The following is a 117,235-nucleotide window of genomic DNA, read 5'->3' on the forward strand; positions in this document are numbered from 1 at the left end:
GGCTGAGGTGGGAGGATCACCTGAGGCCAGGAGTTCAAGGTTGCCTGAGCAACATAGTGAGACTCCAGTCTCTACCAAGAAAAAAAAAAAAAAATATATATATATATAAATTAGCTGAGCGTGGTGGCATACACTTGTAGTCCCAGCTACTTGGCAGGCTGAGGCAGGAAGACTGCCTGAGCCCAGGAGTTTGAGGTTGCAGTGAGGTGTGATGATGCCACTGCACTCCAGCCTGGGTGACAGAGCAAGACCCTGTTGCAAAAAAAAAAAACAAAAAACCACAAAGAAAAAAAACCCCACAAAACAAAACCAAACAAAACCATGGACAAAATGTAGGAAAATTGAGAGAAGTATAAAGAAGGCTCTAAAATTACCCAGAATCCCACTCCCATGTACCAAATCTCACCAGCCTGGCTTCTGAGGTTCTGGAGTTAGGCTGAAGTAGGTTAATTTTCCTTCTGGGTCTAGCTAGCTGTGTGGCCTTGGACAAGGTAGGTAACCTCTCAGATCCTCCTTTTTCTCAGCTGTGAATTGGAACAATAATATCTGCCCCAGGGCTGGAATTAAATGAGACAAACCAAGCCAAGTCCTTCAGGAGAGGGAAGGCTGGCAGCTGGTGTTCAGTATGTAAGCACAAGTGGCTGGAACAGGGGAGTGGGATGATTTGGATGCCAGGCCTCAGCTCCTTTCTTTTTTGTCTTTCCTTTTTGAAATTGCTTTTCTAATTGCCAAGGTGTCTAGAATAAAAAGTAAGAACCCTCCTCAGCTCTCCCAACCTCAGACCACAGAGGTAACTGAGAGGGGAGGGCATGCTCCCAGAGCTTTTGTTTTGCATTCACACAAATATGCAACAAACACTCCAGAGGATTGGTTTATTATTTTTCATTTTATAAAAATGGCATTAAGTATCCACATTGTGCAACAACCTTGCTTTAGAACTGAACAATGTATTATTTCTGCTTCCTTTCCGTGCGTACAGCACATACACACTTTAACAAAATCCGGCTCACAGGCTGTCAGGAGGCACTGCAGTTGTGAAGGGGGAGAGGGCGGAGATCCGGGCTCTCCCCCCTCCCTCCCTCCGGCCTCGCCCGCCCCGGCCCCTGCACCCCTGCCCCCCTTCCTGCAGCCGCTCCTCCCTCCCCTCCCCGGGCCTCCGGCCCTGCTCGGCCCCCTCCTGCAGGCTCGCGGCCCCTTCTCTCCCCCCGCCCCTCCTCCGGGCGCCTGCCCCTTCCCGGGCCCCTCCTCCGAGCCCCCTCCTCCCGCCAGACCCCGTCTCCCGCGCCCCTTCCCCCCGCCCCCTCGGCCCCGCCGGTGCCCGCGGCCGCCGCTCCCGGGAGGCGCGACAGGGGGCGCTGCGTGGCCCAGGCTGCGGGCGGCGGCGGCGGGAGGAGGAGGCCGAGGAGGCGGGGGCGGCGGCAGGCGGGGGGCGGGGAGCCGAGCGCGAGAGGGAGGCGAGCGGCGAGACACAGGCTCGGAGGCTCGAGCGAGCAGCGAGCCCGGGAGGGAGGGAGCGAGCGAGCGAGCGAGCGAGCAGCCCGCGCCGCCGCCGCGCAATCCACCGCCATCCCGCCGCCTCCGCGCCCGACCGCCGCCCGACCGCCATCGCCCGGCCCAGTCGCGCCCGCGGAACCAGACCAGGTGGGCCGGGGGGCGCGGGGCGCGCGGGCCGGGCCGGGGGCGGCGGGGCGGCTGCGGCGCTAAGATGGAGGCGCCGAGGCGGCGCGGCCCGGCCGGGCTTTGTCTCCCGCGGCCGCTGACTGACAGCGCGAGCCCCGAGGTCCGGCCGACCTCTGTCCGCGAGCGCGGCCGGGCCGGGCGCCGCCGCCTCCCCGCCGGGTGGGCTGTGGGGCCGCGGCCTGGCGGGGCGGCGGGGGGCGGCGGGGGGCCCGGGCGCGCTCGCCATTGTTGTGGCGGCGCCGCGCGGCCTCGGGCTCGGGCGGGCGGGGTCCGGGGGCCGCGCGCCTCCCGCCGGCCCGAGGCCGCCCCCACAGGCCGCGGCCGGGCCTGGGCGCCGGCGGAGCTGGGGTGCGCGCCGGGGCGGGGCCGGGGCTCGGCCGCGGTCCTGGGAGACTGGTGGGGCGGAGGGTCCCCTGGAGTGGCCTTTCCGCGCCCGGATTCCGGCGGCCGAGCGCGCTCCCGTGGTCTCCGGATGCCGGGGACGGTGCCCGGCTCTCCCCAGCGCCATCCTGCTTACTTTTAAAAACGCCTCCCCGAGGTGGGTCCCGCGGTCCGGCGGACCCGGGCCCGGCGGGCCGAAGCCGGTGGTCGGGCTGCTGGCCTGCGTGCGGGGTAGGGGAGGTGAATGGCCGCCCAGGCAGGCTCGGCTCGAATGCGGGAACAACAGGGTTATTTTCAAAACACTTAATGCTCTATTGCTAAAAATGTTTAATAATAAACAGGATGTCGCTACTCGGGGCCTGCCAGATGGTTCTTTTTTTTTTTTTTTCTCCTTTTCTGTTCCCCCCTCCCTTCTAAGTAAGAAATACAGTACTGTTGAAATTTGGGCCTCTCAAGAGTGGATTTGCCTTCATAAAATTAGAAGGTGGTTTATTCTTATTTTTTTCTTTTCTGTTCTTTCTAAATATCGTGGGAGGTCGGAGCCCACCTTTAGGCAAGAAGAGGTGTTTTTCAAGGCAGTGGTGTGCTTGAAGGAAGTGGGCGAAGGGGGGCTGGGGAGGCCTTTTGAGTGTGTCATTTGCTAAATGGCTGCCTGGCAGAAAGCTTTAAAAGCCTTTGGTTTACAGGACTGTTAAAACTTTCCCTAAGATTTTTTTTTTTTTTCTTTAAGGTTTAGTGTGCATTTGATGTGGCTTTATACATTATCCAGTTCGGTTTTTGTAACCATCTGTCTGAAGTCTTAGCGTGGGTTTCTCCGAATCTAACTGCAGCCATTTAGCCATGTCTGTGCACAGCAATGTGGTGTAAGGTGGTACTGAGGAGGCTCAGGCTTTGGGGTGCAGATCTTGCTAAGCTGTGCAACTGTGGGTCTCTGAGTCTTCACTGGCATGAATAGGGACATCGCACCCTCCACCTGGTAGGTTTGGGAAGATGGCACGTCCTAGCAGAAGGCTGGCACACAATTGGTGCTCAATAGTTGTTCCTCGTACGGCCGTTTGTATAACTGCTGTCAAGTCCTAGGACAGAGGTTAGCCACTTGTAGTGCGTGCCACCCGTAGAGCCCAGCTGTGCCTGTGGATGCCACAGGTGCTGGCCCACGGCATAGACGAGAGAAGGAATTGAAGGCACAAAACAGTGGGTGCTTATTCAGTGCTGGGCTTCTGTGGGGAGACATGGATGGGAAGGAGTGTTTTGAGCCCTCAGGAATTAAGTAGACCTGGGGTGTGTGGTAACAGGTCATTTTAAGGCAGGGCTAGAATGGTAGAAGATAACTCAGGACAAGCAGAGGGCCAAGGAGTCCTGCCTTTGGAGAATGCTTTCCTTTGGGATTGGCAAATAATCATTTGGGAGCCTTTGCTTGTTCGGGCAAGTGTGTCTCTTGGAGCCTGACCAGCTGGGTTTTGATCCTTGTTGGGTAGTCTCAGCCCCTGCATCTGTAAAATGGGAATAATTATGCTTGCCTTGGGTATCTGTTGGGGCTCTTGGGAGCCTCACATAAGATTTGTAATGAAGTATTTCCCCCCCATAGGAAGGTGATGAAATGTATGTTGTTTTTGTTGGTTACCTATTTTTCTGGTCCCTTTCTCTGAATTCCTGACCTTTTTCTCCTGTTCTGTTTGATGGAGCTGTGACCTCTCCACTCCACATTCTATGGCCAGTTAATGTTTTACTGTCATGACCATCAGCCGACTGTCTGGAAGCACCAGAATGGCTTGGAAGAGCCAGGGAGCTCAGCCAGGCCTGGGTGTCTGCTGTTTGGAGACCGTGGAAGGACTGAGGCTTATAAAGGGGGAGAACAAGACCCAGGTCCTCTCTTGGCCAAACCTGTTAACTTGTTAAAGGCCCTGGAGACACTCTGCTTGGACATACAGTGGTTCTGCATTTATGTGGGGAATGTGTTTTGGTTCTTTTTGATATTCCTACAACCATCTTGGATTTTTTATAAAAAAACTTTTGTGCTTCACACCTCTCCTACCCCCTCACCCCCACCCCCAAGGCCTCCTGGCTGTGGGACTGAGATGTCTTAGCAGGGTCACGTCATCCTTCTTGTTTCCTCTCATTCTGCCTCTTGGCCAGTCCTTTCTGTTCGACTTCACTCTGGCCCAGTCTGGCCCTGCACTGCATGTTCTAGGGAAGGAGAAAAGCTGCCCCTCCCACCAAGCTTTTTGATTACCTGTGAATTTTGGTTATCTACCGGGTCCTTAAAGCTGACTGCAGGGACCTTGCCTAAGCCCTTTGTGGGGGGCCTGACGTCTCTTACAGTGCCCTGGGCCCTCCCCAGTCTCCACTGGGCCCAAATGCATAAGAAGAAAACCTGGAGAATGAAGAGCCAGAAACCTCGGGAGAGTGGAATTTCAGGAATGGCAAGTCAGAACTGGTTCCTGCTGGGGACTAGTTGCCTTGGGCTTGGCTGATGGATTTTTGTTAAGCCTTTTGTTGGCCTGTTCACCACTCCCACCCCTTTTTGAATTTCAGTTCTCTTTTTTTCCTAAAGGATTATTTCATTGTACTTTCAAGCTTTTTTTTTTTTTTTTTCTTTGCCTTGCACAAAGTACTGACTCATGTTGCTAATGGCTGTGTGCTGGTTATATGTCTCATTATTCTACCGTTGCAGATTGATCATTTCTGTGTTGGTTTCTATTTCAAACTAGAATAGGCTAAAGGGGCCAGGGCATGTATTTCTAAATTCAATAATGAGGCTTCTCTACTGTCAAACGTACATGTCTTGTCATGGGCAGGCAGGTATTAAATAGGGCCTACCTATACTAGATTTTAAAACAACACATTTCTCCCTGAAAAATAAATTTTGCGGCAGACATCTGTTGGGCTTTCCTGCTCTAAATCTCATATTTTTGGTTTGTAAATAAATTCCATGTAGAAAGGCAGTGCTAACTAGACTATCTTTTCAAATCATAACTCAGTTTCTTTTTAAGATTCTTTCTTGGACTTGTGCAGCCTCAGGAACCTTGGGTCTGTCATTTGAACAAAGAAAAGCGTTGTGTATGGTGTGCAAGGTTGGAGAAAGAGAGAGAAGATGGTGAGGTTTCTGGTGAAATAATACTGCTCATGACCAGCTTTTAGGTTTAAAAGGTTCCATTTAGACCGGGCGTACTCACCTGGGAGCTGGCAGACCTGGGCCTTGCCATGGGTGATATCACTGTTTATGTCTGTGGGTGGCATGTGGGAAATCTCTTTGCACTGGGAGGGAGGTTTGCCTTAGTTACTTGAGCCAGAAGTCTTGCCTAGCTTTGTTCTCAGCTGTACTTGTTGGTTTTCCGTGAGACCTGAGAAGCAGCCTTCCTCTGAGCTGTAAGACGCTGGCAGCAACACTGGTTTGTAAAGCTCTGCATGCAGCAGGAGGTATCTGTGGGCAAAATGAAGTATCTCAAGTTGCTGGCAGTCTTTCACATTCTCTTACATTACTTCCTTCCGTTCTTACCTCTGCAGCCTGTTCTGTAGCTCCAGTTTATATCCTCTTCCTCCTTTCCAAGAAAACCAGCAGCCTTTTCCTCTTCGGTGTTGCAGAAGCAGTATTGATTGCATTTTTAATTCACCTGTCAGGCAACAGAGATACTCCTTGAGCATCTGTCATTTGCTAGGTATTGTGCAAGGCCCTTTGAATACATTTTTCTCCATTGATAAAAGTAATGTTTTCACTGAAGAAAAATTTGAAAATACTGAAGAGTAAATACCAAAATAAAAATATAAATCACCTGTAACTTCACCATCCAGAAAAAACTACAGTAAAGATTCCGGTGTGTTTTCTTTCCTCTAATATTATGTTTGTGTTTTCAAAATTGCAACAACGTTGCCGGGGGCGGTGGCTCAGCCTGTAATCCCTAATCGCTTGAGCTCAGGAGTTCCAGACCAACCTGAGCAAGAGCGAGACCCTGTCTCTACTAAAAATAGAAAAATGAGCCGGGCGTGGTGGTGCTCCTGTAGTCCCAGCTACGCGGGAGGCTGAGGCAGGAGGATTGCTTGAGCCCAGGAGTTTAAGGTTGCTGTGAGCTGGGCTAAGGCCACAGCACTCTAGCCCTGGCAACAGAGTGAGACTCTGTCTTAAAAAAAAAAAAATTGCAGCAATGCTATCAACTGTATACACAGTTGATAGTTTGTTTTTTCCTCTTAATATTATAGTGTATTCCCTAAGTTATTGAAGACATTTTTTATAATTGTACAATTGCCATTATAGATATGCCATGAATCATTTAGACCTTATTATTAGACATTTAGGTTGTTGTTACCTATTTTTCCTTCTTATAAACAACTTTAGGGAGCATCCTGGCTTGTAAATCTTGGTCCACATGGCTGATTCTCTCCCATAAATGGGATTTCTGGGGTCAGGGTGTGCAGTCTGGTTCTTCAGTTCTCTCCTGCACAGAATCGGTTTTCTGCGTCGGTCACCTTCCTTGCCACCCAGGAGCCACTAGGTTCTGGATGTCTCAGACCTGGTGAAGCCCTGTCACGAGTGGGGTGTGGGGTCTTACTTCAGGTACTGGTTTGAGTCTGGACAAGTCTCTTGCCTTGAACGCTTCTTGTCCTGGCGACGTAGAGGTGTGGATGCCCACTGGCATTCCTCAGGAGCCTGAGATCCAGTGGGGAGAAGGCAAGCACCTCCTTAAAGAGGCCTGGGAACCCCTCGACGACCTCTTTGCCATCACCCGCCTGTGCTTCTTTTGCAGCCCCATACTGTGTTTTTTTTTGTTTTTTTTTTGCACTTTTCATAAACTGTAAGTAGTTTTTTAAAACAATTTTTAATGTGGTAAAGTATACATAACATAAAATTTACTATTTTGAGTGTTCAGTTCAGTGGCATTAAGTACATTCACAGTGTTGCGAGATCATCACCACCCTCCATCCGCAGAATTCTCTTCGTCTTGCAAACTGAAGCTCTGCACTCATTAGCCACTAACTCCCCATGGCCCCTGCCTCCGGCCCCTGGCACCCACCATTCCCCCTTCTATCTCTGTGAATTTGACTGCTCTGGGTACCTCATATAAGTGACATCATTCGGTATTAGTCGTTTTGTGTCTGGCTTATTTCACCTAGTGTAATGTTTCCAAGGTTCATTCATGCTGTGGCGTGCGTCAGAATTTCTTTCCTTTTTAAGGGTGAATAATATTCTATTACGTGTATATACCACATTTTGTTTATCCATTCATCCATCGATGGATGACAATTTGTAAATACAGTTTTGTTTTTACTTATTGAATTGGTCTTTCCCCCAGTAGAGTGAGTGTACCCTGAAGCAGAATTCCACTGCTTCTGGTTCACCCTGTGTGCTAGGTGTCTGACACAGAAGGCACTCCGTGGACTGGACACGTGTAGGTGAGTTAACAGAGCTGTGTGAGAGGGTCTCATAGGAGCCCACTAAGCCTAGCCCTACTCAGCCTGGGTGTGGGGTGGTCGGAGAAGGCCTGGTGGAAAATGGAGCAGACTTGCAATAAGCATCCCTTGGAAATCGTATGCTGAGCCCTGGAATGTTAAAAATGTGTTTCCATGTTGAAATCAGAAATGTATGGGTCCCGGAAGAGAGCTCCTGGGTCAGTCTGCTTTCCAGAGCACTGAAGCCTTTTGAACATGACGTTATGCAAGTGCTCTAGTATGGCCAGTGGCCAGCTGAGAGGAGGGCAGAGAATGACTGGCCCCGGAAAGCCTGCACGGACTCTCCCAACATGCTTCGGGAGGATCTCTTTGTACAGAACCATGCAGTGGATCGCTGCAGGACCTACTGGAAAAAGGAGGTCATCTTCACTCTTTCCATGGTTCCTTTGTGTCTTCCAGAGCTTTTTTGGGCAGGTGTTGTTTACATACAGTTCAGAGCTTAAAGAACAGCTCTGTTCCAGGCTGGGACAGAAAACACAGGCCTGTCTGGGAGGGGCACCGTCACTCCTGCCTGGCTGACCTGTCAGTGGGGCTGAATGGACTGAGTGTTCGGCAGTCGTCAGGGAGACAGATTGTTGTCCTGAAGCATAATGTGGAATTTTCTGGGTTTTTTTTTTTAATTAAAAAATTAGTTACAAAAGTATACATAATTGTTGCGAGAAGGAAAGAAAAAGCAAGTGTATGATGAGAAATGAAAGCTCTCTTCTCAACTTCCCGTAACCACTGTTCACAATGTGGTGTGTTATCCTTCTGGACTCTCAGCACAGGTAAATATGGCATCATGCAGTTAGGTTTTTTAAAAAACAAAGATAGAATATACTATCCTTTCTTGTATGGTAAGTTGCATTTAAAAATATTATGAGCATTTTTTCATATTAATATAGACAGATCTACCATACTCTTTTAATGTTTTAAAAATAATATTATGTTTTTTAAAATATACAGGTGTATAAAGAAGGAAAAAATAGCTCATAATCCCATGGCCCAGGTATTCCCAGTTGACTTTTTTAAAAAGGTAGTTAGAAAATTTAAGCTGTCTGTAGAGGTATAAAGGCTCTTCCTCAGTCCCTCGGAAAGGAAACCACTGTGAGAAGTTTCTTGTGACTCCTACCAGGAAGAAAATTTCGTGTTGTCCATACACGTCTGTATTCTTAAAGCTTGCTGCCCTTTCACAGGACAAAACGTCTCTGTGCTCCACAACAGCCATACAGACGGGTTATGTCATCTGTTTTAGCAACTCCAGAGAATATTTTGTGGATATACCTGATTCAACCTGTCTCCTATTGGTGGACATTTAGGCTATTTTGTAATTTTGGGATATTACACAATTTTGGTAAAACTATGCCAAATTTCTCTTCAAAAACATGCAATTTGTATATAATAGTATTTGAGAGTGTGTTTCTGCCTTGTGGGCTCTTGCAGTTGAGTAGCATTTTGGTAAGAATTCTGCTAAACTCCTCTTCAGAAAACTCTTATCAGTTTATATACGATGCTATGTGTGAGCATGTGTTGCTGAACCGTGGGCTTTTCCAAATGAATAGCTTTTGGGGGTCATTTTGGTTTTGTATGTTTCCCAATCAAAAGCAGCCACTGTTTTAGGCTTTCTGTGGTCACTGTAGGCTCTTCTGTTTTGATCAGTTTAGACAGGCAGCATATCAGAGAAACAGTTCCTGTCACTGGGGCCTCCACTGCAGAAATGGCCGGGGGAGGCGTCACTCTGGGCATCTTGCTCAGCTGCAGGCTGCACGGGGACTAGAAGCAGGCTTTGGAGAGGCACAGGTAGCCAGGTCTAAGGTTGATTTTCCCCATCAACTGAAATGGTGTTTTCTTCCAGCCGTTACACATTAGAGCCTGCTGTATACAATTCAGAGACCTCCTCCATTTGCAGTTTTTCCATATGTGGCCCCTTTGGAGATTTCTAAGGCTCACATTTTGCAGCCCTTGGTGGTTTTGTTGCTGTTAATCATTTGACGTGGAATTTATTTGCAGGCTGATCCTCTTTTGCATCTCCTGATAATGGCTGTTGTGCACATCTGCTTACTTCCCTACTCAACCTCTTGGCCTCTGCCCCCCTCTTCCCCCCAGCTTTTCCAGGAGATCATGCCTAGTGGATGTAGTGACTGCAGAAACGAAGTACCTGGAAATGCCTGGGTGGTGTTTCATCAGACTAGGCTGGGGACAGTTTTTGCTGTGCTCTGGCAAGATGAGTGCCCAGAGGAGACATAGTTTAGAACCACACGACTCTGGCCCCCATGGGTGGTTATTGTTAGCTTGAACCTAGGGAGAATTCAGAATGCCGTGCCCCTCCTGCTGGTCCTCCTGGTGGAGAATAGCTCACTGTGGCAGGTGCTAGATGCACCGTGCAGCACCCCATGTTGGAAGCCCCGCTTTGGGGTCAGCTGCCTTCAAATGCATGTTCTACCACTTACAAGCTGGGTGACCCGGGGGCAGTTATTTAGTCTTTTTGAATCTCCATTCTCTTCCTCTGCAAAATGTGGTAGTAACACCTTCATAGAATTGGGGGGGGATTCAGAGGGCCATGTGCCAAAGTGTTTATAAGGGACCTGGCGCAAGGCAAGCAGGCTTCCAATAAACAGTAGCTATTAATGGTTCCTGGAGTCAACACTCGACCAGGGCCTGGGGGTTTGGAGTAGGGAGGCTTATACACTTGGGGCTCATTTGTTTACTATATGTTGGGGCTTCTAATTGTGTGCTAAGCCCTGTACTAGGTGCTAAAAATTGTAGACCCAAATCAAATAGCCCATGCCTTCATCTCCAAGAGCTCAGAAACCTTAACCAGCACCGGCCATTCTGTGGACTGGGTGCATTGGAGCTCTTTCTGCTGTTCAGTTCATCTCTCCAAGTTAAACGTCACTGTGACATCTTTTCCAGCTAACAAGGGCATTTGATCCCTGACTGCTGCCTTATGCTAGGTGTGTTCTGTTCTGGGAGAGTTCTAGGTAAATGTCTTGGATAGAAGGCAGGTAGGCATGTTAAGGCAGTTCGTGGGTTCTAGCTGCAAGGGAGGACCTGCAGTTTGGCCAGCTACAGCTCTGACTTGGCCTCGGGCAGGCAGGAGTGTTCCTTTTCACCACTTAACACCTACCTACCTACCTGGGACCTTGAACACATAATCTCTTGTTCTGGAGCCTCACTTTTCTTGTCTGCCAAATGGGGTAGAACCTGTTTCTAGCATTGCTGTAGCATTGGGATGCATTCCTGGGATGCAGTTAGCTCGCAGCAGGGAACCCAGTCAGCTCAGGAACAGTGTAAGGTGTTGAGTCTGTATGGCTCAGTTTACTGAGACCTTCAAAACAATGTAACAGTTACAATACAGGCTAGTTACAAAAAATCTAAACGCTGCAGAAGTGCACGAAATAGAAAATGAAAGCCATTCCTTCCTCCCTGCTGTTACTCCTTTTTAGTATCAAGAGATGACTGCTGTCTTGAAAAGAATTTTTTTCAACTAATGGGAATATTTTAATTATACATACAAGTTCTAAACCTGAAATGACCATTAGAAGATGGGAGATGTGGATGTTTATAGGTATGCCTTAGTGTAAAGATGAGTAAAGGACATTTGATACGCAGTTTGCCAGCATTATCACTTCAGCCCTTTCCTCTGTGTGTGTGTGTGTATGTGTGTGTTGGGGGGGCGTTGTAATTCTTTGCACACCTGGACAAATCATAACATCGTATCTATAAAATTCAGCAGTGGCAAGTAGTAGGTTTACTTAACAAGTGCTGCTCTCCAAAGATCCCAAAGCGTTATGATTTGGTATCCACATGGGGAGGTTGGGGGGTGGGGGGATGGGCCGCGTCCCTGTGATATGAGCTTGTTAGGGTAGTGGGGCTGTTCATTCTGGCTTTTTAGGAGTTTGGAGGAGACAGTGGGTTGGGGAGTAGGGGAGTTGTGTGAAGTGGGTAAGGTCTTTATAACATTGGCCTATTATGAATAATAAATGAATAAAGGCAGTATATTTGCAGTGAGGGCACATGTTCCTCTTTTGTGCCTTGCTGAAATCACAGACGGGCATGCCTGTGACTACCCCTGGGGAACACCTGGCCCTTATTTTGTGTTCTCCCTGTTACTTTGTTCCTTCAGACCTGGCCAGATCTGATCAGTGGCCCAGTGATGGTAATTGTCCTGGGTTTCCTCCAGCGTGTGTGGGTTCCAAGTGTAGTCTTTGGGCTTTGTTGGAGATCATTTAAACCAGCTCAGCCCTTTTAGCACCCGCCTCCCACCCCCATCAGTATCTTTGGATTTACATATTTTCATCAAAGAGAAGGTGCATTTGTAGGGGTTGAGTTGTTGATGACCATCTCTGTATAAACACACACCCTAGGGCATGTGGCTCTGCTCTGAGGTGACGTGGTCCAGTGAGAGCAGCAGGACCTTGGCCTGTTCCTTCACAGCTGAGCCTCCCTTTCCTCGTGTGCAGCTAGGACGATGGTAAGGACGCCCCCTCAGTGGTTGTTAGGAGGATTCGCTGCACGGCCACAATGGTACTTGGGCAGCCTGATGGGAGTGTGTCCTCACTCAGGTTAAGGGAGACAGTAGTTCAGTGTCGGAGTGGTTTGTTGCTAAGGAGTCTCCTCTGGAGCTTCTGTTGACAGTCACTGTTGGCTCTTTTCTGCCTCCACCTGCACTGTGGGATCCCACAGTTAAAGGAGGGTGGGCAGAGGAAGGTGGGGTTTTTTTTGTTTGTTTTTGGTAAGCAGGTTCTGTGTCCCTCTGGGCATTCGTTGCTAAAGGGCATCTGACTCCCAGGTAATTTACCTACCATTGGTTTCCCTGGGCGGGGTTACAGTTCTCAATTCTCTCCTTGCCTTTCTTCCTGCCTTTGATTTCTTGGATGCAAACTAAAAATGTGCTTCATTGAAATGCCAGGTGGTACAGAAATATTGGCCCAAGCATACATACATGTACTAGAGTGTTGGTTGTAGGTTTGTCACAGTACATAGTTGTCTGTAGGACAATGGGTAAATAAGATATGACGCCACGATGTGATGGAATGCTCTGTAGGCATTAAAAAGAATGAGGTAGGTTGCTGTGTATTTTCTTAGAAAGATGACCACAGTATATTAAGAGAAGAACCCAGTTTGCAGCATACCTAACATAGTAACTTTCCACATTTGTAGAATAAAAATTGAAGACCACAATTCTGCATATAGGTTTATGTAAGCAAAATAAAAAGGTGTGGAAGATGTCTGTAAGTTTAACAGTAGTCACTTTTTGAGTTGGATTGTTTTTTAGTATCATTTGATTTGTTATACTGAATGTGTATTAGTAACATAGGTAGCTAATTGCAAAAGTAACTCATACACATTTTAAAACAGACATGCCTGTGTGTAGTGGGCTGGGCTGGGACCCGGCAGCTGTCTCTTTCTTGGCATGAGCTTTACAAGCTTTCATATTTCACTGTATTTCACTCTGACCCGTCCAGAGCGCCTTGGCTTCTGGTGCTGGGGCCCGATGGTTCCCGTGAATTTAACCCATTCGATCATCTGTCTCTGTTTATGTGTCAGGGGCCTTCGGAAACGGCTTTGTTGATCTGGTTAGAAGGAAAAATCCAATACAAATGCTGTCTCCGTGTTCTGTTTCCTACTAAATGAGATTTACAATAAAGAACTTAGATTTTGGTTGCATTTGCAAAGTACTTGTTTGCTAATTTGTCATTATTTGGAGGTGGAAAATGAAGGCGAAACTGAAATAGACCTATGTATTTTATCTTTTTCTCTTATGTGTCGGCCAGGTCCTTGTTAAATTTTGATGTTGGGAAGGGAGGCCTTTGTATAGCATATCTGTCCAACTGTTCATTCCTAGCTGTATATTGAAATCGGAGTTGTCTTTTTTCCCCCCAGCTGCTAAATTAACTGCATATTTGAAAGGGGAAGTAGGCAGTAACTCCTTGCAGACTGCAAATGAGATTTTCGCCAGAGTCCTGCAGGCTTCAGCCCAAGCCTGTCCGCCTGCCCATGAGCTCAAGGCAGACCCCCGTGAGCGAGGAGCCTGGAGCTGGCACGGCTTCTGGGGGAATGGGACGCTGTGTCAGTGAAGACCTCACCCAGGCCATGCTTGCACTTCACTTTCACCTCGGCCCAGGGAGCACTAGGGCATTGTGGTCATTCTCTGGGGCCCATGGGATGGACCTCACAATCACAGTGGCAGACTTTGTTTCTCCAGTGCCTGACACTTTCTGAGTAGCTCTGGATGTCAGACTGACCTGGGTTCAAGTTCAGGGTTTTTGACTCTCCCTAACTGGATGATAGTGACCTTGGGTCAGCCTTTTAAGCTTGGTGAGCCTTAGTGTCTTGTCTATAAAATGCGAATACTAGTACCTTTCTCTGAGTGGTTATCTGTTTTATTTCTTGTTTCACAGGACTTTTTTTTTTTTTTTTTTTTTTTTTTGTGAAACAGTCTTGTTCTTTTGTCCCTGCTACAGTGCAGTGGCATCATAATAGCTCAGTGCGTCCTCCAACTTATGGGCTTAAGCAATCCTCCTACCTCAGACTCCCTCCCGAGTAGCTAGCTGGGACTACAGGAGCACCACCACTCCTGGCTAATTTTTCTTATTTTTTTTTTCATTTTTATTTTTTGGTAGAGATGGGGTCTTGCTAAGTTCCCCAGGCTGGCCTTGAACTCCTGGCCTCAAGCAATCCTCCTGCCTCAGCTTCCCAAAGTGCTAGGATTACAAGCATGTGCCACTGCACCTGGCCAGAACTATTTTTTAAATTCAGTTTTATTCAAATGTATTCATTACACCACTTTTTTTTTTTTTTTTTTTGAGACAGAGTCTCACTCTGTTGCCCAGGCTAGAGTGAGTGCCGTGGCGTCAGCCTAGCTCACAGCAACCTCAAACTCCTGAGCTCAAGTGATCCTACTGCCTCAGCCTCCCGAGTAGCTGGGGCTACAGGCATGCGCCATCATGCCCGGCTAATTTTTTCTATATATTTTTAGTTGTCCAGCTAATTTCTTTCTATTTTTTTTTAGTAGAGACAGGGTCTCGCTCTTGCTCAGGCTGGTCTCAAACTCTTGAGCTCAAACCATCTGCCCGCCTCGGCCTCCCAGAGTGCTAGGATTACAGACGTGAGCCACTGCGCCTGGCCCTGAGGATTTTAATTTTAAATTACCTATTTTTTATCTTTGGGACCTGGCATTGTCTGTTTATTTGGTATCTTTCAGTTGGTGATCTCTTGGATACCCTGGGTCTTGGGCACACACAGCTGATTGGAAACTGGGTGGGCTCCTCAGTGTAGGTAGATATCTGGGTGGGAGGCCGGCCTTTTTTTCTTTCTTGAACCAAGTGTTGGTATTCTTTCTCTGGGGCTGATTTTTCAAGAGGAGACTTTCTGCCTGGGCAGTGGAGAGAGGGACTTCGTATGTTTGCTGCGGTCCTGCTGTGAGGCCAGCGGCAAAGGGGGCCTGGGGTTGGCTGGCTGGCTACTAGGGTTGTTACTTAGCCTCCTCTTTGAGCTCCTTTCCTCACCCCTACTCCGTTGACCCTGCTGTTCTCAAGTCTAGATTTCTCTGGTTCAGTTTATCCAGTGGGGGAGTGGGATGGGGTCATGGGCGTCTAGCTGCCATACGTGCAGCCTTCAGCCAATCCTTCCATGTTGACGTCCTTGCCTCCCATTTCTGTACAAGGCACCTGCTACTCCAGCACCTGCTGAGCCTCTGACACTCTGAGGTGAATGGGGGTTTGCCCCGTCTACAGTGCTCACTTTGTAGCATCTTTCAGTCTGCTTAATCTGTTAATACTACTCTTTGTCTGCCAAAATTGCCGTCTTCCCAGTTCTCTTAGTTCTTAGTTGTTTATCTTCATTTAAGGGGGTTTCAGAAGGGTGAGCTGTACGTGCCTGCAGTCCTCCTGCCGCATTTAACCAGAACCCCCCCCCCCCCCGTCCCCGTTCTAAACAGTGCGTCTGTGAGTCACGTGGAGTGAATTAAGGGTCATTTCTGGGATACGTGTGCCTGTAGATACACATACACAGTCATATGTATGTACATCGATGTTTGAGTCTTTTTGTCCCGTGTTCTTCTTCGCTGCCCTTTTCACGTGATCAGTCGTGGTTGTCTTTCTGTGTCAGGACACCTAGAGCTACTGTTTGCTGTGGTGGCTGCACAGTTTTCCGAGGCCCAGAAGGAAGGGCTGGTTTTGGTGTCTGGTCATGTGTCACACCTTCTTACAGATACGGAGGGTGAACTTCTCGGTCTGTCCTTCCAGACCTCTAGGGAAGGGGAGCCGGAAGCCCAGCCTGGAGGCGGAGAGTTCCTCTGTGGAACTCCTTGTCCGTGCCAAGGAGCACTGCACTGGGGGCGTTGGTATTACACCTGGTGATCATCTCAGCCTTCTGAAGCAGCTCTCTGTCCCCACTTATAGATGGGAAAACAGTAAGTGGGTGGGGTGACATTTGGCTTCCTGGCTCTTTCTTGTTCTGGCAGTTTGTGTAGGGAAAGCCTGCAGGGGGCGTTTATGCTCTGTAGAGACTGTTGGCCCCAGAGAGGTCCACAGTTATCTTTAGGTTAGGTGGGAGTTTATAGACTCACAGTGGTTGGTGGATGATAGAACCAATTTTTGTATCTCTACCCCCCTGTGTTCCTCCAGTGGTGAATCTTGAGGACGTAGGGTTTGGGAAGGTGGGGGAAATGCTTTGTCCTGGGCTACAGAAAGTCGCTTCCTGCCAGAGGCCACCTGATTCGTCCTCTGCTGCGCTTGTGCCCAGATTCCAGCTTGCTATAGGTGACGTCATTCCTACAGGGGAGAGGCTTTGGGTGTAAACAAACCAGCTAGCTGCCGGTTGCCGGGGACAGCTGCAGCGGGCTGGGTGGCTTCCTCCTTGTGCTTGTGCTGGGCCTTCTGCCATCCTCCTTAAGCTTTCTTTAAAATTAATTTTTCATGATTCTTTTAAACATAGCAAATCTGTTTAGAATGAATTTACAATATTTTATGACCCTTATTTCTGAACTCTGTTGAAATAGATAACGAAAACACAATAGAACAGTAGCGGGAGGCAGATAATTAGTGTTGCAGCATGGTAGCACCCAGAATTTAAGTGACGTGTGCTTGTGAAGAGAGACCCAGCGTTATAATCTGGGAGGCTAGTTTAGAGGAGATAATTTTCTGTATTTTTTTAAAGCTTTACAGTTTTTCTGTATCAAGCGTATATTCCTTTTGTTATTAAAAATATTGTGGAAAAAACACATGAACAAAGAGCAGGACTAGGATTCTCCACCTCCATAAGGCAGTCTGTTGTAATATCAGCCTGTGATTGCACTGCACATCCATACTTATTGCCCTAAAGTGGGAAACCTTGAAACTGGGGCAGTTTAGTGTTGTTTAAAATGTAGTCGCAGTGGGGTGTTTATCTCGAGGGTTTTCTGAGAATTAAAGTGCGCCTCTGTTTCCTGTGAATTAATTAAAGGGGTCTGTCAACAGATCCTAAACATCTATGAATTTGTCCTCATGGTTTTTGAAGGTCTGCTTTCTGCACCAGTGTCCTTAGGCTATGACACACCAGTGTGGGGACAGGTCCCTGATGCACAGGACGAGGTAGAAGCACAGGTGCCAGGTCTGCCCGGCACCCAGAGCAACTCTTGGGGAAACCGGAGGCTTCACCATCAGTGCGGGGTCTGGAAAGATGAGTGCTGTCATTGAGGCTGATGCAGGGAGGTACGGCAGAGGGAACAGGAGCACAGCTGTGGTGACAGCTGCCACCAGTTGAGAACCTACTAATGACAAGCACTGGGTCAAGCGCGTGGTATTTGTTCTCCCACTTATTCCTTACAGCAGACCTGCGAGGTGGGTAACAGTATGTTCGTCCTTATTTAATCCATGAAGAAATAGTCCTCAAGTCACAGCCCAGGTGAGCCGCGGGTGAGATGGAAACCCAGTGTTTCAGAGATGAGGCTGGGGTAGGGTGAGGAGGCCGTGGGGCCAGTGTGGGGCTGGGGGATGTGGACTTGACCCTGGAGTAGTGGGGTACCATGGAAGGTGTGCGAGCAAATGCTTGACGTCTGGTTTGCCAGATGAGCTGTAGCTGGGTGGCGGAGGGGTGGGCAGGAGCAGACTGTAGTTCAGGCAGGCAAGGAAGGACTTGTGACTAAGTGGAGGAGGGTGGACACGTGCCTTGGTGTCTGCAGCACAGGCCTTGTTTCTTATTTATTTTTAATTTTTTATGGGTTTAAAAAACTTTTTTTTTTTCTATACGGGGTCTTGCTCTGTCACCCAGGCTGGAGTGCAGTGGGCTTGATCATAGCTCACTGTAACTTTGAACTCCTGGGCTCAAGCAGTCCTTCTGCCTTAGCCTCCTGAGTAGCTGGGACGTAGCATATGCCACCACACCTGGCTAATTTTTTATTTTTTCTTTTTTTAGTAGAGTCAGGGTCTCGCTCTTGCTCAGGCTGGTCTTGAACTCCTGAGTTCAGGCGATCCTCCCATGTCTGCCTCTCAGAGTGCTAGGCTGGCCGTACGTAATTTTTATTTTTTATTTTTTATCCTTATTTTAAATTTCTGTTGCTTTCTAAATGTGTTGTCTCCTCAGGGGGGTGTGGTCTCCCATAGGGACCACTGGGTTACCAGAAAACCCACTCCCACCCCTCTGTTGTTCCTTCACACCTTGTTTGCAAGCAATTTGTCCTTGGCAAGGTCTGTGCCGCACTCTGCAGGAACCTCACCTGTTTGGGCTTCTGCAGGTGGAATGACGGGATTGTGCTACAGCTTAGCCCCGGTTTCAGCTTTCCTGATGGGCCAGCTGCTGACTCCTAAGGAGTGGAGACGAGTGGGTGCTCTGTGGCTTCTTGAAAGCCACCTCTGCTTTTCTGACTGTGCTGCGTAGGGATTTTTTGGAAGCTGGAGGTGTGGCAAGTGTTGGGTTATGCTGTTGCTGAGCAAGGCAGCAGGTTTCCCTTCAAAACCCGGTTAGGATTCCCCCATCCTGGTACATACACGAAACCCTTTTGGTTGTATTCATCATATTGCAAAGTATCTATTTCCATATTTGCTTCATCCTCTAAACCAGGGGTCAGCAAACTGCAGCCTGGATTCCTGCCCGCCTCCTGTTTTTGTAAATAAAGATTTACTGAAACACAGCTGTGCCCCTTTGTTTACGTATTATCTGTGATTACTTTCCCCACTAGGCTCAGAGGACAGTGCTGGGCGGAGTTGAGTACTTGGAGCAGAGACTGTGGCCGGCAAAGCCAAAGTCGTTTACTATCTGGCCCTTCACAGAAAAAGTTTGCAGACCCCTCCTGCTCCTGGAGTACAAGGGTGGAATCTCATCGTCCCCAGCACCTAGTGGCACAGTGTCTGGCACACATTGGTCAGTAAACATTTGCATATTTGAAGTGGGTGAGGTAGCCTGCCTTATGTTAAAGTTCTTTTTTGCAAGGCACTGGCAGGGTGGAAAAGGACAGACTTAATTCATTAATCTTGTACCTGGATTTCATGGTGAAAGTTCTTGACTTCTTGAGACTTAACGAGTAAACTGTAGTGACCACTTTGTTCCTGGCCCACGTGGTTGTTTCTTTCCCAAAGCGTTTATCCAGTCTGCCATTGGTTTCCATCCTGTCACATCACGATGCGTGGTATATTTTGTCTTGCAGTGGGGTCTCCCCATTCCTTCCATACAGAGACATCCCACCATCCTTTCTCCCCACCCTCAGCTTGGGGGCTTCTGCGTATGCCTCACAGCCAGCCATGACACTTAGCTGAACTCATTGTGTGTCCCCCGAGTGACCATGCCCTGCGAGGGCAGGGCTCTAGCTGGGCACACTGTGGTCGTTCGTCAGTGTCAGTGACTGGAGGGAAGAGCCAGGACTGCATAAGAAAGCAGATGATTGTGACCCACTGTTTCCAGAATCAGGGGGGCCTGTGAAAAGAGTGAGAAGACTGGGTTTGGCTTGGATGAAAATCTGGCTGTTGGAGGCAGGGCATAAATGAAATAACTTGCCCGGTACCACCATCTGTACAATCCAGAAAATAGCTGTTGAGCCTGGGTTGGCTCATGTCGTGACTCTCTGCGTCTCTCGGGGGAAGCAGACGCAGCGACAGGAGCTGGGGTCACCCTGGACTTCTCCTCTGCGGCCTGGTGTTGTCCAGCCTGGGCTCCAGGCCTGGCTCCAGCCCTTGGCAGCTCTGTGACCTTGGGCAAGTGACTGCTCTATCCTCACCGAACCTTAACATTCTTCTCTGTCACACAGGCTGCCGGCAGTAGTATCTTCCAGGAAGGGTTGTGGGGAGGAGTCAGGGCACTTGAGCACTTAGCAGGGTACAGAGCTCCCAGGGTTGCTGGTGGCCACTGTGATCAGCCCTGAATATGCAGCTGTAGTGGTTCCTGGTGAGGTACAGGCCAGCCCGGGTCACCTGGTCAGGCATCCGACGCTGGCTGGTACCCAAGTGTGGTGTGAAATTAATCCTGTTGACCGGAAATGGCTTTTGATCAGTTAGAGAGCAGGGAGATTTTCCTTCTGGTGAACAGATAGCCTGTCTCAGGAACCTGTTTGGCAGGTGGGTGGGTGCTGTCTGGAGAGGCGGAGCTTAAGTGTTTTCTTGCCTTTGTTGGCTAATCTTTCTGGTTGTTTTTGTTCTAGCAAAACCTGGGCCTCCCAGCACTTTAGATTATATGCTAAAACATGCAGACCTGGATTCATTTTTAAACATCCTTTTCTTCATTCATTCCTCAAAGCTATCTTTATGTGGATTTTAGGCCCTTTTTTCATCCAATAGCAGCAATGTTTTCTTTCAGTCCAGCAAATTTCAAAATGGATCCTACAGGACAGCTGCTGTAGGAAAGGAGGGGTCACGGCGGACGCAGGCCGGACCCCTCCCTGGCAGGTGTCGTGGGCTTATGTCTGTTATGATATGCAGTGCTGAGGTTCGAAATTAGATTTCGTTTGGGGAGAAAAAGGATTCTGTTGCCTGCAAAAGGGAGAGAAGGCAATGGGAAAGCCATGGCTATGAGCCAGGTTCAACTCACACTTGTCTTTAAGGACTTGGTGCGTCTTGGCCAGTTCTTGTCCCTCAGATCCAGGAGTGAGTCCATCTCGATGCAAATGCCTCTGACCCGCCGAAAAGCGTGTTCTCTTGCCTCAGACATCTTCCTGATTCACAGCCAGATGTTGGCCTGTGCTTTCTTCCTGCTATCGGGTGAGGCTGGTGTAGCGGGGGGTGGGGTGGGGTGGGGTGTGTGTGTGTGTGTGTGTGGATGGAAGCTCAGCAGATACTTGGAAGCTGGCTAAGGCCCTAGCAGCAGTGCTCCTGGCCTGACGTTTGTGCAAACCAGCTGGTGAGCAGAGGAGCCAGATGGGTGTGGGCTGGGCCAGGCCCCAAATGCAGCACCGCTTCAGTGGAGATACGTACAATTGGAGGAAAGCCTAATGATCATATTTTTATTTTGGAGTTATGTCCAGTGGAATTTGGCTTAATGAAAGAACTCTTGAATGCTCTGAGGCAGGTATCCGTAAACTGGCTTTGTAAGGGCCACATAGTAAATACTTTAGGCTTTGTGGGCCACATATAGCCTCTTTTGCACTTTCTTCAGGCTGCCTGTATTTTGCCAGCCCCTGCTCTACAGGAAAATCGGGGCAGTTTTCCCCTGTGGGGAGCTTGAATGTACAAGTATCAGGCCCCTCCCGAGTAGTAGGTGCTGCTTCCATAGCAGTGGCGACTCAGTTCATTGCTTATTAGTATCCCGGGTTTTACAGGAATATAGAATCCAGTCCCAGGTGTGTGGTGAGAGATGGCTGATTTGACGGCAAATCATTTGTAATCGTGTGGCTGTGGGTTATCACCATGGTGGGCTTGATTGTTGAACCAGGCCCCTCCTTCCACAGATGGGGAAACTGAGGTCTAGAGAGGCCAATAGTGTGCCCAAAAGTGCAAAAGTTAGTTAAAAAGGGGGAGTGCGCTAAAAAATATTGTATGTGCAGCTTTAGTAGAGGTGTTAGTCCTTGTACTGGCTTCACCATGGCTCTGTGGCCACAGGGGTAGAAAACATTTCACCTGGAACATAGCAGGTGTCTGATTAGTATTTGTTGGATGGTTCGATTTACTGGGAGGATATAATTCAAGTTATTAGACCAACTAACATCTCTCAGATGCAATCTGAATTCCCAGGAGAGTGGCTCATGGTTGAGCAGAGTTTTTCTTTACTGTTTTTGCAGGGTGCAGAGGGTGGGGGCGGGAATGGAGCCTTCTCAGAGAAGCGTTATGTGCACCAGCTAGATGCACAGAGAGCTGTTTGTGTTGCTCTAACCTCTGCCCACAGGCCCTGTTGCTGTAGGGTCAAAGAAAGATCTGTTTGTGTCAGCGACCGAGCAGAGAAGCCAGGACTAACACATTTTAAGAAGACTTTTTAGCAACATTTATAGAGACAAATGTATTTCTGGTCACGTTTCAGAATTAAATGACATTTGATTTAAGAAATTAAGAAATCAGGCATAGCCAGGCACAGTCCCAGCACTTTGGGAGGCCGAGACGGGAGGATTGCTTGAGGCCAGGAGTTTGAGATCAACCTGAGCCACATAGTGAGACCTTGTCTCTACAAAAAAATAAAAAAATTAGCCAGGCATGTTGGTGTGCACCTGTAGTGGATAGATTCCGCCATCCCTGGGTGGATATGGGGCTGGGGTTCCGTCCAGCCTGTCCTGTGCTGTAGCCCAGGCTCAGCGTCATGTTGGGCACGTGGTAGTGCCTAATAAAAATGTGGTAATAAATGAGTGTATTACTTTCCTATTGCTTTTGTAACAGATTACCGCACATTTAATGGCTTAAGCAACACAAATTTATTCTCTTAGAGTTCAGGAGGTCAGAAATCTGAAGTGGGTCTCAGGGCTAAAAGCAGGGTGTCAGCAGGGCTGTTCCTTCTAGAGGCTAGAGGAGAATCCATGTCCTTGCCTTCCCAGAGGCTGCGTGTCCTTGGCTGTCTGGTCCCTTCCTCTGTCTTCAGAGAGCAGTACTCCAGCCTCTGCTTCCCGTGGCACCTCTGACTTCGGTCGTCCCGCCCCCCTTGCAAGGAGCTTTGTGCTTCCACTGGGCTTGACTCGGATAATCCAGGATGGATAATCTCCCCATCCCGAGACTCTTGTCCACATCTGCAAAATCCCTTTTGCTGTGTAAAGATAAAAGATTCACAGGTTCTGAGAGTGAGGACATGGACCTCTTGGTTGAGAGACTGTAACACTATTTACAAACCTGTTCAACCAGCTCCAACGAGTTTGTAAAGAGTTAATTAGGAAGTCCCAAGGTAGCCGCTTCACAGTCTGTGGAGGAGTCCAACCAGCACAGGTTCTGTCCTTCTTTCTCCCTGTGCCCTCGCCCCATGGCGATTCCTTTTAGACTCAGGGTCAGCAGACTTTTTCCACCTGTGGCTTTGTGGGCTATGCACTCTCTGTGCATAGTATTTGTTTTTTTTAAGCAAATATAAAACATGTAAAAAAATATATTGTTTTTATTAATAGCTTGAGGACCATATTAAAACAGGCTATTGGCTGGGGCCCTGGCCACTGTTGCTGGTCCCTGTTCTAGACTGGAAGCTCTGTGAGGCCAGAGCCTCAGGTGGCTGTCACTATGGTGACAATCTCAAGGGCTTTTGTTAAAGTGTATGTAGGTATTGGGGGTTTCTATGCAAGTGTTCTTTTGTGTTTCAAGTTACTGGTTTGAGCTGATAGAAGTGTCTCAAACCTAGATCTCACCCAGTTTTAATGGAGAATTTCAAGCTTATTTACATTTCAGAACCTATTAACTAGGAGTCATTCTGAAGCAGATGATACCCAGACTCTGTCCTCAAGGGACTTACAGTCCAGCCTGGAGCAGGATGCTGTTCTTAGTTCTGACTCTGGGGGGCAGGGTAGAAACCCCCTAGAGCCAGCCTCGGGGAGGGAGTTCAGAGATACAAGGGTGTGTCTCGGGCACCAGAATCAGGATTTGGACGCTTGGGGCCAGTTCCCATCATGGTCATTGCTATTCTTTGCTCCTGGTACAGGAGGCAGACTCTGGGGAGGGCTAGTGATGTCGAGTGGCTTCTGACAGACGGGAGCAGGGGGCACTTGGGAACGTCTTTGCTGGTATCTTTCTTCTTTGGGCCAGACTCTCCTACACACTAGCACATTTAGCATCCCTGGCTTGGCCACAGAATGTGGGCAGCACTCCCACCATTGTGACAATCAAAAATGCTCCTGCACATTTTCAAACACCCTGGCATTCCCTGGCCTCTTCCCCTTGGCCACAGCTGAATGAACTTGGATCTGAGTGAGAGAAGGGAGTTAAGTATCCAACCAGGATGGCTGAACCCACATGGGGAGGAGAGGAGAATTTCCCTGAAGAAGGGATGCCGAGCTGACCGCTGGATGTGTCGTCCCCACTCGCAAGAATCCAGCTTATGGGCGCTCATCCCTTGGCATCGTCTGCCTGCGTTCTCTGAACACTTCCTGATACGAATTCCATGCTTATCTGCCCTGCAGTGACTGGCAGATCTTAGGTATCAGCTGATATTTGTTAAATGAATGAAAGGGTGGATACCCCTGGCTTGGGTGAGCACGCCCAGTGAAGTCCACTTGGGGTGGTGGTGTCCTTGTCTCCAGCTCACTGTTTTGGGCCCCAGTTTGTAACTGATCTTTGCTTCCTGTGCTTTGTTTGGATCATGATATCGTTTTATCTTTAAAATCATTTTGGGGCTAGCTACAGTGCCTGCCCAACACATTGGACATGCTCCTCTGTGGCTTCAGGATGGCGTGATGGAACGGCAGACCTTCCTGCACAGCTCCCACCAAGTGCCTGTGACTTGTCTGTGGATGTTTTGACAGTTGCTACCCTTGAATCACCAAGGACATATTATCAATGTGCCTAAACCTATGCTTTAGCTTTCTTTTCCATACATTCCTTGCAGTGGGAAGTAATGTGCATTTATTGTCAAGCTTAGCTCCTATAGCCAAGTTTGGGTGTAGAATAAAAGGCAGTGAAGCTCTTAGTCCTCAGGGCCTGGCACACAGTACTCACCCCTGGGGGACACATAGTATTTGAATGAGTGAGTGAGTAAAGTAAGAGGAAAGTGCCAATAGACTCATAGAAGCCTGTAGAAAATTAGGAAGTGGCAGAGGGAGGAGGCTTCTTTCTTGGTGGTCTTTCTAAGGTTTTCTGTAAGTGGAGGGGCGATTGTGATTGTGGAAGGTACAGCCTGTGTACCTCTCTCGTGGCCCCAGAGAGTTACTTGCTTTCTGTTTTACATGCTGCCCCTTAGAGAGCCCTGCTTTTGTTGCCTCAGCAGATGTTTTCTCTCTGGGTGTTGGTTGTTTATTTTGGAAAGTACATGCACACGACTGTTTCTGAATGATTTGCTTACTTGGGTTGCTTTCCTTTGATTTGGTTTTGCTTGTTCTTGAGATGAACAGCCCCTTGGCGTAGTAGACCATACATCTCCCTGTTTTGCCTGCCTTAATTTTGGTGTTACGTGAATGTGCTACAAGTAATGAGCATTTATTTTTCCATCTTGAAGGGCTGTCCTTGACTTGGACAGAGGACTGTTCAAGTTTACATTTCAGTGTAGTTGGTGTGCGGCACACTCCAGCCAGTTCAGAGTGGGAGTCATTTACGGGGTGGGGGATTGGGTGGATGGATGGTCGATGGGTTCCTAGGGGTGTCTGCAAAATGCCCTTTAACTGTGGGCAAACTGCCTGTGGGTGATAGGGGCACTTTTCTAGGGACAGAGTTCTACGCTTTCTTCAGCTTTTCAGGAGATCTGTGATCCCCGAAGAGTCCAGTCCACTGGATCAGAGGGTCTGGTGGATTTGGATTGACACTCTCTTTTTTTTTTTTTTTTTCCATTTCAAAGGCAGATCGGGAGCGGTGCCGAGAAAAATTTCCTTACTAGATGACATTTCATCGCAATGTCCGATCGTTTGGGGCAAATAACCAAGGGCAAGGATGGGAAAAGCAAGTATTCGACTCTCAGCCTGTTTGACAAGTATAAAGGAAAATCAGTAGACGCAATTAGACCCTCAGGTAAGGCCCGGGGTATGGCCAGCTCTTTAGGCCCTCTCAGTAAGAAACTCTGGAAACCCAGAGAGTCCCTCACCTCGTGACAGATGGAGTCCGTGCTAACCCGTCTCCTGGGCACACAGTGGTCACCCAGCAGTTCTAGGGAAGCAGAGTCACCTCTGCTTCTTATTCGAGGTCTGATTTCAGAGCCTTGAATATCCCGACTCACCTAGAGTGGAATGATTTCTCCATCCATTGCCTTGTTGGAGCCGTGAACATTTTCGTCCTGGTGGATGGAAGGGAATTTAATTGGCATCAGTATTACCCGTTTTAGTTTCCATGGTTCTAATATTCTGGAACTTGGTGGGAAAAGTTCATGTGGATTCTGTCCACACCTCAGGAGGTTTGGGTCTAGGCAGAGGCTGTCCCTTTGTTCCCGCTGTGATGAGGCCAGAGCCGTCTCGACTTGCAGAGAGGTGGTTCTTGTGTGGGATCGAGGTTTCTGGGCCTGGCTCCTTACCCGTGTCATGAAGTTGTAAAATGGAAGCCTTTGTGCAGGTTTCAGCAGCTCCTTTGTCTCTAGTCCTCATTGACGAGCTTGTAAAGTGACTAAAGTGACTACCAAACACTTCTGTTTGTTCCCACTGCTGGTCTGCCTCTTGTGTTTTGTTTGGTTGGCTTTGTCAGGACCACGTAGAATGTGAAAAAACAACTGAACGAATCGGGCCCCTTTCCTCCTGTGACTTTCTGTGTGGTGTCTGTTCCCTTCCCTCTCTTGCCTGCAGTTATTCCTAGACATGGCTTGCAGAGTCTTGGGAAAGTTGCTACAGCCCGGCGTATGCCACCGCCTGCAAACCTGCCAAGCTTGAAGTCTGAAAACAAAGGAAACGACCCCAACATCGTTATAGTACCCAAGGACGGAACGGGATGGGCAAACAAGCAGGATCAGCAAGACCCAAAGAGGTAAGCGGCAGAGGGGAGCCTGCGGCGAGTCGGAGGCCGGGGCTTCGGCGTGTGTGCCAGCACCTTCCCCTGGGTAGAGCCAGAGAACCGAGCAGATGCAGACGAAGCCTCTTTCTCTCTGACTCCTGTTGCTCAGTGTGCTTCTTGCTCCCTGCCTTCACTTTTCCTGGCTTGTAGAGCCAGTGCAGCAGCGTTTCTGAGGACAGCCTTGTCCCCAGTGCCCAGTGTCCCCCTGTGCCTTGTTAGGAAAGTCATCATCTCAGAGGAGCTTATGCAATGACTCAGAGCCAGTTCCTGCAAGAACCACTGTGGGCAGAGCTGGTGCTTGAGTGCTCCGTTCCTGATGGTGGGCGGCCCTGTCCACTGAGCTCTGGAGGAGAGGAATGCAGCTGCTAACTCCGGGCCCGGCGCTTCCCAGGCAGGGGAGGCCACTGCTGTTGCTCTGAACAGACCCGGTTATCAGAACAACACAGAATCCTCACGCGACAGGGTCGCTGTAGGGAAGCCTTCGGAGGCGAGGGTTTGGCATGATGTTGTTATTAGAGACATAGCACCGTGTGGTGGGGCCCACGGCCTGGGTGAGCCCCTCAGACTTGTGAGCCCTGTTTCCTTCCGCTGCCAGTCTTCTCCGACTGTTCAGTCCGTGGAAAGTGTGTTCAGGGAGTGGCTCTGGGAGGGACAGGGCCTTGCTAAGGCTGGCAGGCAGAAACTTGTCTCTTGTGGAATGAAAATAAAAGTAGTGTGATCTCAGGCACCTCCTGCACCTGCATCTCTGGCGGCCTGACTGCTGATGTAGGAAACAGACGGTGAAAGGGACCCGGAATTCAGCCTGCTGGCTGGTGTCCTTCTCTTTCAAGTCTGTGCTGGAAATGACCGTGGCAGCTTTTGTGAAACTGTTCCCTGTAGTTATTTCAGACAGACAGCAAGCAAATAACTCAGCCAGATGATTACAACGTAGTAATAACTGAGATGGGGTCTCATATTCTTTAAAAAAATTTTCTGGCCAGGCACAGTGGCTCACACATAATCCCAGCACTTTGGAAGGCCGAGGCAGGAGGATTGCTTAAGGCCGGGAGTTCGAGACCAGCCCAGCACCATAGCAAGACCCTGTCTCTACAAATATATTAAAAATTTTTTTTCTAACAGTTTGCTTAGGCAGTAGAGCTTTTGAAAACAGACAGCCCTCTGTGTGGTTTCCTGCCAGACCATTTATTAGTTTGATAGAACCTGCAGAATTATTTGACTTCTGTCCCTCAGTGTCCTCCCGTGAAGTAGGAATGGTACCTGGTTCCCAGGGTGTTACGAGGAGTCAGTCAGGAATCAGTGGGATGACACAGGCCAGGTGCTCGGCGCAGAGGAGGGGCAGGTGTCGCTGTCGTCATCACTCCATTCAGATGTACACCTCTGGAGCTCTGTAAGGAAACGGATACTGCCATTTTAGCGGAAGCACTGAGATGCCTCTGCTACTGATAGTTCTAGAGAGAAGAGGACAAAGCTTCGCTCCCTGCTTTACGCAGCGTTACCTAGCATGGGGGTAGACAGTATCAGGTGGCTCTAATGCGGGCCAGTCTGTGCAGAAGCTTGTCTGCCAGGAGCGGGGGAGGAGGGAGTGTCGGAGAAGCCAGCAGTCCTCAGGCCGGCCGTCTCCCCCGGTGTCGGTGTCGGGGAGGTGGCGAGTGGGGAGCCCACAAGGTGGGCACTCGGTGCTTAGATTTAGAGAACACAAGCGCCACTACCTGGAAGCTTCTGTCTTGGGTAGCAGGTGAAGTGAGAGCAGGACCGATGGCCTTCATTTCGTAGTGACCATAGATGGCGAGTTACCTGGGTCAAGGGAACCTCGGAAGAGGGTGTGTAGAGTTTGGCTTCCGCTTTCAGATAAGCCACCGGGATTGGATGGATTCTCGCCAAGTGGACTGATGCCGTCCTTGAATCCCGTCGAGTGGAAAGTTGAGTAGAAAGAGTGACAGAGCTGCGGAGTCGGAGCAGAAATCTTCATTCAGAGCCTTTCTTGTTGCTCTCTCAAAAGATTACTCACAGAGCAAATTCACTGATACGACCTTTTTTGAAGGGCAGTTTGGCAATATCTTTTGAACTTCAAAACATCTTTTGATCCAACATTTCCATTTCTAAGACCTTATGCTACTGAATTACAGAAAAAGTGTGCAAAGATATGTACAAAAAAATTCTTATTACAGCTTTATCTGTATTAGGGGGGAAAAACCCAAATGGGAGATTGGTTAAGTTATAGCCCATCGACTTGTACTGTGTCTTCATCAAAAGACAGGTAGATCCATGTGTGTTGTCATGAGAAGATGTTCAGAAACCTTAAGTAAAAAATAAGGAATTGTGTGTGTGTGGTGTTATCCTACTTGTGTTAAAAACTACTATATTAACATATGTATAGCAAAATCTGCTTGGAGTTTCTCTCTGGAGGATGAGATCGTGACGGATTCTGTGTTATATATATTTATAAATTTATTTTTACTATGAGCATGCATGAGCCAAGAGAATGTTAAAAATCTGCTCATGTTTCAAAGCAGTCAGCCCCTGAGTAAGTGTGGTGAGGAGTAAGGGGCACAGGCCCCTTCCCTCTGGTGACTCAGTTTCCCTATTGGCAAACCCTCTATCATTTCTATTGTTTACAATGAGCTTTCCATTTCTGCAGACAGACAGAAGACCCTATAAGAAGGCAGAGACTGTTCTGTCCTGTGAAATGTCATTGAATAGATCTCAGACATGGTTTAGTCTCTCATTAGTCTTTGCCAGTGTAATAGTCTGCCGGGGAAAGTATTATTTTTATTGGCCAGAGGAGGCCCTGTTCCCAGCGAGCAGCTAAGCAGCTGTGGCTCTTGTAAATGCAGAGGGGCCTGATCAGCATGCCCCGTGCTGTGTCTGATCCCCACTGTTTGTCCTGCCTTTGTCTAGTTCCAGTGCGACGGCCTCTCAGCCGCCGGAGTCGCTGCCGCAGCCGGGTTTGCAGAAATCTGTTTCCAATTTGCAGAAGCCGACACAGTCAATCAGTCCGGAGGTAGGTGCTGGGGACCCTGTCCTGGCTGTTTCTTGGACATCGTAGCCCCTGAACGTTCCTGTTGCTGGGGCCTGGTAGGAGTTGCTGCTCAGCAGTGTGGCTTTGCATGACCTGTTTATTCCAGAGGCAAACCTGATGAGTGACTTTAGAAAATGAGCGTGGGAAATTGTTGTGGTCACTGATGAAGAAATTTAATCTGCAACTTCTGGAAAAAGACCCAGATACAGAACAGGACACAGACATCTACTTTGGTTCCTGTTGATTTACCTTGAGGTGAGGTCACTCAGTCTGGGCTGCAGGCTAGCTCAGGGTTTCCCCAGATGTGCTGCATGGAAACTGGTATCATAAGAAGATAAAAGGTGTCAGGCCACAGAAAGGTACAATGGCCAGGTGAGTCTGAAAAGCAAAATTAAGCAGGCTCGTTCACTGCAGTACTTCTCAGTGCCTTGAATATACTAATGTGTACCATGAATCTCTGAGAAGAGGACATGATGGACAGTATTCCCCAGATTTATTTGTCCTTGGAAACCTTGCTTAACTGAATGTGTCTAAGGACTGATGTCTCTCAGAACACACTTTGAGAAATGCTGAGCTGCTATCCTGTATTTGATGATACATTTAAAATATTTTTCTAAGCAGAAAATCATGATTTAACCATGCAAGAGCTCATAATACACTCAGTCCATCAGAGTCTGGCTCCAGTTTACAGAGATCAGCAGGAGGATATATTGATACTTAGCTAGTAGCTAGAAATCTAGATGACAAGTCTGTTTTAGACGATAAAAAGAGATGCAGACATAGATACCTCATATTCACCAGCTCTCTGAACAACAACTTGAACTATCATATTTTGGGTTTGTTTTGCTACCTGGGCAGCATAAAGTCTGAAATGTCGTCCTCTCTCCACTCTAACCACTGGGGAAGTCTGTGGCTTTGCCAGGACACCCTCTCCCCACCCAACACAGAATTATGCATTTCAAATTACAGGAATTGGTATTAATGTGGGACTGATACTCACTGGTCTAAGTCCACTGGCATCTGCCAACCATTCAGAGCATATAGAGTTGAGCCTCTGTTTCCCAGAATTTGAGACTGAGTGAGATTACGGAGCCCTGGTTTTTCAGCCCGGCTACATATACATCAGCCTTGCCTCTGGAGCTGGTTACATGCGCCCAGACCCCACCTCTGCAGACTGGGTGAGGTCCTGGGCATCTCTCCTGTCACCATCCAGTGCTCAGCTCTTCTTAGCTGCTCTCTGGTTTTTTTTCATATGCGGGGGCGGGGGGGGGGGTAAGAAGAAGGACACCCAATGTTTTGCTACTTCTAGAACGTCTCCTCAGAGGTATTATTGGAGTTTTGCTCTGGAGATGAAATTTGCCAGCAGCTGGTTATGGTGGTGTCCACCTGTCCAGGAGGCTGAGGCGGGAGGATCCCTGGAGCTCAGGAGTTTGAGGCTATAGTGAGCTATGATCATGCCACTGCATTCCAGCCCCCGCAACAGAGCAAGATCTTGTCTCTAAAAAACAAAGAAATTGGCTGGGTGGCACAGTGCCTTCTGCCTATAATCCCAGCACTTTGGGAGGCCAAGGTGGGAGGACCATTTGAGGCCAGGAGTTAGAGACCAACCTGGGCGACACAGTGAGACCCCATCTCTACAAAAATATTAAGAAATTAGCTTGGTGTGGGGGTGCATGCCTGTAGTCCCAAATACTGGGGAGGATGAGGCAGGAGGATCACTCATGTCCAGGAGTTGGAGATTACAGTGAGTTATTCCACTGCACACTCCAGCCTGGGGGTTAAAGTGATACCCTGTCTCTTTAAAAAAAGAGAAAAGAGAAGAAAGAAAGAAACTTGCCAGCAACCCTAGTAATCCTCTCTTGGCCCTGTAGACATTCTTTCCAGTTTAGTGCCTGGGTGAGGACAGGGGAGCCATCCCTGTGGCTACCCACACCAAGTGGAGGGCGAGGGACTGCAGCGTGTGGCGGAGGAGAGTGAGGCGCACCCAGTGCCCCTCTGCTTGCTGCTGGGTCTGAAGGCTCCCAGCTCGCTTGTGGGACTACTCGGCTCTGGCTGCTTTGTCCCTGCTGTGCTGCTGGTACATCCCTTCTGTGGTCCAGCGGGGGCCCACTGATGTCACGCATTCAGGGCAACTCTGATAAATAAATGGATTGCTGCATCTGATCATCTGCTCTGTGTGTGTGCAGTGGTCGTGATAAGGGGTGGGCTGGGAGGAAGCGGTGCTGGGAAAGGGGGATTACTGACCTTCTCGTGGCATCAGCTTTGTTGTGTGTGTCTTCACCTTCATTTGGAAGAGGAAGGCTGCTTAGTAGTTGAATGTTGTTGGAAAAGACAGGTGAGCTCAGTGGTTGAGGACTCAAATGGGGCTCTGGACACAGGTGGGCTGGGAACAGGTCCTGGTCCTGCCACTCTAGCTGAGCATCTACATCAGTCGCTCCTTTCCGAGCCTCAGTCAGGATGTGACCAGAACCTTCCCAGGGTGTGGGGAGGATGCAGTCAGGCTGGGTGTGCCTAGCGTAACCCCTGACCCTCGTGATCTTTCAGCACGGCTTCCCTCGTGGGGCCGAGGCTGAGACGGGCAGGTCCAGCTTAGTGGAGGAGGAAGCCTGTCACGTGGGGAGTCGCGCCTTGTGGAATAGCAGTAGACGCAGAAGGCGCTGCGTTGCAGCCGGCCCATCCCATGAAAGGCTGGGCACGTCGGGTTTCCCAGGTTTGCCTTCCCCAGTTAGCAGTGGCGCGCAGTTTAGGGACACCTGATGGAACTGGGGTTTGGCCTTTGTCTCTGGAGCAAAATACAGTAGCTCTGTGTGGGCACAAGAGGCAACCTGACAGAATGTTCCAGAGCACAGCACGAAGGTGGATGTGGGTCTGCGTCCTGGCTTTGCTGTATAGCCAGTTGTGCGACTTTGAGCTGGTCTCGTCCCCTGCCCCGTTGCTCGTCTGTGAAGTGGACCCGGCAGCTCCTTGCCCGGGGACCGCCGCGCTGAGCGGGTGCTGCGCAGGGACCTTGCGGTGTTAGCCGATGTGTCCGTTGAGGTTCGAGTCTGAGGTGCCGGCCTCTTAGCGCCTTGTTCTGACGTGCCGTTACTGGACAGCAGACTCGCTGAACCGGCTCTTGTTTCTCCTCCTTTCAGAATACAAATTCAGTGCCAGGTGGACCAAAGTCATGGGCACAGCTGAATGGAAAGCCAGTAGGACACGAAGGTGGTAAGTGTGTACGTGCAACTCTGGGTGGCTGGGAGGGGTGACGAGTGCCTTTGCCAGACTGTTCCGGTGGGGTCTAGGCACCTAGAAGCTTCGTGGAATCTCTTCCACAGAGGGTTAACTTTCCATAGGGCCCTTCCCTTTGCCACAGAGGTGGAGGCACCGATTCCGTGAGGGATCTCAGCTCTTTGATTTCACGGAATGCTATTGCCACAGCATTTCTCTTCTCTTGCACTGTACAGAGACCAGGGTGCTGGCCCTGCCGCTTTTTACTTTGGCTGTGCTGTTGATGGAATTAAACCTGCTCAGTGGTGTTGCCAGCCCCCACCTACTTCCTCTCCTCGGACCACAAGGAGGAGGTGTTGCGTGGTAGCTTTAGCTTCAGGCTTGCGGTTAGGAAGGAGCCAGCCTTGGGGATTGAACTGCTCGCTTTTGGACATTAACACCAAAGCATGCGGAGGGTCTGTGGTATTTGTTACCCTTTGCCCCTGTCCTGGTGTCGCTCTCACACCATCCCTGCCAACGAAGGCTGCCCCAGACTTGGCCTTTTGTAGCTCATGTCACGTTCCCCCTTCCCTGCACCCCACCACCAGACCGCCCCGCCTGGGAGGATGAACCCTGTCAGGGTGGAAATCCCGTGATCGAAGGCTCCTTCCTCCGTCTCCAGCGGGAAATGACAACCCTGTCAACGTGCCAAGTAGATTTCCACTCTAGCTTCTCCCTGGGCGCTGGGGGCACAGTCTGGAGCTCATGACTTCACACTGGGCAGGGGCAGCTCAGCCCACATTGTAAGAGGACTTGACTGACTTTCCTGTCTGGCAGGGAGGTGGAGGGTGGGGGCGTGATGTGCCCTTGTGGTACTTGAAAGGGTCGTTAAAGTTCCTGTATAGAAAGCATTCACGGCCCAGGCACGGTGGCTCACGCCTGTAATCCTAACACTCTGGGAGGCTGATGGGGGTGGGCTGCTTGAGCTCAAGAATTCAAGACCAGCCTGAGCAAGAGTGAGATCCCGTCTCTACAAAAAAATAGAAAAATTAGCCAGGCACGATGGCGCACGCCTGTAGTCCCAGCTCCTTGGGAGGCTGAGGCAGGAGGATTGCCTGAGCCCAGGAGCTGGAGGCTGCGGTGAGCTATGATGACGCCACCACACTCTAGCCCAGGCAACAGAGCAAGATCTTCTTCCAAAAAAAAGCGTTCACTAGACTCATAACTGGTTCTTTGGCTTTCTGTATCCTCTATTTCTGGAAGTTTAGAATTTTTAAAAAGTGAGCAGAATGTATTAATTTTTATTTAAAAAGAACTACAAAGACTAAAATAACCAAGCTGGTATGAACTGACATGACCCCTATGGACTTAGCAGCTCCCCCATGAGGAAATCATGCGTACATTGTACTCGCCCAAGTGTGAAGTGACCTGTGTACAAGTTACTCACCACAGCATCGGAACAGCAAAAGACTGGAGACAGTCACTTGACATGTCCATCAAAGTATGGTACTTTAATGAAGTAGCATAATAATTTGGCTATAAAGGAAAAAAGCACAAGTGTTCTGATATGGCAAGTTTCCAGGATATAGTCTTAAGTGAAAGAATATGTACATGGTATGTATAGTTCTCACCAATTGTGCAAAAAATGGGGGTGAGGAAAAATACACTTCTGAAAAACATTGCGTATGCATTTTTAAAAATTCTCTGGAAGGCCGGGCGCGGTGGCTCACGCCTGTAATCCTAGTACTCTGGGAGGCCGAGGCGGGTGGATCGTTTGAGCTCAGGAGTTCGAGACCAGCCTGAGCAAGAGCGAGACCCCATCTCTACTAAAAATAAAAAGAAATTATATGGACAACTAAAAATATATATAGAAAAAATTAGCTGGGCATGGTGGTGCATGGCTGTAGTCCCAGCTACTCGGGAGGCTGAGGCAGGAGGATCGCTTGAGCCCAGGAGTTTGAGGTTGCTGTGAGCTAGGCTGACGCCACGGCACTCTAGCCCGGGCAACAGAGTGAGACTCTGTCTCAAAAAAAAAATCTCTGGAAGGAAATAGAAAACTACCAATTTTTTGAGGGAGTCAGAAGCAGGCAGACAGGCACAAGGGTGAGAGGAAGGCTTTAATTTATAACTTTTTACAGCTTTTCGCTTTTGAACCATGTAACTGTGTTACCTATCAGAAATAAAACTTGATGTAGACAGTGGTTCTCAGCCGAGTGCAGTGGCCCACACGTTCAGTCCCAGCACTCAAGAGGCTGAGGCAGGATCGCTTGAGCCACGAGTCGAGGCCAGCCTGGGCAACCTGGCATCGTAAAACACAGTAAAAATTCTCTGTCAACACATGAGACAGCTGAACCTAAGACCTAGGGTGCCCGGGTAAAAGTTGGCTTGAGTTCCCCCTCTTCTGCTGGGTCACATGTCTGTGACACCGTCAGGAGTGTGGGGATTCCGAGGTGTTGCCCATACATGCTTTATGACTCTGGAATTCGAATTCGAAAGGACTGCTCCTGAATCGACAGACACTCCCCATGTAGGAGTGGTCTCTGGTCTGTCCCCCCTGGATCCCCTGCGGCAGAGCCAGAGGACCCGAGGGTGTAGCTTGGGCAGAGGCTCCGGGCCCAGGGCTCTGGTCCAGCTGCTGCACCACCGGTGGCTCCACGTGTGGCCTTAGAAGCCCCTGATTTTACTGCCTCAGTTTCTCATGGCAGAGGACAACGGTGGATAAACATAAAACATTGGAACCTTGGGGATATTGGTGTTTTGGTTTGAAATTTTGAGTTCTACCTTTTATCCTTTTTATTGATGAATGGTAAGTTTAATTCCTGACTGCTGAGGCAGAAAAATGGGATGGAACAGCAGCAATTGGACATGCTGGGCTTTTTCTAATTTCGGATAACCTACCGTATTTTAAAAATGTGACTTTTCATATTTCCCTCTTGCCAGTGACCTTTTAACATAATGAAGCAGCTCTGTGAGTCAAAATCCCCCTTCACAGAGCAGCAAAGCTCCCTTTGTGACGCTAGGAGACCGTCTCTTAGGTTAACTGTTGGTGAATGAAGTGTCCAGTTATCACCCTGACGGGTTTATTTGACCCGTTTTACTAAGTGGGATGGCACATGAATTGCTGCCTCGTGCGTCTGCAGCTATCCCAGCTGTGTGTTTCTGGCAAAGCCTGCATTAGTTCCCAGGGCCGTGAATCAGTGGAGCTAAGAAATAATACCTGTGGAAAATTTGGGGTGAGCTGTATAGGGAACAAGGCATACCGCCGGGTGCCATCGTGTGTGATGTTACTGTTACTATTTAGGTCGGACCACTTACGTGCTACATGTTCCAGATAAAAGGACCAGTTCCCACTCTGGACCTTAAAAATGCAGCATTTATTGTCTGTTCATCTAAAAAATGATTGCAGAACCTCTGGGCTAAGTGCCGTATGTGACGGGAACAAGAGTAAGGAAAGGTTTCCTCTCTAAAGCAGTTTGTGATGTTGAGAAATGAGAGAAAGAGCAGAGAAACTGTTCCCAGGATTACAAGAGCAAAATATCTGGCCTTGCAGGGCTTGGAGGAACTTTGTAGAAAGTGGTAAACTGAAACCGTTCAAAGGCAGAGGAAAGACAGGTGAAGGAGGAGTGCGTAAACCGGGGTACGCTGCGGGGGTGGGGCGCGGGTGTAGCAGCTCAGGCCTGTAATCCTAGCACTTTGGGAGGCTGAGGCGGGAGGATCACTTGAGCCCAGGAATTTGAGTCTTCAGTGAGCTGTCATAACGCCACTACACTCCAGCCTTGGCAACAGAACAAGCAACTGTCTCAAAAAAAAAAAAAAAAAACAAAAACAAAAAAAAAACCAACCAAAAAACCTAGGGTGAGTGTCTTGGGGAGGTGGGTGAGGGAGGGAGGCACCTTCAGTTGGCTTTTCCTTCCCTGGGCTGGTTTTGCTGAAGGCCATGCGGGTCTGCCGCCCCACCCAGGCAGTCAGGACCTTCCAGACACCTTCCAGGGTGGGGGCAAGATGTGGGCTGGAGCAGCTGTGATGTCCTACCCTGCGCCCTCTGCAACCATATGCAGGGCCCCTGCGGGTCAGCTGGGGAAGGGCGTGGTGCCATCGGCCAGCACAGAGGCCCTCGGCACGGCTCCCTGAGGAAGAGGCCACCGCAGAGCAGCAGCGTGACTTTCAGCATGTGGAGCTGGGAACACAGATGACTGCTGGTCCATCTCACTTGCCTCACGTCTTTTCGGTTTTCTTGACAGGTTTAAGGGGCTCAAGCCGACTGTTATCCTTCTCTCCCGAGGAATTTCCGACGCTGAAAGCAGCTGGAGGGCAGGACAAGGCTGGCAAAGAAAAGGGCGTCTTAGATCTGTCGTATGGGCCAGGACCAAGCCTCCGCCCTCAGAGTAAGTGGCTGCAAAGTCTGTCTCAGCACTTGCCGAGTGTAGAACGTCCCCTTCCTCCTGCCCTCGTGGAAGGGTGCCCACACTGCTGGGGTCTCTGCTGCTGAGCCGGAACGCGTAGCTGTCGGCCCTTTCCCTGGTCTGTGCACTGTGGACTCAGCCAGGCTGTTTCGCGCCTCACTTCTGCATTTCTAGTCCCTTGGGTTGGGCCAGGCCTGTCCCCTTCCCGTGTGTCGTCTAGTTGTTGGTTTTGCAGTGCTGGGTGGTTGTGGCAAGGGTGGACAAGGGACCAGTAACTTGAGCCCCTGATCAGAGCTTGTTCCCGAACCTAGCTGAATCTCGTCAGAGTCACTTGAGAAGTTGATGAAAGAGCCTGGTCCCCAGTCCTTCCGTCGTCCAACCAAATGAGAATCTGTGTTTTTAACAGGGTGCCCTGGGGATTGTCCCAGAACCAGCCAGCCCTGGTCTTTGCTGTCCCATTATCCAGTGTCTGGCCAAGGTTTACAGGACCGTGTGGGAATACTTTTTTCTTAGAGGCCACGGGTGGCTTGAGGTTAAGGTGGAGTTCAGGAATGAGTTGTCCTGCCTGTCCTCGTCGGGGATTCCTAAGGGGCTCGTGTTTCCAGGGGCTTTGGTCTGGCCCTGAAATGTGAGAGGCTCTGTTTGCTCGTCTTGGTTCATTGCCGCGGCCTTCCCTGTTCACGTCAGAACTGACAATGTCGTGTACACTCAGGGATTGCTGTGCAACTGTGCCTTAAACAGAGCTGCCTTTCCCGTGGCCTACACAGGGCTATTTTGTTTGTTCCAAATACATAATCAGATTCTTCAGGACAAGAATTGTATCTTTCTATGATTAGTTGAGATGAACTGCTTTGTAGGACTGTGAAAATTTAGAACTAGATGAAGCTTGTAGGATCAGTTTCATCTCCTTCTTGGAGAAGGCGAGGAAACAGATGGCCAGAGGGTGACCTTGGCTTGGCCAAGATCACGCAGCAAAGGACTTGGAGAGCTGGGGCCAGACGCCGCGTTCGCGGCTCTCGTCCGGTTTCCTTTCTCTTAAGGACCATGTGCTTCAGCTCCCAACCAAAAGTTAACTGAGATGAGAAGTCTTCTGGCTCATCTGATCTCTCGTTGGCCCGTAGTAATTTCCACTGGATCTTACTATATTTGGCAGTGGAAAGCGTCATTTAGAAAAGGTGGACAGGTCTGCAGGTTCCAGCCTGTGAGCTGCACGAGTGCCCCACGCCCCGACTGTCTTAGGCACTGAGGGTCACTGTGTTGAAGGTGCCACTGCTAAACGGAGTTTGCAGACACCATCGGGAATTCGCTCTAGTTCTCACGGCAAGTCCAGTGCTGAGCATCCTGCTGACCCTGACGGGGCCGGGGCAGTATTTGTTGAAGGAGTGACTCAAGGCTGTTTTCGTCAGGGCTGTCTGATTTCTCTGGCTGTGAGATCCGCGGGCGTATGTGACTGCTATGAATAGACGAGGCCACATCTCGTTCACACTCTCCCCCTCCGAGGAGGTCTCATCATGTTTCTCTCCCCGTCGGCCTCCCTCGGCGAGCTCATGCCATTGGCCAGGTGTCCACCTCCAACCTTCCCTGTCAGACACGACAGTTATTCACTTTTGGGGTTTTTTGCGGTTTTTGTTTTTTTTTTGGTGAATGAGGGGGGTCCCTTGACCTTCAGAACCTCATGCAATCCCCCCTCTCCCTCCTCTTTCCTCTCCCCTTTGCCCCCTTTCGATTTCCAGATGTGACAAGCTGGAGGGAGGGCGGTGGGCGAAACATAATTTCTGCCACGTCTCTGAGCGCCTCCCCAACTGAGCTGGGCAGCAGGAACTCGAGTGCGGGAGACGGAGCCCCCTCTTCGGCATGTACCAGCGATTCTAAGGACCCCTCTCTCCGCCCGGCTCAGCCTGTCCGCAAAGGGGCTTCACAGTTCATGGGGAATGTATACCACCCACCTACATACCATGATATGCTTCCTGCTTTTGTAAGTCTTCAGAGTGTACATTTTTTTTTTTTTCCCCATGAGGTTGGATTGTTCATGTCCAGCAGAACCTAGTTCAAGTGGTTGAAAGTCCACCTTGGAGTCTCCCTCCCGATTCCACTCTTTGCCCTGATACCTCACTTTGGAGGTTTCCATTAGCTTTGCATTTTCTCTCCCCACTTTTTAAATCTTAAGGGCCTCTGACTTCTTTCCCGGTGATGTGGATATTATTTTAGCCTTGATTCTTGGAAAAAGGAGAGGCAGGTATTCCCTGATACTAGTCCCCGGATCTATTCACTGACAGCAGGAAAGAAATGGGGGAGATGGTGGCAGGATTGATTAGGAAACCCCAAGACTTTCCTGTTTCTTTTTCCCATTTTCCACTTTCCAAAGCAAATTCTAATTTAAGTGGAACCTGGAATTTAGGCCATTACCAGAAAATCCTGTTCATTGATGTTATGTTTCAGATGTGTTCGCCACAGTCATCAGAGAACCAGGGTACAGTGGAACGAGGATCTTTCCCCCTTCCTCAGCTCCGCCTTGAACCCCGTGTTCCTTTTAGACAATTCCAGATGAATGACCAAGATGGGTAAGGCAATTGCATTACAGTCACATGTATAGAGATTTCTCCTGCTGGTTGAAGCTGGTTAAGATAATGGGCTGATGTATGAAAGTGCTTTGTCTCCTGGAGACCGCAGAGCCCTTAACAACCGACTCAGCACCCCAGGGCTCACAGGGCAGCTGGGATTTGGAGCTGAATGGGAGATTGAGTTATGATTTCAACCTCCTGGCAGAGTTGAAGTTCTGGCATGTGCTTGCTGCTGCTACCCTACACGTGAGCAGTGAGCATATAAAGCTGTAGGATGAGGCAGAACGTCTCTCTGGGATGTATTTGTTCATTATATGTTGCTTTTAAAAGGAAATGACATAAATATTAAACACACACCCTTGCAATGTAGAATGCTTTGGGAACGTACTTGATTTTGCTTCCATCCGCGCGTTGGACATGAGTCCATCATATCTTTACTTTTCTTTCTCTCATCAGAAAAGAAAACAAGCTGGGGATAGCCCGTCCTCTGCGCCCACTGAGGCAGCTGGTGGAACGGGCGCCGCGGCCCACCATCATCAACGCGGAAAACCTGAAGGGCCTTGACGATCTGGACACTGATGCTGACGACGGCTGGGCAGGTGGGCTGTGGTGCTTGCCGGTGGGTGCACTAGGAGGGCAGGACCATGGTGTGTTTTCCCTTGGCAAGACGGGAGCCGAGGTGCGAGGCCAGGGAAGCAGCTGCGGGTGGGCTGCGTTTGTCCTTGTCTTCAGTCGGACCACGGGTTACCTCCTGACCAAGCCGTTACCTTCTTTTGGTCTTTGGTCTTGATCTTACAGTGTTCTTTTTTCCCTGTAATTTCAATGGCTAGAAAAGTGTGATGTTAACTTTTCTAAAAAACTGTTGATGGAAAATTTAAACAATTTAAATAAATTAATAATAAATAAATAAATTATTTAAATATTAATTTAAATAAAATAATCAGCTCCCAGCTACCCATCACCTAGCTTCAATAAGTACCAGTGTTCTGCCATTTGCTTTTTTTTTTTGGTTCTTTTAAGAGGTGGGTCTCACTATGTCATTATGTTGTCCAGGCCAGAGTACAGTAGCTATTCACAGGTGTGATCATAACGCACTGCAGCCTGGAGCTCCCGGGCAGCCATCCTCCCGCCTCGGCCTCCTGAGTAGCTGGGACCGCAGGCACGTGCCGCCACGCCCGGCTTGTTCTGCTGTTCCTATTCTTCCCCTCCGCCACTCCTCACCCCCCCAACCTGATTGTTTTCTTCTGTAATTCTTTTTGTTGTTTGTTTTCTGGTAAATTTTAATCACATTGAAAGGCACACACCTTAATTGTACAATTTTGACAAATGGATACATGTGTGTCACATACACCTATTGAGATGTACATTTCGGAGCGGTGTGCCTGACTGCCCAAGAGGATGCTGCTCTTCTGATTAATTTTGCCATAGATGAGTTTGGCCTGTTATAATCGAACTTCAAATGAATGGAGGTCATAGTTTTTTATTCTTGTATGATGTTTTTGATATGTATCAGTTGCTTTTAATTGCTGAGATACGTTCCATTGTGTCAATATACTATAATTTACTTATTTATTCAAAGGTCCCATTATAAATAGTATTTTTATTTCTCTCGGGTAGATAGATATCTAGACGTGTTGGGTGAAAGGGTAGGGTGTGATCAGGTTTGTAAGAGCCGTCCACCCCTCCCTGTGGTGTGCCATTCCGCGTTCCCAGCGGCAGTGTGTGGGAATCTGGCTACTCTACATCCTCATAACATTTGCGTGTTTGTCTTTTTAATTTTAGCCATTCTAGTGGGTGTGTAGTGGTATCTCATTATGCTTTTAATTTGCATTTTGCTGATGACTAATGATGATAAACATGCTTTCATATGCTGTTTGGCTACTGATACATTGTCCTTGTTTAGTGTCTGTGCATTTTTTTTTAACCGAGTGATAGGACACCAGTCCTGGATGCAAGTCCTTTGCAACTTACTTTTTGCAAATATATTTTCCCAGTGCATTCCTTGTGTATTCATTTTTTTTTTTTTTTTTAGCATTGTGTTTTGATGAGCAGTAATTTTTAATTTTGAAGTTTAATTTATATATTTGGGGTTTTTTATGGTTATTTTGTGTCCTGTCTACAAAAATCTTGACGTCCCCTTGGTGGTAAAGATATTCCCTCATATTTTATAGTTTAACGATTTTAGGTCTTTGATTCACATTGGATTAATTTTTGTATGTGGTGTAGGTAAGAGTCAAGGTTAAATTTTTTTCTGTATAGACACCCAGTTTTCTGCACCAGTTGCTGGTGAGAGTTTCCTTTCCCTGTTGAACTGCTTTGGCACCTTTGCCAAAAATGAATTGACCACAAAAGCGTTGGTCTATTTCTGGACGCTGTTTGTTCATCCTTATGCCAATACCTCAGTGTAGTTTATAGTAAGTCTTAAATTTAGGTAGTGTAAGTTTTCCCACTTGCTTTTTCAAGTATGCTTGACTATTCTAAGTTCTTTGCATCTCCATGTAAGTTTAGAATTAACCTGTCAGTGTTTACAAAGAACCTGCAGGCATTTTGGTTAGGATTTTGTTGATATTGTTTATCTTGGAGAATATTCTCAGTGCGCTTGTAAAGAATATACTCTCTGCGTTTGTTGGGTATCCTGTTTTGTAATATCAATTTAGTCAGGGTGGTTGATGGTGACATTCAGATCTTACATACTTAGTGATTAGTGATATTTTTGCCTGATTCTCTTAATTATTGAAAGTTAGATATTAAGCTCTCCACTCTAATTATGGATTTATCTATTTTTTCCTTTAATTCTGTTGGTTTCTGCTTCATTTATTTTGAAGCTGTTAATGAGGGATACATATGTGTAGTTTTTATGTCTCCCTGGTATGTCGACCCTTTGTAATATTTCCACGTCCCTCTTATCTCCAGTAATGCTTGTTATCTTGCAGTCTCTTTTGTTCTGAGTTCATACCATCACTCTGACTTTATTTATTGTTTCCATGGAATGTTTTTTTCTGTTCTTTTAACCCATTTGTGTTCATATTTATTTATTTTATTTTTATTTTTATTTTTATTTTTTTTTTTGAGACAGAGTCTCACTCTGTTGCCCAGGCTAGAGTGAGTGCCGTGGCGTCAGCCTAGCTCACAGCAACCTCAAACTCCTGAGCTCAAGCGATCCTCCTGTCTCAGCCTCCCGAGTAGCTGGGACTACAGGCATGCACCACCATGCCCGGCTAATTTTTTCTATATATATATATATATATTTTTTTTTTTTAGCTGTCCATATAATTTCTTTCTATTTTTAGTAGAGATGGGGTCTCGCTCTTGCTCAGGCTGGTCTCGAACTCCTGAGCTCAAACGATCCTCCCACCTCGGCCTCCCAGAGTGCTGGGATTACAGGCGTGAGTCACCGTGCCTGGCCATATTTAAAGTGATTATGTAGGCCAGATGCAGTGGCTCATGCCTGTAATCCCAGCACTTTGGGAGGCCTAGGTGGGAGGATCACTTGAGAACCAGGAATGTGAGACCCTGTCTGTACAAAAAATAGAAAAACTAGCCAGGCATTATGGCACACGTCTGTAGTCCAGCTACTTAGGAGGCTGAGGCAGAAGGATCACTTGTGCCCCCAGGAGTTTGAGGCTGTAGTGAGCTATGGTGACGCTACTGGACTCTAGCCTGAGCAACAGAGCTAGACCCTGTCTCAAAAAAAAAAAAAAAAAAAAGCAATATCTAGCAGACAGCATGTACTTGCAACTTGCTTTTCATCAACGCCTAACTCTGCCATTTAATTTGATTAGATCTTTAATGTTACCTTTTTTTTTTTTAAAAAAAAAAGATACGGTTCACATAGATTTTCATGTAACATAAAGTTCACCCTTTTAAAGTCTACAAATTTGTGACAAGGTTTTGCATCCATCACCACTATCCAATTCTAGATTGTTTCCATCACCCAAAGAAATCCCGAACCCGTTAGCAGGCACTCTGTCCCCGCCCCGAGTCCTCTGGCAACCTCTCACTTCTCTCTGTCACTGTGGATTTGCATTCCTGGACATTTCATGTAAATGGAATCCAGCAGCGTGGAGCCGTTCATGTCTGACTTCTTCACTTAGGATAATGCTTTCAAGGTTAATCATGTTGTGGCATGTATCCATATTCGTTCTTCTTTATGGCCAAATAATATTCCATTGTGGCCCTATAGATTTTGGTGACCCACCCCTCAGCTGATGGACACTCTGCCTCCCGCTCCCAGGCCGGGCAGTGCCTGGGGCTAAATGGTAACTCACACATCTCACTGGTAGTGTATCTGCACTTCAAGGGTAGACTTCTATCTGGTTTCTGCCTGCTTTGCTGACTCTGTTGTGCCTTGAAATATTAATACATTTTAAAAATATTTTGTCCAGATTTAAAAATTGTTATCTGTGGAAGGGCTAGTCCAACCAAGCCACTTTGCTCTTACGAGAGCCAGAGCTGCCGTTCGCGTGTCCTAGTGCACGTGTGTGCACTCTGCTCCTCCACTGGGGCAGTGTGATTTCCGACTGAAGGCGGCTCTGCCCCGGTACCCTGGGCACCGCTGACATTTTCATCTCTTCCTGGTCCCTCCTATTGTAGGCCTCCATGAAGAAGTGGACTATTCTGAGAAATTAAAGTTCAGTGATGATGAAGAGGAGGAAGAAATTGTGAAGGATGGCAGGCCGAAGTGGTAAGCCTCCCTGTCCCTGCTCTGGCACCATCCCAGTGTCACCTGACACCAGCGTCGTGTGAGCACATTCGTGTTTATGAGTGCTGCTACAGGCTGGTTACCGTGCCGAGTGCATTTCCTCGTTTCCATAGCAACCTCGGAGGGCAGATGTTGTTTCCATTTTGCTTTGGGGATGACAGCTACTGAGGATAGCTGTTGCGGAGTGGAGCCAAGGTTTGTACCAGGCGTGCCTGAGTCCTGTGCTCGGTGAACCTCGTAACCACGTGCCGGTGTTTCCTGAGTGTGTTATGCACACACTTCTTCCACGCATGTTCATGGGTATCAAGCCCCAAAAGGCCTCTGTGACCGAGCAAGTTTGGGAAACCACCCTGGGTTCACCTTCCTTCTTTATGGGAAGATCTTGCGGTTCCTGAAATGTGCTGGAGTAAGTTAGGGAGGTGGGAGCAGCAGTGAGCAGGGCCTGCGCCACATTGCCCAGACTCGTCTGGCCACTCTTCTCTCGTTTTTGGATCACTTCATTGGACTAGTTTTACTCAGTGCCCTTTGGGAAATAATTACATTGTATCCTGGTCCTTCCAGTTTTTATTGTAGTAGCACTAGCGTTGGCTAGTACTTTTTGAATACTACCTGCAGTTGCATTTTTGTGAGTAACAGTAAATAAGAATGCTTTCCTTTATGAAATTGCCTATTTCCTTTACACATTTATCACATTTATTAAAATGTGATCAATGCTTTATATTGTTTAGATATTCATGCTTTGTTATGTTGCAAATATTTTTTTGCCTATTTTCTTGTCAATAAGTGGATGTTTGTACAGTCAAGTCTGCGAGTCTGTTTTTTGTTATTTCATCCTTCACTTCAAAGGTCTTGCAGTGTCCCTCTCCTGGAAGGAGCTGGTCACAATCTTCCGCTGCTCTTTCTCTGATGATACACAAAACGTGAGCTAGTTGAGGCTTCTGTAATTTATTTTCGTGCTTTTTAATTTCATCCAAAGCTTTGGATGTAGTTGGGACATATCTACAGGTCAGTTATTGGAACACTAAGCTCGGAAGGAGATGTGACCAAGGATTTAGATCAAAGGCAGAGACATAAAATCTTACAGACTTATTGGAGCAGTGGGACACTTTGTTCCTTGTCTCTTTCAAGGAATGTGAATTGAATATTCAGTTGAAAATTAGACATGGGTTTTGGGCCCAGCTTTGTTACCGGCCATGACCAAGAACAGATCACATTCAGAATGCCCAAACTACTTCCTCCCGAAACGAGCTTTTGTTTTGATGTTCTCTGAGCTGACTGATGACACCCAACTCTCAAAAATTCACCACAAGCTTCCAAGTCTTCTTTGACGTCTTCTTTATTTCTTTTTTTTTTTTTTTTTTTTTTTTTGAGACAGAGTCTCACTCTGTTGCCCAGGCTAGAGTGAGTGCCGTGGCGTCAGCCTAGCTCACAGCAACCTCAAACTCCTGAGCTCAAGCGATCCTCCTGTCTCAGCCTCCCGAGTAGCTGGGACTACAGGCATGCGCCACCATGCCCGGCTAATTTTTTCTATATATATTTTTAGCTGTCCATATAATTTCTTTCTATTTTTAATAGAGATGGGGTCTCGCTCTTGCTCAGGCTGGTCTCGAACTCCTGAGCTCAAACGATCCGCCCACCTCGGCCTCCCAGAGTGCTAGGATTACAGGCGTGAGCCACCACGCCCGGCCTTCTTTATTTCTTAATGCCTGATTGGCTCCGGAAACTTCTCTGGCTCCATTCCCTCCTGATCATTGTCCTTGGGACCACTGGGACCAGCATCCATCTCTTCTGGACCATCCAGGGGCCTGCCAGTTCATCCCTTTCCTTCCAGCCTAACCTCTTACGGCCCAGCCTTCACACTCTGCCGTAGTCATCTTCTAAAAACAGATCTTCTGATGGGTCAGAAGCTTTCATGTGGTCTCTGTTTGTCACAAAGTCAAGTCAGGTTGCTAGCAGTGGTCCCTCTCTCTGTCCTCCCCTAATCCACCTTACCTGCCTCGTCTTCCCTCCACCTCCACCTACATGTGTGTGCATGGACACACGCAGGCACGCGTGGCAGCACACCCGACCCTCACTTTTCTCTGATCTTCTGCCAGCTGTCCTGGGCACTTGTGAATGCACACCTGTGTCTTGCCCGCGCCTGTGCTCCCACCACAGCTTGTCGGCTGAGCTCGGCGCAGGCTCTCTTCTTGTCCCGCCTTCCCTGACTCTCCCTCGGGCTTGTCTTTTCCTTTCCCACGCTGTGTGCTTTGCCTTGCTCCTCTTGCGCTTTCTGTTACGGCGCTAGTCACTGGTCATCTTTGTTCTTTCGAGGAGTGTTTATTGAGCACCTTCTGTGCAGAGCACAGGAGGGAGGCTGTCGTGTAAGGAGAGGGACACGTGTAAGGAAGTCCTGGTTCAAATCCGTGCGCTCTGCCCTGCGAGAATAGCTCCCTTAACCTCTGAGACTTAGTTACTGACACTTTAAAATGAGGGGATAATGAGGACTTTTTTGTAGTCCATGAAATAACAAATGTGGCACGTCCTGCCTGGGGCTTTGTGTGAAAGATTGCCTTGATAAATGTTGGTGCTGAGTTTTGGAGTTCACACGTAAGAGACAGGGCCTCTATTCTGCTGAAAGAAATTGGTATATGAGCAGCTGGACTTCAGAGTTCCCAAGGGCCTCTGATTGGTGAGGTCAGACATGCTCGGACTGACTTGGAAAACTTAACAGAAAGTGCGTTTGTCCTAGGAACAGCTGGGACCCCAGAAGGCAGCGGCAGTTGTCGATGAGCTCCGCGGACAGTGCTGATGCCAAACGTACTCAAGAGGAAGGAAAGGACTGGGCCGACGCAGTGGGCGTGTCTCGTGTCGTACGAAAGGTGCCAGAGCCTCAGCCACCTCCCAGGAAGCTTCACGGCTGGGCGTCAGGCCCCGACTACCAGGTACTGCAGCCCGTGAGAGTTCTGTGCCTGGCTGATGAGCTGGGACACACGCTCTTTCCAGAGTCATTTGACCAGAGATCCAAGACGAAGACTACAACAGTTCTGTAGTTTTCTGTCCTGCGCATTTGTACCTCACCGAGTTCAGTGGCTGCGTTTCTGAAAAGCCCTAGGTGGGCATTTCTTCTTTCAATTAAAATAATTTTGCAACAGCCACAAGGTTATAGAAAAGTTGGGAGTATAGTGCAAAGATTATTTTTTTCTGAACCTATCAAAGAACAAAGTGCTAACCTGATCAGGCCCTCTTGCCGCAGAGCACTGTGGTGTCTGTTTTCTACTAAAGCAGTGACATTCGTTCCATCCAGGTAACCGCAGTCCCACCCAGGAATTAGCATTAGCACATCTCAGCTATCTAATCCTCAGGCCCCAGCCTACTTTCCATGTCCTCATGTAATAGAAGCCAGTTTAGAATCCCACGCTGCGTTTAGCTGTCACGTCCCTTTCTTCTTCTCCTTTAGTCGGGATCACTTTCCCAGCCTTTCCTCTGCTTTCGTGGCTTGGAAGCTGTGGTGGTTCCAAGCTGGTGGAGCCCCCACTCTGGGTTTGTCTGGTGCTCGCTCCTGATGAACCCACAGTTTGTGTCCTGGAGTGGAAGCTGTCTGGTGTTACACTGACTCTTCTCACTGCGTCCCACCCCGCCAGGTGGCCGTGACTCCAGCCTGTCTCACTCTGGCGACCTGCACTTGATCTCTTGATCAGAATAGCACGGTGTCTAATGAGTTTTATGCTGTAGAGTTTCTCTTTCCCCCATTTTAATTGATTAAGAATTTTGTGGAGCAGCGATTTGAGATTGTGACTGTCCCGTTTCTGATCAAACTTTCAATATACGCATTTGCTTACATCAATGGGTTATAATCTGTTTCTCCCATTACCTGGTTTGAAGCTCACATCGTCTTTGATCTGCCCACTGGGAGCCTCGGCAAGCTGGTGTGTGTGCTTTCCCCACGGCTCCGTCCTTACCAGAGCACGTGCTTGCTTTCCGACAGTCACCTTTTCCACGCTCCTCGTCTTGCCCGGGATCAGCCTTTCTCCACGTTTCCACGGAGTCCTAGTTTCTTTTAGTGAAGGAGGATATTTAGAAAACAGTACCTGAGCCCCAAGAATGCTCCTTGCTGGTGGGTTGTCACTGCTCCTGGGCCTCGTCAGTGGACAGAGTTAGGGAATGTATGTGTGTATACACGTGTGTGCGTGTACAAATACATACATGCATATCTGTATGTACATTGAAAACCCTCTGCTCATGGTAATACCTCCAGTTCCATGGACTTTCTTCCAGTTTTCTCCCGTGGCATATTTCTTACTCCTTTTTCCAGCATCATTATTCCTAATATTTATGCTTGTTTGATCAATTCCCTGTGTGAGACCCTGTCTCCCCGGTGCAGCTGCCCTCCCCACCCACTCGGAGGTCGCTGTCCCCACTCCAGGTGCTCTGCATTTCTCTGCTGGGCCATCTCTCCTCATCCAGTTTGGGCTCCGACTCCCAGACCAGGCCACACCTCCACGTGTACACCCCCTCGCCTTGCCTAGGCTCTGACCCCCACTCCGAGCCACCACGACCCCCTGGCACCTGACGTGTAACTTGCTTTGCCATCCATCCCTGACGACTCTGGATTGACCTGGTCAGGAGAGGAAGAGCTGGGGAAGGGAAAGGCATTATTTTTAATATGCTTGATAAAACTTGCCGTTTTCAATGCACTTTGCTATTTAAAGGGCTAGTATTCCACATCGTGGGTTTTTTTTTCTTTTTCTTTTTCTTTTTCTTTTGAAGAGGTAAGATCTTGCTCTGTCATCCAGGCTGGCAGAGTCATAGTTCACTGTGGCCTCAAACGCCTGGACTCCTGGGCTCAAGTGGGCTCAAGTGATCCTCCTGCTTCAGCCTCCCCAGTAGCTGGGACTACAGGCACATGCCACCACTCCTGGCTAATTGTTTTGTTCATTGTAGAGACAGGGTTTCGCAATGTTGCCCAGGCTGACTCTTGGCTTGGCCTCCCGAAGCGCTGGGATTACAGGCGTGAGCCACTGCACCTGGCCCATATTTTCTTATAAAATGGAATGTCCTTATTGTGAGTCTTCTTATTGAGTACCTCTTATGTGCCAGGCACTGCTGCGTACAGGGGACACCAGAGTGAAACAAAATAGACATAGTGTCACTCTTGGAAATTATTCTGCAGTTAACCTAAATTTTCATTCATATGTTAGGGTTGCTGAGTATTCAAAAGAAGGTTTCACTTCAGTTTACTTATAACAACACTGTAAATTAACTGAATAAAGTCAATAAATTTCTGAAAATATTGTCTCAGTTCTAATCTTTTACAGAGCATTTAGTTTATAAAATGATAGTTAATCTTAGGGCAGTTTAGATTTCTTTCTTTTATTTTCGAGACCAGGTCTTAGTGTTGCTCAGACTGGTCTCTAACTCCTGAGCTCAAGGGATCCTCCTGCCTCTGCCTCCCAGAGTGCTAGGATTGCAGGCGTGAGCCACCGTGCCCGGCCTCTTAGGGCAGTTTAGAAAAGCTTGTCAAGGGCAGTTCACATGTATATGGCTTTGAGTCTGCTACTTCACTTCCAAGAGATTATCTGAATGAAGTTAATGAGGGCCGTGCATGAAGGCTTATCTGCAATGGTGTGTTAAACACCAGGGGATAAGGTGGATTACGGTACAAGTCGGGAAATGATCATTATAAAACATACACGGACATTCAGGATCAGTGGCAAAGTGAAAGAACAGTGCGCAGTTTTATCCTGATTATGTTGTATAAACTGTACCTTCATGATTCTAAATTGGAAGTTTATGTCTTATGGTGATAGTATTTGTCTCTGGATTACAAGAAGTTAATTTTTAGGAAAAAACTCCTTGACTACAGTAAACGTGTTGCTTATTCCTTTTACTGAGGTATAATTAACCTATAAGAAAAGGCATAGATTTTGGTTTGTTTCTGTTTAATGATTTTTGACAGTCGTATACGTCTGTGTGACTATCATTGAAAACAGAAAGCCCTATTTTTTGGATAGTCGAATCTCACGGACTTGCGGTGGCTGGGTTCCGGCAGCACTTGCCACTGTTGGTGCTGGCGTGTATTCTGCCCGCAGACCAGCGTGAGATCTCCCCAACGCCGCGTGCTTTCACGCTGCGTCGCAGGGCCCTGGTTGGTCAGTAACTGGCAACCAACAGGAAACTCAGGAATGGATAAATATCCAAAAGAGATGTTTTTTAGTCATTTTTCATTTGAAGCTGTTTGTGTAACAGTGACTTTCATTCTCTCGTGGCTTTTAGTAGCCGGGGGTTCTGTATGTCCAGGGGGGCAGGAGTAGCTATTTTGTGATCAGGAGCGAAGACTGTGGTTTCCTGCTCCTGTTCATTAGCCACAGAGGCCTCATTTCTGTGCCGTTAGCAGTGGTGAGAGCATCCACTTCCTGAGCGTGCCCTGTGCCAGTTGTGGTGTTGAGGGCTTTGTAAGCGTCATTTCCTTTCACCTTCGCAATCCCAAGGGCTTCATTTGTTACTCTGTTTTATAAACGAGGATAGAGGTGTAGAGAGTTGGCGCTTGCCCATACCTCATTCCACGTGTAGTAAAGGGCAGAGCAAGATGCAAACGCAGGCCTGCCTGCTGCACGCGTGTGGAAGGTGCTTGAGGACCCTGGGCTGGGGAACTGATCCCAGAGCGGGAGTGGCCCTGTGTCCTGGGCCTGTGACACCATCTCAGCAGAGACTTTGTTCTCTTGGCAGAAGCCCTCAATGGGCAGCGTGTTCCGGCAGCAGTCCGTCGAGGACAAGGAGGACAAGCCGCCCTCGCGGCAGAAGTTCATCCAGTCAGAGATGTCCGAGGCAGTGGAACGAGCCCGAAAGCGCCGGGAGGAAGAGGAGCGCCGAGCCCGGGAAGAGAGGCTGGCCGCCTGTGCCGCCAAACTCAAGCAGCTGGACCAGAAGTGCAAGCAGGCCCGGAAGGCGGGCGAGGCCCGGAAGGCGGCAGAGAAGGAAGTGCCCCGATCTCCAGGCGCCGAGAAGGCATCCCCACAGGAAAACGGCCCTGCTGTCCACAAGGGTAAGAGGAGGACCCTTTTCCTCCAGCTGGGAGCCCCGGGGTATTGTCATCAGTGTGTGATCTGTGCCGTGTTAACTGCATCTATAAAATGGGGCGCAGGGTGCACACCTGCCAGCATGAGGGACACGCAGCACACCCCACAGTGTCTAGCACGTAGGAAGTGTGTCTGTGGTGACTCCTCATCATTGTCACTGATACTGTCACTATCACTGCTCAGCCAAAGACACAAGTGCTAGAGGACCTTCACACATTAACCGCTGAGCGAGCTGTATTTAACTCGTGCCAGTTGTGAGCCGGGGGTCTTGTGAAGCGTATGTAACTCACTCGTCTCTTCACCTTGGGAGCTGCGTGAACTATTTTTCAAGTTGCATGTAACTCACACACAGAAAATCATAAAACATAACAGATTGTTCATTAAATGAGAAACGATCATTTTGTTTTCAAAGTTTTTATTCTGTTTTTGTAATAGAACACTGGGGCCCCCGGAGGAAACATGTTTTTTCTACTGTGGCAGTCGATGTGTTAATAAAACCACAGGATCCTTTTACGTGGCACGAGGAACGCTCTCTTGCTTATTAGAATCCATTTTTGCTGGCATTAAAGGACTGGATCACCGGGCCACATGAAAGAGGCGTTGAACAGCACTGTGGAATGGAGAGTGTCTCTTGTAGCTGTTTTAAAGAATATGATTGTCTGTATTCTTTATAGTTTTCTTAAATCAGTTCAGATCAACTCTTGTTAGGAGATAAGGGCCGTTGTTAGTTTTGGTCCCTAAGTTCTTCTCAGGTGGGGTTTGATCAATGATCTGACGGGCATAGTGCCCTCTGGCCAAGGAACTGAAAGAAATGGGCAGTTTCCTTCTGACCTCCTCTCATTAAAGCTTGAGTGGGTTGTGCCAGTCTCGTGGCACTCGTCGGGGTGGAGTGATGGAGTTGTGTTGACCATTTTCTACTTGTCAGGCACTGTTTTAAGTACATTGTGTGAATGTAATTCTCACAAAAGCCCTTTGTGGTTGTTATCCTTATTTGCAGATGAAGAAATGGGCAAGTAGAGGCTAAAAAACATGTCCAGGTCACACAGCCTTTGGATATGTTGAATTCTGTTGGATGATGGAGGTGGCTGTCTTGGGGGCTGTCCTCTAATTTACCAGCCCCCTTTTATTTTTAGAGACAGAGTCTCTGTCGCCCAGGCTGGAGTTCAGTGGCACAACAGCTCACTGCAACCTTGAACTCCTGGCCTCAAGCAGTCCTCCCGCCTCAGCCTCTCAAAGTAGTGGGATTACCAGTGTGAGCCACTGCACCCAGCCTGTCCTTCCTTTCTAATAAAACTCGTCTGGAATCAGGTCCCAGCTCTGCCATTGACCGTGTCACTGTGAGCAGTCGCCCAGCCTCTTCACCCTTGGTTTCTTCTCCTCTAACATGGTAGCAGGTGAATCCTCCTCACAGTGTGTTGTGGGGGATCCTGAGCTCACGCTTGTGGCCCCTTTGGCCCAGTGCCAGGTTCAGGGGCGTGGATGGTCAAGGTGTGGAATGAAAGTGCCAACAGGAGAAGGCACTTGCTGGTAAACACGGGCGGGCTGAGCTGCCGTGAGCTCACTGTGCTGTTTCTCCGCTTCTTCTCTAGGCTCCCCAGAATTCCCTGCCCAGGAAGCCCCCACCACGTTCCCTGAAGAGGCACCCACAGTGTCCCCGGCTATGGCTCAGAGCACCAGCAGTGAGGAAGAGGCCAGGGAGGCTGGGTCCCCGGCGCAGGAGTTGAGCAAGTATCAGAAGTCACTTCCTCCCCGATTCCAGCGCCAGCAGCAGCAGCAGCAGCAACAGGTAAAGACATAAGATGTTAGGAGGTTGTTGTAAACAGACCTGACTCCTGAGCAGACGCTGCCTCCCCCTCTTCCCCATGCCCACCTTCAGTTAAAAGCAAAACACCCTCTTACGTCCCAGCAAACAGCAGGGATGTCAGGAGCTGCACCCCAAAACTTGTGACCTTGGTGAATCAGCCCCCAGCTGTTACTTATTTCTCCACGTGATGAGGGCCCCGAGAGTGAATACAGCCCATGTTGTGGGTTATTGATCTTGCTTTCTAGCATGGTAAGGAAGAGAGTTCCTGGTGTGTGCCTTGAGTTCCATTCTGTTTAGCTTGGAAAGTGTTTTTTTCCATTTCAGCAGGACACTGTGGACGCTCGGTAGAGTGACAGTGGGCTCTGTGCTCCGGTCCTCCCAAGGCATAGGGGAGGCCTGTGAGCTGTTTCAAGAGCTGTCAGAGGCATGTCAGCTTTGGGTTAGGGACAAAGGCTTGAGTTCCCGTCCTCACGGTGCTGCCTAACTGGGCGCGTGCGGGCAGGTCGGCTGTGCTCCTCCAGCCCGGGTTTCTTCGTGGACCGGAAGCGTGGGCACCTGCCTATCAGCGTGGCGGCAACTCCTGCAAACTGATTATCAGTGTAATCGTTACTGGTATTTTATAAACTTTAAAAGGGCCCTACTTTTTGCCCAGAGGAAGAGCATGTGGATAATGGTTGTAATCACACCAACCGCTCCTGGTCCTGGTCACCTGGCAGCACTCAGCGGAGTCGTGCTGCTCAGCGTAGTAAGAAATGAAGAACCAAAGGAGTCCCTACTGAGGAATGGTGCACTGTGCTGGGAAACTGAGATACCAATAATACGTAGACTTAGTGCATGCCCAGCAGCAAGGTGTGTGATAAGTTATTAATAGTAACTGAAAATGTTTCAAAATATGTGTGCCTGGAGAAACAAACCAAGGTCTTAAGGCTTCTTCCAGTATCTCATTTCATTTCCTTTAAAATTTTCAGCACAGCCTCTCTTCTTCTTTGGTCTCCTAGGAACATTCAGGGGCTCCTTAATTGTGCTTTTATAGCATTGCAGTGTAAGTGAGCACTGCACAGTTACTGGTGTTGTTGGAGTAGAATTTCTGATTAGGGAGATCTGTGGAATTACTTGTGTCAGACACAGCAGTGACAGCTGCTCTAGGTAATTCCTTGTAGGGGTGGGCGAGGCAGTGATGCGTAAATCCTTCCTTGAAAATGGAAAGGTGTCTGGAAGTAGCAGGGCAGCCTGTCTGATCAGATTCCCTGAGGACCTGGGGTCTAGACAGAAGGAGTAGCTTTTGGGTAGAGGCTGTAGCCTTCTGTGTGGCTGGAGAGTTAGTGACTCTAGTGTCTTGATAGATGATGTCTGTTTATTGAGCGCTCCTAAAAGGTGCTGGGGGCAAGGATGCCACAGTGAGCCAGGCACACAGTCTCTTGGGACTAAGTGAGGGATACCAACATCAAAATAGAGGAAATGGTTGTGAGTGCCACAAAGGAGAAATGGCAGTTCCACGAGAGCAGAGAACAGGGTCTCGTTATGATGGGATTCCTAGAGGAAGTGTTGTGTTGTTGTGTTGTGTTTTTAGAGACAGGGTCTTGTTCTTTTGCCCAGGCTGGAGTGCAGTGGCATGATCACAGTTCACTGCAACCTCAAACTCCTGGGCTCAAGTGGTCCTTCCACCTCAGCCTTCCTAGTAGCTGGGACTACAGGTGCACGCCACCATGCCCAGGTGATTTTTGTATTTTTTGTAGAGATGGGTCTCACTATATATTGCGCAGGCTGGTCTCAACCTCCTGGCCTCAAGTTATCCTCCTGCCTTGGCCTCCCATAGTGCTGGGATTATAGGCATGAACTACTATACCTGCCCGGGAAGTGTTTTTTAAGCCGGATACCTGGGTTTAGGGGTGCAGGGAAGAAGAGCCTAGCAGACAGTGGGCCCAGCATGTCACCATGGCCTGAAGCGGGCAGGCAGAGACGTGGAGCAGAGAGTGGAGGGCAGTCACTGGAGTCACAGCCGGAGATGCAGGTCGAGCAAGGTCTTGCAGGAGCCTGCAGATCGTGTGGAGCCAGGCTGGCAGGGAGAGAGCGGTGGGGAACCACTGAAGGCTCTGAAGCTAGGGGTGGCTGTGTGGAAAAGATCGCCCTAGTTGAGTGTGGAGAATGGATTGAAGAGGACAGGTGGGAGGAGGGAAAGGAGGATGACCGTCCTCAGATGATGGTTCTAGGCAAGAAGAGAGGTGGCCAACATCTAGATGTTCCATGGGAGGGGTGCTGGTCGGTTGGTCAGTTCCAGGAGTGTTTAAATGAAAACCGAGCCTGTCTTGTGTAGCGCTGATGCGTTGGGTCCCTGTCATGATGGCATGGCTGTCCACCCAGCCATGGAGAGGGCTCCCAGTCTGAGCTGTGGTACTCAGGTCTCCCCTTTGAGCAGCTACCCATCTCTTCCCTCTTTGGTCTTCCGTTCTGGGTGGACTTCTGTGCCATCTGCTGGCAATTGTCTCTGTCCATCCTGCACCTGCTAACCAGGTCTCTCTCCGCCTGGGCAGGAGCAGCTATACAAGATGCAGCACTGGCAGCCCGTGTACCCTCCGCCTTCCCACCCCCAGCGCACCTTTTACCCGCACCATCCCCAGATGCTCGGCTTCGATCCCAGGTGGATGATGATGCCTTCCTACATGGACCCCCGGATCCCACCCACACGGACCCCTGTGGACTTCTACCCGTCCGCCCTCCACCCTTCAGGTAAGCACCAGGGTCTAGCTAGTGGCCCATACCTGGAGTGTATGGACTCAGGATAGTGTGGTGGTTAGGGTATAACCTTGCAAGTTAGACATACCTACCTGGATTCTAGTCTGGCCTGTTGGTCAAGCCACACGATTGTTCTGAGTTCAGTGTTCTTGTTTGCAAAGTGAAGGTACAATAATAGTTCATAAAGAATTGTTGGGAAGAATAGTCAGTAAGATCGTGTATTGTAAATTGCTTTAATTAATTTTAGATTTCTGCTCTGTCTTTTTGTCTCTCTTCCCATTCCTAATGTTTTTTTGTGTCTTTTCTCTCTTTTTTCCTTGATTAGTCTTTCCCAAGTTTCGTTTAATGCATTTTTTAGAATTAGCTTTTGGGTTTCTTCATTCCTCTATCTTATTTCGGTTCAATAATTTCTGACTTTTTTTTCTCATTGCCTCTGAAATTACTGTTTTTTTCTAACCAATAGTATTAGAGGCTTAGAGCATGAATTTCTGGCTTTTTATCTTTATAGTGTTAATTTTAATGTAACTGCCTCTGACCAGATAATAGGGTCTGTGCTGAAGACCAGGGGGTCAAAAACTTTCTGTAAATGGCAAGTTAGTAAAATTTTTTATGCTTTTATCAACTAACTATTCAGTTTTGCTGTTGTAAGACAAAAAGTACTGTAGACAATAGTGAATGTACGACATCGTGGTTTTCTGGTAAAGCATAATGTATAAAAGCTGGCGACAGGCTGCCTTTTACTGAAGAGCTGTGGCCTGCTGACCCATCCTAATCTGGGTGACTTGACAGTGTTGAGATTTTCTTTGTAGGCTGTCACATGATCATTACTTTTTAATCATTCCGTGATTGCCTACAGAGAATTCTCCATCAGAAGCAGTGTATTAAATTGAGCTTTCTAATTGTGTTTTGCAAATATCTGTATCATTACCAGTTTTTATCCCCTTGATCAATTACTAACAGGTGTGTTGAAATCTCCCACTATGATTGTGGATTTGTCAAATCTTCCCTTGTAAGGCTGCCAATTTTTGCTTTGTCTATCCGGAGGCCTACAGGTGTGGAATTGCATCTTGTTCTTCTGTTTTTACGTAGCAGTTAATAGTGTTTTCTGTCATTACTGTCTACTTTGTCTGACAGCAATATAATTATTTTCTTTTTTTCTTCTTTTAGCAATAGGGTCTCTCTGTCACCCAGGCTGGAGTGCGGTGGCATGATCGTAGCATATTATAACCTTTAACTCCTGAGCTCAAGCAATCCTCTCGCCTCAGCCTCCTGAGTAGCTGGAAATATAAGTACCCGCCACCAAGCCCAGCTAATTTAAAAATATTTTTTGTAGAGATGAGGTCTCGATATGTAGCCCAGGCAGGTCTTGAATTCCTGGGCTCAAGTGATCCTCCCACCTTGGCCTCCCAAAGTACTGAGATGACTGGTTCCAGTTTTCTTTTAATTAGGATTTATTTGATGTCTTTGTTTCAACCTTTTGCTCTCAGCCTCTCTGAGCCCTTACTTGTGGAGAGTGAGTGTATCTTTGCATCCACAAGATGTGTATGGTTTTACCCAATATGAAAATCTATGACTTTTAATTGCCAAAGTTGGTCCCTTTACATTTATTGAGATCAGTATATTTAGATTTTCCAACTGTCCTATTTTATGTATTCTGTTCATTCTTCTTTCTGTATGCCTTTCTTTTTATTTCCTACGTTTTTTGGATTACGTTTTACTATTCTTTATGGGTTTTTTTCCCCTTCTACATTCTATTACTAGATGTTAGTGGTTACTTTGAAATTGTAACATGGGCCCTTGACTTAGCAAAGGCTCTCCAGTATCGTTACCCTTCACCTAAACTCTCATTACCTTCACCATCAGGCTTACCTGTGGTTTTTGCCTAGAATTTCAGTTCTTCCTTGTTTTTTTGCCCACCAAATAGTGATTATTATATTTGTTGTTTTATCTAGTCTGTGCTTATTCAGATTTACCTGTATATTTACCAGTTTTTTCCTGTCTTTTTTCCTTCCATTTGGGTTGAGTATATTTTTCTAGGAAGTGCATTCTTCGGGTCCTCAGTAAAGTTTTTGGCAATAGGTTATCTTTGTCTGAAAAAGTCTTTATTTCACCCTTCTGAGTGATAGCATAGCTGAGTATAGAATTCTAGGTTGGCAGTTACCATCTTCCAGTGCTGTGAAGGCGGCCATCCATTTTCTTGGGGCGCCTGTTGTTGCTGAGGGACTGATCATTTTTGGATAATCTGCTCCATTTTTTCTCTGACTTCTTTTAAGATCTTCTCTTTGTCTCTGGTGTCCTGGAGTTCTGTGTCGATGTGTTGTGTCTGTTTTGCTCTGCTTAATACTCACTGATAGAATCGAAGGAGGTATGTCTTCAATCACTTCTGGACTCTTTTCATCTAATTATCACTTCAAATACTACTTCTTCCTCATTCTTTTTATCTTTTCTTTGTAAGACTTCCACTAGGTTGACAGTTGTACCTTCTTCTTCTGTCTTCCAAGTGCTTTAAATGAGGAGGAATATATGAAAGAGAGGGTACCTCTGTGTTGCCCCCTGGGAAACTGCCTCAGAACTATTTTCTAGTTCGTTCTCTCCCCAGCTGCATCTAATCTGCTTTCTTACTGTCCTGAGTAGGCTTTTAATTTCAGTGATTATATATTTATTACTAGAATTGATTTTTTTTTCTGTTAATTCTTTTATTTGTATTTTTCCTTTGTTTTTAATTCTTCTTTTATTCTTTTAATCATTTTATACATAATTTTCTAGTGTTTAACAAATTATTCTGTTATCTCAAGTCCTGGGGGCTCACTGTGAACTCGTGGTCGATTACTTTCCACATGTGCTCTGGCAGCTGGGATGGCAAGTTCAGTTTCGACAGAGTTTTATCTGTGGGGACCCAGTATGGTTTGGGTTGAAGGTCTGTCCTTCCAATCTGGTTTTGTGTTTTCTTCTGCCAGCCTAGAACCATCTTTCATGTTAATTTGGGAGGCTTCTGGACCATTGTGGGAGGTAGAAATCTGAACTCCCCCTACCCCAAGGCTCATGAAAGAAAGCATGTGGTTTTGGATTCGGGGGCCGGGGGTGGGGGGTCACTATTTTTTCCCTGCCCTGGGCCAAGCCAGACTTCCTAGTTAATTCCTAGTACTAAAGAGCATACATTTGTCCACTGTGCTTTTTGCAGTTGTAGCCCTTTGAGGGTCTTTATTTTCAGCAGCGTCTCAGTTGCAACTCTCTGCCCTGTACAGAAAGGCCTTATCCCTTGTGCCGTGAGGGTGTTGAAGGCCATGCCCACAGGTTTTCTACTACTGACAGATGTGCTTCCCTCGCTCCCCTCCAGGGAAAAGTCAGAGTAGTATTCGAGAATTAAGATTGGACTTCACAGGTGTTTGGACAGTTCAGCTCGTATGTACGTGTGCTTTCAGAGTTTCTCTGATCAGAAAAGATGATGAACCCTGTGATGTTTAAGTGGGCAGGGTGTTGTGTGCATGTGATAGTTGGGCTGACTGGTTTGCTGTGAGCCTTTGACCCTGAGATCGGGCAGGGCTCTCTCCACGAGATGACAAGATCAGCCTTTGCCTTCCCCAGGATTGATGAAACCCATGGCACCCCAAGACCCTCTCAGTGGGACTGGCTGTCGCTCTGAGGATCAGAACTGTGTGCCCCCACTCCAAGAGAGAAAGGTGACCACCATGGATCCGGCCCCCGTGTGGAGCCCAGAGGGCTACATGGCCTTGCAGAACAAGGGCTACTCACTTCCCCACCCGAAGTCGAGTGACACCTTGGCTATGGACATGCGTGTCAGGTGAGATGACACTTGGGGCTACTGCCTTGCCGCTGGAGGGAGACCCCAGGTCCTGACCGAGAGGGCACTGCCCCGGAGGTGGGCTCCTCTGAAGGGGCGCTAGTGCCCTCTGGGGAGGAGAGTATGAGGGGGCTTGACTGCTTTGTGTGAGAGGCTCTTCGCGGACGGCGGGACTTGAGGAGGAGAAATCCTGGGGTCTTTGGGCCTTGGGTGCATGGCGAGTGGGTGGGGGCCTCACGGGGCAGGTGGGGTCGAGAGTGGGTCTTGGCTCGTTCCTGTTAAGTAAGCAAAGGTAGCGCTGCCACCCAGTGCCCCGACTCTTCACGGACGCCCAGGCTCCAGCTTGTTCTTTGAACCAGAGGATTGCCCAGCTGCCACCCCCAGGGTGGCACACTGCACCCACCCGTGGCCACTGCACTCTTCATTCTCTCGGACTCCCGGGGCCACCGACCAATCCATGGCCCAGCCGCTCTGAGACGTGTTTAAAGATAGCGCAAATGTTGGTGCTTGTGTTTTTTTCTTTCTTTTTTTAAAAAATTTTTTGCTTTTTAAAACTAAGCTCTGTGTTCAGCATGGAAACCAGGAACCAGGCTCCAATCACATTGACTGATTTTTCTGGTTCCTTTTCAGGAATGAAAGCTCTTACTCTGCCTCACCCGGAAGGTCCGGGGGCATAGGTGCCCAGCGCGATCTCTTTGAGGAGAGAGGGGAGGAGTACTTGAGTGCTTTTGACAAGAAGCCCCAAGCAGACTTTGACAGCTGTATTTCTTCTCAAAGAATAGGCCAGGAGCTTTTGTTTCTGCCCCAAGAAAATGTTCAGGAAGCAGGTGCTCCTGGGGGTCACACCCAGAACCTCAGGTGTTCCCCCTTGGAGCCTGACTTTGTCCCAGATGAGAAAAAGCCAGAGTATGGCAGTTGGGACATTAGCCACCAGCCAAAGGCCGCTGACACAGCCCACAGTGTGGAGCAGGAGGCGCCCCAGGAGGGGCCGTCCTTTAACATCTCCTCCTGGGAGAAGGATGGGAGCCCCAGCAAGCAGCCGTCCCCAGAGCCCGAGTGGACGCCCGAGTCCCGGAGCTCCGGCAGCCAGCAGCAGGAGCAGACGGGCAGGACGCGGAGGTCGGGGCCCATCAAGAAACCGGTCCTAAAAGCCCTCAAGGTAGAAGATAAGGAGAAGGAGCTGGAGAAGATGAAGCAGGAACTCGGGGAGGAGCGGCTGGCCAAGGAGAAGGAGCAGGTTCGCACCGCGGAGAAGGATGAGGATGAAGAGAATGACCCCACCCTGGCCAACTCCTCCCCCTCCGCCTTGGAGGACAAGGACCCTGCCCAGGCTGCTTTTGGCCGTGAGGCCGACAAGCTTGAGGAGGACGAGAAGCCTGACAAGGCCTGGGAAACTAGACCCTCACGAGAGTCCAGTGACGTTCCCCCAACAAAGAGAAATAACTGGATCTTTATTGACGAGGAGCAAGCCTTTGGGGTCAGAGGGCAGGCCCGGGGCCGGGGCCGCGGTTTCAGAGAGTTCACTTTTCGCGGCCGGCCTGCTGGTGGCAACGGAGGCAGCCTCTGTGGTGGGGGTGTCCTCGGGGCCCGCGGCATCTACAGCAGCAGCCAGCGGAGCGGCCGGGGCCGGGGCCTGCGCGAGTTCGCCCAGCCGGAAGACTGTCCCCGGGCCAAGCCCCGGCGAAGGATCGCCAGCGAGACGCACAGCGAGGGCTCCGAGTATGAAGAGCTTCCCAAGCGGCGCCGGCAGAGAGGCTCCGAGAACGGGAACGAGGGCTCGCTCCTGGAGAGGGAGGAGAGCGCCTTGAAGAAGGGTGACTACAGAGATTCCTGGCGGTCCAACAAGATCTACTCCGAGGACCATAACGGTCTGGACGCTAAGAGCCGAGGCCCTCGGGCCTTCGGGCGAGCTCTCCCTCCCCGGCTGAGCAACTGCGGCTATGGGCGGAGAACCTTCGTCTCCAGAGAGTCACCCCACCGGCAGAGCAAGAGTCCAGGCAGCTCCTGGCAGGAGTATGGCGCTTCCGACACGTGCGGGTCCCGGCGATCCGCAGACAGAGACTATGTCCCTGATTCCTACAGACACTCCGACTCATTTGGCAGCAGGGGCTTTGAGGACAGCCGCCTGGAGGACAAGAGGTCCTTCTTCCAAGATGACCACGTGGCAGATTCTGAAAATGCAGAAAACCGGCCCTTCAGGAGAAGGCGCCCTCCGCGCCAAGACAAGCCCCCGCGATTCAGGCGCCTCCGGCAAGAGCGTGAGTCGCTGGGCCTGTGGGGACCGGAGGAGGAGCCCCACCTGCTGGCGGGTCAGTGGCCGGGTAGGTCCAAACTCTGTCCTGGGGACAAGAGCAGCGCTGTGGGTCGCAGGTCCCCCGAACTCTCCTACCAGAACTCCTCCGATCACGCCAACGAAGAGTGGGAGACAGCCTCCGAGAGTAGTGACTTCAGCGAGCGGCGGGAGCGACGAGAAGGCCACGGGGCCGAGCCTGACTCCCAGGTGGATGGTGGCCTGTCCGGGGCCAGTTTGGGTGAGAAGAAGGAGCTGGCCAAGAGGAGCTTCTCCAGTCAGAGACCCCTGGTTGACAGACAGAGCCGAAAGCTGGAGCCGGGAGGGTTTGGGGAGAAGTCCGTTAGGCCAGGTGGTGGTGACACTTCCCCCCGTTATGAGAGCCAACAGAATGGGACGCCTTTGAAAGCCAAAAGGTAACACCAGAACACCATCCCAGGCCCTTTTTGTTGTCGTCCTGTTGTTTAGCAGCACTGAATTCATGCATGCATGCCCGCCCTGGGTCAGGTGCTCCGTGGGGGCGCCTGCCCCCAAGGCCATTGTGTGTGAGTGTCCCCATCACTCCTGCATTGCTTGTCTGCTTCTCTCATGGTGGTGTTGTGGCTTGAAAAAGCTAAAGCTAGACATCCCCCTAACCCCCACAGTTCTCTTGTGGCAGCTGTCCTGGCACCTGGCCTCCGTAAGTGTCCTTGGAACCTGTCAAGGGGCTCTGGGCGTTGTCTGTGCATGGACCTGGCTAGCCCTGGTCAGTCCCCAAAATACTACTCCAGAGCTGCTGCCAGGCGGTGGCCTAGGGGGCCCTGCTGGCCTTCTGGCTGTGCGGAGGCGACTCTTCCCAAGTGGCTGTCCTTCTCCGCAGTGAGGAGCTGTAGCACTGCTGTAGGGGTTGCCACCTTGGCCCTGTAGGAGCCCAGCGGGTGCAAAGGGAAGTGGGCTGCCTGAGGCCTGTGAGTGTCTCTCCTCTGGAACTAGAGGCTTCCAGGAGGACAGTCTGTGCTCGGTGGCAGCTCCCTGCCCACAGGCTGCCCTGTACTGGGGAAGGGGTTGCTTGTGTAAGGTTTACTGATTGCCCATAGTTCACGTCTCAGGTAGCGGGATGCAAGGTGTGGACGCCTTCCCTGGCCTCAGAGCATATTGGGAAGATTGCTTCGCCTCTCCCATCCTCCTTAGAATTCAAGACACAGAAACCTGGGGTGTTCCTGCCCCCAAAAAAGGAGCCATGGGAAAATGCTGATTCTTTTAGCTGTTGGTCTGGCCTAGCTTTCCAGGGCCCAGGTGCCAAGACTTGGCTTTGCTTCAGATCTCTGCCCTGGGAGCGCGGGCAGGCCCGGGCCCCTTGCTGGTCCAAGTCTCCTGGATGAGAACAGAAAGGTCAGCAGCTCTGTTCTGAGCATATTCCCGCCTTTCTCTCCCTGCTGCGGTCTGCTGAGTTCGGCCTGCAGCGGGGAAGAACAAGTGCCGAGCCCTGGGAAGGGGCCGGTGAAAGAGCCGCCTTCCTCAGGAGCAGGTAGAGCTCCGTGCCAGCAGGGTGGGATGGGGCATTCCACGTGGCGTTTGCACAGACACAGACGCTGCTGCCGCGGGGTCAGCGAAGGGAAATGGACCTAGGTCAGGGTGCTGTGTTTGTGTGCGGGCTGTGTGCACATGCGAGTTTTCCTTCTCTCGCCTTCACCAGCCTTCGGTGGTTTCTGAGTTAACAAGATCCTCTTTCCTCTATAGGTCCCCAGATGAGGCCTTGCCTGGAGGTCTTAGTGGCTGCAGCAGTGGGAGTGGCCACTCACCCTACACCCTGGAGCGGGCGGCCCATGCCAACACTGACCTCCCTGAAGCCTCCACTAAGAAAGCAGAGAAGGAGGCCAAGCTGGCTGCTCAGAGGGCAGGCGAACAGGGAGAGACCATGAAACAGTTTGACCTGAACTACGGAAGTGAGTCTGGCCCCCCTCCCAGCTTTAGAGGGAAGAAGAACTAGGCAGAACCAGGGCCATGGCGGGTGGGGACTGCTGCCTCCCTGAATCCGTTAGCTCCTACAACTGCCCTGGGCAGGGGCTGCACGAAGTTCTGGGGCTGCATTGTTGGACCAGACGAGATTCCTGCCCTCGTTGGTCACAGCCTGTTGAATCCCCATGACACCCTGCGGCTTTCCAGTTTCAAAGAGGGGAGGAGGCCCAAGGCCCAGAGAGATTCAGTAGCAGGTCCAAGGTCACACAGCTGGCTCGGAGCAGAGCTGGGATTTAAGTGTGCTCTTCTCCAAGACTGTTTTCTTAATTGTAGTGCTACTCAGGCCTCTTTGGTTTGAGATAACAATGAATTAGATCAGAAGGGACGTGAGAGAGGTTAGAGATCATGTCCAGATTTTCGTGGGCCCTGGTGAATACGCCACAGCTCCTTGGCAGTGTCAGCCAGGCGTTGCCTTGCTTCCTGAGCTGAGCCTGTGCTTAGATGTCAGGAGCCTATTGGGTTGGGTTATTCTTGCTTTCTGATGAATGGAAACACTGTCCCTTCTCATGAAATCTTGGATCAGATGGCATCATTGAAAATTGTGGGTCCAGCCCTGGAGAGGAGAGCGAGGTGGGCTCTATGGTGGGCGAAGGCTTCATCGAAGTCCTGACAAAGAAGCAGCGCCGCCTACTGGAGGAAGAGAGAAGGAAGAAGGAGCAAGCCGTGCAGGTGAGCGGGGGAGGGCAGGCCTGCAGGTTCCCTGAGAAGCCAGGCCTGGAGGGTAAGAGAGTCTGAGTGAAGCCCGTGGAAGCTGGGAGGCAGAAAGGAGTATTTATTAAGCATGCAGTATCTCGCAGTGCCTGTCCTCACCATAGCCCTGTGGGAGTAGGTGATGGTATCACTGTTCTGCAGAGGAAGAAATTGAGTCTCAAAGAGGGTGACTTGTCCTAGGGTGACAATAGCTGACATGTGGCCAAGGCAGATTCAGACCTTGCCCAGCCTCCCAAGTCTACCCCCCTCACACACACACACACACACACACACACACACACATATCACTGTGCTCTAGCCCGAGTGTAACAAGATTCGTTCCCTGGGAGTCGGGGGGGTCACTTGGGTCATGAATCCTGTGCTACAAGGGGACTCACCCATCTGGCAGCCCTTCCCTGGGGTTGGGTTTGCCTGGTGTTGCAGTGCACTCTGTGGTTGAGGTCCTGGGAGCCATGAGTTCCAAGGATCTCTGGAGCAATTTTGGGTGGTGTGATTTTGGCACCTGAGATACTTTTCCTGGGGAGAGTTTGTCAGTCTTCATGCCTCGGGCTATACTGTATCTCTCCTTTCCTCCCGCAGGTGCCTGTCAAAGGTCGAGGCCTTTCCTCCCGTATTCCTCCTCGATTTGCAAAAAAGCAAAACAACTTGTGCTTGGAACAAGGTGATGTGACCGTGCCTGGCAACAGCCTTGGCACTGAGATCTGGGAGAGCAGCAGCCAAGGTGAGGGGCAGCACATCTGGGCTCAACCCCGTGGCCCGAGGTCGCCTCACAGACCAGGATCTCCTCTTAGGGGTGTCCTGCTGCCGAGCAATGCCTGTCGGTGCAGCACCGGCTGTTTCCTGGGCTCCTCCGCCGATCCAGAGTGTCGAACGCCCTCTTAGCACTGTTTGCTCATTATGTCATGATCTGGGAGAGGACAGCCCCGTGACCCAGGGTCACTCAGGGAATGGGTTCCACTTTCTTTGCCCACATCAGTCATCCTTGTTTATCTTATGGAAAAGCAACGGATGGCTGATGGGGAGACCACCAAGACCTCAGAAGCTCTCTTACCTGTGGTGTGCCCTTCCCTGGTCCTGGAGGAAAGTTCTATGAGCTCCTCCCCGAACATTCTGGGGAAGGCAAACCTGAGTAAGATATACCTTACCTTTTGGAAAAATTTGTTTTTCCCTGAAAAATATTTTTCTCAATTTTATATCCAGTGCTATTTTTCTGGAAACTTTTTCTTTTGAAATATAAAACCATCTTGGATGCCTGCTTTGGGCAGGGCCCTGCAGTATGAACCCTGAGGGTGCATAGACAGATAAAACAAGGGCATTGGCAGTTCTCAGGGGAACTTGGGGAGACATCTGTTTGCAGCTGATTTGTATGCAAAGCAGCTGAGGCTTCCAGAGTGCAGTGTGGCCTGACTCCGGGGCCACACGGCCTGCACCCCCAGGACTCTGGGTTCTGGGCCTTCATTCAGTGTTCCCACACAGCCTTGGTGAAAACTTTGGCTCCAACACATTGCAAAGTAACATCAGATGATATTCAACTCTGATTAAAAGGAAATGATCTTTTCATAAAGCATTGATAACAATGTGTTTGGTAGAGTGTGTGAATGATGAGTATCATGGTATAAATGTCCAAAAATGCCCACCCGCCAGCTTGGTTGAGCAGTGCATGCTAGACTGAAGAGTCGTCCCCTTTCGTCAGATCTGTTCCTCCAGGACTTTGCAGTGTCTCATTGGTTGCTCAGACCAGGGATCTGTGGATGGTTTCAGAGGGCCCCTGGGTCTTAAAACAGCACGTAAAGCTTTGTGTGCATATACATTTTTCTGGCCTAAGGGTCCGGGGCTGTTGTTAGATTCTCAGTGGGGTCTGCGAGCTAATAAAATTTGAGTAATACCCACTTGGATCTTTTAAAGACTTTAGAGAAGCTGCCAACTTTTAAAAATAAATAAGTGAAAGAAAGCAGTAACAGAAGGCGTTATAGGGAATTCAAATCGGCGTGAATAAGAAATCACTATTGTGTTTACTGTTGCAAATAACCCGTAAAATATGGAAAAGCTCCTTCAATAAAATCCATCTGAGGTTGTTGGCAAGTTAGCCATCAGATCAGATCTGCTCACGAATGTGTCATTTGCAGGGGTGGGGGAGGCAATCAGGGGAATTGGATTTATAAGCTGTACCTGTGTTTGTTTTTTAAGACTCATAAACTCGTGTTTTTCCAGACTGGTTGTTCCTCTTTGATGACCTGACTCTGTCTTCCTCCCTCTGGCAGCTCTCCCCGTGCAGGCCCCAGCCAGCGACTCTTGGAGGAAAGCTGTCACTGCCTTCAGCAGCACTGAGCCTGGCTCCACCGAGGTGAGTGTGGCCGAGGCTGCATGCCGAGCGTGTGCTCGCCGTCCACGTGGCTGGCTTGCTGTGGCCCCTTCATCCCAGCCTGCCTGAGGCTGTTCCCACAGGCCCTGGCTCATCACTGGTTTTCAGTCTTGATTCCGGGTCTGTGTGGGGCTTATGGGAGGAAGAGAAAGGGTGACAAAGGGAAGCCCCTGGGTAGGGAAAGGGATTGAACAGTGGCCTCCTGAACCGGTCTCGGTGGTCACTCGGGTTTGGGTCACGAGTGGACTGAGTTGGGCAGTTGTGGTCTAGGGCCCACAGAGGGTCTGGTGGCCGAGAGCGTGAGCAGGCTGGTCCACGTAGTTTGCAGGCACCGTCAGCGGGTCAGGACCAAGATTAGGACAACTCGTCGTGGGGGCAGGTGGTTTGGGGACTTGTGTCTCAGGGCTGCACACAGTCTTACACTTTGTGGGTAATCAAGTTCTGGAGTTTGGAGGTCAGGGCTCTAACCCGCCTTGTGCTCTGCACAGCAGGGTTTTAAGAGCAGCCAGGGAGATAGTGGCGTTGACTTGAGTGCCGAGTCTCGGGAGTCGTCTGCAACCTCCTCGCAGCGCAGCTCCCCGTATGGTACCCTGAAGCCAGAGGAGATGAGCGGGCCCGGCCTGGCGGAACCCAAGGCCGACAGCCACAAGGAGCAGGCTCAGAAGCAACCTGAGCAAAAGGTAACCTGGAAGTTCCCTCACGGTGGCCCCGGGCGGAAGGAGCTATAGTCTGTCTGCTTCCCCTATTCCCGGGGCACTCGGACGCTGGAGACTACGGTTGTTCCAGTCTGTGTGTCTCAGCCTCTGCTTTTTTCATCAAGGATTCAGAACAAGGCTCGGGACAGAGCAAGGAGCACAGACCAGGACCCATCGGCAACGAACGCTCTCTGAAAAACAGAAAGGGCTCGGAGGGGGCCGAGCGGCTGCAAGGGGCCGTCGTCCCGCCTGTTAACGGGGTGGAGATTCACGTGGATTCTGTGCTGCCTGTGCCACCCATTGAATTTGGAGTCAATCCAAAAGTGAGGCTTTGATCTGTTTCCTTTTCCTTTTTCTTTTTTCTTTTTGGTACATGGACAGGGTGGGGCTTAGGCAGGGTTGTATCCTAGAAAGAGCAGGAAGCTGGGAGCTGAGCCCATTCCAGGGGCGAGAGCGTTTGGTGTGGTCATGAGAGGGGCAGGTGCTATCGGTTGGCCTTGTAGGTTGTTGCCTTGGTGGCATTAGCCAGGCTCAGCCGAGCAGGCTGGTGACCTTCCCTATCTCCGCCGGCCACCCGGCGGGCAGGGAAAGAGGAGCAAGGGTGGCTCCCTCTCTCATGTGGCACCAGGAAACATCTGCCTTCTTGCTCATGTGTGGCTCTGGTGAATGCTGCTTAGTGGACTTTTTGAGTTGTGGTTACTGTGTGCCTCTGGGCAGGAGTGAGCCAGGATTTCATGGGCCGTTTGCCCTTTTTTCCCAGGACTCTGATTTTAGCTTGCCGCCCGGCTCTGCCTCTGGTCCTGCAGGAAATCCAGTTGTCAAACTTCAGGACGCCTTGGCCAGCAATGTAAGTCCGCACCTCCACCTCCAGCTCTCTCTGTTCCCCCGCTGCTGGCAGCCCCTGGGCCAGAGGAGAGACAGGATGGCCTGGCTTTGACTCGTGACTCAGTCTCTAGCCAGCTTCATGTCCTCGGGCAGGTTGCTTAATGTTCCATGCCCAGGTTTGTGACCTTCAGTGGGGCTAACGTAACTCCTAAGGTCTGGTTTACTTGGCTTTCTTTGGTTCCACAGTCTCCTTTGTGCCAGGTACACGCCGAGAATGGTGCACACTGTCTTTTCCATGCCCCCTGGAGGGGCCTTGAGAGGGTCTCCTTGAGAGGCCCCATCCTCACTGCCCGAGGGTCCCTGCAGCCTGTGGCCTGACTCTGTTGTAATCCAGCAGACCTGTGTCCCTCTGCTGCAGACACAAGCAGGGAGACGCGTCAGCCGTGAGCTGCTCAGGGCCACAGCCAGGGCTGTCACGGCAGCATTTTTGTTTGCTGCTCTGTCCTCTCTGCCTGGTGGCGGAGGTGCTGGGTGGATGGGCTGAATGAAGGGGGCTCAGTGGGCAGCACTGCCCAGCAGATTTCTAGGAACATCAGTGCTGCAGAATGTTGACAGTTGCTGAATAAAAAAAAAAGTTCTGTGGTCATCCATGTTTGGAAAAGCTGGGATAAACAAATTTCTTTGCCCTGAGATCTGAGTGGCTGTGATATGCCAGAGGACACCAGGGATCTGCAGGCAGAGGGTCTAGCCATTGCATTTCCAACCTCTGTTACCACAGGCCTCTTTGTCACAGTTGGCCAAGGGCACAGCCTTCCCTGGCTGCACCAGGGTATCCCCAGGCCGCATGGCAGGTGCCTGCTGAGCCAGGTGCTTGCGTGCCGGCAGCCAGTCAATTTTTGTGTTGCGGGACGTGGCTGCCCCTGTCTGGAGGACTTGGTGGAGTGGGGGTGTGGAGGTGGCTGTGCGTGGATGAAGGCAGCCATCTAGACGAGAGAGATTATGGTTTCGCCTGCTGTCAGCTCCATCGTGGTGGTCTCAAGTGCCTGTGGCCCGAACTGAAGATGTGTTTGGAGAAGTCATAGGTGAATTTGAACGAGTGTCTCATTTTCTCTGCCACTGTATGTGTTCCATGGTTTCCTTTTTACGCCTCTCCAGGCAGGGCTGACCCAGAGTATTCCCATCCTGCGGCGGGATCATCACATCCAGAGGGCCATTGGCCTCTCCCCAATGTCCTTCCCCACCGCTGACCTCACTCTGAAGGTAACACCAGCGCTGAGCTGGGCAGGGGCCCACACCGGTGCCTTAGCCCGTGAAGAGGCAGGAGGGAGGAGCCCACCCACGGCCCTGAAGCTTAGAGTTGTGCTGTGCACAGCCATCCCTGGTGTAGTAATCTTCGTCTCTCCCCCTCCCTTCCTTTGCTTCTGAAGATGGAGTCTGCGCGCAAGGCCTGGGAAAACTCCCCCAGTTTGCCGGAGCAGAGCTCTCCAGGAGGTGCCGGCTCAGGCATCCAGCCTCCATCCTCCGTGGGCGCCTCCAGTGGGGTCAACTACAGCTCCTTCGGTGGGGTGTCCATGCCACCCATGCCTGTGGCCTCTGTCGCACCTTCAGCTTCCATGCCAGGTATCTCATCCCCCGAGCCGGGCCTTGGGAGCCTTCTCCACTTACTCAAGAGAAATTTTGGATCAACAGCCCTAAACGCCTTGCCTAGGCTTAAGGGAGTGTGCAGAAGTCAGAGTTTGATTTTAGGCCAGGTGGTCATAGCTTCCCGTGGGCTGCAGATCACGTGCACACATGGGACCATGCAAGGCTCTCCCACCTCCTAGAGAGAGGAACGAGCAGCCTTGGCTTTGGGTCAGACCCAGGTCACCTGCCAGTGCTGTGCCACCTCTGCCAGCGAGCAGCTGGCCCCCTGTGAGCCACAGCTTCCTCCTCTGTGAAGTCAGACCGGTGATGGTAGCGCTCCATGGGGTGGCTGCGCCACGAAGCCAGCTCTTCCCTAGCAACTGAGCCCTCTGTCAGTGGTAGCTGTTTTTCTCCTTATTGTCGCCATCCTTGTCACTGTGTGCCCCAAGGGAGAGCATGGGGATTATGAGGGCCCGGCTGCCGAAGTCTCAGTGATGTATTTCCAATAGATCCTTCTGACCCTCCACTGTGGACTCAATAGCAGGGAGATGAAGAGGACAGTGACTGAGAGACCAAGGCAGCCCTCAGTTAGACTAAAATGCCCCTCCTGAGTGTTGGTGGGTGGGTAGGTGGGAGGGTGGGCCTGATGCCGCAGCCTCCCTGGTTCCGTGAGGTGTGTCCCACGTGTGCTGTGAGCGGGCGTGTGCGGCAGATGCAGGGCAACCGAGCAGCCCTGCGCACACACCCTCACCCCACAGAGCCCCCTGAGAAGCGCAGATGCGCAGGACGGCTCCCAGGAGGGACATGCAGAAACAGTGAGGCTTGATCCTTTTCTACCCCCACCGCCCATTGTGTTTCCAGGCAGCCACCTCCCACCTCTGTACCTGGACGGACATGTGTTTGCAAGTCAGCCCCGGCTGGTTCCCCAGACGATACCTCAGCAGCAGAGTTACCAACAGGTGACAGCAGCGAGCAGGTGGCCTGGGAGCGGGCGGGGAGATGCAGCACGGGCGTAACCACCTTCTTCATTTGTTTGTTCCCTGTCTGTCTGGTTCTCTGTGTCCCTCATGCGGTGCCTAGCACCTGGCACGTCCTGGCAGCCAGAACATACTTATCGAATGAATGAACGAGAGACAAGGAAGAGGAATGGAGTTAAATGCTCCAGACTCTGCTTAATGATCCTTTCTCAAAGTTCTCCCTCCTGTACCCTAGCTGGGGAATTAGCTAAAATGGAATTTTCTTTGGTGATCAGGTGTCCTTCTGATGAGGAGAAGAAAGACCTAGACTCCCAGGCATGGATGCGTTAGAAAGAGGTAGTTTAGAAACGAGCAGCTATTTGTTTCTGTACAGGACGGCGCACTTCTGAGTCTCCCTCCTAACGCTGGTGCTGGGCCTCTCAAGGGTCCAGCCACCCGCACAGACCCATGAACCTGCACGCACCACAACAGTGGATCTCCCCGCAGAATCTGTTCCAAGTGCAGGTTTCAGGACAGAGGACAGAGGACGTGGCCTGTCCTGATGTCTTTTTCAAAATGTATTCTTAACCGTTATTGTTCGTGTTGCAAGGTTTTGACTCTCATATAACTGGATCGAACTGCATGTAACCTTCTTTATGTACATGTTAAAATTTGTTGTCTCAAAATTCAGCTCTATTGATATGTGTAGCTAGGATTCCTTCTCGCCGCTGTGCAGAACCCCAGTAGAGGAACATGCTGTGGCTTGGGGGTGCTACCCACTTTTCAGTACAGGCTCTACCCCAAGAGCAAGGGAAGCCCAGGAAGGACATGCTGGAATCGCATTTGGGGCACTGTCTCACCTGCCATGTGGAGAGGGGCCGGGGAGGTGTGAGGTGGGGAACCGCCTAGGAGGGCCTTGCAGTGACCCGCCCGGCCTCCCGTTCCCAGGCTGCCGCTGCCCAGCAGATTCCGATCTCCCTTCACACATCTCTCCAGGCTCAAGCTCAGCTCGGACTGAGAGGGGGGCTCCCCGTCTCCCAGTCTCAGGAGATCTTCAGCTCCTTACAGCCCTTCAGGTGAGCTCGTGTCCAGGCTGCGGAGCTGGCGGCTCCCTCAGCTTTGCGCCCGCCCCTCCTCCCCCCCGCCCGTGCTGCCCTCCACCACTCCAAGCCTGTTACTAAAGCTGCTCTGGGAGAGGCCATGGTGGGCCTGGCTTTTCTTTTCCACGTCATCCTGCCTCTTTCCCTGGCTCCAATGCCCCTTCTTCCCACCGTCACCGGCCCGAGTCGCTCTTCTACATCTGACGTCCTGTGCTTTGGGCATCACAGAGGTCTTGCGGAACCTTGTATGGCGTGGATGTGTCCGCTTGTGTAATCCAGTGGTGCTGGAGGTGTATGTGGACCAGCAGCATCAGCACCTCCTAGGAACTTGCTATAAATGCACGTTCCCAGCCCCATCCTGGACCCTCTGGGTCAAGCCCTGGGGTGGGGCCGGGGTCTATGTTTAGCAGGCCCTCGGGGATCTGGGTGCTTGCTGTGTTTGAGATCGCTGTGTACGCCTCCTAACCCTGTACGTGTGTCACTTTTGTAGGTCTCAGGTGTACATGCACCCCAGCCTGTCACCACCCAGCACCATGATCCTCTCCGGGGGCACAGCCTTGAAGCCTCCGTACTCGGCGTTCCCAGGCATGCAGCCCCTAGAGATGGTGAAGCCCCAGTCTGGCTCACCCTACCAGACCCTGAGTGGAAACCAAGCCCTGGTCTACGAGGGCCAGCTCGGCCAGGCTGCTGGCCTGGGCGCCTCCCAGATGTTGGACTCCCAGCTCCCACAGGTCAGGAACTCAGTCGCCCCACCCTGAACATTAAGCCTCTTCCCATCCCAACTTCGTCCTTCCCTTTTACCCACTCTTGCTATGTGATGGCTCATGCTGGTGTGGGGCCACCGTGCCTGGTCCTCAGGCTGCTAGAACTTGGCTTCTTCTGAGTAGCCCCTTTACCTCCTTGTTCCCGGGACCCAGCTTGCCCTGAGCACTGCCACTCTTGCAGTCCCCCAAACGGAGGCTGCCTCCTCCCTCCCGGCCCTCATGCTGTGGGCGTGGAAACAAGGTGGGCTTCCTCTTTGCATACTCATGCTTCTAGAACCCTTTCCCTCCGTCCTCCCTGAAATCCCAGCTCTGAAGCCCACACCATAGACTGAGCCCTCCGTGCCGACACGAGCTCCACGATGCCACATCCAACATCTGCTCTGAGCCTTCCTCTCCCTTGACCTGTGGGCAGTATTTGGCATCTGTGGGGTCGCTCCCTTGTTTGGCTGTGGCTGGCTCTCCTGTTCTGGTCCTGGGGGTCTTGATGTCTGCGTGGATGAACCCCCAGGTCTCCCTGCCATGCACCCTGTCCTTCTAGCTTGTGACCTCATTGCCATCTGTGCCCTTGTCCACTTGAGCCGCCCACTCTGTCCACACTTCCATCTAGGCTTGGTCATTACTTCCTGCATAATCTGAAGTGTAAGGGTCCTGCTCAGTTGTCACCTCTGACTTTTCTAAACCACTCTAGTGACCCAAGTCCAAAATTCTTTAACCCCTGGGACCTACCACCCACCTTCATGTCATCCCTGTCCCGTAGGCCTCACTTCCTTCCTACCCGTCAGATCCATCAGGCCTGCTCAGCATTTGCATTTTCTCCTGAGCTGCGTCTCCCCAAGTGGACCCCCACCCCCGGCAGCTGTTTCAGACTTGCACCCTCCTCCTCACTGCCTCCTACCCCACCATGACCTCGAGTCCTGTGTCACCCAGGGAATAGAAGCAGTGACAGTCTACAATCCCCCCCCCCATCTCCCTGCCTATGCCCCTGGGGTGGCCCCGCCCTGGCAGGTCTCCCTGTGTTTCCTGTATCTCGTGGCCTTTCCTGTCAGCTTGCAAATGTGCTACGGCCCTGCCCTCCTGATGGGGGTCCTCCTTTGGTGACATCCCCTGGCAGCAACATGTGACCCCACGATCCTGCCTTCCCCCCAAATCATGTTCTTCACTCAGTTTTGCGTCAGGCCCCCAAGTCTCCTTTGCTGTCCCCTCTCCTCCCTGGTCTGTAAGGTGGTGTGCCCCGGGCCTGTCCTTGGGTCTCTTATGAGACCTGTGGCTCTAAATCCCATCGTGCTCTGATCACTTCCACGTGCTATCTCCAACCCCATCTGTCTCCTGGAACTGATCTCAAATCCCACGGACTGCACAGCGTCTCTGCTTTGATGTCTCATGGGGAGTCAGACTGGCCACATTCAAGACAGTTTTCCCCCGGTCCTTCTGGTTGTCAGCCACACCTGCCGTGGTTCCCTGCTTCCCCTCTCTGCCCCTCTGATCCTCCAGCAGGTCCTCCCAGCTCTGGCTTTAAAAGGATTCCGAATCCAGCTGTTTCTCCTCCTCTGCGCCCCACCATGCTGTCAGGCTCCTACAGGGGCTCCTGCCTCATCCCCCTGCTTCTGCCCTGGGGCCTCGCAGTCTGTCTGTTCTCAACAATTCGGATCATGCCACACCCTGAGTCTGTGCTCTAAAAATGGCACATGTCCTTGTCATCTTCCTCCTGCACCGAGCCCGGCGTCTGAGGCTCAGCCACCACAAGTCTCAGTGATTTACTTCCAATAGATCCTTCTGACCCTCCACTGTGGACTCAATAGCAGGGAGATGAAGAGGACAGTGACTGAGAGACCAAAAGTGGTGCCTCCACCGGGCGCGGTGGCTCACGCCTGTAATCCCAGCACCTGGGAGGCTGAGGTGGGAGGGTTGCTTGAGCCTGGGAGTTGGAGACTGTAGTGAGCTATGATCTCGCCACTGCACTGCAGCCTGGGTGACAGAGCAAGAAGAGCTTGTCTCAAAAAAAACAAAGTAGTGCCTTCCCATTCCCCTGTCCTGAGAGTCCCCCGGGCGACCTCCCCACCTTGCCCTTGTTCTGGTTGTTCAGGCTTTGCGGCCACCCTCGTCCTGTCACATTACGCTTCCAGGGGCCCGCAGATCCCAGAGTCCAGCTAGGCCTTGTTTTCTACCACTATGGATGCAGAACAGTAAAAGAGTCTTGAATTTTCGTGCTGCACAAAGGAATACAAAGATAGACATGCTGAGCGGCTTCATCTGTTGGGACTTGGCTTGGCCATTACTTCCAAAAAGCTTCCTGACTCCCCTAACTTGTTCTCTCCTCACCTACCCTGCCCAGCACGCACACATGCACACACAGACACATGCACACGCACATACATGGGGTTTGTTGCTGCCCTGGGCAGCCTGCGGCTGTCTCCGCATGTCCCATGCTGCCCTGTATTGCCCACGCCCGGGTCTGACTGCCCTGCGGCTTCCCCAGCACCGTCTGTGCGTCGGTAAACACTGGGACGGAAGGGGCTGTGGTACAGCTTGTGCAGAAGGGGCTGAGGTACAGCCTTTTTCAGAGACGTCGAGGAAACACATCTTACACCGTTACCTCCTACGACTGCAGCCAGCTTAGTCTGCCTGTTTTCTCACCCCCGTGACACTCCAGCCAGATCTGCCCTCTGCCACCCACAGCGCACAACCTGGGCAGTCTCCGCTGTAGCTGGAGCACAAGTTTGGAATCCTGACTATCGTGCGCAGACCGTGCTTTAATTCTTTTGAATTAGGAATCTGAGGTGTATGTGTGGTCACTCCTGGGTGCGTGTTTTAGGCTTTCTCCGCAGCGTCCATTCCTCCTCCTGACTGTCCCTGTCGCCCAGCAGCTGACCATGCCACTGCCTCGGTACGGCTCCGGGCAACAGCCGCTGATCCTGCCCCAGTCCATTCAGCTGCCGCCGGGGCAGAGCCTCTCTGTTGGGGCCCCCCGAAGGATTCCTCCACCTGGGTCCCAGCCACCAGTCCTGAACACCAGCAGAGAGGTAAAGGTGCCCCAACCACTGGTGACCCTGGGGCGGGAGCTTTGTCTCACCGGCCTGTTCCAGCAAGCTAGGACCCTTGTGTGATGGAAAGTGACAGTGGCTTGGGATGCAGGCTCCTGGCCTCACCAGACCGCTGCTTTCCCACACTACGACGTCCTTGCCGTCCCAAGGCTCAGGAGCTCCCTGGTTGATGTGTAAGGTAGTAGCGCACACAAGCTCGGGCACGTGCCAGACTGCCAGGGGGAGAGGAGGGTGTGCACGAGTGATGCCTCGGGGTTGGCCAAGGCCACGTGCAAGGCCACCACAGGTGTATGTCCTAGATGCGCGTGGTCAGCTCTCCCACCTCACTTTAAAAAGAAAAAAATACTGTGATGGTTCCTCCTTGCAAGGAAAAGCCCTCTTTTGAGTCCGTATTGGAAGGGAGGGGGTTGCAGACTCCTCTAGAAGGTGCCTCCCTGGAAGTTGTCACGGGCCCTGGCGCACTCTGCCCAGGGTGGGGCAGTGAAGGCTGGGCTGTCTGCAGGGGCGTCACCTGACAGCTTGTTACTGTCTCTCTAGTCCTCTCAGATGGAGATGAAAGGCTTCCACTTCGCTGACAGTAAACAGAATGTTCCTACAGGAGGCCCTGTACCATCGCCACAGACCTACAGGTAAAGACATTCCCTGGGGGTTGAATGCCAAGTAGCTGAGCATTTGCTGGAGATGTGGCCCAGAAGATTCCGTGGGCCCGGGGAAAGTGGTTTGAAGGGCACCGAGGCCTGGTCCCCTTTGTAGGCTGATGTGTCACTGTGAGTTTCAGTGCTGGGACACACTTGTGTTTCAGTTAACTATGATTAAAATGGTGAATCAGAGAGTGGTTTTGTTTTTAATCATCATTATAAGATGCTCTGGGTTGGGGAGCTTTCTGGAAAGGTAGGAAAAGGATCGGCTAATGTTTTAATAGGCATCAGGACTGACCCTGACTACTCAAAATTCTAACCAGATTTTTAGAAACAGGACCCACTAGCCAAGAAGGCAAGACCTTGGCAAGGGGAGGGAGGCGTCTGGCCTTTGCCACGGTCTCTTTCACCTTGGCTCACCCTCTAACCCCTACCAAGGGACTTTCTACTGCGGGGTCTCGGGGCCATTCCTGCCACACTGTAAACTGGCACCCTCTGTTTGCCTCCTTTGTGTCTGTCTCAGTGTCCAGTAACTGCCCCTCGTCCCCTTAGCTGGGTTCAGAGGTGCCTCTGTCCGGATATGGTGGGAAACCTGGTCTGGCTTTTTCACCCCTGCTAGGATGTGCTCTGGGCCAGGCCCCAAGGGTTTATCTGCCTAACTCTTGTTACATGTGGGAGGTTCCTGGAGATACCCATTGTGTTTGCAAATGAGTGGCGCAGACACACGTGACCTGCAGAGCCCTGTGAGAGGTTAACACCATCACTCCAGGCACTGCAGGGGCCCTCCCATGAACACGCAGGGCCTTCCCCCCGGAGAAGTGCTCCACAAGCAGGTCCCTTTGTCCCTGCTCGCTCTTGCTGCAGTCACTCTGCCCCGTTGCTCTGCCTGTCAGCCTGTCTTCCTCTGTCACGGCATTACGCACGTCCAGCTTCCTGTCCAGAGAAAGTGGTTTTTGTGACTTTTTCCCCATTTCATCTAATTTTCTGATCTTATTTTCCCTTTTGGCTTCATTTATTTTTGTTAGTATGTTTTGTTTTCCTACCATGTTTTTCACATGGGCCAAAACATTAGAACTATATTAAAAAGTTAGATGATGGCAGCACCGGTGAGTATGATTGGAAGGAAAGGAGCTCCAAGTATGAACAGATGCTGTGGTCCCTGCTGCCGTGGCAGATCCTAGCAGCATCTGGCTACAGAGCCTTCCTCAAAAGAGGCAAAACCCAGAAAACGGACGCTCACGTGACAAGAGTTGCCTGTGCCCATTTAGTTATAGGAATGACAGCAGATCATTCTTGGAGGATATTTAGAAAATACATCTTAACGAGTAGCCTTGGTTTTGATGGTGTTTTGGGGGCCTGGGGAAATTGGTCTCATTCTGTAAAGCAGTGCTTCCCAGAGTTTTCTGGAAGCAGGGCTGCAGAGCTACACCCTGCAAGAAAGGGCTCCCTGGCCAGGTGGTCGGGGCGTGCGGCATCTGAGGGGCCTGTCGGGGAGTGAGTCGAGAGTCCTGTTCGACCCTGTGCACACAGCATGGAGGCATTTTGACCACGGAACCTTTTTCTCATGTAGCACCTAATTAACATCCCTGGGAACTAGCTAGTGGCCAGCGGAACACGTTTAGAACCATGTCATACATTTTTGTTCCCCTACCCCCTCTTAAAGTGGTGACTACACAGATACTCAGCACAGTTCTTGCTTAGTATCAGGCTTGTGGACCCTTTTGTCTGGAGTCTGCATCGTTTTGGTCCAGACCCTCCGAACCTGAGTGGTCGGTGTCTGTCTCTCCACAGCAGGACGGCAGTGTCTGCCTGTAGCAGGGGCTTCGGCCCCCTTCTCTTCCTTGAGCTCTGTCTGGGAGGTGCCGGGTGGACAGCGACCCCCACCCTCTCCCCGCTTCTGCTTTCTTGGCTGCCTTAGGTCTCTGGTTTTTTCCATCCGAGAGGTCTGTGGACTCTGCCCAGAGCGAGCGTCTTTGGCCAAAGGGCCCTTCCTTCCTCCTGCCGCCTCCCTGTGCTAGGCTTTGACTCCATTTCTGTGGTGACACGTTGTGTATTCTCAACCCCTGCCTTTGGTTTTTTCAGGCCTAGCTCTGCTAGCCCCAGTGGGAAGCCCTCTGGATCAGCAGTTAACATGGGCTCTGTGCAGGGACACTACGTTCAACAGGTAGAAGATGGCTTTCCAGACCCTTCAGCCCTGGACACTTAGGCCTGTCTCCAAGCACCAAAAGAGGAGGGACTAACCTATTTGAGTGCTCCTTGTGTAAAGAGAGACATGCCCTAGCGGTTCGAGCATGGAACCGGGAGCCGGGCAGCCCGAGTCCCTCCTGCAAAGGCATTGCTCCTTTTGATGGGCGTCTGGATCCTTCCTTGTCCTGCAGAGAAGGGAGGATACTGATTCCTCTGAGGAGGTGACGCCGGAAGGTGTACTGTCCCTAGCAATCTGGGGCTGTGCAGGTGCTCTGGGAGACTCGGTTAGGTCTGCGGGTTAGCTCTAGAAGCTGGGTGGGGGGCGCGCGCTGCTCTGGTGTGTGATGTGTGTCGTCTGTGTCTTGGCTGGGTGGGATCACAGGGGAAGTTAAGTTTTCCTATTTTATAATAAATAGGACTTCTCAGTGTCTTTTCCTGCAGGCACTATTGTCTTCACTATTGCTCTAAAACGTGTGCTGGGTGTTTAATAGAGTCAGCATGACTGGCCGGTGCAGGTGGGGGGTCGATTGCTCTGTTTCACTCCTCCATGCTTGGCTCCCCTGGGGTCCCTAGCTGAGCTGTGTGGAATGAGCTTCTAAGCTTTCTTCCAGAGCAGACACACTGGTCGCTCTGTGATGTTTCTCTGTGCAGAGCCACAGACCATGGAGGGTGGTTGGGACTCTCAAGGTCAAACTAGGGCCCCAGGGAAAGGTTTCATACAGTGGGACTTGGAGGGTGGGGGCTTGGCTGAATCGTGGCCAGAGATCTGGGAGAAGCAGCTCTGCCTAGAGGCCCCACCCCACCCTCAGCACACAGCTGGGGCCTCCAAGACTTGTAGGATGCACCTGGATCTACGTGAAGGGGCTTTTTTGCCTGTGGGGCATGGGGTGCACTGATTTGAAAAGGTTCTTCCAATCAAGTCAGCCTTGGGGCCAGAAATGCTTCCACCCTGGGACGTGGCATTGCTGAATTCTTTGTGGAGGACCCAGTGTCTTCCTGCCTCTCCGAATCACTGCACTCAGCGCCCACAGGAGGGGACAGAGACAGAGCAGCCACTTTCCTTACTGGGAGAGTGACTTCTGTATCTGCTCCATCAGCCAAGGCATGGACTACTGAGGGTAGCTTTCCTCTGCAACTGGGGAGCAGAAAGGGAGTGGTGGGAACTAGGTATCCAAACGTCGGTGTTTCTGCCTTAGGGTCACTTTGTTTTTTCTGTTCATCTGTCCAAAGGCAAAACAACGAGTGGATGAAAAGCCCACCCTGGGAGCCATGAAGCTGCAGGAGGCCCCCTCGGCCGCCTCCCAGATGAAGAGAACTGGAGCGATCAAGCCTCGGGCGGTCAAAGTGGAGGAGAGTAAGGCCTGAAGCTGCCTGGCTGCCACCTCGCCTCGCCCCGCCCCGCTGGGGACGGTGCCACCACTCGGCCTCAACACAGCCGGCACCCGGGAGCCTCACCAGGTCCACCGTCCAACCGCCTGGCCCGGACTGAGAGCTCTCCCTCCTCTTCTCCGCTCCCGAAAGCTCTGTTGTCAACCAGCTTGCACCCGTGGATCTATGGCATTGACCCGCTTGCTTTGATACGAAACAAACAAGCAAACGACTCTTCATTCCTGTGTCCTCCTCCCACCGTGACCGTGGAGCGCAGCCCTTCCCCGCTGCCTGCCCCGTCCTGCCGCCAGGGCGCCTTCTCCGCAGTGCTTCTGGCCCCGCTGCCCCGTCCCTAGCACAGCGGTTTGGCAGCAAGGTCATTTTAGTTTGAGGCTTTTTGTTTTAAAAAGCAGCCAAGGTTTTTACAAAGGGGAAAGGAAAAGAAAACAAAAACGCAAGCTACATCTGTATAGCTAAACTTTTATACGTTCTCCGCCATTCTCTCCCTCCCCTTCCATCTCTAGCGGTTTCTTTCACCTTAAGAGATGACTCTTAAGGACGTGTCCCCTCCTGCTCCCCGTCAGCTGGGTGACCTTTGAGGTTATTTAGGATGCTGGTCACGAGCCCCCTGGTGTGGCAGCTGCCGGCTGCGGCTGCGGCCGGTGAGCAGCAGCAGGTAGGCTGGGGTCTCCGTCGGTTCCAGCTCCTGGCCTAGTGGGCCCAGGGGCTTCAGGCAGCCCTAGGAAGTTGGCGATGGTTTAGAATTACACAGGATTCCTGTCCTGGGCTCTTCTAAGGCCAGTAGATGTGCCAACCACTGGGCACCAGAGACGAGTCACGGAGTCACTGGTGTTTTCCACATCGGCCTGGACAGGGTGAGCTGACGCGCCACAGGCCCCATCGCTGTGCTGTTTCTGGGGCTCTGCGCCCCATCCTGAAGGTTGCTGTGTTTTCACACGCACGTCCTTTCCTCGAAGCCTTCCCTAGTGTGTCATTTCCTTTCCTTGCCTTCTGGAAACTGCTGCTTTCTCCCTGGGGTCCCTGTCTCTCCACCTTTCAGCAGCTCTTCACTGAAACCACACAGTGACATTGTTTGGTCAACTCAGCAGCAAAGGCCCTAAGTGAGGCCGCTGGGCGTTTTTCTCCTTGTTTTCCATCTTCGTTCCCAGCGCGGACCCAGGCTGTCTGGGTGGAAGGACCTGTACTGAGCAGCAGGTGTCAGTCCCACTTGTCCTCACAGCCCGCTGGGCGGCATCCGAGGTGAGCGTGCGTTGCAGGGCTGACTAGTTCCACAGCAGCCTGGGAGCCTCAGAAAGGACAGCGTCTTAAGACTGCAGAGCCACCTCTAGCAGAACGTTTGTGTGAGACTTTCTATGCTGGGCTTTTGGTGGTGGTTTTTAAATAAGAAACAGAAGGAAATCATCCCAGATTCTGTCGTTCCAAGGAAAGGGAAGGGGCAATGTCACGCTTCTCAGATGCCCTTTAGGGTCACTGACCAGCCATCTATCTGCCACCACTGTTAGTTCCAGAGGAGACCTGGCTTGGAGAATGTGCGGTGAGGAGGCGGGCTGGGAGGGGCCCTGTGCAGAGCCTGCGCTTGGCGTCACTGTGGGTGTGTGACGGCTTTTGGGCTTTGGGTCCTAAGCTCCGTGTCTAGTGTAGCATATGGGAAGCAGCATCTTAGGAACTGCTGGAGTAACTTCCTGTCGCTCTTCGTGGTTCTAAGGAGGTGGAGTAACAGCCTCCACCCATCAGTGCCAGGGTGTCATTCCCGGTGCCGTCTGGCTGGGGTCATTTCATTGCAAGATGCTCATGTTTGGTTTCATCTGTACCTCTCAGCAGCCCCTCTTCCTGCCTCACCCTGACCGCACGTCTCTTCCTTCTCCATCCCCTGAGCCTTTGCTCTCCCAGCCCCTTCTGCCCACCTGACAAGTCCCCAGCACCTGCCTGCACCCTCATCTGGGTTTTCTCCTCCCCTGCAAGCGTCTGGTCAGGGCTAGGGTGAGTCCTCTGCCCAACCTGCCTCCAAACCAAGCCGTCCCCGGGTGAGTCTGGTCTGCGGGAGCCACACACGCTCACCTCTGCCTGCACACTCGGGAAATGCAGCCAGACCCACTCACACCTAATGCTGGCCGCATTATCTGTCGAAAGAAAAAGAAGTTTCCTCATGTTGAAATTGAACAGAACAGTCCCGGATGCCGTTACAAACCAAGACGTGTCCTTCAGGTGAACCTGCCGCCAGAATGACAGTACTTGCTGTTTGGGAAAAATAAAAACAGAAAGGTCACCTTTTCTCTAGCCCTCTTCTCTTACCCCGTGGTTCCCTCCATCCTCCTCCTCCCACCCCAAATAAAGACAAAAAACACTAGAATTTATTTATATGTATTGATGTTGTAGGTCTAGGTGAAAAAAAAGTAAATGTTTCACTGCTCTGTTTATATATAATGTCTGAATTAATTCTGTGCGGGAAAGGCCAGCAAATTGCATGTGAAGTTCAGTGCATTCGCCGCCTCTGTGTGACCCAAGCTGCAGTCTCTTCCCCACTGAGATGCAGATTTTAAATTAGACTCTATGGGGGCAGAGGGCAGGCCTCAAGCCTCCGGATATCCCAACTCCTTCCTTGGTCTGATTAAATGCAGTTTTTAGTGCAGAGACGTTTTAAGGTGCAATATCTTTCTTCCTTTTACATGGTTTTAGAGCCAAGCTCAAGGTAATAGGACTTAGGATCTTATTTCGGTTCGAAACCCCCATCCTCAGAGCACAGACACGTGCAGGGGCTTCTGCCAGGCTGCCGTGGGGCCTTGGCAGGAGAGGTGAAGACCAGCACTTTGCTGCGGCAGGGGTGGGGTGTAGGGCCAGAATCCCCTCCCCTGTGCCTGCTTGTGCCACTTTCCTGTTGCTGGTGGCGTTGCCTGGGCCATCAGTGGTGCGGCCAGTGCCCTTGCAGTCAGTAGTGTTTTGTTTTGTTCAGCGTGAGTTCAGAGTGGGGGGTGTGTCGGAAACACCTTGCCCACCCTCTTAAGATGCCTGTGTCAGCTGCGATTGGCCTGGTTTGCTAACTGTTGCTTCCCCCCTTTTTGTTCACGTTATTATGGGTTTCTAACTTGGAATTCAAAGACCACTTCTGGCCCTGGGTTCCTTAAGGGAGAAAACAAAGGATGGCTGCATTACGTACTCAGAAAAATCCATTCATTTCCTAGCTGTGGTCATTCCAGCCAGTTCTGAGGATATTGGGTCATCTTGTTGAATACTGACGTGGGTCTTCTCCAGCTATGCCATCGCCCTCCTGTCTCCTGGATCTGCCTTTTGGCTGGTCAGTGATGATGCTTGTCACTGACGGATTCTCAGAGCCAAGGAGGCTGTGTGTGCACATGGGTGCACAGCCGTGTTGTGAACTGGCCCACTGAGGCAGTGTGTGGCCGTTGTGGTAAAGCTCCTCCCCACTTTGGTTCCCCTCTGCGAGGTAGCTGCATGTTGCCCCTCAAATCATTGTCCCTTTTCACTTCTTGCAGAGCAAGCCTGGGTTAGAGGGTCTGTTGTAAATGGCCTTTGACAACCAAGGATACTAGAGTGTGTGCTTCGTCACGTTCTGTGATGAACGAGGAAAGCAGACTTCGAGAAAGCCAGCTCTCCTCCAGAATGTGAGATGGACCTAAGACAAATGGGTCATCCGGGACAGGAGTGGCTCAGCATGGGGGACGGACACTGTCTCACCTGGCCGTGCTCCCCCACAGCCACCAGTGCGGATTTGGGTACTGATCTTCCAGGTGCAGGAGACCTGCTGTTCAGCGTCCTCCGACCTGGTTTGGTGGCCTCCGAGATGGTAGCAGCTTTCCCAGGCGCTGTCCTCAGCATGCTAGGAAGCCTCCGGGTGGAAGTTCCTGTCAAGGCTCTGTGTTAAGACTTTCTTCTATTGTTCAAAGGGGACACTGGACTCCAAGCTTTTGACCTCATGCCTTGCGTAGTAAAAAGGACTTGGGGGTTTTTGTTTTGTTCTTGAGGGTTGTGTTTTGTTTTTGTTTCCTTTCGTTTTTATTTTGGCCTTTCCTCTCTTTGTCTTTTCATGTAGACCAGATATTTGAAAGGGCAGACGATGGCTAAAGGTGTAATGTGCAACTTGTTTATACGTTATTTTGGGGAAACTTACCTTGAATGGGAAGTGGAATCACGGATTCACCAGGCCGGTGCTGGCACACTCACCCTGCGCCTTTTCCCTCCGGTTCAGTACCTATTGTTTCTCCTTTCAAATATGTGATTGTACTAGCTCTTTCCATATGAAAGAATTCTCCTTATTTAAATAAAAAAAGTAAAAAAAATAAAGCTGAACATGCTTTCTCAGGTTGTGTGTCCCTAGTTTCTCAGTCACTTGACTGGAGAGACCTGCAGATGGAAGAGTTCTAATTTTATGAACATGTTGCACAGAAATTAGGAGTGGCTTGGTGAAATGCCTTCAAAAGCATTATGGGGAGAGGGTAGGCAGGTAATGTGCACACCACGGGGAGGAGGCTGGGGACTGCTAGATGCTTGCCGTGGCTTGGTTTGAAGATGGACCTTAATCATGGGTTTCAATCCCATGTTGTGTTGCTACTTCTAGTGGACCTTTTGCAGGCAGTAGCAGAGGGTTATGCTGCACTGGGAAGGTGGGGAATGAGCAAGCCAGGCCTGGGACAGCCAAAGATCAAGAGTTTAGATTGGAAGCCCACCACAGCGGCTCATGCTTATCATCCCAGCACTTTGGGGAGGCTGAGGGGCAAGGATCACTTGAGGCCAGGAGTTTGAGACCAGTCTGGGCAACACAGCAAGACCCTGTCACTACAAAAAAATAATTTGCAAAGCATGGTGACTGAGCATCTATAGTCCTAGCTACTCAGGAGACCAAAACGGGATGGCTTGAGCCCAGGAGTTTGAGGTTGTATTGAGCTATGATGACACAGTGGCAGAAGTATTTTTTTTTTTCTTTTTTTTAGCCAGAGATCCTAGATTTAAAAAAGTTTATTTTTATTTTTTTTAAGGCAAGCACAAAAATGAGGTTTATTGATGAAAGAAAAATAGGGTTATAGGGCAAGAGCAAGATACAGGTTTAAAGCATGATACATAAGCCACAGATGACGACCAGACCCACTGCTGCAGCAAAGGGAGAACAAAAGGACCCGTGCACGAAAAGGGCAAGAATAAAGTTTAGACTGGAGTTAAGGCGGTAATTCTCAGCTTCGCCACTGCCTAGGTGTGTGACCTTGGGAAAGACATCACCATCGGATTGTAATGTTACCTGCCTCACTGGGTAGTATAGATTCTCAAAAGGTCACCGGTACATTTAGCCTAGTGCCTAAAGCCAGGTAAGAAAATTTAGAAATGGTCCCAAGAAAGTATTACTAAAACACTTTCCGTGAAGAACTCTAATCCCTCAGATGCTGAGCCTCTTGACTACGGAAGAGTTGCGGATCTGTCAGCTCTAACCGGCCATAACCCATTGTCCAGAGTCACTGCCCCCAGGGACAAGTGGTTCACAAGGCCTCAGAAGCGGCTGGCCCTGAGAGTGAGTGCCCGCAGGATGCACCACCACTGCACGCAGGGCACAGGCCAAAGAAAAGCCTGCCCCCCTCCCTCTTAGGGAGGGCCCAAGGAGCCCTCGCTGCCCAGCTCCTGAAGGATCTTGGGCGAGTCACACAACCCTTCGTGGGTAAGCCAGAAAGAATTCATCTTCACTACAATCCTAACTGGTGTCATCTAATGCTAGGATGACCAAGGTGAAAAAAAAACTTTGCAAGCATTAAATAGTAATTCAGGTTGTTAAATCTGTAGTGTCCTTTTAACATACAAGTAGACTAGGGAGGGATGAGCCCGATGAGAGAGGAGTCCATCAACGGCTGTCCTCCGTCCCGGAAAAACGTGGGAAAGACAGCGTCCAGCAAAGGTCCAGCGGGCCGGGGCACGAACAGGAGCCTCGAGGGTTCACCCGCACGGCGCGCTGGGGAGAGGCCCGGCCGGAGCCCCGCGTGGTCCTGCAGCGGCGCGGCCCGGCAGGGTCCCCGGGTGTTACTAAGCGGCGCAGTTCGCCACCCACGTCCGTGCCCGTGCCCGTGCCCGTGCCCGTGCCCGTGCCCGTGCCCGTGCCCGGGCGCTGCCCCTGCTGCGCCGGCAGGAGGCGTGTGCGAGCGCGTCCGCGCAGCCGCGAGTCAGCGAGGAAGGGGGCGCCGGCGTCGTGCCCAAGAGCATCCCGGCTCCAGCACGGCGACGGAGCGAGACCCGGCTTCACACAAAGGAGGGAAACGCGGCGCTGATGGGCGCCGGGCGGAGGAGAAAGCAGGGAGCAGCGGGACGGCGGCCGCTGTTTAAAAGGGTGCACGCACGCTCAGAGGACGCGGAAACCCGGGACGCCGAAGCCGCCAATAACGCCCCACGGAGGGCCGAGTCCTCGCGTCTCGTACCCTCAACGCGGATCAGCGGGCGGGCCGCGCCCTCGGCCCCGCACGCACGCCGCCCTTTGCCAAGCCCCGCCTCGCCCCCGGAGCGCACGCGCCCCGTCCCCGCCCCGCCCCTGGGGCGCACGCGCGCCGCTACCTGGCCCTGCAGGCGCGGTGAATCGAACGTCGAGCGGGGCGGTACGCGGTGTAGAGTGCCGAGCCGAGAGGCCTCGCCCCCAACCGCCGGCCCCTAAGCCGGCTCCGAGACGTTGCGGGACGGGGGGAGCAGCTCTGCTGGGACTTGGAGAAACGCGAGTACGTTTCAGGGCACCAGGAACGGGAGCGCAGCCTGGACGCGTTCGAATACGTCGGTGCGGGACGCGCGTGCGCAGCCTGAGGACGGGCTGGGGCCTTGCGCCCGGGTCCCTCCGAGTGGGGGGGCGGGGTCCCGGGGTGCGGCGTCGGGAAAGAGGGTGGCGGGGACACGGCGTCTTGTGGGGAGAGGGGCAGGCCAGGGAGATGCAAGTTGGAAGAGTGGAGGAAGAACTCCCAGGACAGATGAGGCCTCGGGAGGGCAGGGGGTGCTCAGGGCAGGTGCAGCCTTGGTGTGAGGAAGGGGCCCCCAAGCAGATGCAGTCCCAAGAGAAGCGGAGCTCAAGGAAAGAGAAAGCCTCGGGGAGAGAATTGGGTGCAAATGCACCCTCCAGGCAAGGAAAGGAGCACCCAGGGGTTGATGTGCCACTGAGGGAGCGGAGGGAGGCGCTTGGGGGGCAGATTATCTGAGGAGGGATGAGGCTCTGAGGCTCAGGAAGGTTGAGGTCACTGGGCTGTAAGCAGCTGCGCTGGCACCCCAAGAGCTGCCGGAAGTCAGAGTAGCTTGTGGCCACACAGCCCGGCTGATGGGGAGAAGCCGGGACATTCAGTAAGGGCGGCCTCACTCCAGGAGGTGCTCAGCAGGTGCCTGTGGAATGAGTTGTTGAAAGGAGTGAACGTCCAGTACTGAGATTCCTAGTGCCCTGCCTGCTACCCCAAACGCCTTTACATAAACCTTTGTGGTGAAACGTGCGATAACTTTCCAGTATGGCTGCTCCGCCAGCTTCTCTGACTTTCTTAATAGCCCCGTGTGCTGTGGCTCTCCCTGCGCGCGTCCGGGAGCCATGGTGGTTCAGTACTATTTTTGTAGCCTCCTGTGAGCCCTTCAGGGCTGCCACCCCTTTATTGTGACGGTTCTTCACTTCTTTTCTAGGGCATCCTCCTGAGCCTGCAAGATGTTGGGATTTTTGAAGCGCCCTATAGTGATGACCACTGACATCAACTTGAACGTTGTGGTTCTGACCGGGGTGGGGTTACTGAGCCGACTGTGGCGACTCACCTACCCTCGGGCTGTGGTGTAAGCCAAACAACTCCATTATTAGGGTGAATCTGCAGTTGTGGTTTGTGACATGAAGTGCCTGATTGAAGAATGTAAACAGGGAAATGAAATTCTGGGCTTCTTGGTGATGGATGTTTTTGGCAGTGAGAGGAGAGACTGGTTTTTCCCCAGTAGACCTTTTAGATCTTGCCTTACAGGTCTGTGTCAGGTAAAACTCGGCCCATTAAACGGGTGCAATAGAGGAAAACCTGGTTAGCAGCCTTAGGAAACCACTTTAAAACAGGAAGGCAGAGGATTGATGGATTGGAAAGCGAGTCTTCATCATTCAGAGCACTCAGAGCGTGTTTTTGTCATAATGGGAAACGTTTGCTGTTTTTATTGAAGGGCTGTTTATGAACTGATCAATATATGTGTTCTTTTTTTAACTTTTATCATGGAAAGCATCAAACATATACAAAAGTAAAGAGAATAGTAAAATGACCCCAACACCAATATATTTATTACCCAGCTTCAACAATTATCAGTTCATAGCCAAGCTGCTCCCTGCAATGAATTATTTTGATGCAGATCCTAGATGTACTTCATAAATAATTCGGTATATATCTCTCAAAGATAAAGGTTCTTAAAATCAAAAATCACATAACCATAGTAGCATTATCATGCCTGAGAGATTGACAGGAGTTCCTTGATACCATGATTTCCCAGATTGTCTGAAAACGTTTTATTGCAGTTGTTCCTACATTCCTTTCACACTTGCAACTGTGTGGTGACCGTCGGGTCACCAGGTCTGATTCTGAATCATAGCCACAGACATGTGCTCATGGCCCTGGGGGTGGGGGTGGGGAGTGAGCCTCGTGTCCAGGAGGTTGGCCAGTGATGCTCACCTAAATTGAAAACTGGGGAGAGAGGTAAGAATCCGTTTGGGGCATACATCTTGAGTGTCAACTGTGCTTGGTGAATTTTCCACCTTTGTCCCTATGGATGGATGATGTTGTGTATGTGTCTTAATATTTGGGGATGGGATACAATTGGGGCAAAAGATCTGACCTTTGCTGATCACTCACCTAAAGTTGTTTGGAAGCACATGTACATTTATCCTCACACCTTTTGTCTACAGTTAAGATTTCTGGACTGGGCACAGTGGCTCATGCCTATAATCTAACACTTTGAGGGGCCAAGGTGGGAGGATTGCTTGAGGCCAGGAGTTCAAGACCAGCCTGGTAACATAGTGAGACCCTATCTCTATAAAATATAAAAAATTAGCCGGGTGTGATAGCGATTGCATTTAGTCCTAGCTACTTGGGAGGCTGAGGCAGGAGGATCACTTGGGTCCAGGAGTTTGAGGCTGCAGTAAGCTATGATCCAGCCTGGGCAACAGAACGAGACCGCATCTCTCTTTTTTTTTTTTTTTCTGAGACATAGTCTCGCTCTGTCACCCAGGTTAGAGTGCCGTGGCATCAGCCAAGCTCACAGCTCAAACTCCTGGGCTCAAGCAATCCTTCTGCCTCAGCCTCCCGAGTAGCTGGGACTACAGGCACGTGCCACCATGCCCAGCTAATTTTGTCTATATATATATTTTTTTTAGTAGAGATGGGGTCTCACTCTTGCTCAGGCTGGTCTCGAACTCCTGACCTCGAGCAATCCTCCCGCCTCAGCCTCCCAGAGTGCTAGGATTACAGGCGCGAGCCACCACGGCTGGCCAAAAGATTTTTAATTGAATGTAATGTGTTTTTTTTTTCCAGTTTTGATGAAGTATATTATGGGCAATATATATCTTTTTATATGAAACGAGTCTTCTTTTTGGATGACAGTGGACCACCATTTGGCCACATGCTGCTGGCCCTGGGAGGTAGGATTCATGAGTGTGAGAAGTAGCCATTGCCTTTCAGGTCCTCAAATACATTTAAAACTTATCAGTGAATTTCTTAATGGCAGAAAGCATTCCTTATTATTTATTTGTTTTCTCGTTGCTTGCCATAGTACTCCAAAAATATTTGCTGAATGCGATAGTTACTGATTAATCCTCTGTTTTAGGTTATTTAGGAGGATTTGATGGTAACTTTTTGTGGAACAGAATCGGAGCAGGTAAAAGATAATTTTCATTTCTTTATTAATGTGCATATGTTAGAATGGAGAGGTAGTGGCTTTCATAGGGATTAACAACTGTGGCTTATTGATCTGAGTCCAGGATATAATCAATTTTTTAGGTATAAGTGATGGACTTTTAAGAAATCTGATAAAAATCTCAGTATTTAGTTGCAGTAATTATTTTTTCCCTAGTTTTTGGTACATGTATCATGTAGCATCTGATCGCAGTTATCTTTTGTGCCTGTAAATTTTTTATTTTGCCACAGTGTTTTTGGAAATAGGTGGGGTAAATTGATAATTAAGCAAAACAATAATTTCAGAATTCTTAGTCATCTTTTCCTATGCTTAGTGGGAGCTGGTTCATTGACTATGTAAAGCAAATTTCAAAGCCTTCACCCTTAGCTTGCATACTCACTTGCTGATGTGGTCCCCTTTTATAAACTTTTGTTTTAGAGTCTGTGAACATGACACTCTGAAAACACACCTGCAGTTTACGAAGATGGTGTGTGCACAGTGCTCTCAGCTCTGCTGTGTGGTTGCTTTTCCAGAATACAGTAGCAACGTGCCCGTATGGTCCTTGCGCCTGCTGCCAGCACTCGCAGGGGCCTTGTCGGTCCCCATGGCCTACCAGATAGTGTCAGAACTCCACTTTTCTCATTGTGCTGCCATGGGAGCTGCTCTGTTGATGCTCATCGGTAAGACCTGGGCCCCTGCCTCCTCTTGGTGTCAGGCAGGGAAGAACCAAGCCTTTGTATGTTTCATTGTGAGGCCCAGGAGAGCTCAGGGGTTTGGTAGGTGTGCTGCGCTGGGAAGTACTGCTGGTTCATCCAGATTCGACTCTGTGTCGCCTGCTCCCAGGCCGACCCTTGGCTGTGGGGCTGCTGAACGGTGTGATCAGACTCTGATGGGGGAGGAGGGGGCGCGGGGCGCTGCACAGACAAGGTACACGCACACCTCGAGCACCTCCATCTGTAACCAAGCTTGTCACCTAATGAATGATAACTTCCCCTCGTTCCATCACCTCCCAGGCTTTAGCTGATTGAGAAAGGATCTTTCAGCTCAGATTTATGAACAGACGAAATTAAATCAGATGAAAAGATAGACTAGAAAATAAAAAAAGATTATTTATCGAGTGACAGCCCTATATGAGGCCTTGTGCCTATCCAATGCTTTAATATTCACGGCAGCCCTATAGAGCCAGTATTACTTCTGCAAGTAAGAAAAATACTCAGAAAAGTTAAGTGATTTGCTCAGTTCATACCGTTAGGTGTTGGTGGGTGTGAGCCAGACCAGGAGTTTGTCGTCATGGCTCTGGAGCGGGTCCCCTTCCAGCCACCCCATTTCTGGACTTCTCGCCTTCACATCCTGTGACACTCGGGAGTGTTGCTGTCTGAATTGGTTCACTGTGCCTTTACTTGGGCATGTTTTTCATCTTCGTGCATTCGCCCTTGTTCCCTTAAACCTGACATACATTTCATCTTTGTAACAGAGAATGCTCTGATCACTCAGTCAAGGCTGATGCTTTTGGAATCAGTGTTAATATTTTTTAATCTATTGGCTGTGTTGTCCTTCCTGAAGTTCTCCAACTCCCAAAAACACAGGTATGGGAAATGGGACATATTTTTCCTAGTTAATGAGAAAAAAAGATTCTGGGTGGTTTGTTGGCTTGAGATGGTCTGGGAACTTTTCATTTTGAGGAGTGGGCTGCTAAGTATCTTTTGGTCACCTCATACTTTTTGGGTTGGCCCTTGGCTCGTGACTTCGTAAATGCATCCTCATTTTTCTATAACTTACACTGGCAGCAGAAATTTTCTGAACAAAAGAAAAAGGACTGAGGCTTTGGGAGCTGGGGTTGTTTTCTTTATCACACCTGGTGCCTGGGACAGCCCCCAACCCAGGACGATTTCTTTAAGAAATGTGTGATTTCTCTGGCCTTTGGGAAACCTCATGCAAACCATTCCTTTTTCCATCTGCTCTGTTTTTCCACCAGCCCTTTCTGTCTGAGCTGGTGGTTTTGGCTAACGCTGACTGGGGTCGCTTGTTCCTGTGCAGTGGGGTGAGTTCGAGCCACTGGTGTGGGGCGGTGTCCTCTTCCTCTTGTGTTTCACGTCTCGTTCTAACTTTATTTCAACCCTGTCTCTTTAGCATCAAATACATGGGCGTGTTCACATACTTGCTGGTGCTTGGTGTTGCGACCGTCCACGCTTGGCACCTGATTGGTGACCGGACCTTGTCCAACGTAGGTGCTGCGTTAGGCTCCCCTGTGTAGGCGAGTGTCACGGGGAGTATTTGGGGAAAAGACCCGAATCCTCAAAGCTTCGGAAGTAGATGGGCCGGGGCAGCCTCTGCATGGGAATCTCTGTCGCTGACTCTTCCTGAGCCTGCGACATCTGGAAATGGACACGCCTTTCCACGTAGCAGGAAGTGACTTTTCCTCGAATCTTCTGGCAGGTCTGTGTATTCTACCACTTGCTCGCCAGGGCAGTGGCTCTACTGGTCATCCCAGCCGTCCTGTACGTGCTGTTCTTCTACGTCCACTTGATTCTGCTCTACCGCTCAGGGCCCCACGACCAGATCATGTCCAGTGCCTTCCAGGCCAGCTTGGAGGTAAGAAGCGGGTGCCGCAGCCACCTGGGAAAGAGGATGACAGTAAACTCAGTCTCCTTATGTAAATACCAGTAAGCGAGCATTACAGGAAAAACCAAATCAATGAGGAATCCATGCCAGCATTTCTAAGCGCATTCTGATGCTAGTGGTATGGAAATCAAGGAAGGAGTCAGCTGTCTGATACCGTCAGTCTTACGGTGCTTGAGAACATTTTAAAGTCAAGTCCTACAAGCCTTGGGCAGTTTCCGAAGCCTCACAGGACAGACTCGGCTCTGACATTCACTCTCGAGCGAACTTGCAGGCAGAGTGGAATGTGCCCTTTGGGGTGGTCGGGACCGTAGGCCCTGGTGTCAGCAGGCTGCTCTGCTCTTACTCTTTGAAGAGACGTGGCCAGGCTGGAGTGCAGTGATGTGATCACAGCTCACTGCAGCCTCGAACTCCTGGACCCAAGCAATCCTCCTGCCTCAGCCTCCTGAGTAGCTGGGACTATAGGCTCGCACCACCATGCCTGGCTAACAGGGTCTTGCTATGCTGCCCAGGCTGGTCTAGAACGCCTGGCCTCCTGAATTGCTAGGATTGCAGGCGTGAGCCACCGCGTCCAGATGGGACAGATTTCTTAACTACCCCAGTTCCAGTTTACTCATCTCTTTTTTTTTTTTTTTTTTTTTTTTTTGAGACAGAGTCTCACTCTGTTGCCCAGGCTAGAGTGAGTGCCGTGGCGTCAGCCTAGCTCACAGCAACCTCAAACTCCTGGGCTCAAGCGATCCTCCTGTCTCAGCCTCCCGAGTAGCTGGGACTACAGGCATGCACCACCATGCCCGGCTAATTTTTTCTATATATATTTTTAGCTGTCCATATAATTTCTTTCTATTTTTAGTAGAGATGGGGTCTCACTCTTGCTCAGGCTGGTCTCGAACTCCTGAGCTCAAACGATCCGCCCACCTCGGCCTCCCAGAGTGCTAGGATTACAGGCGTGAGCCACCGCGCCCGGCCTCATCTCTTAAACAGACACAATAGTTGTTCTTACCGCACAGGACGCTCGTAAGAACTAGATGAGGGCGCGAGTGGAAGGTTAGCCGAGTGCCTGGCCGAGAGGCATCAGTCAGTCAGAAGAGGCTCTGATTATGATCACATGATGTAATATGATGTGGTTAGATGATAGATATCATAACTAATTACATAATGAGAATTGCCGCTACCCCACCTGTCACCCAGAGGCAGTGGCCACCGGGAAGGCACATTTAGGTTTGCTTTCCTCCCTCTCTCTCCTGTCTTTCTGCTTTCATCTCAGGGAGGACTAGCTCGGGTCACCCAAGGCCAGCCGCTGGAGGTGGCCTTCGGGTCCCAGGTCACTCTGAGGAGCGTCTTCGGCAAGCCCTTGCCCTGCTGGCTTCATTCCCACCAGAGCACCTACCCCATGATGTAAGGAAAGTGACTCTTTTAATTTGAAAATATTTTTTCATAATTTTGCTTATCTTAGCAACTTGCATTTTCTATGAGGAAGTTTGCAGAACGGAAGAACATTGAGCTCTCCGACGCTGATTGTCGGTGAGCCTCGTGATTTCCGTGTGGAGCAGCTGGGGGGACCAGCGTGCGGCGGGCCGGGTGCGTGCCGTTGGCGCCAGCGCCGCGGCTCTGCCTGCATTCAGCACTATCTGCCTCACGTCTTCTGGCCCCCGTTATGTTTAGGGTCCTTGTCTGTTGTTTCTTCGTTTTCCCTGAAACACCTCGCTGGGTAGCATCTGTTGAAATCTCTTCCCTTTGCAGAAGCCTTGGGAGAAAGGCCTGTGGCCTGACTGCTGACCCACGTCCAGGTACATTCTTGTTGACTTCTTCACAGATACGAGAATGGCCGGGGCAGCTCCCACCAGCAGCAGGTGACCTGTTACCCCTTCAAAGACGTCAATAACTGGTGGATCGTAAAGGATCCTGGGAGGTGAGTACGGGTCCTGGAGCTCACTCTGGGCCTGGCGAGACGCGGCCCTGCAGCTCAGTCCTGCACCCTCTTCTCTGTCCACGCCCCTCCGTCACCGGCTGTCCTCACCTTCGTGTTCACGCTCTCCTCCAAGGATTTATACAGGTGAGCCCCGGGCTCCCCTCCTCCTGTGCCCCTCTCCCGCCACACCTCCCCCTCCCTTCAGACACAAGGACTCCTCCTCACTCTTCTCAAAAATGGCGTCGTCTTGCTGAGGCCCCAAAAGAGGCCTCTCTGCCACTCACTCCCTACATCCAGTCTGTGGGTTCAGCCCCCAAACAAGGTCTCAAAAGTCAGGTCCCATCTCCGTCTCCCCCAGTAGTTTCCTTCCTCTCCTGCTCCTGACTCGAGCAGCGCAGCCCCTGAGTGCGGTGCGGCGGGTCCTCTCGGCCCACATCCCGTCCTGAGCTTCCGTTGCCCCTGGCAGCCCCGGCCCCAGCCCCTCTGGCCGCCCTGCTAACGGCACGACCTGCCAACGCGCGTCTCTAGAGCAGGGCCAGCTCTTCCGTCCGGCTCGTCCTTCTATGAAAACACGGAGCCGGCTGCTGGGGAGGCGTCCTCCGCCCTGCCCGGCAGTGCCACCCTTCCTCCTCTGTCAGGCCGCTGGCCGTCTCATGGCCCTCAGACACCTGCTGACTGTGGGTTGTTCGTTCACTGGCTCAGTGTCTTGTCCGTCCCACTCACCGCAGGGACGTGAGGGCAGTAGGCCCCAGCCTGGCATCTGGCCTTGATGGGCTCTCCATGCTGTTTCCTGGAAAGAATATGGAACAAGAGTCTGTTGGAAGATTTCTTGGCACACATGGTGTATTTATCGCTTTAGCATTCGTAGACAGCATAGAGTGACCTGAATGTGCTAATGACAAACAGAATCACGTTTGGAAAGGGACCTTAGGTTTCAGAAAAGAGTTTAATCGAGTGCACATGCTTGGCTTTGTATGAATTCACCCCATGCCAGCCACAGTGAGCGTCTGGAGTGCGTGCCCTCCTGGCGCGGCTGTCAGTGTGAGGGCACTGGGCGCGGTGCCACCGACAGCCCCATTTCTCCCCAGGCACCAGCTGGTGGTGAGCAGCCCCCCGAGACCCGTGCGTCACGGAGACGTCGTGCAGCTGGTCCACGGCATGACCACCCGCTTCCTCAACACGTGAGCACCGCGTCCTCCCTCACCGCTGTGGCTTTCCTCCGTGGCCCTGCTCGGAGCGGAGCGTGCGCTCTGCCACGAGCTGCTGCTCCCCATCTTGGGGTGTGTGGCTCTCGGATGTGGGAAGGGACCTCAGGGCTGGTGGCTGAGGGGAGGGCGCCTACAGGGAGTGGAGCTTTAGTCGGGGTCAGACAGAGCCCAGCACAGTCCACAAGAGACCTCGGTGCCCGGGGAGATGTCGATGACCGGCTGGGCAGCAGGAAGACAGGCGTGGGTGCTCGTGTGCAGTGTTACGAGTCTAAAAGATAAGTGAGTTCAGCAAGGACTGAAGTTTGGGCATAAACGGAGCTGCGGAGGCTTCCTCCCTGTGGGTTCTCATTCGGGCCTGGCCTGACGTCCTCTTCCCTCGCTGGCCTCTCCCATAGGCCCTCCCACTTTGTCCCTTGCCTCACGCCCTCTCACGGGCTCGGGCCCAGGCCACCTCTCCTCCCCTGCACCAGTGTCTCGCCTCACACTCCCGGACACCCAGGTCCCCTGGGGGCCTGTGCTCCCCATAGCTCCGGGTTCACACGCCCTGCGGGCCAGTTCTCCTGGGAAGGGCCCTGAGGCTCGGGCGTCACCCTTGATTCTTCTCTTTTCCCATCCCTTGTTTACACCACCAGGAAATACGTCCCCTAGACCCTCAGAACTGACCCCACACGGCCCTGCGTCCCGACCTCCTGCCGCCTCCTTGCTCCCCAAAGCCCACTCATGTGGCTTCTCTGCTGAGAGCCCTCAGTGGCTCCCGGCACGCTCAGCTCTCCCCCTGCCGAGGCCCCTGGCAGCCTCTGGCACGCTTGACCCTGTCACCTATGCCTCCCCCAGCCCCAGATGACCGGCGTGGCCCCCTCGGGCCCACACTTGCTCCTCTGCTGGGCTGTGCTTGGGCTCAGCTCCCCCGGGACCCACTCTGTGCAGTGTCGGCTGCAGAGTCACCTCATTGAAAGCGTTTGCTGGGCGTTGTCCCCAAGCCTGTTCTACTCCGTGGCCCTCCCACAGCCTGTGTGCTGCTGTCTGCCAGCGCAGATGGCCGTCTTCCCGGTGCTGTGAGGGCTGTGTCTCTTTGTTCGCAGCTGGTGGCCGGCTCCTAGGTGGTGCCAGACGCACGGCTTGGGAAAGATGATTACTGAGCAATTGCAGGAGGAGGAAATGGGTGTTTCTGAGCAGTGACGTTGCTGTCACAGGGGGCAACCTTTCCTTCCCACCTGGCGTTGCTCGGTCCCCAGGCCAGCTGGGCGAGGGGCCCAGGCAGCATCTGAGTCCTGGAGTCGGAGGCAGTGCCACACCAGGGTGCTGTGGCAGCGGTGCCGTCCGCTGAGGCTGGGTTCACTTGTCGGGCAGGCGGGTGGTGCTGCCCACGGTTGTGTTCAGACCTGGTGCAGCTGCGCTGCAGCGTGCGCGTCCCCCGGAAGTGGGACCTGCAGATGCTCCTGCCTGTCGGCGCTTCCTTTGTGGCCTGGCCCTCAGTGCTGCACCCGCACGCGGTGGGGACCGATGGGACCAGGGCGTCCTCTGAGGCTGAGCTGGCTTTGCTTCTGAAAAGTGGCTTCTTCCCCCCTTAATGAAACAGCAACTGCCTCTCAGAGGTGCTCGAGGAATTCCTTCCGAAAGCTTTGCGTTGGTTTTGCAGGCATGATGTCGCAGCCCCCCTGACCCCCCACTCCCAGGAGGTCTCCTGCTACATTGACTACAACATCTCCATGCCGGCCCAGAACCTCTGGCGAGTGGTGAGTCTCGCTGTGGCCGGGGCAGGTCACAGCTGTCAGTGACACTGCTTCCAGCACAGAAATCCCGGCCTTGCCATTAGGGTGGTTCTGATTCGAGTAAGATTATGTAAGTTTATCCCAGCAATTTGGGAGGCTGAGGTGGAAGGATCACTTGAGGCCAGGAGTTTGAGACCAGCCTGGGCAACATAGCAAGACCCTGTCTCTACAAAAAACAGTAAAAAAAAAATTAGCCAGGGGTTGTGGCACCTGCCTGTAGTCCCAGGTCCTTGGGAGGGCCCGGGATCACACCACTGCACTCCAGCCTGGGTGACAGAGTGATCCTTTGTCTCTGAAGAAAAGAAATAGATGTTTCCACGGAAACAGACATTTCCTCCTCTGTGGAACTGGGCATCTGAGTGGTTTTGTGTGTCAGGCCTGAGTTTTCTCAGAGATTTTAGGTGCTTTGTGTTTGCTCTGTGTTGGGCTCTGTGGGCTCAGATGGCTCTGCCGGGCGAAGGTTCTCCCCAGCAGTGTGGCCTCAGGACAGGTCCTGAGCACAGGACAAGAGTCCCACGGCCCAGGACACACGCCTCATGGCCAGCTCCGGGCTGGGTGTTAACAGGTTCCCTGTTCTCAGGATTTCCCCGGGGAGAGGCTGGGCCATCAGTGTAGGGGACAGTCCCAAGGTAGCTAGGCCTGTGGTCACTTTTCCTCCGAGTGGCCGGGGGGGACATGCTTCCCTTACAGAGCTGAGTTTGCTGGGAAAGTTTCCAAAAAGAAAATGTTGGGCCATTTCTCTGTGGCTCTTAAGGATGTGAGTGCCAAGTGCAGCTGCTGCCCGTGATCACGCTGGGCTGTTTCACGTGCGGTCATGCTCCCCATCCCGCATCAGAGTGGCTGCAGCGGCACCTGCCCACCCGAGTGTTGGTTCTCAATGGTGTGCGTGGCACGTGCCCGCCGGCCAGCCCTCCCGGCAAAGCCCGGTGTCCGCTGACTCCCTGTCTCCATGCAGAGCCAGCACCTCTGTCGCCTGGCCTGCTCGGGGCGCCGTGTGTTTGTTTCCGGGTCTTCGTCTTCTCCGTGGGCCTGCCTTGACGTGAGCTCTGTGCACCCGGCTCTCAGGGTGCTCTCCCAAGGAAGTGCCGCGGAGTCTCGCCCGCTCTGCCTGGCTTCCTTTTCTGACGTCTTGCTGCCCACGGCTCCGCTGCTGATTCCTCCTCTCCTCCCCCGCTTCCTCCTCCGTCCCTTCCGATGGCACCTCCTGCACCAGGCGCCCACGTTTCAAGTCAGTGACGTCCGCAGAACGAAGCCGGAGGAGCCTGCGTCAGCAGTCGGCGCCCAGCCCGCCGAGAGGACCTGGGCAGGCCCCTGGGTTCCTGGCTCCCGCTCCACTTCCTGGGCGCTCTGGTTCTCGTCAATAAAATGGGAAAAGCAGTAGCCACGTGACCTCCCTGGGCCACTCGAGGCCCGGCGTGTTCAGATGTGACGATGCGGAGTGCTCTTCAGAGCTACTTGTCTCTCTTGTCACTCAGGACGAGGGACCACCCCCCGCCCCCGTGGTGTGTCTTTAGGCACAGTGTCTCTCACCTTCGTTTGAGCCGCCTTGGAGTCCTGCCGGAGCGGCCCGAGGAAGGCTCACTCCCTGGCCGGGGCGCGGCCTTCTCAGCGCAGGCGTCGCAGGCCCGGAGAGCGCCAGCCCTTCCCTCGCCTGTCAGGACGCGTCTCCCGCGGCTGTCGCAAGGCTGACTTGCTTTCCCGCCGGCCCTCGGACCTGCGTGCATGGGCATCAGGAAGAACATCCAGGACAAGCCCCCCGCCACCCCCTGGCAGTGCCCTCGCTGTGGGCTTGTCCTCTCATTTTAGCCCGAAGTTAATGTTATCGTTTGGGGACTGGTCTTTATTTTTACATTCAAGGAAATTTAGGAAGGAAGGAAATCATCGACAAGGTCTGTTTTTGCAGGAAATTGTAAACAGAGAATCGGACACAGACGTCTGGAAGACCATCCTGTCAGAGGTGCGCTTTGTGCACGTGAACACGTCCGCCGTCCTGAAGGTAAGGGCGCCGCTCGTGGCTGGGCCCTCGTAAGCCGCACACCCCCGTCTGGCCGGTGAACCCTCCGGCCGCGCCGGCTCCCGCCGGGCAGACCCTGGCTAAGGCCCCGCTGTGTGTATTTGCGCTGGGGGAGGAGGTTGCTGTACCTTCTCAGGACAGAACCCTAATGTGACACAGGGGACATCTGCTGCCCCATGCCCAGGGTGGCTTCCCCTTCCAGCGGGAGCCGGAGCGGGGCCCAGCTTTCCCATCGTGCCCTTTTCTCTCCCGCACTTTCCACAGCTGAGCGGGGCGCACCTCCCCGAGTGGGGGTTCCGGCAGCTGGAGGTCGTGGGGGAGAAACTGCCCCGGGGCTACCACGGGAGCACGGCGTGGAACGTGGAGGAGCACCGCTACGGCAAGAGTGAGTGGCCGCCCCGCTTCAGAAAACTCGCTTCCAGTGGCTCGGCAGTTCACTGAGTCGCCAAAACAGGGTTCTCGTTTAGGTGGGATCTGAGCGCATTGTCCCTGCTCGGTGACAAATAATGTCCCTCCCTTGCTTACCTGCAGCCATAGCAACCTAAGATACTTCCTCTGAGGTATTACTAGAAGGCGACCAATTCATCCGAGCACACACTGAGCCTCCAAAGGGGCGGAATGGCCTAATCTGACCTTTGGAGGGCAGTGCTGGGCACGGGGGAAGGATGCGGTGTGGTGTGGACTGCTGGGACCACAGGGAGGGCAGCTTTGTGCCAGCTGACAGCTCCTGTTCTGAGCTCCCTGACGTTCTGCTCCTGTCTTCTGTGCTCCGTGTGCTGCCAGGCCAGGAACAGAAGGAGAGGGAACTGGAGCTGCACTCGCCTACTCAGGTGGACATCAGCAGGAACCTCAGCTTCATGGCCAGATTCTCAGAACTGCAGGTGACGCACGGCCAGAGGGAAGCCCAGCTTTGCTCAGCGGAGGCTGGCACCTTACCATGGAAAGCGCTGTGGTCTGCGCAGTTCCTCCCCGAGTCAGGCTTTGAAACTGGAGCCCCAGGCTCACCAGCACAGAGTGTCTGCTCTCTCCAGCAGAAGTGACTATGTGACACTGCTGGCCTCTCCTGGTGGCTCTGCAATAGGGAGAAGTCAGAGACAGGGAGCTTCTGCATCAGTGGGACATTGCAGCACAGCCGGGTGTCTTCAGGCCCTGGTCATGTTGAAACGGGCCACGTTCAACGTCACAGTCTGAGAGAAGTCAGAATCAGAAACTCGGAGAGCCCTGAATCTGACAGTGGCCTCAGAGAGCACTGAGCCCAATCACTTAGTGTGCAGAGAAGGTGACTGGAGCCCATGGGGTGGGAGGAGCCTCCCAGGTCACAGCTGGGGTTAGAAATCAGATTCTCATTGTGCTGCTTCTGTTGCATGGTCCACATGAACTTGAGGTTGGACCATTCATAGGTGAGGGGCAGCAGTTCATTCCAACCCCTCTGACAAAGTCCACATGTGACTGGAGGCGTCTGACTGTCCTCTCGAATCTCAGGCCTCTGCTTTGTTCCAGTGGAAGATGCTGACGCTGAGAAGTGATGACTCAGAGCACAAGTACAGCTCCACCCCACTGGAGTGGGTCACCCTGGACACCAACATCGCCTACTGGCTGCACCCCCGGACCAGTGTGAGTGGGCAGCTCTCCCGGCAGCTGTAGGTTTGTCTCATTCCGAGAGAATCCCTCCTGCCAGGAAGAGCAGCCATCGCACCCCGCAGAATCCTAGGTTCCCCCAAAGCCTTCCTAACGAAGGCCTGTGGCTGGCTTTTCTCTGACACGTTGGCCGCACGGAGCCAGCGCTCCCTCAGATGCCAGGGAGTAAGTCCTGCATGTCTGTTGAAGGAATCCAGGCTTTATTGCTTTGGTTGAAGTGCAGTGTTCCCCTTTTCCTGGCAAAAGTGGTTTTTATTTTACTTTTTAGAGATGGGGGTCTCACTGTGTTGCTCAAGCTGGTCTTGAACTCCTGACCTCAAGTGATCCTCCTGCCTCAGCCTCCCAAAGTGCTGGGATTACTGGGGTGAGCCACTGCACCCAGCCAAAAGTGATTTATTTTAAAAACATTCCTGTTTTATCTTCTGTGCAGCACCTAGCGGCTGAGTCTACCAGCGCTTGTGTGTGTATCGTCTTTCTTTGTGCAGTGGAATAAAAGCGTCATTAGGGCTGGCACATAGTCTTTGCTCAGCAAATACTCACTGAGCGAGCGAATGCCAAAGTGCCCCGTCTCCTCCTCCCTCAGAAGTGGGCAGGGAGAGCCACCCCGTCAAACGCAAGTGCTTAATGCAACCCAGGGGTGTGTCCTGCGCTCCCAGTGCAGACGTTATCCCACCACAGGTGACGCTGTCATTACAAAGTGAATCCCACCCCCTGGTTTTCGGTTTCCATTTACAAATTCAGAGTGTCAGCACTTTTCTAGAAAGGTCTAATCAGGAATGGCCATGTCCACAGACGTGCACACTAGTAGTACGGTCGAGGGGATGCCAGGATGTGCCTGGGCATCTTTAACTCTTTGCTGACGCAGTGTGCGTGTGAACTTGGGCAGCGCGGTCACCGTCCCTGCCTGGGCAGAGGGCAGGTGGCCAACAGCCTGTCCCCGCGCTTGCAGGCGCAGATCCACCTGCTTGGGAACGTCGTGATCTGGGCTTCGGGCAGCCTTGCCACGGCCACCTACACCCTGCTCTTCTTGTGGTACCTGCTCCGGCGGCGAAGACACGTCTGTGACCTCCCCGAGGGTGAGTGCAGCCCACACAGGGCTCGCCTTTATGTCTCTTCCTTCTCGTGCTGATGGCAGTTCACTATGCCTGGGTGACAGCCAGGCTACCAGGACCCTGCACCAAAAGGGCCCCTCTTTGTTCCTGTATTGGGGGAACTTCAACAATTTTTGTCTCCCCAGAGACAAAATGTTGCAGTTAAGTTCCCTGTGGCGTTGGAAGCTTCTCTGGCACAGTGTGGCGTGTCGGGCAGGAATGGCTCTCTAACCTCACTGCATGCTACTGCACGCATCGGAAAGGGCCGGATGGAACAGGGCAGCAAGCACCTAACAGAAACCCACTTACCACCATCTTGCAACAGAACAGACAAAACCAGGCCAAGTGTGGTGGCTCACGCCCGTAATCCCAGCACTTTGGGAGGCTGAGGTGGGAGGATCGCTTGAGGCCAGGAGTTTTGAGACCAGCCTGGGCAACATAGTGAGACTCCATCTCCACAAAAAATTTAAAAATTAGCTGGGCATGGTGGCGTGGCCTGTAGTCCCAGCTACTCAGGAGGCAGAGGTGGGACGATTTCTTGAGCCCAGGAGTTCAAGGTTACGGTGATCTGTGATCATGCTACTGTGCTTTTAGCCTGGGTGGCTGAGTGAGACCTTGTCTCAGGAAAGAAAGAAAAGGAAAAACTATCCAGTGCAGAGCAGGTTTCCGTGCTCCGCTGGGCTGGGGGACAAACACGGCCCCTCCACAGCCCCCAGTCTCAGACCCAACTCGCACTTCCCAGACGAGACCAGACGGGCCCAGGTGGGCTGGCACCTGCCAGCAGGGAGTCGCATGCTCACGCACACCGGCTTGTGTTCCGCAGGGAAGGGGACTGTTAGGACCTGGAGAGGCTGCTGCAGGTGTTGGGACGCAGTTTGTTCTTCCTTCGTAGCCAGTGGGGAGGGTTGTGGGGAGAGTAAGAAAAATTGAGAACCGAGGCCGTGTGTAACTTCAAGATGAGAAGGTTGGCGTGCAGGCCAGATGGAGCCCATTGGTTAGTGCCGTCTGAGACGCGCCCTCTCCCACAGACGCCTGGCAGCGCTGGGTGCTGGCCGGGGCTGTGTGTGCCGGGGGCTGGGCAGTGAACTACCTCCCGTTCTTCCTGATGGAGAAGACACTCTTCCTCTACCACTACCTGCCTGCGCTCACCTTCCAGATCCTCCTGCTCCCTGTGGTCCTACAGCACATAAACGACCACCTGTGCAGGTACGGGCGCTTTGCAGATGGCCGCTGCTCGTTGAGGCAGCAGCCCTGTGCTGTGCGGAAACCCCTCAACCCCGGGCAAGGCCCCGAGCAGCGTCCATGGGTCAGGACCACCGATTTCAGCGTAGCGCGGACTAGGCTAAGTGTCCAGAAAGGCTCAGACAAGGCACTGCAAGATCCAGCGATGGGAGCGGTTGAGAGGATGGGAAGGGGGCAGGGCACACAGGTGGCTGGGATTGAAGGCAAGGACCAGAGAGCCTCAGGTGTGCTCACGATAGCAGCTGGGTGATGGCTGATCATGTGGTGCATGGTAGAGAGAACCTGAGAAAGCTCAAGCGAGGGCCATGAGGTCGTGACACCAGGCTTGGGGCCCATCCTCTGGCATCCACATTGATGGCCCAGAAACTGTGGCAGTTCTAGAGGTCCTGTGAGGAGGGTCACTCTTGGCACATCCAGACAGGAGATGGTCACAGGTGGCAGGAGAACAGAAATGGAAAGGACAGGTCTAGAAACCTGCAGGCAGAACCCACGTGCCTTGGGAGGTGCCAAGAGGACGCCAGGCAGGGAAACCGCGAGGAGGAGCCGGCTGTCCTCACCCTGCTTGGCGCTGCCACCCGCAGGTCCCAGCTCCAGAGGAACCTCCTCAGCGCCCTGGTCGTGGCCTGGTGCTCCTCTGCATGTCATGTGTCTAACGCGCTGCGCCCCCTGACCTATGGGGACAAGGAGCTCTCGCCAGATGAACTCAAGGCCCTTCGCTGGAAAGACAGCTGGGACATCTTGATCCGAAAAAACTAGAATAAGAACCCCCGAAGAACGCCTGCGCTGGGGCAGGACAAGACAGAAGGCCTCTGACAGTCTGTTTAATGAGCAGAGTGGCCCTGCTAGTGGGGACTGGCCTTTGCCAACAGCCGCAGGTCTGGTGTTTGGTTTGATGGCCCCGAGCCCTGCCTCCAGCAGCTGCACGGAAGTCACCGGCTGGCAGAACTCACTGGCTGATACGGTGTCAGATAAGCCGCCTTCCTTGCGGCTTCCGCAGGTTCTGACCCTCGCTGCTGTGTGTAAACAGTGCCCTCTGTGGCATCCTGCTGAGACCGGTACGAGCGACACCCTCAACAGTCAAGGTCTGTCATCCACACATTTCCTTGTCCTGAATTTGTCTCTTCTTAGGTAATTAAAGAAAGGACACGTTGGCATTTGCATTCGGTGTTATTTATTCATCCCCCTCCGAAAGGGCCCAAGCTTGACAAAACCGTCACAGCTCCAACGCTCACCTCGTGTCTGCGTCACTACGGCGAGTTACACGGGATGGAAAGAAGCCCAGAGCTGCCTGTGCAGTCTGGCTTGTGACAATGGCAAGGGGCACTTCACAGAAACAGCCATCATGTGGGAGGGAAGACAAACCTGGACACAGACACAGATCATTTGTGAGGCCGTGAGCTCAGGACTAGCATAAGGGACACTGGCCGGCCTCGGGCAGCCGCACTCACGGGAACCTCTACCGTCCGGCATGTGTGCTGGCTGGACACACTATGCCCTGGATGTGGCCCTGAGCTGCACTGGGGACAGCCTGTCCACAGACAGCACCTTGGGCTCGGGCTCCTGGTGCTGGGTGGGGGGGCCCGGCCCCGGGCAGGACTATGTGCAGATGACACGTGTCCCAGCCGGGACAGACGTGACTGCCGCTGCCCTGCCCACTGCACAGGCGCCCACGGCCTGGACCGCAAGAGCCCCGCGTGCTGTGTGTGATGCCGGCTGCTCCCCAAGGCTCCTGCCCCTCCTCTGCCTTTGACACGCAGGGGAGGAGGGAGCCATCTCGCTGTGGCTCCTCTCATTGGTGTTTGCAGCTCCTGACTGTGACCATGGAACTAGCTCATAGGTCACAGCCAGCCTTGTGCTATGACACAGAATAAAACAGAAATCATTTAAATGTGTAACATGTGAAAGAGGAACGTATTCTCTCATAAAACATGTTAGTTATACGTGTGTGTGAACCACATCAGACTGGAAAACCTATCTCTGGGTTCCCTGGCTATGTCCTCAGTTTCCCCAACTATACATGACTTGCACTCCTTGCAGAAGCAAGCAGGCTTAGGCTTGCTACGTGTTCTGTGGCATTTCTCAGTAACCTGGAGAGATTTTTAAACCTCCCCAAACCTGAGGAAGCAGGTGAAGACCTCAGGAATGCCCTGTCACTGTCCTGTCAAATTGAGCTTGAATGACACATCCAGGCTTCCACTCGCAAGTACGGAGGCCTGGATCCTAACGCCACCCTGGGACACGGAGAGGAAGCAGTGGGTGCGTTCCCAGAGGCAGGTGGGCACCTCCAGGCCCAGTCCCTGCATGCACGTGCCTGTCCGGAGACCCTCAGTGGGGTCTGCTGCTGGACTCCAAGTGTGACCGTTTGCCGGAGGTCAGCACCCCGGGGTGGTCTCCTGGCTCAGAAAAGGTCCTCTTGTAGTTCCGCCCATTGGACCCTCCGCGGTGCCATTTGCAGATGTCGCCATTCAGGATGTCCTGGATGTGCTGCACGATCAGGTTGATGGCAACTGCGGCGAAAGACAAGCAGCGGGTCAGCCGCGTCTGTCCCCGGCACAAGGCCCGCTGCCGCACACTGAGCGCCCCACTCCCAGCAGCAGCATTTGGCCACGAGTGACAGCCCAACTGCCACACTGAAGCACAGGTCTTCGCGTGTGGGCACCTGCCTGGTGTCACGTCTCAGCAGAGAAACGCATGTCAGGACACAAGCACAGTAAGACTTACTGACGTGGCCTCTGCTAAGGGTTTATGTGTTAAAGCCTGGTTAAAATTCTTTCTGCTAACAAGTGACAATCCTGTCAAACAGTTTTAAATAATTTTTAAAGCATGTTCTAAACCTGTGCCACAGATAGGCACATGCATTGGGAATGCCCAGTAGCTGCAAAAGGGTGTCACAGCCCCTGCTTTGTGGGAGGGGGGCAGGAGCCAGGCAGCCCATCGGGCCAGGTTCTTACCCATGTTGTCAACCCCACGAGGGATGATCACGTCTGCATATTTCTTTGTCTGCAAGGCACAAAGGAGGTTTTTGTGAGGATTTTTCCATCAAAGGTGATTTCAGGTGCTCGGAACTAGTGACAGCAGGAGGGGCAGCCCTGGGGTGCTCAGAGATGTCGGTGTCAGTGGCAGATGGGGAGCAGGGGCTCAGCTCTCCACCCCGTGTGAGAGACAGCAGCCCAGGTGGCAAGGCAGAAAGTGACGTTGAGGCAGATAAAAGAAACTGCCACTGCTAGTGTCTCTGAATCACTTATTGTTCTAGTTCTTTTCCATGAACACCATGGCAGGGGACAGTTGTCTGTGCTAACAACTTGATTCACTGGGCCAAGCCAAGGGTGGCACCTTCCACAATGCAGGACATTGTTCCTCTGGGATTACGCAGAAACCCTGGAGGAACAGGCAGGGTAGTGCAGGACACAGCCATGCGTGACCCACTGTTGACACGGGTGCTCTGCGTGCAGACAGCCCCTGCCTGACGTCCGTCATCCACGTTTGTTCTAATTAACTGCGTTGGTATCCACCTGTTCCCCGTCAGACACTGTGCGGACTGAGGGCAGGCCCAGGACGAGCAGGCAATGCTGGGCCACTGGGGAGGGACCCAACCGGCAGGTGGGAGACCCTGGGAGGAGGGTGCTGTGAGGGGACACACCTGAACCAGGCAGAGCTGGGGCCGGAGGGGGGGCACGGTCGGGCTGAGGGACAGACCTGCCAACTGTGGTGCTGCTGGCATGTGGATTTGGGCCAAGGAGGATGGCACAAGAGTTGAGCCGCAGAGGCAGGCAGGGCCCGAGTCCTAGGGACAGCTGGGTCTGCAGGCAGTGCGGCCCACCCAGGGAAGCACGAGTGCGAGGGCTGTGGCCCTGGGTTAGGGGGCGGGAAGAAGGGAGCCCAGAGGCAGCAGAAGCCCCGGAACGGGTGGGTAAGGGTCGCTAGCAGGGTGGGAAACGGATATAGTCAGGACTTTTGTTTTTAAGCCTCCTGGGTCAGAGACCACAGACAGGAAATATTTAAGAGATCGGGTTCATAGGACCACACAAGTGGCTAAACGTGGAAGAAGGAGGCCCCGGAGTGACTCTGGGGCTCAGGACAGGTGATGGCACTTCCTCTACTCGGGTCTCCTGGTCAGATTTGGTGTCCAAAGTTTTACCGCAAACCACCTACTTTGCCAAATGTCTTTCTCTGAGTAACAGAGACTATGACAGCTGATTTACTTTTCAAATTATTTTCCAGAAACTTCAGAGAACATGAATGTTAAAATGTTTTCTTTAAACAGCAGCAGATAGAACTTATTTGTCTAGGGCAGGAATCCGGGTTCTGGTTCCTTTGTGCTGTATTCTTACCTTTAAGAGGTAAAAGACTCTTAAATTTCTCTTTAAAACACTCCAATGTGAGTAAAGCCACAGTCCCAACAAGTAAGTATGAGAAGGAGGAAAAGACAGGCAGCTGCCCGACAGGGAATTCCTTCTCTACAAGCCGGTGGGCCTCAGAGTGCCAGCCCAGAGCAGCCTGGGGGAGACATGCCCTGCAGGAACAGCTACAAAGTGCCCACCTCGGGCCAGATCCTGGTAGGAAGTTGAACAGGCCAAAGTCCCCGTCCTCGTGGGGTTTACCACTCAGAGGGGGGGAAACGTAAAACCCACAGCACACATCAGGTGAGGACCGCCCTGGGGAACCAGCAGGCAGAGCAGCTGGGGAAGAGTCCCCAGCATTGAGCTGGGAGCTCAGTGGCGGCGCCGTGTGGGCAAAGGGCTGATGCAGGCCGGAAAAGAGCCAGCGTGGCCCGAGGGGAGATGAGGGGCTTTTTAAGGTGGAGGAGCAAGTGCAGAGAATGTGTTTAGAGCTGAGAGCCATTCCCTGGGTACTTGGCTGTATAACATGCTCAGTTCTTCATTTTTAATCAGATCACTTTCATCCAAATTTCAGCTTTGTCACAGAATTGGAGACCCTGTGTCCTTCTGAACAGGGAGAAACAGGATTTTCAAGTAAGCGCAGGGTGGGTACCGGCAGGCAGAACTCCTCGAAGGCGGGCTTGACGAAGGTGGTGTACTGGGTCAGGATCTGCTCCAGCTCCCTCCCTCGGTGCACGTCGCGGAGAACTGCAGCGACAAGAGCAGGGCCTCAGGACTTGCAGCCACCCTCACCGCCGGCCCTCACCGCCTTACCTCTGCGAGACAGCCTGACATCGGAGTCTGTGTCCACGAAGAGGCGCAGGTGGAACATGTCCCGGATCTCCTGGCTATAGAACACCAAGATGCCCTCAAACAGAACCACGTCCGCAGGGTAGACCACTGTGGTCTCCGGTAACCTGTGAGGGGGAGACGAGGAAATGGGCCTTGCTGGGGACACAGGCTCTCTGGAGCCACACAGTCAGCTTCAGTCACGTCTCGGGGACACTGACTCTGTGGAGGGGGCAGATGGCCACAGAAACCAACCGGGGCAGGGCGTGCTACCAAAACGTCTGTGTCAGCCCAGAGGGGACGCCCTGCCCAGCCCCTCTCTTTGACCCTCCCAGGAACCACCTGCTTACCTAGAGTGGGTCACAAAATCATAGGTTGGGACTTCAACAGTTTTGCCCTCCACGATGTTTTTCAGAGTCCTGTGCATCAAATCATTATCAAAGGCATCTGCAGGGATATAGCACAAAGCAAGGTAAGCCGGCTGCAGCGGACAGGAGGGAACGCCCTCTGCCTCAGGCTCAGCTCAGCTGGGTGCTAGGGACACCAAGGACCTAGAACATTAGACTAGGAGCTGCCCCTACAGTTTATATTTGGTAGCAACAGGGCCCGAGCAGTCCTGCAAACCACAAGATGGACCTTGCTGCCCTCAGGCAGTGCCACTGCCCAAGCTCTGTCCCACCAGGCAGCTGGAACACGCATTTCTGATTGGCTGTCACTGGGAAGTGGGTAGGTTGGGCCTCTGCTTCTCTCTTTTCTGGGAATAACCACAGTTAGACTGCCACTTTGCAGGCCTTCTTCCCACATGTCCCTGAGAAAGGGCTGAAAATGACAGCCAACCAGAGTGGAATCTTCTAGTAGTGGCACGTGTTTCCTTGCCCCACCTTCCTCTGTTTACCTGGCCCTTGACCAGTCTAGGAAACAGACCTCAGGGCCACCAGCTCTAGTTTACCCACTGCTTCCCACACCAGCCTCTCTGAGGACTCTGCCTGGAGGCCGGGGCTGGCGGGGGGTGGGTGAGAGACCCCGGTGCAACAAAGGGGGAGGGAAGGTGAGTGGGTTTCCCCATGACCACCGTGGTATGGTGGCAGTGCAGTGGTCCTCACAGCTCCTCTGTGCCACAGGCGTCCTGACTGGCTCCAGCCAAGCTGCTGTGGGGGCACCCAGGGCCCAGAGAGCTCAGCACAGTCCTCCTGACGTAACTGCGCAGCCCCCTCCACTGCAGGCTGCACAGGGAATTTCACAGAGATCCAACCCTGGGCACAAGCCTCCCCCAAACCTTCCTTCCCACTGTGGGGCACCTGACCTACCTGGGTGGTCAAAATTGTACTGTCCCTTCAAGGCCTTAGCCTTCTGTTCTGCTGTCAGGACCTTATAGAACCTGTCCTGGCTCAGGATGACCAACTTGCGCTGCCGGTGGTCCACCTCATTCTGTCCCAGCAGCTCCATGATCTTCTCACACACAGTTGACTGGGGGGTACAAAAACAGAAGTCCCTGCCTGGAAACTCATCCAGGCCTTTCCTGGGCGTTTCTGCACCGAGCTGGCTTCTGGAGACACTGACCCATCACCCCTAGGGGGCTGCCCGGCCGGCCAGCCACAGGAGGGGGCTGGTCTCAGCGGGAGCGGGGCGGGGAACGTGATGGGGGGCAGCACGGAGTGGGGGTCCCCAGGGGCCAGGCCAGTGGGGAGGCTTGGGGAGAGCCCGAGGGCAAGCGCCCCTACCCCCTGCCTGCCCCACTGCTGCCTGCAGCCCCTTCGTCCCTCCCCTGCCTGCGCCTGCAAGGGGGCGCCGCGGCTGGGGGCTGGGGTCTCCTCTCCGATCGGGCCGCGCGGAGGCACTGGTCAGAGGCGAGGCGCCCGGCTAGCCGGCCCCTTACCTTCCCGCTAGCAGTGCCGCCGCTAACCCCGATCAGGAAGGGCCGCTGGTGGGGACGGTCGGCCTCCGGCGCGGCGCCCTCACAGTGGCCGCCTCCAGCCGAAGCCATAGCGCCCTCCGCCACCCCGCATCGGGCCCTCGCTCCCGCCCCTTCCCCACAGCAGCGGGCGCGCCCGCCCCCAGTGCACAGGTCGGCGACGACCCGCACGACTACTTCCGGGGCGCGTGCGCGTTGCATGGCGGGAGTCATAGTCCGCGGAGCTGCGCGTGCGTGGGCCTGGTCTGCGCCGGGGCACCTGCCGAAGTTGCCCAGGACGCTGCGGGCTTGGTGAGCCGGCCTGGGACCCCGCGGCCGCTCGTGTCAAGAGCTGGCTGCCGAGCACAGTTTCCCCCAGCCTCGAAGCCGCTGCAGGGGTCTCAGACGCGGGCGGCAGCCCCAGCAGGTCTGTGGACAGGAAGGTCCTGGGTCCGCCCCTCCAACGGTCGGGGGGAAGGGAGGCGCCTGAGCCCCCTGGTTCGGTTCCATCTGCGGGCCCTGCCTGGTGCCCTCCGCCACCCTTTCTGCAAGGTGGCAGCCCTGGCGCTGCCTCGGCCCGCCGCCCCCGGCCCCTGCTCCCCGCTGGCCGCCGGAGTTTGCGGACACAGCGCGAGCCTCCTCCGACCCCCGACCCCCGCCCGCTGGAGCCCTCGGGGCTGCTCTGTGCCTCCCGGGACGCGGTGGGCAGATGTCACCCGGTGACTTTTTAGGCTCCAGCCATGGGCTGTGAGCACCCAGGTCCACCTCTTGTCGCCAGCGCCGGGCGCGGAGAAGGTGTGAGGCAAATACTGATCCGCTCAAGTCGTGCGTTTCCCCAAGGCGTCGAGACTGTGCAAGTCTAGCTCCGAATGCAGCTGAGCACTCCGTAAATATTTGATGACGCTGAAACTTGACGCAGGTGAGTCTAGAGGAACGTGCAGACATCCCAATTAACGGTTCCTGTCACTTCACAGATATTAACCAGTGGGACGGGGCGAGAAGGGACTCCAGGCGTCCTGAGCCCTGCGGACAAGGACAGCGGGAAGCTCCCTGACGGGCGGCTGCCAGGTTCTGAGGGACAATTGGATTCAAACCTTGCCTCTCCTGAGTGACCTCGGGCAGTGATGTGATCGCTGTGTGCCTCCATCTCCTCACTGCCAAAATAGGGAAATTTTTTTTTTTTTTTTTTGAGACAGTGTCTCACCCTGTCACCCAGGCTAGAGTGCCGTGGCGTCAGCCTAGCTCACAGCAACCTCAAACTCCTGGGCTCAAGCGATCCTACTGCCTCAGCCTCCGAGTAGCTGGGACTACAGGCACGTGCCACCATGCCCGGCTAATTTTTTCTATCTTTAGTAGAGATGGTGTCTTGCTCTTGCTCAGGTTCATCTTGAACTAGAGTGCTGGGATTACACCGGGCCTAAAAATAGGGGAATTAACATGCTGAGGATTCCCTGCCGTAAAGCACACAAAGGGGGACTTGGCCCAGAGGAGGTACCTGTTCTGTTCTCTTGGATTCTGTTTGTCTGTCTGACATCCGTTCACAGAGGACCAGTTATATTTGCTTATTTTCTGTATTCTTGGTGCTCTGGCATTTGGGGGCCTTACAGACCCCTGGAGTGACTTCCCCTCCCAGGGCCAATTTTTTATTTTTTTTAAGAGACAGGGTCTTGCTCTGTGGCCCTGGCTAGAGCACAGTAGCTATTCACAGGCAAAATCATAGTGCTCTGCAACCTTGAACTCCTGGGCTTAAGCAGTCCTCCCGCCTCGGCCTCTCAAGTAGCTGGGACTATAGGTGAGTGCCACCATGCTGCCTAATTTTTTAATTTTCTGTAGAGATGAGGTCTCACTATGTGACCCAGGTTGGTCTTGAACTCTTGGCCTCTAGTGATCCTCCCGCCTCAGCCTCCCAAAATGCTGGGCTAGCCAGTTCTTACAGATAGCAAAGGACTGGGCAGGAGCAGGTCTTCCTTACACAAAGCAGCCAGTTCCAAGTATTAACAGATAGCCCCAACTATCTCTTTAACTCTCTCTCACCACAAGCCAAGATTGCCCCATCCCTAAATCATCCCAGGGCCGGCTACCACGCATCATCCAGGAAGCAATCCTGTCCTGGTCCACGTGGCCCCGCTGTGGGACACCCCCCAACCACCACCAAGCAGATGTCTAGCCCCACATCTCCAGATGGCACCAGCCTGCCCCCATTTTGTGCAGAAGGGTGACCTTGGAGAAGCACAAGTGAATGGGAGGAATCCTGGTTGGTTCCGTTATTTGTGCAACGTTGTAGACACGCACTGTGGCCTGGCCCTGCACAAGGAACGCTGGGAGATGTGGAGATGAAGAAGGAACCAAGGCATCTCCCTGGGGCCCACACCAGGGACACCTCCCACCCCAACCCTTCCCCAGGGACTGTTGCCAGCGCCTGGTCCTCAAAGAAGGTCTGGGCCCTCCCTGCTGGACCAGGCTAAACTCTTTCATGTTCCCAGTGGCCCCCGCCCTTCTGGAAAGCCCCTCACACAGCTGCGATGAAGTAGCTGAGTCCGCCGTCACCTGCTTGACGTTTGGCCTGAGCATAGAGCCCGCTGAGGGCAGGGCAACGGCTGCTTGGTCCTCAGAATCTCTGGCAACCACGATAAAGGTTTGTTGTTGCTGAACGAGGCAGTGGCTTGAGGTCGGCAGCTCCCGGAGTCTGGGTTACTGGGACCAGGTGAGGCAGTACTGTGGGAGTGACCAGGGTCCACCCTGTGGGATTGGCTCACTTACCTTCACTGTCCCCCACCCGCAAACACACGTGGGCCAGAAAATGTGCTCGATGGCTACCTCCCCATCCCTGGAACCATCCTGACCCCTGCAAAAATGTCCCCATCATGTCTTGAAGCTTTCATTGCACACAAGCTGGCTCTCAGCACTTAAAGAGTTGACCAGATGCCCAATGTGTATAATTGGTTGCTGTTTCCTAATCACAAAAGTAACTCATGTTCATTGCAGAAAATGTGTATACACAAACGCATAAATAAAACTAAAATCACCCAGGGAAAACCAGTTTTGTGTTCTGGCGTTTGCTGTTCTGGTCTGGCTGTTGACAGGTAACTCGAGGGAGGTCAGACGAGGTTTGGTTATGTATCAAATAGCGTTAAAGCTTCAGGACGATCCTGTGATGTGGGTACCGTTGGGTCCTGTTTTCCTGATGGGTGAATTGAGAGTAGATTACGTGGCTTGCCCAGGGCTTGCAGCCGCCATGGACTGAGCTGGCAGGTGGAGCCAACACTCTCGCACATGTACACACTCCACGAGAAACGTGTAATCTCCCTGTTCAAAACAAGGGAAATACGGTATCCGGGTCCTCGAAATGAAGCAGGTCCTCACAGTGAGTGACTTGAAGCCGACTTGTCCATAGAGGGGCCGGGACCAGGTATGTGCCTAGGGGTGGAACTCAAGGCCCCAGCCCGTCACCCAGCAGCGGGGTTCTGGGACTAGCCCTCTGTATACAGCTGGAGCCTGGAAGGAGCTGCCCTTTTGTGAAACTAGAGCAAACCATCACATCAATCAAGCGTTGGGCAAAAGAGTGTCGTCTCTAAGAAACTGGAACCATGATGGGCCTGCACTATGCATGGGACACCCACGTGGTCCAGAACTGCCACGCTGAAGAACGAATGTAAAAAATTGTCCACAACCAGTGCATCTGTAGAGATCCATGGAGACAAACGCAAAACTGTCCCACGTTCCAGGGCATGAGCCTGGCATGGGCAGGACGCCTTCAGCAGGGAGCTCTTGCTGCAGATGAACTCACAAAGTTAGAGGCGAAGAAACCTGCCCCCTAGTGGAGGAGCCAACAGGTGCAGCAAGCGACAAAAATCACATCTGAAAAACTAGAGATGACACAATTTGAAAAGGATTTTAAAATAAGTCCTTAAAAGTGTTTGAAGACCTGACAACTAAATGCAATACATAATCCTAGACTAGAAACAAATATACTAGAAAAGACATTTTTGGGTCCTGTGACAAAATTGTAGTTTAAACAGTAGATTAGAGTCTAATTGGATCAGCGTTAAAAGTCACTGAATTTGATAACTGTGCTGTGGTTATGTAAGAAAATATCCTTATTTTTAGGAAATACACTGAGGTATTTACGGGTAAAGGGCTATGATGTGCAGTTGACTCTAAAATGTTCAGAAAAAATTAAATACCTGTGCACAGCCGCATGTGCGTGCCTGGAGCGAGCACTCGGGTGATAGAGCGAACGGTGCAGAGCGTCAGCGCCGGCTGCCGGGACAAACACCCCGGACGCGGTGGCTTAAACAGCAGGAATGCATTTCCTCACAGCGCTGGGGGCTGGAAGCCCAAGGTCAAGCTGCCAGCAGGGTTGGTTTCCACCAAGGCCTCTCTCCTTGACTTGTACACGGCCTCGTTCACGCTGCCTCTTCACACGGCTGTCCCTCTGTGCATGCGCAATATGGTTTGCGTGGCGTTTTCTCTTACCGTGACCGAGTTCATGCATTATTGGGAGGGACACCCCAGATGTGCGTGTGCCCCTCTCAGTGCGTCAGATCGGGGTACGTGACGTCGTCATGTATTACTGCGGGTGCGCTCCTAGACCTCCTGGCTCGGGTGGTGTCTGCCAGGATTCCCCGTTGTAACTCCCAGGTCAGCACAAGTGTGGAATCCCGCACAGGCGTGACCCTAACAGTGAGGGCCCCTGCCTCACCCTGGTCGTAGCCTTGCTGGGTTTTGTTGTTGTTTAAAGAGACAGAGTCTCACTCTGTCACCCAGGCTGGAGTACGGTGGCATGATTATAGCTCACAACAGCCTCAAACTCCTGGGCTCAAGTGATCCTTCTCCCTCAGCCTCCCAAGTAGCTGGGACTACAGGCACGTGCCATGATGTCCAGATAATTTTTCTATTTTTAGTAGAGACGGTTTTTAGTAGAGACGGGGTCTCACTCTTGCTCAGGCTGGTCTCGAACTCCTGAGCTCAAGCAATCCTCCCACCTCGGTCTTCCACGCTGGGATTACAGGCGTGAGCCACTGTGCCTGGCTCTCTCTCCTTTTCTTTCTTTTTTTGCTGTTGGATGCAATATGCCTGGATTGTTTTGTTTGCTTGCTTGGATCTGTGTGATTTGAAGTCTGTTGTTAATTTTGGACAGTTCTCTGGGAGACTGGCTCTCAGGGCCTGCTGTGCCGCCTTTGTCTCAGGCGTGTTTTTCTGAGGCTTCCCTCAGTGAAGAGACCCTCTCCTATTTCCTATACACCATGACTCCCTTCCTCTTAGTTTACCTCCTTTTTTTGGGCGATGCTTCTTGATAAAGTCAAACGAGGGGTAAAACTTTTGAAATCTTGAATATTTTTAAATGCCTTTACTTTATACTCCATTGATAGTTTGCTTGGATATAGATTTCCAGGTGGGTGTTCTGGTTATCGGTTGTTACAAAACAAGCCACCCAACACTTAGTGGCTTAGAACAACAGCTCATTGTCTCTTCCGGTTCTGGGTGTTGGCCTGCATAGCTTCCATTCTCCCTCGGGGTCGCACATTTGGTTGCAATCCGAGGGTGTCTGGGGCACAAGCTCACTTGTGTTGAGGGTCCAAGATCGCTCAGTCACATGGCTGGCATTTGATGTTATCTGTCAACTGGGAAGTCAGCTGGGGCTGTCCACCGGAAGACCTACAGTGGCCATCACCCAAAATACTTATAACGTGGCCTCTCCTGAGACGGGGGCTCCCCACAGCGTGGCAGCTGGGGTCCAGGAGACGGCATCCTGACGTGTTCTGCTCTCCTCGAGCCTGGCTTTCCACAGGGGTTTCCTACTTCTAGACATCGAACCGCCACTCAGTCGTGATGCCTCATGGAAGCCAAAGCCATACCTCCTGCACAGCCCCTCCGGCAGCCGGGCACCCCGGGTGAGAGCTGTGCTAGGCCAGCACAGTGCCGGCGGCTCAGTCGCCAGCAGCCAGGTCTGATGGCCTAGATGGCAACCCCTGTACCCGGTGTGGCTGTGGGCTCAGCTGCTGGCCACACTCTGGGGCGCGCCATTGCTGGGGCTCCGTGGAGGAAGTGACGCTGAGCCCTCAAGGCCTGGCGTCACCTACGTACCGGAGCCGCAGGGAATCCAGCGGTCACAGCAGCAGCCGGGCAGCAGTTTGGCCCTCGCTGCCAAACCAAGATGAAACGGTTCTGGGAGTGTGCCCGGAACCGGTGACCTCAAGCTTTGTGAGGCTTTCGGCAAGGCGCTGAAACAGTGTAGCTTTACAAATGCATTTGCCTAATCCAAAAATTCAAATTAAAAAAACTGGAAAATCAATTCTCATGACCAAGTTAATTTAGCATAAAATATAATTGATAATGAAAGTATAAATGTAAAACCAGCAGTCAAGCCTCCCCTCTGTTATTAATCACTTCCTTGCTTCAGAATTGCAGTGGAAGAGTGTTCTTAACGTGCAGAAGTCCATCGGGTTAGTACGGATTTAAGTTAGGACTAAGCAGATGTTTGTGTGGCCTCCTTAAACCGGC

At 51.8% G+C, this 117,235-nt stretch overlaps 3 protein-coding genes and 2 non-coding genes across 25 annotated transcripts; 4 read left to right on the plus strand and 1 right to left on the minus strand.

Annotated features, from left to right (window-relative positions):
- Nucleotides 1-1,527: 1,527 nt before the first annotated feature.
- Nucleotides 1,528-82,556, plus strand: PRRC2B (proline rich coiled-coil 2B). 8 transcript variants are annotated; one of them, XM_069476962.1, is made up of 32 exons: nucleotides 1,528-1,641; nucleotides 25,336-25,505; nucleotides 26,267-26,444; nucleotides 29,370-29,472; nucleotides 32,625-32,697; nucleotides 36,921-37,064; nucleotides 38,816-39,057; nucleotides 39,522-39,643; nucleotides 40,100-40,242; nucleotides 44,237-44,327; nucleotides 47,077-47,269; nucleotides 51,054-51,369; nucleotides 52,993-53,189; nucleotides 55,739-55,934; nucleotides 59,526-59,742; nucleotides 60,373-62,448; nucleotides 63,752-63,957; nucleotides 64,554-64,699; nucleotides 65,321-65,462; nucleotides 67,003-67,085; nucleotides 67,592-67,783; nucleotides 67,924-68,121; nucleotides 68,559-68,645; nucleotides 69,779-69,883; nucleotides 70,051-70,243; nucleotides 71,108-71,205; nucleotides 72,151-72,278; nucleotides 72,793-73,033; nucleotides 75,931-76,086; nucleotides 76,645-76,736; nucleotides 78,828-78,909; nucleotides 80,163-82,556. In XM_069476962.1, exons 2-32 carry the CDS (start codon nucleotides 25,391-25,393, stop codon nucleotides 80,295-80,297), a joined length of 6,690 nt encoding a protein of 2,229 aa, XP_069333063.1. In that variant the 5' UTR covers nucleotides 1,528-1,641; nucleotides 25,336-25,390; the 3' UTR covers nucleotides 80,298-82,556. The 8 variants fall into 8 exon arrangements, with proteins under 8 accessions (XP_069333063.1, XP_069333064.1, XP_069333067.1 ...); XM_069476963.1 differs by having other exon boundaries at nucleotides 67,595-67,783; XM_069476966.1 differs by having other exon boundaries at nucleotides 55,742-55,934.
- On the plus strand, nucleotides 70,733-70,818 carry LOC138388964 (small nucleolar RNA SNORD62). Its single transcript, XR_011234412.1, has one exon. It is a non-coding gene; the product is annotated as a small nucleolar RNA SNORD62 (small nucleolar RNA).
- LOC138388965 (small nucleolar RNA SNORD62) lies at nucleotides 74,811-74,896 on the plus strand. The gene has a single exon (XR_011234413.1). It is a non-coding gene; the product is annotated as a small nucleolar RNA SNORD62 (small nucleolar RNA).
- A 4,305-nt stretch (nucleotides 82,557-86,861) lies between the features above and the next one.
- Nucleotides 86,862-104,435, plus strand: POMT1 (protein O-mannosyltransferase 1). 10 transcript variants are annotated; one of them, XM_069476976.1, is made up of 20 exons: nucleotides 86,862-87,019; nucleotides 87,951-88,094; nucleotides 89,819-89,925; nucleotides 90,111-90,161; nucleotides 90,713-90,859; nucleotides 91,654-91,765; nucleotides 92,155-92,220; nucleotides 92,310-92,403; nucleotides 92,616-92,771; nucleotides 94,063-94,193; nucleotides 94,612-94,707; nucleotides 95,796-95,888; nucleotides 97,555-97,651; nucleotides 99,591-99,683; nucleotides 99,966-100,086; nucleotides 100,485-100,582; nucleotides 101,202-101,315; nucleotides 102,289-102,415; nucleotides 103,459-103,636; nucleotides 104,254-104,435. In XM_069476976.1, exons 2-20 carry the CDS (start codon nucleotides 87,973-87,975, stop codon nucleotides 104,426-104,428), a joined length of 2,178 nt encoding a protein of 725 aa, XP_069333077.1. In that variant the 5' UTR covers nucleotides 86,862-87,019; nucleotides 87,951-87,972; the 3' UTR covers nucleotides 104,429-104,435. The 10 variants fall into 10 exon arrangements, with proteins under 10 accessions (XP_069333077.1, XP_069333081.1, XP_069333079.1 ...); XM_069476975.1 differs by having other exon boundaries at nucleotides 86,906-87,019; nucleotides 101,184-101,315; XM_069476980.1 differs by lacking the exon at nucleotides 89,819-89,925.
- Nucleotides 104,436-105,984: 1,549 nt separating this feature from the next.
- Nucleotides 105,985-110,905, minus strand: UCK1 (uridine-cytidine kinase 1). 5 transcript variants are annotated; one of them, XM_069476987.1, is made up of 7 exons: nucleotides 110,744-110,905; nucleotides 110,148-110,307; nucleotides 109,191-109,287; nucleotides 108,826-108,968; nucleotides 108,665-108,759; nucleotides 106,624-106,672; nucleotides 105,985-106,179 (listed from the first exon to the last, which is right to left on the minus strand). In XM_069476987.1, exons 1-7 carry the CDS (start codon nucleotides 110,822-110,824, stop codon nucleotides 105,998-106,000), a joined length of 807 nt encoding a protein of 268 aa, XP_069333088.1. In that variant the 5' UTR covers nucleotides 110,825-110,905; the 3' UTR covers nucleotides 105,985-105,997. The 5 variants fall into 5 exon arrangements, with proteins under 5 accessions (XP_069333088.1, XP_069333087.1, XP_069333089.1 ...); XM_069476986.1 differs by having other exon boundaries at nucleotides 110,148-110,343; XM_069476988.1 differs by having other exon boundaries at nucleotides 108,826-108,899; nucleotides 110,717-110,905.
- Between the last annotated feature and the right edge of the window lie 6,330 nt (nucleotides 110,906-117,235).

Source organism: Eulemur rufifrons, chromosome 7, assembly GCF_041146395.1.
Source record: "Eulemur rufifrons isolate Redbay chromosome 7, OSU_ERuf_1, whole genome shotgun sequence".
NCBI classification, from domain to species: Eukaryota; Metazoa; Chordata; class Mammalia; order Primates; family Lemuridae; genus Eulemur; species Eulemur rufifrons.

Excerpts from the sequence above, each read along its gene's own strand:
- POMT1 (XM_069476975.1), top strand. The coding sequence starts at position 87,973 with ATGTTGGGATTTTTGAAGCGCCCTATAGTGATGACCACTGACATCAAC. Across the intron at positions 90,860-91,653 it reads TGCTCTGTTGATGCTCATCG|AGAATGCTCTGATCACTCAG; the intron begins GTAAGACCTGGG and ends TCTTTGTAACAG. Across the intron at positions 99,684-99,965 it reads ACACGTCCGCCGTCCTGAAG|CTGAGCGGGGCGCACCTCCC; the intron begins GTAAGGGCGCCG and ends CACTTTCCACAG.
- PRRC2B (XM_069476962.1), top strand. The coding sequence starts at position 25,391 with ATGTCCGATCGTTTGGGGCAAATAACCAAGGGCAAGGATGGGAAAAGC. Across the intron at positions 26,445-29,369 it reads GATCAGCAAGACCCAAAGAG|TTCCAGTGCGACGGCCTCTC; the intron begins GTAAGCGGCAGA and ends GCCTTTGTCTAG. Across the intron at positions 44,328-47,076 it reads AAGGATGGCAGGCCGAAGTG|GAACAGCTGGGACCCCAGAA; the intron begins GTAAGCCTCCCT and ends CGTTTGTCCTAG.
- UCK1 (XM_069476986.1), bottom strand. The coding sequence starts at position 110,824 with ATGGCTTCGGCTGGAGGCGGCCACTGTGAGGGCGCCGCGCCGGAGGCC. Across the intron at positions 109,288-110,147 it reads GTACAATTTTGACCACCCAG|ATGCCTTTGATAATGATTTG; the intron begins GTAGGTCAGGTG and ends ATATCCCTGCAG. Across the intron at positions 108,969-109,190 it reads GATTTTGTGACCCACTCTAG|GTTACCGGAGACCACAGTGG; the intron begins GTAAGCAGGTGG and ends TCCCCCTCACAG.